Source organism: Octopus sinensis, linkage group LG4 (genome assembly GCF_006345805.1).
Source record: "Octopus sinensis linkage group LG4, ASM634580v1, whole genome shotgun sequence".
NCBI lineage: Eukaryota > Metazoa > Mollusca > Cephalopoda > Octopoda > Octopodidae > Octopus > Octopus sinensis.
The window spans coordinates 111653756-111797459 of record NC_043000.1 but is presented as its reverse complement, the minus strand read 5'-3'; the positions used below and the strand labels follow the sequence as shown (position 1 = coordinate 111797459).

General features: G+C 40.9%; 1 protein-coding gene across 1 annotated transcript; it reads right to left on the bottom strand.

Moving 5' to 3' along the window:
- Nucleotides 1–22118: 22118 nt before the first annotated feature.
- On the bottom strand, nt 22119–79302 carry LOC115210338. The gene is made up of 9 exons (XM_036502347.1): nt 79282–79302; nt 51457–51616; nt 45101–45173; nt 42743–42852; nt 37215–38278; nt 34601–34722; nt 31526–31637; nt 26540–28573; nt 22119–23846 (listed from the first exon to the last, which is right to left on the bottom strand). The coding sequence occupies exons 2-8, from the start codon at nt 51606–51608 to the stop codon at nt 27717–27719; spliced, it is 2490 nt and encodes an 829-aa protein (XP_036358240.1). The 5' UTR covers nt 51609–51616; nt 79282–79302; the 3' UTR covers nt 22119–23846; nt 26540–27716.
- Nucleotides 79303–143704: the final 64402 nt, after the last annotated feature.

The following is a 143704-nucleotide window of genomic DNA, read 5'->3' as shown; positions in this document are numbered from 1 at the left end:
GTGTGTTATCCACGCGCATCGAAGCGCGATTTCACTTGAGAGAGTTCTCGGTCGAGTGCACGAGTCGAAGAGTTATGCGGCCGGTCGATTGCCGGGGAGTAAGTCTGAGTTACGACGAAGACCACGAGTGTGTGTGTCCGTGTGTTATCCACGCGCATCGAGCGGCGATTTCACTTGAGAGAGTTCTCGGTCGAGTGCACGAGTCGAAAGAGTTATGCGGCCGGTCGATTGCCGGGGAGTAAGTCTGAGTTACGACGAAGACCACGAGTGTGTGTGTCCGTGTGTTATCCACGCGCATCGAAGCGGCGATTTCACTTGAGAGAGTTCTCCCGAAACCGAAAGAACGAACCCAAGCTCGCGGTCCGGCCCACGGACGCGTGCACGTAGCCGCCACCGATGCCGGAAGGCGTTCGCGAGATGCACGCGCTCGATACGGCGACGACGCGGTCCGTCCCGTAAAGTCCCGAAAGATGACAAACTGCGGCTAGCGCTATGTAGCGGCAGGCCTGCGCAAGGCCTGCGCCGTTCGCCCGCGTCTCCGCCGCCGAACCGTGCGTGAAATCGAAAGCACGAAACTAAGCGGGCGGTTTCGGCCACGTACGCGCGGACCTAGCCGCGACCGATGCTGCGAGGTACAGGCGTTCGATACGGGGACGTGGTCCGTCTCGTAAATTCCCGAAAGATGACAAACTGCGGCCGGTGCCGGTAGCGGCGGGCCTGCGCCCGCGCCTCCGACGCGCTACCGCGAGGCCGAAGTGGAGGCTCGAGCGAAGCTTGCGCTCTCGCCCACGTACACGTGGACGTAGGCGCGATCGATGCCGTCAGTCGCCGGGAGTGCGTGGCGACATGCACCGGGTAAAAACAGCGACGCGGTCCGACCCGTGAGTTAAGGAGGTGCTCGGACCGTAAGCAAACGGATCGGCCCCGGCTGGATAGTCACGCCTCTAGGTGACCGTCGCACCCCGAGGGGGTCAAGACTATATTGAGGGCTTGCAGTCGGCAGGTTTCATGCCTCGGGGACCGTTCGGCAGGACGCCAGAGACGTCAGCCTGCGACGCCGTCAGCCCGGCGGGCGGCCGCCGCCTTCGCGCCGCCTCGCTTTCTCCCGTTCGTCCGCGAGCCGCGGGGCCGTTGGCGGCAGGCCCGCGCCTGTCGCCCGTTCCTCCGCCGCGCTACCGTACCCGAAACCGAAAGAACGAACCCACGCTCGCGGTACGGCCCACGGACGCGTGGACGTAGCCGCCACCGATGTCGGAAGGGCGTTCACGAGATGCACGCCGTCGATACGGCGACGCGGTCCGTCCCGTAAAAACCCGAAAGATGGCAAACTGCGGCTAGCGCGCTCGCCCTTTGCTCCGCCGCCCTAGCGTGCCCGAAATCGAAAGAACGAACTCGAGCGTGCGGTCTCGCCCACGTACGCGTGGACGTAGCCGCGACCGATGTCGCGAGGTGCGGGCGATCGATGCGGCGACGCGGTCCGTCCCGTAAATTCCCGAAAGATGACAAACTGCGGCCGGTGCATGCAACGGCCGATAGCGGCGGCCATGCGCCCGCCTTCTACCGCCTTCGTCCGCAGCCCCGCCGCGCGACCGCGAGGTTCAAGCGGGGCTCGAGCGAAACGTGCGCTCTCGCCCACGTACACGTGGACGTAGGCGCGATCGATGCCGTCAGTCGCCGGGAGTGCGTGGCGATATGCACCGGGCGAAAACAGCGACGCGGTCCGACCCGCGAGTCAGGGAGGTGCTCGGACCGTAAGCAAACGGATCGGCCCCGGCTGGACAGTCACGCCTCTAGGTGACCGTCGCACCCCGAGGGGGTCAAGACTATATTGAGGGCTTGCAGTCGGCAGGTTTCGTGCCTCGGGGACCGTTCGGCAGGATGGCAGAGACGTCAGCCTACGACGCCGTCAGCCCGGCGGGCCGCCGCCGCCTTCGCGCCGCCTCGCTTTCTCCCGTTCCTCCACGCCCCGCTGGGCCGTTAGCGGCAGGCCCGCGCCTGTCGCCCGTTGCTCCGCCGCGCTACCGTGCCCGAAATCGAAAGAACGAAGCCAAGCTCGCGTGACGGCCCACGTACGCGCGGGCGTAGCCGCCAGCGATGCCGGAAGGCGTTCACGAGATGAACGCGCTCGATACGGCGACGCGGTCCGTCCCGTAAAATCCCGAAAGATGACGAAAACTGCGGCTAGCGCGATGTAGCGGCAGGCCTGCGCAAGGCCTGCGCCGGTCGCCCGCGTCTCCGCCGCCGAACCGTGCGTGGAATCGAAAGCACGAAACTAAGCGGGCGGCGTCGGCCACGTACGCGTGCGTGGACCTAGCCGCGACCGATGTTGCGAGGTACGGGCGTTCGATACGGCGACGTGGTCCGTCTCGTAAATTCCCGAAAGATGACAAACTGCGGCCGGAGCCGGTAGCGGCGGGCCTTCGCCCGCGCCTCCGCCGCGCTACCGCGAGGCCGAAGTGGAGCTCGAGCTAAGCTGGCGCTCTCGCCCACGTACACGTGGACGTAGGCGCGATCGATGCCGTCAGTCGCCGGGAGTGCGTGGCGATATGCACCGGGCAAAAACAGCGACGTGGTCCGACCCGTGAGTTAGGGAGGTGCTCGGACCGTAAGTCAAACGGATCGGCCCCGGCTGGATAGTCACGCCTCTAGGTGACCGTCGCACCCCGAGGGGGTCAAGACTATATTGAGGGCTTGCAGTCGGCAGGTTTCATGCCTCGGGGACCGTTCGGCAGGACGCCAGAGAAGTCAGCCTGCGACGCCGTCAGCCCGGCGGGCGGCCGCCGCCTTCGCGCCGCCTCGCTTTCTCCCGTTCGTCCGCGAGCCGCGGGGCCGTTGGCGGCAGGCCCGCGCCGGTCGCCCGTTCCTCCGCCGCGCTACCGTGCCCGAAACCGAAAGAACGAACCCACGCTCGCGGTACGGCCCACGGACGCGTGGACGTAGCCGCCACCGATGTTGGAAGGGCGTTCACGACATGCACGCCGTCGATACGGCGACGTGGTGCGTCCCGTGAAAACACGAAAGATGGCAAACTGCGGCTAGCATGGTCGCCCGTTGCTCCGCCGCCCAGACGTGCCCGAAATTTGAAAGAACGAACCTAAGCTCGCGGTGCGACCCCCGTACGCGTGGACGTAGCCGCCACCGGTGCCGGAAGGCGTTCACGAGATACCGGCGCTCGATAGGAGTACGTGGTCCGTCCCGTAAAATCCCGAAAGATGACAAACCGCGGCCGGCACGAGGTAGCGGCGGAAGGCGTGCGCCGGTCGCCCGCGTCTCCGCCGCCCTACCGTGCGTGAGATCGAAAGCCCGAACTCGAGCGTGCGGTGTCGCCCGCGTACGCGTGGACGTAGCCGCGACCGATGTCGCGACGTGCGGGGGCGTTCGATGCGGCGACGCGGTCCGCCCCGTAAATTCCCGAAAGATGACAAAGTGCGGCCGGTGCAGGCAACGGCCGATTGCGGCGGGCATGCGCCCGCCTTCTACCGCCTTCGCCCGCAGCTCCGCCGCGCTACCGCGAGGCTCTAGCGGGACTCGAGCGAAACTCGCGCTCTCGCCCGCGTACGCGTGGACGTAGGCGCGATCGATGCCGTCATTCGCCGGGAGGGCGTGGCGATATGCACTGGGTAAAGACAACCAAAACCTTGTGAGTGGATTTAGTAAAGGGAAAATGACAGAAGCCCATCATGTGTGTGTGTGCGTGTGTGTTTTGTCCCCTACTGCTACTTGACAACTGGTGTTGGTGTGTTTATGTCCCTGTAACTTAGCAGTTCAGCAAAAGAGACTGATATAAGAAGTACTAGTCTTAAAGGAAAAAAAACAAGTATCGGGGTCATTTCATTCAACTAAAAATTTTTCAACGTGTTGCTCCAGTATGGCTGCAGTCTAATGACTGAAACGAGTAAGAAATAAAAGATTTATTCTTAATTAAAATGTCGAGCAATGGTAATTGTTTTCTTATTAAATTCCTTCATGAGTTGAATGTTGTTGGGTTATATTGTTTATTAAATTCTAGGACATTGAACAGACAAAATGCCGCAAAGCATTTTGTCTGCCTTCTCATTCTGAATTCAAATTCTGTTGAGGTGGACTTTCCCTTTCACCTATTTGTGGGCAAGGAAATTAGTACCAGTCGTTTACTGGGGGTCGATGCAGTCAACTGGCCCCGCTCCCAAAATTTCAGGCCTTGTGCCAACAGGAGAAAAAATTAATTATTAAATTCTTAAATTTCATAAGTTCATTTAGATGGTTAAATGTTTCTGCCATAGAATTAAATAGTCATATAGGTTTTTCGATGTGTGTGTGTATGTGTATACATGTGTGTATTATATATGTATTTGCATATACATGTGTGTGTGTGTATATATATATATATACTAGCAGTATCGCCCGGCATTGCTCGGGTTTGTAAGGGAAATAACTATAAAGCATTTTTAGAGAGTTATAGCCAAAAAATGGAAAAAAAAAATGATGGTAAATTATTTTTTAGTTAAAAAGGTCGAGTTGCGTCCCCTAGACAGTCTGTGGTTTGTGTTTCTGATTCTCGACCCCATGTCGAATTTATCGATTTGTTTCAGAACTGGGGGAACTTTTCAAAATTTTCGCTGTGTTAGTTTTGAATTATGACATTGGGCTATGTGTGTGTCAAGTTTCATCAGAATCGGTTGAAAGCCGTGGTCAGGGTGAGGGTACAACCAAACAGACACACAGAAACACACACAGACAAACTGCCGTTTATATAGAGAGATATATATATATATATATATATATATATATTATATATATATAACATATATATATATATTATATACATATATATATATATACATATATATATTATATACATATATATATATATATCATATATATATATATATACATATATATATATATACATATATATATATATATATATATACATATATATATATATATACATATATATATATTATATACATATATATATATATATATATATATTATATATATATATATATATATATATATTATAAATGAGGGTGAAAAATCGATATTAATTTAATAATACCATTAATTTAACACCGAGTGGCTTAGCACAAAAAACTATAAAAAAAAAAATATATATATATATATATGTATATATCATCATCGTTGTTTAACATCCACTTTCCTTGCTGATTTGGCAAGGTATCTATGGTTGGGTGCCCTTCCTAACACCAACCACTCCGAGAGTGTAGTGGGTGCTTTTTTACGTTCCACCAGTACAGGAGCCAGTCAGGCAGCACCGGCATCAGCCATGACTATGATTCCACTTGGTTCAATAGGCCTTCACGGCCAATGATTGAAGGGTACTTTTAAATGGGTCAGTTATGTGACACTGGCATTGGCCATGGCTACAATCTCACTGGGTCTTCCCAAACTCAGCATATCTCAAAGGGTCTCGGTCACTTGTCATTGCCTCTGTGAAAGCCAAAGTTCAAAAGTCGTGCTTCACCACCTCATCCCAAGTCTTCTACAGGTTCCCTCCACTGTTAGGGTGCAACGCTTCTTCACACAGCTGTCCTCATCCATATGCAACACATGACCATACCAGTGCAGTCGTCTCTCTTGCACACCACATCTGATGCCTCTTATACCCAACTTTTCTCTCCCAGGGCATTTACACTGTCGTGTATGCACACTGACTTTACACAACCAGCAGAGCATACTAGCTTCATTCCTTGCAAGCTTACGCATGTCCTGAACAGTCACAGCCCATGTTTCACTGCCATGTAGCATGACTGTTTGTGCACAGGCATCATACAGTTCACCTTTTACTCTAAGTGAGAGTCCCTTTGTCTGACGCATGTTTCTGCTGTGTAGAAAGCTACCATTGGCATTTTCATCCACCTACTTTTGACTGGTTATCATTTTATGCAACTTTATTCAAGGTCCGTCCCCTCATGTGCGTATGTAGGCTTGGCTAATATCATTTTGCTTAGTTACTATAGTTTTGAGTGAAAAGAGTGTGGGTGGGGGGAGATTTGGAAATTTGATATGGCTATAAAAACTACTATATGGTTGACATCATCCTGACCTTTGGCTTAAATTTTAAATGAAAGTCCTTGAACTTTAAGTAGGTGAATGTGTATTTGTTCAACCCTAGTTGAGAGTCCAGTTTGCGATCTTCTGGTATTGTGTACAACTGTTGGCTGTTAAATCAAATTACATTAAATATAAGACGTATAAATAACTTATTTATGAGGTCAAAAATTTCTCTGTATGAATCGATTTTCAGATTATAGGCAGATTCTTCATCCTATATGCATTGCAGGAATTTTGAGATAGTTTAATTTAAGATTACTGATTGCTACTTGAAAGTCAAACCAGATATTATCCTGACATTTACTCTGTAAACACAGGCACCTCCTATTTCCATGAAGTTTATTAAATCATCTCTTCCATGGAAGAATTTGAAAGTCCTTCACTGTAGGTGCAAACATCTTAAAATTGGTCCTTGCCTACTGTTTAACTGTGAAAATGTAGAATATTTCTCCTATGCACAAATTGCATCTTTTTCCTCTGATTACCTAAGATTCACTTATATTTATTTTTTCCATCTTCTCTCTATCCTTAAATGAAATTAAATGGTTTGTCAGTCTCACCTTGCAGTTTTTTTTAGCATGCACCTGTATAGAAGTACGAATTTCCTTCTGATGTGACCCTACATCTGTATACTAAATTTTTGCTCATACATTGGCTGATTTCCTTTCGAGTGTTGGGTCTCATGGAGGCAAAATAGGTGAGTTCCTTTTGAGCGTCGGGCCTCATGGAGGCAATGACTGAGAATGCTTGAGAAGAAGACCCATCAAGCTGAGCAAAATTGCAGTAATGGCAGATACCAGTGTCATCAAACTGGCACCCATACTGGTGGCACATAAATGCACCCCAGTGTCATGCAAACGGCACCTGTGCTGGTGGCACATACAGGCACCCATTACACTCTCGGAGTGGTTGGCATCAGGAAGGGCATCCAGCTGTAGAATACCATGCCAAATCAGACTGGAGTCTGGTGCAGCTTCCAGTGTGCCAGCTCAGTCAAACTGTCCAACCCATGTCAGCATGGACAACAGGCGTTAAATGGTCACAATGATAACAATGACATTTAAAGGGCAAATTTTATTTTTCCGCAATTGCAAAGACTTTTTACTTTACTAACCCCTCTACTTCTGTTAGTGGGACCAGAATTATATACCTTCTCCTTTTCTGTATCCATGAATCTACTCTTGTTTATATTTCAGCTATCATTTCAGGTGTCCATGCTGTTATGTCCAGCATCCACTGTACCTCGTCCAGCTGCTTTAAGACTTGTAACAGTTATCTCCCTTCAACTGCTGTAGAAACTCTGCCAGATCAAGATTGGAGCCTGGTGCAGCCATCTGGTTTGCCAGCCCTCAGTCAAAATTGTCCAACCCATGCTAGCATGAAAAGTGGACGTTAAACGATGATTATTATTATTATTATTATTGAGTGAGTGAGAGAGCAGTGCATGCCATCAAAGTGACACTGGGGTAAAATATGCGAGGCCCAATATACCCATCATGACTACCCATCTGATAAGGGTACACCAGGCACATGCATCACAACCATATGTGTGTGACATGGTGATCTCATATCAAGATAAACAGCACATGACCTTGCAGGTGGGGCCCAGTTAGAATTTTATTCAGGTTGAGTAGCCCATCCCCATCAAAAGGTCCCTGAATAAGGGTTGTTTAAGGATGTTGAACAAAACCCTCATGTTTCCAGAGGCGAATTATCCAAACCCCAAAGAATCCCTCTCAACACATGGCTATGATACTTCCCTACTACTTCTGCTCGTGATCAGAGATGCACATATTGTCAGCCACTAAGGGACATGGTCAACTGGTTAAAGTCAAACAACTGACAAGCAAATCTGTGGTGTTGAGCAGAATATTTATTATTATGGAGTGGTTGGCGTTAGGAAGGGCATCCAGCTGTAGAAACACTGCCAGATCTGACTGGGCCTGATGAAGCCTTCCAGCTTCACAGACCCCACTTGAACCGTCCAACCCATGCTAGCATGGAGAACGGACGCTAAATGATGATGATGATGATGATGATTATTATTATTAGTTGGTCTAACTTTGTGAGAGTAATTCATTTTACTAATGGGGTTCACCCTCAACATTGTTGTTATTATTATCCTTGTCTGCCTTAGCAGTACCCAGCATGTTCCTATTTCTAAGGGGGTTGTTCCTTTTCCTGATGTCTGGTCTAGTATTGCTAAGGCTATTATTTTTGTTAGGGGGTTTGACTTCGTTTTTCTCATCATGTTTGCGAATCATTAGCACGCCAGCTGAAATGCTTAGCGGTATTTTGCCTGTCGCTATGTTCTGAGTTCAAATTCCGCCGAGGTCCACTTTGCTTTTCATCCTTTTGGGATCAATATATTAAGTACCAGTTTTGTACTGGGGTCGATTTAACTTTGACTGCCCCCCCCCCACCAAAATATCAGGCCTTGTGCCAATAGTAGAAAGGATTAATATTATAGTTTAAATTGCCCAATTTCTGGTTCTGTTATTGCTATTCCAGCTGCCGTCTTCAGATTTTGCTGTGCTCTTACTGGAGTTTTTATTACCATTCCTGTGTCAGTAACTTCTGCCCTGGGTTCTATTTCTGCTTGCATTCTTCACAGTTTGGTGCCCAGGGCTATATACCTAACTGTCCCTGTAATCAATATGCTTCTTCTAGCACATTGTTACAATATCTTCCATTCCTTTTCAAGATCTCATATTATCCAATATGCTTTTCATTTCCCCCTAAAATGACAGGCTATGCTTTGAATAGGAAGCATTTTGAGTGACCACATAAGGCTTCCTCCTGTTTAACACACTTATTTCAATGTGGCAAATAGAAAATGAAAGCTGAAAATTCTTCTTATTTTGTGAGTGAATCAGCAGATAAGATTTTCATGTTAAAATGATACTAGATACTATAATATTACCATTTTAAGAAGAGAAACAGTCCTACCTATTGGGACCAGGTATTGATTGCTTACCTGGGAGTGACTCTAGGTTTTTTTTTAAAAACTATTTTCAGTTTCTATATTGGTGCTTTTAATGTTGAATATAATTTTATTTTATTTTGAAAGTATTCCAGTAAAAACTGACTTGCTTTTACAAGAACAAAGCTTTGATACAAAATATACCAGTTATATACTGGGGTTGGAGCTATTCAACTCTGTCAGTTTTTTCTTTCAGCAACAAAAATATTAACCCTCCCCCTCTATTTCTGTATCTTTGTGTATGACCTGGTTGATCTGTGGCTGTGAGGTGAAGAAGCTTGCTTCCCAACCACTTGTTTTCAGGTTCATTCCCACTGTGTAGTGTGTGTATATATATATATATATATATATATATATATATACGTGTGTGTGTAGTATTGTGTGTGTGTGTGTGTAGTATATGTGTGGTGTGTGTGTGTGTAGTATGTGTGTGTGTGTGTGTGTATATATGTGTGTGTGTGTGGTGTGTGTAGTATATGTGTGTGTGTAGTATATGTGTGTGGTGTGTGTAGTATATGTGTGTGTGTGTAGTATATGTGTGTGTGTGTAGTATATGTGTGTGTGTGTGTAGTATATGTGTGTGTGTGTAGTATGTGTGTGTGTGTGTAGTATGTGTGTGTGTGTGTAGTATATGTGTGTGTGGTGTGTAGTATATGTGTGTGTGTGTGTGTAGTATGTGTGTGTGTATGTAGTATATGTGTGTGTAGTATATGTGTGTGTGTGTGTGTAGTATATATGTGTGTGTGTGTGTGTGTGTAGTTTATATGTGTGTGTGTGTAGTATATATGTGTGTGTGTAGTATATATGTGTGTGTGTGTAGTATATATGTGTGTGTGTGTGTAGTATATATGTGTGTGTGTAGTATATGTGTGTGTGTGTGTAGTATATATATGTGTGTGTGTGTGTAGTATATATGTGTGTGTGTGTGTAGTATATATGTGTGTGTGTGTAGTATATATGTGTGTGTGTGTGTGTAGTATATATATGTGTGTGTGTGTGTGTAGTATATATATATACCAAATATATACGTTTTTATTATGATTTTGCAATTTACTTAATTGTCGGTATATTATTGTTATTTTATTTTTAATATTTCTATTATATGTAATTTTCTAGATGGTGTAATTTAATTGTTCATTTTGAATTGACAAATGGTGGTTTTTTTCTAATTTTTATATATATATTATGTTTTGTGAAATTTGATTTAGTATTTCTAAATTGAATGTTTCCCTGTAAGTTAGGAATAATATTCCCTCAAATAATTATTATATATATATACCCAGGCCTATTCCCCATTTTTTTAGGACGGGGTAGCCACAAGACACACCAGGCATTCCATTCATTTTTTCTCAGCTCTTTGTCATTTTCTTGCTGTCTTTTTAGGAAAATGGATTTACTTGGAGGGGAGGATTCCAGTCCCCTCGCTCCTGCCCCTTTTAGTTGCCTCTTAAGCCACACAGGGAATGCAGCAACTGCATTCTACTCACCCCCACCACTCAGTTGCAAGGGGGTTTGCTAGTTAACCCATAGCTGGGTTGTACCTTAGGAAAATATCTTCAACTATAACTCTGGGCCAACCAAAGCCTCCTGAGTGATGGAAACTGAAAAGAAGCCTGTTGTGAGTAAGTGTGTGTGTGTGTGTGTATTACTGTCTCCTTGCCTCGACATCAGGTGATTGTTGTAAATGAGTGTCACTGTCATACAAGCGGAGTCCTTGGTTTCTAATCCTCTGAGGAAAACTTGTCATCACCACAGATGGAGGAAGCAGATTAAGGAGGGGGCTCAATACTTTTGAGGGAGCATGTTTATGTGCCAATCTGTGTGACACCAATATCTGCCACGACTGCGATTTTGATTAGATTGATGGGTCTTCTTCTCAAGCACGACATAATGCCAAAGGTCTTGGTTATTGCCTCCATGAGGCCCAACACTTGAAAGGAACTCAGCCACTCGCCCCCCCCCCCCCCATGAGGCCCAATGTTCAAAGGTTGATTTTTTTACATGCCACCATCATGGGTGCACTTGACTTGATGAGTCCTCTTAAGCAGAGCACATCGCCAAAGCTCTCAGATACTAGTTATTGCTTCTGTGAGGCCAACGTTTGAAGATCATGCTTCACTACCATGTCCTGTGTCTTCCTGGGTCTACCTCTACCATAGGATCCTTCCATAGTTAGAGATCGACACTTCTTTACACAACTGTCCCCAACCATACCCATTACATGACCATACCAGTGCAGTCGTCTCTCTTGCACTCCACATCTGATGCCTCTTATGCCCAACTTTTCTCTCAAGATGCTTACACTCTGTTGAACATGCACACTGATATTGCACATCCAGTGAAGCAAACTGACTTCATTTCTTTCAAGCCTACGCATATACATGGCTGTCACAGCCCATGTTTCACTACCATGCAGCATAGCTGTTTGCACACAGGCCTCAAACAATCTGCCTTTCACTTTGTGAAAGGCCTTTTGTTGCCAGCAGGGTTAGGAGCTCTCTGAACTTTGCCCAGCCTAATCTTATACTCACAGCTACACTCTCAGAACATCCATCTCCACTACTAACCTGGTCGCCTAAATACTGGAAGCTGTCTACTACCTCTAGCCTGTCAGTTGATGGAGTCTATTTTCTGCATTTATTATGCCTGTGCACCTTCCACATACAAAAGTTAGTTTCTCTGTTAATTTTCCTTGGATGTTGCACCTTTTATGTGTCCAAAGCTTACATTGGGTGCATCTTATGGAGTTTCTACCCATACCTTTTCTACAGATTGAGCAGGGCCATTTACCTGAGGGGATTTGTGATTTGTCTGCCTTTCTACTGACTATGACTTTGGACTTTTGCTAGGAAAATATTTCAAGTTATTGGTATAATGTTTAATAAAGGTTATAAATATGTTTCCATTAGAAATGGTGAAGGCTTTTTTTTCTCAACCAACCAAGTGTAGATATATTTAGAAGACAACACCATGACAAGTTCCTGTTAACAGGTGTGGCATATGGCAAAAGAACAAGAGGAAGACCTAAAACCAGATTTAGCAATAACCTCAAAGAAGCTATTGGTGGAAGATTTTCAGTACTGTGCTGACTGGTACAGGACAGACATGGGTGGAGGGCCATGGTGGCCCAATTATTTGTACCTTCCATCTAGAGAAGAGGAGTGGATATAGTGGTTTCCCTCGTTTATAAATAGATGAAAGGAAATGGTTAGCTTTATTGGTAATAATGTATATATCGCTTTAGCAGGGTGAATAGTTAACCCTTTCGTTACTGTATTCCTGTTGAGATGCTCTCTGTTTTTTTCAATTACTTTAAATATAATAAAGAATTTAGTAAAATAACTTTGTTATCATTCAGCTAGTGTTAGGAACATCAGTTGTGACTAAGATTTGGTGGAAGATTTTAATTCAAAACTTATGAAAACAAGACATTGGTACTACAAAGCTAGAGACAGCTTCAGCCAGGTTGGTATCGAAAGGGTTTTAAACAAGGAATGGTAATCTAATGGATGGGAATTGCGACCCTTTATTTGCAGATATATATTTGTCTTCATGTGAATTTAGTTAATAATGGTGGTTGCAGACATATTGATGATATTTTTATTCTAAATTACAATTCTTTTCAATATTTGGGCTATGACTGCTGAGGACATGCATAAGCTCACAAGGAATGAAGCCAGTGTGATCCGATGGATGTGTAATGTCAGTGTGCATACTCGACTGAGTGTAAGTGCCTTGAGAGAAAAGTTGAACCTAAGAAGCATCAGATGTGGTGTGCAAGAGAGACGACTGCTGGTATGGTCATGTGGCGAGAATGGACAAGGACAGCTGTGTGAAAAAGTGCCACACCCTAGCGGTTGAGGGAACCTGTAGAAGAGGTCGACCCAGGAAGACCTGGGATGAAGTGATGAAGCACAACCTTCGAACTTTAGGCCTCACCAAGGAAATGACTAGTGACCGAGACCTTTGGAAATATGCTGTGCGTGAGAAGACCCGGCAAGCCAAACAAGGCCATAATCTCGTGGCCTATGCTAGGGGCGTAACCAGCCCACTTATGCGTACCTTTTCCTTCTTTGGACACTAAAATTCTGCATGCGAAGACCTGTTGAGGCAAGTGAAATCAAAATCAAATTCGATGACTGGCATCCATGCTAGCGGGGTGCAAAGAGCACCATACGAGTGTGATCATTGACAGAGCGGCCAACTGGCTTCCATGCCAGTGACACTTAAAAGGCACCATTCGAGTGTGATCGTTACCAGCGTCGCCTTACTGGCACCGAGCCCCATGCTAGTAGGATGTTAAGAGCACCATCCGAGCGTGTTCATTGCAGAGCGGCTATCTGGCCTCCGTGCCGGTGGCACATAAAAGACACCATTCCAGCATGATCATTACCAGCATCACCTTACCGGCACCTGTGCTGGTGGCTTGTGTAAAAGATTCGAGCGAGGTCATTGCCAGTACCGCCTGACTGGCCCCGTGCTGGTGGCATGTAAAAGCGACCAATACGCTCTTGGAGTGGTTGGCGTTAGGAAGGGCATCCAGCTGTAGAAGCTCTGCCAGATCAAGATTGAAGCCTGGTTTGCCAGTTCTCAGTCAAATCGTCCAACCTATGCTAGCATGGAAAGCGGATGTTAAATGATGATGTTTTGAATAAGAAAATATATCCAGAAGATCTGGTAGCAACTGGAAACTGTGATGTGGTAATTAAGGTTAATTATTTAAGATGTGAGGATGAAAAAGTTGAGACTAGTATCTATAATTAAACTGACCACTTTAGTTTTCATAAGTCATCCTTGCCCTGAGCACTAAATAATTCTGCAAAGAACAGGGCATAACATGTCTTTCAGTCAAGTTATTGGATATGGCAGGATTCTAAATGAGATTGGTTTCTTGTTGGCATCATTAACCTTTTAATTCTTTCCAAAAAGAAACCAAAGTTACATGAGGAAAATGTTAGTTAAATGTTCTTTTATACCTATGCCTTGGTGAGATGTAATGAAGATCTGAGACAATTTGGAGTGATTTCTACAGAACCATCACCATTTAATGTCGGTCTTCCATGCTGGCCTGGGTTGGACAGTTTTAACAAGAGCTGACCAGCCAGAGAGCCACACCAGGCTCCACTTGTCTGTTTTGGCATGGTTTCTATGGCTGGATGCCCACCACTTTACAGAGTGTACTGGATGCTTTTTATGTGGCACCAACATGGGTTACCATTTATGTGGCACCAGTACGGGTGCTTTTGGTGTTGGATGTCATTGCTTTATAGCTTGTCATATAACATTGTGTACAATGTCACTTCCATTAGAGAGTAATTCTTGACTTCCACTCACTTGAGACAATTGAAAACCAACAAGATCTGGGACAGGAAGGCCATCCCCCAGGGAAACATGCCCTCAAGGGAGGCTGATGGCTCAGAGTTGAGAACAGTGGAGAAATGTCATTAATGGCTTAAGCCCCACAAGGAGTGAAGGGCTTAAGAACCACCCTGGGCCGGTACCTTATAAACGGCTCCAAAAGGAATGAAAAACAAAGTCACCTTTAACAGAATTTGGATTTTGAGAGCAGAGAATGGTAAGACATTCTAATCTCTGCAAATTCGACTTTGTATATTCTCGGAACATCAACAGGGAATGAGTTTGTTGGTTAAACAAAAGATGCCATATGTGTAAGCTGTTGAAAAAGCATTTCATCTGAAGAAGGGACAATGCCCCTGGCATTTAAAGCTCATCCTTAATAGAGTATGATGGGGTGTTTGGTTTGTCTGAAGTTTAGAACTGATATTTATAGGATTGGTTAATTGGTTTACCTTGCAGTATTTGTTCTGACTCTCTGGGTGCTGAGTTCAAATTCTGTTGAGGTTAAGTTTGCTTTTTACTCATTTCAGGGTTGATTAAAACCTACCAATCTAAAGGGCCCTAGATTGGCAGAACTGTTAGCGGATCAAGAAGGATGCCTTGCAGTATCAGTTCCAGCTCTTGTCCGTTCTGGCAGCAAGGTTTGCGACCACGGTGGTCCAAGTTCACAGCAGTCTTTCCTTAGGATGAACTTAAGTGGTGTAGCAAAGAGACACTTGCATGACTGGAAAACGGTCAGTTTTCCTCAAAAATCTTGTCTGGGCCTGCATGTATATGCACAGCTGTGGAGTCAGCATTAACTGATGAAGGCCTTACATTATGCTTAATACTTATTTCTTTACTACCCACAAGGGGCTAAACACAGAGGGGACAAACAAGGACAGACAAACAGATTAAGTCGATTACATCGACCCCAGTGTGTAACTGGTGCTTATTTAATCGACCCCGAAAGGATGAAAGGCAAAGTCAACCTCGGCAGAATTTGAACTCGGAATGAAACGACAGACGAAATACGGCTATGCATTTCGCCCAGCATGCTAACGTTTCTGCTAGCTCACTGCCATTCTGCTTAATACCATTATTGTACAGTAAAGAGAGGTTTATGTCTAAGACATGGATTAACATTCTCAATTGTTTGGTAATCATGTTGCATGATGATGTCACAACTCCATCATCAGCATTTTATTGTTCATTCTTCCATGCTTGCAGGGATCAGATGGAATTTGTTGAGACAGATTTTCTGTCACCAGATGTCCTTCCTGTTACCAACTCTCTTTTCTTTCTAAGTAAGGTAACACTTCTCCATGACCAGACATGTTTTCATGGAAGACTGGAAACGAACAACCTCATTTGTATGATGGTGATGTTTGTTTACAAACACCAGGTGATGTCTAGACAAAGGTACATGCACACATGACAGGCTTCTTTTAGTTTCCATTTACCAAATTCACTTACAAGGCTTTGATCAGCCCAAAACTATAGTAGAAGACACTTGCACAAGGTGCTTTGCATTGGGACTGAACTGGAAACCACAAGATTAGAAACAAGCTTTTTAACCACACAGCCACACGTGTGCCTTAATTTCATCTTTAAATTAAAAACGGAACCACTTCGTATGTATTTCACCTGCAAGAAATAACGCAGGTGATCATCAGATGATGTAGTTCTAGATACACTTATGTCTAGAATAAAAGGCTTGATGGTCATGGCTGGAATGCCTTAGACTGAAACATGTCTGGGATTGTCACTTGACAGCTGGAGTTCAAACTGTGTCTTTAATAGAGTTTATTTTTAATTAAGATTAATTAAAATTTGTTGGCTGACGTACTTTAATTAATTGTGTTAAGCAACCACTGACTTTTAACTTTTGATCCTAGTCTGCTGGGTGAGGATTGACCAGGAAGGAGAGGTGGGTAGGTAGGCGTGCTAAGCAATTACAATAACAACAACAGCAAATACAGAACATACAAAGTAGAAAATAACAAAACAAAAAAAGGAAAAAAGAAAGTTGTCTGTGAGATTGTTTTTAATTGGAATTGAAGCAACATTTTTTAATTACATTGAAAGATGGATTGTCACACAATGGTTAGACAGGATATTGGAACTTTTCTTTGTTTATTTTCATTTCTGGCAACGTCTGTTGAGTGGAGGGAGTGGCTATAGTTACCAAAAATGTCTTGTTGGCAGTCAGAATGAACCTCACAGAATCACAAGTATCATGAAAGCACTCTCTCTCTTTCTTTGTCTGTCACTCTCTCTCTCTCTCTCTCTCTCTTTCACACACACAGGTGCACACTTTCTTCTTGTCCTCTTCATGCTAGGGAAAAGCAGAGATGAAAATGGTTATGTTGATAGAATATTTGACAACTATAGCATGGGACCAGGGGTTCATATTCACAGCAGCTGTTTTTTTTGTTTTGTTTTGTTTCTTTTAGTTTCTGGGGCAGAACATTTAATTCACATACTTTCAGAGGGAGTGTCGAGTGTCACCTGTGATAGACTAGTGGCCTATCCTGGTAGAGATTTCTCTCTCATCCACCAAAACACTGAGCCACATTATTATGCCAGTCTTAATACTTTTTTTTTACCAGAAAGCTCTCCACCACCCATTAAACCACAGAAAACAGACCCCAACAGAATTACACGTGTGTGTGTGAATACATATGTATGTGTGTGTAAATATATATACACACACATACATACATGAATATGCATATTGTGTTATATAAACAAATATTAACAAAATAATGGGAAATATCAAATGACAAGATTCTCTTGTCACAGTTTATATTCATCATCATCATCATTATTATTATTATTTGGGGGTGGGGAGTGGATTGGCAGAATTGTTGGAGCATCAAAATAAAATGCCTTGAAGTATTTCTTCCAGTTCTTTGTTTTAAATCCTAGTAAACCTTTTATCATTTCTGGGATTGATAAAATAAAGTACCAGTGATGTACTGAGGGTCACTGTAATTGACTGGCCGCCATCTCTCACAATTACTAGTCTTGTGCCTCAATTAAAAACATTATTGTTACTATTATTATTATTATTATTAAGGCTTGGGCTGGAGACACTTGGCAGTGCCTGAGGAATTTCAATTCAATTTGGTTTCCCAATAGTTAAAATGGTGAGTTAACATTGCTTTCCCTTATCTGGGTATTTGGTAAAGTAAGTCCCTGTAGTAGACTGAGGGTGATGAAATCAACTTTACATTCTCCCCCCCCCACCCCTACCCTTAGTCAAGAGGTCATAATATCATTACTCAGAAAAAAGTTCTTGTCATTATTTCCTGTTGCAAGGCACAAAGATACCATTGTGTGTGTCTCATTGGATCTGATCAACAGAACAGCCTGCTTGTGAAATTATTTCTTTATTGCTCTCATTGACCTAAACATAGAGGGGACAAACAAAGGGATTAAGTCAATTACATCGACCCCCAGTGCGTAACTGATACTTGTTTAATTGACCCCGAAAGGATGAAAGGCAAAGTCGACCTCAGCAGAATTTGAACTCGGAACGTAAAGCTGGACGAAATACTGCTAAGCATTTCGCCCGGCGTGCTAATGATTCTGCCAGCTCGCTTATGAAATTATTGTGCAAGTGGCTGAGTACTCCACAGACACGTGTACCCTTAACATAGTTCTCAGGGAGATTGTGTGACAGGGCTGGCCCCTTTGAATGATGACAGATACCACTCTTTTTTTTTTTCTACTCTAGGAATTTTGGGGAATGGGGCCAGTTGATTAGATCAACCCCAGTGTGTAACTGGTACTTAATTTATCGAATCCGAAAGGATGAAAGGCAATGTTGAACTCGGAACGTAAAGACAGATGAAATACCGCTAAGCATTTCACCCGGCATGCTAATGTTTCTGCCAGCTCACTGCCTTAGGTACAACTCATTTTTACCAGCTGAGTGGACTGGAGCAATGTGAAATAGAGAGTCTTGCTCAAGGACACAATGTGACACCAGAATTGAACTCACGATCACGAGCTAAGTACCCCAACATTAAGCCATGTTCCTTCATATGTATGTATGTCTTGTTTTACTATATATATTGCTTGTGATGATGACATGGGTTGGGTAGTTTGACAGGATCCAATGTGTTGAGAACCAAGTCCCACTGGAGCATCTTAACAAAGCTGAAACATTGGAGCAGGATGTGCTTCTGCAGCACATCCGATCCTGTTGCACCACCCACCGCATCCCAACATAGAAAGTGCATCTAAAAATGATTTTTATACTTATAAGTCTGATGAAAGCTAGCAAGCCCAAACTTCAAAGTCACTGTTACTCCACTTCTTGTAAAATTATTGAGCAATTATTTAGTTTAACCCTTTCGTTACTGTATTTAATTTGAGATGATCTGTCAGGCTTCTTTTAATTACTTTAAATATAACAAAGAATTTAGTAAAATAACTTAGTTATCATTAAGCTTGTGTTAGGAACATAAATTGTGACTAAGGTTTGGTGGAAGATTCTAATTCAAAACTTACAAAAACAAAGCCGGTTTCAGCCGGGTTGGTAACGGAAGGGTTAATGTAAAATTGTTTTTATTATAACTTGCCATAAAGACATTAATATATACACTCTGAAACAAGGCACATACGTGCTCCATTGAGTATATCATGATTAGTTAAGTGGCATATTTTTCAGCAAAGTGCTCAAAAAACTAACCATATAAATTAGGGATTATTTGGGGCTATGACATTAAGTCTACACAGTAAAGAAAAGACCAGTTTCTGAAATTGCACACAAACCAGTCTTTTATAAATTCTATTAACCGTTCCCCCCCACCAACCCTCATGTCTTCTTTGCTATTTTGATAATGTTTATTTTTTTTTTTGTGTCAGTTCTAAAGCATTATGATTTTATGCTAATTCTATTCTTTATACATTGGAGATAGAACTGCAAAGATCCATATACTGTCAGTAAAATTATGGACTGCTGTGTGCTGGGAAGCTGCTTCAAAGGATTTTGACTGGATTACATCACCTCTGGTACTTATATCATTCTCTACTTGTTGAACCACTAAGTTATCGGATACAAAGACACAAACACACACACATGACAACTTCCACAGAGTTTCCACCTCTCAGTTTCATTCTCAAGTGATTGTGGTCAGCTGGAGGCAACAGTAGAAGATACTTGGGCACCCCGAGGGACCAAGGCTGAAGCCAATGGGGTTGCCGTACAGACTTCTTAACTGCATGGCCATATACGGATGTATGGAGGAGTGCGTGGCTCAGTTTGCACCTCGGGGAAAGTGTCTTCTGCTGTGGCTCTGGACCAGCCAAAGACTTCTCTGACTGAAGTTAGGAGACAGAAACTCGGTAGAAGCCTACGTGTGTAAAATGAGTTCCTTTTTTTTAACTTGCTATTTATAATTTAACTAAATGTCCTGACATATAAGGTATGAATTTAAAATAGGTTGTGCTATAGAAGTAGGGGTAGTTCCAGGCTGGTTTTTATTGAGGGTGACTGCAATGTGTTGACAAGTTAATGTTGGCCATAACAGTTTGTAAATATCTATATTGAATATTCTTGGGATAAATTGGAGAATTTTCTTAATCCCAGCTGCCTATCTGTGAAAAATGGACCAAAGAAACCAGCTGGGTAACAATGTCAGCTTTACTTTGAAACCATTTCCAGGGTTGTAGTTTGAGGAAAAGTGCTACTCTTTCTGTTCCAGAGGATGTCTGGTGGAGACTGATGTCGTAAATCACAGAGGAAGCTTCTGCAATTTCCTGCTGAGCAACCGGTGCATCTACAGACATTGTTATTATTTGTTCTGGTTTAGTTTCTTCAATGCTTGTCTGAATCAGATGGAAATTACTTCTCAAATGAGACATCAGCTATTTATTGTTGAAAATAGAACTACTTCTAGCAACAACCAGGTAAAACCGAAGAAAGCAAGTCATGTACTGAGTCAAGGCCCCTAATATAAATTTGGAGCTTATGATTATATAGACTATAGTCCAGTAATGAAAACTCATGAGCATCAATTAAGGTTTCTAACATGAGTAGAAGGCCACAAACTTTTGGGAAAGGAATCAGCTTTAATGAAATCGATGTTAATACAGATGCAACACTGACTTTCTGGACCCTGACAGTCCTGAACCTTTCATAATCGGCACCAATTTACACTAATGTACATCGAACTGTATTTCATTTAATTATTTAATAATTGTCTAATTTTTGTATAGTTTAGAGTGTGTTAATCAAGGTGACCAACTGCAGTTCAGAAAATTTGGTCATCCAGAAAAGACTTTGGAAACAATGGCTGTGGGAAAAAGATCAATTTTGTGCCAAGAGTTTGATGGGGACTTAGTGACCCTGGAATGATGAAAGGGTAGGTGAACTTTTATGGAATTTCAAGTCCGAATATAACTAAACACCACAAAGCATTCTGTTTGTTGCTCAACTGATTCTACTAAAGTGAAACTTGTTGTTCACTAAATGTTTAATTTGTATTTTTATATCGTACAACTGTCAACTTGGAACTGTTGAAGAGGAACATGAATAGCACCGACCTTGTCAGTCTTGGAGGGTCTGTTAAAAGCCATTGTACAGATTCTTGTTCCAGGCCAAACCATTAACCCTTTGGCATTCAGACGACTCTCTCAAATGCAAGGCTTATTTATTCACCATTGTTAAGAATTAACCATGCATCATCTTGTTATTTCAACATTTCAATGACATTGTAGGGGAGGCGTGAGAGGTCAGAACTGGACAGTTGCGACATAAAACAAGTAGAATAGTTGGGTTGGATATACGGCTAGAGTGAAAGTTTAAAAAAAATTAAAACAAATAGAAAACTACCTAAATGATCAAGCTTAAAAATATATATTAGAAAGCTAAGTTAAAATTGATCTGCCTCACACGGTTTGTTATAATCCCTCATAATCTTTGCACAAGGTTATGCATTTTTTGAAATGAAAAACAAAAAAAATACTCAATTTAATCAAGTGGTATTATTTTACTGATCTGAGAGATTAGGGAAATGACAGTTGAAAATGTCATTGGTAGGATTTGAACTCAGGTTGAGGAGGGAAGTACCTTGACACTGTGAGGTATTTTTAGTATTATAAAGATATAATGAGATGTTAAGCCTAGAAGTATGACAGAGAAAGACACTCATGCTAGGATTTGAATTCTGATCACTGGGGTACTGTACTTGGTTATGAAAGAATCTATGAAAATTACTAGAATTGTAATGGTTTTTAATTTAGACACAAGGCCAGCAGTATTTTGATGGGATGGGCAGAGTCAATAGTGGTACTTTATTTTATTGACCCCAGAAGGATAAAAGGCAAAGTTGACTCTAACAACATTTGAACTCAGAATGTAGTGTCAAATGAAACCCAGCAAGGCATTCTTTCTGATGTGCAAATAGTTCTGCCAAACCGTTGTCCTGGTAACAATAACCATTTCTAGTTTCTTATTTCGGTACAAGGCCAGCAATTTTTTGAGGGAGACGATTGTTTATTACAAAACATTAGAGGGTAGTAGTTATTTAGTGTTTTGCTTAGAGCAGGGCATGAACCCAAGGAGCCTTGAGTTGGGTACATGAGTCACTGGTTTAATATGAATACTGACAGGCACCATAGGTTAGTTAATAAGTTAGTGGAGCATGGTCACTCCGAGTCTTTTCACTTACATAGTTCTCCTTGACAAAGGTCACTCGGTCCTCCTTGTCAAAATAAAACACCAATATTAATGGAATAATTATAGATGTTCCTGACATGAACAAAGAAACTCAATTTTATTGCTGAAGGAAAATAAAAAGATTGTGACATTCAAGTTGTAGAAGGGAAGCAAATTTTTCCAGCAAGCTAACTCTGTGGAATGCTTTCGGTTCCTTCAGAACAGGTTTGCTTCCAATGGTATTTCTAATGAAGCTGTGAAAGGCATTTACACCACACCGTGCTCAATTCCATCTTTATTTACAAGTATGATGACTTAGTTTCTTAGTAAAGAATCTACAACCTCCTGATCTCAACTTTTTGGGTTATTATTCCCCACACTCAGACTGGTGTAACAACCTGCCACCTTCAGGTACAACATCTTCTCATACACACTCATTAAAATCATCCTAAAGTCAGGGCTGATGTGACTGATAAAAAAAAAAAACCCATCAAAACTAGCAGTTTAACCCCAGTGATGATGATAAAATATATTGGCGAGAGAGAGCGAGACAATGCTGAGAATCTGAAGATGACAAGGCATGGCAAGGGATGCATTTGTCTTAAGGGATTGGGTCTAATACTGCTTCGTGTCAACATTCAAAGCAACAAGAAACACAATGTAGTCTTGTTCTTTTAACTGTTCTTTGTTTTCCCTTACAGAGAGGTACATGACCAGATATTTTTGAGGAAGGCTCGGTCGATTAAACTGACCCACATACTTGGCTAGTACTTTATGAAACCCAGCAGGATTGGAGGCAAAGAAGACAGCAACGGGATTTGAACTCGGAACATAAAGAGCTTTAAGTGAGTACCACAAATATATTTTGTCTGATGCTCTTCTGATTTCTACCAATCTGCCACTCCTTCCTCCAGTATTTTACCAATTTAAGTGGAATGGTCATGGCATGGTTTGAAAAGAGCTGACTCCTTGTTTGCCTTTAGCAAGGCACATTCTATTGCAGCCCTTCAGGCCAAGAAGGGGAGATAACTTCCCTTCCTGTCAGTCACAGTGACCATCAAAAAGGGTCACGGACACTGCCCTTTGTCCTCTATGCCCTAAAAAAAAAAGATTAGGAACCCAGCTCGATGCATTCTATGGATTTACTGAGAGCTTTATATGAGGATTAGAGATTATTAAAAATAATGAAATGGTTATGTTTTTGGAGGGTGAAATCGCCTTAGGAATAATAGCAGATTGAGACAAAGGTAGACCCCCACAATTGACCATATTGCCAATCACCTTCCTAATAGCAATTTTTGTTCAGAGACTTAAGGCCATAAATTTAGGGGGCAAGGTACAATCAATTACATTGACCCTGATACTTGATTGCTACTTCGTTTTATCAACCAGGGAAAGGTAAAAGGCAAAGTGAACTTTGATGGGGTTTGAACTCAGATTATAAAGGGTCCAAACCAAATACCACAAGGCATTTTGTTCTAACAATTTTGTCAACCCACTGCCATCAGTTTCTAATTCAGGGAGCTATAGGTCAGAAATGGGGAGGGGGGTTGAATCGATGTTTGTACTTGAATGGTACTCTAATTAATTGACCCCTAAGGGTAGAAATCAAAGTTGACATTGGTAGAATTGGAATGCAGAACCCAAAGATCTGGAACAAATACTGCGAGGCATTTTGTTCAAGGGTCAAATGATCAAATGGTTCAAGGCCAAAAATCAAGGGGAGGGGCATTAATTCCAGTACTTGTCTGGGACTTTATTTTATCAACCCTTGAAAGGATGAAGGTCAAGGTTGACCTCAGAATTCAAAGAAATGCTATTTAAGCATTTTGTCTGGGGGCACCACTGATTCAGTCAGACTGGCGCTTTGATAAAGGTTTCAAATTTTGGCACAAGGCCAGCAATTTTGGGTGTGGGTGGGTGGGTGGATGTTAGTTGATTACATCGACCCTGGTACTTGACTGGTGCTTTATTTTATCAGCCCCAAAAGGATGAATGGCCAAGTCGACTTTGACTGTGCTTGAACTCAGCATGTAAAGAGTACCAGCCAAAAATTCTGCCAACTTGCCACATTAATAACGATGTATTTAATTTTTGCTTTGTTCAGGAACCCCAAAAATGTTAATGTCATGGATAAATTGGAACGATAAGTTGCTACTAATGATGGCGCTGAATGTTTGGTGGCAAGGTCAAAGGTCACAGAAATTTAGGCAACCTGGTGTCAATATCACAAATACTTTTTAGGGGGTGGGGGTGGGGGGAAATCGCTGTTAGAGAATCAGAAACTCTGGTAATCACAGCTGTAAGACCCTGCTGGAGGACTCTCACCACACACACACACACATAGGAGGTGGTCAGTATTGGACTGATATATACACACACACACACATCTGGAGAGTGAAGAATGAAAACGGAAGAAAATACACATTGAAAACATCAACAGAAGAAAAAAATAGAAAAAATAAATTTCAAAAGTGATCCCTTCTCCAAGAGTTAGGCTGGACCCTATCTCTTTGATAATAGTACACCTCCACAGTTGTACTCCATTCGCCACACAATACAGTTTAAATAAGAAAAAGGCAAAAAAAAAAAAGCCAAAAAAGAAGAAAAAAAAGAGCAAACGTGATAGAGTCATGGGAGTCATCAGAAGGCACAGGCACTTGTATTCACTCTGAATCAATGGGCTTTTTATATGATTAGGTTACCAGGCCTTATGTTGTACATCTATGACTTGGTTCAGTGGAGCAGAGTATTGGTGACCAGGTCCAGTGGAATGGAGAATTGGTGATGAGGTCCAGCAGAATAGATTCTCAGTGTGGTTGTCACAGATGGACAGCTTGGTCTTATGGAACAGAGTATTCAAGAACTAAATGGCAGATGTATAATTAGGTCCAGCAGAGTAAAGTATCAGCAATTAAGCCATAGATGTATAATTAGGCCATTGGGAGGAACAGCCTTGGTGATCAAGTGGCAGATGTTCTTGCTAACCAGAATATCAATGATCAGGTTATAGGAGACATGGTCAAATGGTCAAGAATGTCAGTGACCAAGTTACACAACTTGTTCCAGCACAAGCTAAATACCTATTTCTTTACTACCCACAAGGAGCTAAACACAGAGGGGACAAACGGAATAAGTCGATTACATTGACTCCAGTGCGTAACTGGTACTTAATTTATTGACCCCGAAAGGATGAAAGGCAAAGTCGACCTTGGCGGGATTTGAACTCAGATTGTAAAGACGGATGAAATACCTATTTCTTTACTACCCACAAGGGGCTAAACGCAGATAGGACAAACGGATTAATTTGATTACATCGACTCCAGTGCGTAACTAGTACTTAATTTATCGACCCTGAAAGGATGAAAGGCAAAGTCAACCTTGGCGGAATTTGAACTCAGAATGTAGCAGCAAACGAAATACCACTAAGCATTTCGCCCGGCGTGCTAATGTCTCTGCCAGCTCGCAGGTAAATGGACACCAAAGATTGATACTACTTCAAAATAATAATGAATGATAGTGCCTGTGTGTTTTGAATGACCAACATGACTCTAACCCAATGCAACTGGTTCAGTTTCAACAAACTATTTTCAGATGAAATGACCTGTCAAACAAATAAACCCCTGGAATATATCGTATAAAATAAATATGAAGTTATGAAGTTAAATAATGGAATATAAAAAAAAAAAAAACAACAACAACAGCAAGATATTGTGAATACATAGAAAGCTTTTTGAAAGAAAAATAACTTTTTACAACAGTTTTTTTTTTGTTCTCTTCTTGACAGTTGCAGTTAAGTAGAGTCAAGTGACTTAACCAAGGATATAAAACAATTGTTGCAGTAGTACATGACCACACACACACACACACAATAATTACGCTGGGATTCACACCGCTACCGACAAGTGGAGAAGTACAGCAGCAACTGTTGGATTCAGGCCAAGTCCACCTTTGCAGTGACCACCTCCAGAATTTACAGGTGTTACAGAAACAGACTGGACAGTAGAGTGGAAAGAGTATCACACTGCACCCCATACAATAAAACCGCTGGTTGCTGGAATCTGCAGAACCATCTTCATCTGTGGTATTGGCAGCTGCTTAGAATCTGCAGGCCTGTATGTAGCTATTTGACTGATAACCCTTGTGCCCAGAGCTCATTTGGGAGTTCCGTAAACAACTTGTTACAGATGCAAAACCTCAGATTAAATAGCAGAGACAAGTATGAGGATGTGTGATGTTCATGCCTCTACCAAAATGGCAATGGTGATGAAAGCAAAATGATTATAATTTGGAACTGAAATCAATTAGAATGTTTTGCTTAATGAGGGGTTGATCTCAACTCTCCTGTTCTGCCCCCCATCATATTTCTCAGCAACTTCAAAGGGATCAGGGGTTAGTCGATGATTAAACCGATCCAAATACTTAACTGGCACTTCATTGTTATTGACCCCCCCACCACCACCACCAAAAAGATGAAAGGCAAAGTTGACCTCTGTGGAATTTGAACTCAGAACGTAAACAAGCGGAACAAATACCATGAGACACTTTTTCTGACGTTGCTCTAATTGATTCTTCTGCTAGCTCACTTCCTTAACAACAACACCTGATTGAGGCCCAAGGCCAGCAATTTTGTGGCAGGTAGGAGTTAGTTGATTGCACCAATCTCTAAAGGACAAAAGGCATACCTGACCTCAGTAGCATTTGAACTCAGAACATCATGGACTGAAAGCAATGCTAAGCATTCATCAGACTCAATGATTCTGCCTGCTTGTCACCTTAATAATAATAATAATAACGATCCTTTCTACTACAGACACAAGGCTTGAAATGTTGGGGGGAAATTGGGGCAGTCGATTACATTGACCCCCTCCAGTACATGACTGGTTCTCATTTTACCAATGTTGAAAGGCAGAGTCAGCCTCGGCAGGATTTGAACTCACAATGTAACGAGTCACATTTTGCCCGACACACCAATGGTTCTGCCTGCTTCTCACAATAATTAATAATACTGTTTTCTGATAATTAGAAAAAAAAACAAAAAAACGAAGAGAACAGCTGGAAACTGGGAGGTGTTCTCTTGAAATTGACCTCAGCCAACCAACTGCTAGAACCACAACAACAATATCAAATAAGTGGTGGGCAGCAGTGGAGATGGTGGGGGTGGTAGTGTTACGAAGGGAAGTAATACTGTCCATCTTCAGCGTTTTATTGAAGGAGGGCCTCTCTACCACAGAGGTTGCTCAAGCCGCCCCGCCTTTCCCTCCCAGGTGCTGGCATTGACCACCTGTAGTCCTCTCCCCACTTTCACTCTATCATTAACCTTTCATCTGAACATGATGATGATGGTTACAATGATGATCATCCAGTCTGGTTTCAGCCCCTCACCTCAACAACAACAGTAAGAAGGAAAAATAAAAAAAAAATAAATAAAAATAGGAACCCAACAAAAACATAAAAATGAGCAAGTTCATTGCAACGGTTGCTGTGGAGTACTCAATACGTGGTTACTCTTCAGTTACTCTCGGCCAACTGCTTCAATGATACTTTATTTTCCTCTCCACCCTGGGGCTTCTTCCTCCAGTGGTTCTTCTGTTGCTGCTGCTGTACTATTTTATTATTTTTTTTAATCATTATTATTGTTTTGTTTTTTGCTTGGTTTTATTTTTTTTACTTCTCTTGGCTCCAGCGCATTGCTCTGTGTTGTCTTCTCACCTCTCGCACGTCCTCGTACGTGTGTTGGCGCAGTACACGCTCGCGAGCGTCTGCAGCCGTCGCCCTCGTCATTGCTGCAACCGGTGCAGCTGGTGTTGTCGTTGCACTGGCACAGCCAGACGACGGTGGTGACGGGCTCGAAGGTTTTGGCAGCTGTGCAGCATCCACTTCCTCATAGAAGTGGCGTCGCTGTGCCTTACTTTGGCGCAGTGCAGCCGCCTTGCGCTGCGCGTCCTCCACCGTCTCGTAGTTAGGATCGTACTCGCTGTCATTCTCACTGCCGGTGCCATCTCTCAGACTCTGATAATCGGGGTCGGTACGTGGGGATATTGTGGATGAATTCCTTGCTGAGGAATCAGGTGTGTCCCTCTTGCTTGACGAGGGCAAATCACAGGAGCCCGAGGCGGCCTCTTGCGACTTCCCCGCTCCTCCTGCCCCCGCCCCTGATGATGTTGCAACTGACAAGGATGCAATTGAAAATCCACCCAAGGGACTTCTGGGTTTGTGTCCACCTCCCAAGGAGGGTGGAGGCAGCTGGTGGGAATCATTATGGTTAGCAAGACCTTTCTGAGATGAAGATGACATGGTTTGTGTTGATGGGGATGCTGACGGAACGTCATAGTGTGCTTGTGAGAAGTCTATGGGGAACGTACGACGTTTGCTCACCACATCGTACTCGTGTGGCAACTCAGCAGCCGCCTGTAGAAAGTCACCCCCTGACCGACGGAAGTCGTTGCCATGGGGATTCTGTTTTGTTACAGTTCGTAAGGAATCAAGTGATGGTGGAACGGGCGCAGATTCCGCATGTAAACCTGAAACAGAAAACAAAACAAGAAATTTATTCAACAATGAAAAGACAAAGGGTTGTGCAAGAAGTTTTCTTGTCTACGGGACAATATACACTATACTGCTTGCGGTGAGATTTGAACCTAGGACTCACAGGTTAACTGCCAACAGAATGAAATGATTGGACACAGCTGTTTGGAAGCTGATGATTTGGTCTGCCTGATTGGACATTCAGGCTGTTTTGGCAACAGTATTTTACAGTGCTGGAGGCAAATATGCATCAATAAACCTGTACAGACTAAACGAGAGAGAGATATTGACACGTTTGATGCCAAACAAATCAGCCGTGATTTCAGCAAATGCCAAATAAGTGGTGCCAAAATGTCTCAAATCCATCTGCCAGGTATTTATTATCCTTTTGATATTCAGATTTCTGTCATATGGTAATTCTTATTTATTCACATTGTTTTGAATTAATCGTACATTATCTCATAGCTTCAACATTTCAACGATGTAATTGTTTATCTTTAGAATGACATTGCAAGATAGATGCGAGAGGCCAGATCCAGCCGGTTTAAATGCTAAAGGGTTATCATATACTCAATCATGCCATGCCTGATTGGTCTTTCTACATGAGTGATTCTTGATATTTTTGTATTGAGTGCTACACTAGAGATCAAATAAAAGAAAAACAAAAACTTACTGTCATCATCATTGTTTAACATCTACTTTCCCTGCTAGCATGGGTTGAACGGTTCGACCGGGGTCTGGGAAGCCAGAAGGCTGCACCAGGCTCCAATCTGATCTGGCAGAGTTTCTACTGCTGGATGCCCTTCCTAACGCCAACCACTCTGAGAGTGTAGTGGGAGCTTTTTATGTTGACGTATACCAAAAATATGTTCTTTCAAGAAGATCAACTATTTGCATGGATTTTCTAAATAATGCGGTTTTGTTATACTTCTATTTTTCAAAATTAAGATAAACAAAATTCTTTTTTAATCTTAAATACATTCTCCTTCATTTTCTACAATGTTCTTCTACCTATCTTGTAGACTTGCAAGGCCCTCCCCCCCTTCCAAAATTCACTTGTCTGTGATGAAAAATACTCCTCAAATACTGTTCTGACCTCGTCTACAGTTTTGAAGACTGCAGAACATAGGATAATCAGATGGAGCAATGTCCGGTGAATATGGTGGGTGGAGCATCGTTTCGCATTCAGACTGCTCCAGTCTTTGGGATGTCATCCACACTGTATGTATTACACGATGAGCATTATCCTGATGGAAGAACACCTTTTGTCTTGAAACCAAAGATGGTCGATTTTCTTCTAGCGCTGACTTAAGCTGCTCAAGCTGTTCCCATTAGATCGCCTTTGTTATCGTTTGGTTTGGGTTTAAATGTTCAAAGTGATCTAAACCTTTCATATCCCACCAAACAGATAACACCTTACGTAGGTGAAGACCTTCTATAGCCTGGCATGCCACTGTTTCTCTTTTCCCTACCTACTGTCTTCGGTGATTGACATTTTTATAGAGAACCCATTTCTCGTCACCAGTCAGTCCAAAAAAGGTTCATTTGTGAGATGTGACAGCAAAGAAGAGCACACATTCATTCTCTGTGTGCGATTAGACTCGGAAAGTTTGTGTGGAACCCATTGACCCAATTTGCCGACTTTTCCAATGGCACGCAGGTGTCGATGAACGGTTGAATGACCAAATGCAAGCTTCTCTACTAGTTCCTCTATAGTTACAATGGGATTTTGTTCCATCAGGAGTTGCAGGACATCCTTGTTGAGCTCTCCAAATCTTCCAGGACAAGGCTCGTCTTCTAGGCTGTAGCCTCCAGCTCGGAATTTCTGGAACCACCATTGACCCTGGTTTATGCTTATTGTCCGATCCCCATATACTGCATTAATATTCCTCGCACTTTCTGTTGCATTGTTGCCTTTATTGAACTCATAAAGCAAAATATGCTGAATATACTCCTTTGTCACTTCCATTACAGCTTTGAAAAAATAATTGTTAAATTGGAACTGCACTCTTCAAAACTTGCACTAAGAATAAGTCCAAAGTAAAATTACTACCTGCTTTTATAGCAAGTTGATGCAGGTAGTTTATCCTATCCCCTTCCAACTTTTAATGTAATTGTAAAAACCGCATTATTTATAGAATGACCCAATATTTTTAAAATTCTGTAACAAATGAAGTTAGACTTTGTAGTGGACAAGTGTATCAGGGTGGTCTGTTTAAGAATTAGTGCTCTATGTAGTTACTTGATATGCTAGAAATAGCAGCTTAAAATCTGTCCCAGTTTCTAGCTCTTTACCCTGCTGAGAACTAGAACCCAATTCTTGCTTTGTTTTGTTATCTACATAGAACTCCCCTGTTCCTTATCTACATATCTTGCTAACAACCAGAATGGAATGGTTTTTGTTGTAAGGCTCATGTGCTTCCTTGTTTTTTTTTATGTACATCGCAATCCTGTGACTTGCCAGCTCATCATACTGTCCAACCCATACCAGCATGGAAAACACATTAAATGATGACAACGAGGAAGATGCTCAACTCAGTCCTTAGCTGTTCACTGGAGATCAGAACAGATGGTTGCTGTTGGGCCCAGGTGTTTAATTATTCACATATAACTGTTTTGGTCCTCACCTCTATATTTTGCTGACTGCCAGAATACAATGACTGGGGCCCATGTGTATTAATTATTTATGCAGAGTGGTTGGTATTAGGAAGGGCATCCAGCTGTAGAAACCAAGCCAAATCAGACTGGAAACTGGTGCAGCTCTCTGGCTTATCAGATCCAATCAAACCATCCAACCCATGCCAGCATTGAGAGTGGACATTAAAGGATGATGATGTAGAGTTGTCCCAATTCCTAACTGGTCAATTTGCTAAGGACCAGCCCCTACAATAGTTGCTGTAAGACCCAGGTGTATTATTATGAATGTATATAACTGCTACAATTCTTACCTGTTGCTCCAATTTCAGCATATGTTTCACTAATTTGGCTATTTCGTTTTGGGATGCTCTCGGAACGGTTTGTCCGACGCACGACAACACCATCCCCTGAACCACCATCAACCTAAGTCGAGAGAGAGAAACAATTTAAATAATTAAACTGAACCAAATAATAACAGCTTGGCAATAAGCTCACAAACATTTTCATTCACATCCATACACAACATAAATATTTTCAAAGACACATAATGCCCTGCTTCTGTAAGACAACCCTTTGTTTAGAAATACACACTTCTAGATCGACTCTCAGGGAAAGATGGACGTTAAGTAATGGCTGGGAACTGAATTAATCCATATACACTATGTACAGTGAATTATATACACTCTCTCAAAACATAGAGCAAGTAATGTATATGTGTGTGTGTACACACACACACACACACGATCAGTTAACGTCTGTTTTTCCATGCTGCAATAGGTTGGATGGCAAGGCAGAAGACTGCATCAAGTCCATCATCATCACTTAACGTCTGTCTTTCCATACTAGTTGAGGTAGATTTTCTGTAGCCGGGTGCCCACCCTGTTGCCAACCTTCACCCGTTTCCAAGCAAAGTAATTGTACCCCATGACCAGACATAACAGTTGCTACCCAAGGACAAAAATTGTGTTACACAGTGTAATAGTTTTCATACACAGGCCTAATTTTTTGGGGGGAGGTGGAAGTAGGGGAGGGAGAGGCAGATTTGTTGAATATTTTTCCTGGAAGACTCGAAACTAACAACTCCACTTATATGACAATGATGCTCATTTACATACATGTTGAGACAAGGGTACACACAGAGGCTTCTTTCAGTTTCCACCTACCAAATCCATTCACAAGGCTTCATTTGTCCTGTGAATTATTGTAGGAGACACTTGTCTTAGATACTGGACAGTTGGACAGAACCTAAGACTGGAAATGATGGACACTGCTCATATGATAGTCAAGGTAAGGAAACAGAAATACATGCACGCACAATAGATTAGGGCTTCTTCCAGTTTCTATCTATTAGTCACGAGGCTTTGGTTGGTTCGGGGCTATAGTAGAAGACACTTACCCAAGGTGCCATACAGTGAGATTGATGTTGAGTCCATGTAGCCACCCACATAGTCACGTCTGTGCCTCATGTATATACACACACATTCTAAAGACATAAGCGTTGGCTGGGTCATGCCCTCCATCATCAACCAGGAGAATCCATCTACGGAGCAATTGCCCCAGCTCCCCTTCAGGGTTGGCGAAAGCGATGTGGTGGACAACAAAAAACCTGGATGATAACAGTCAAGACTGATCTGGAACCCAACTCAGGCCCTCATATCTACAGCGTTTGCCACTGGAATAAGGAGTGGTTGGAGATCATGCAGTTGTTAGCCTCAAATCGCCAGGTCTGGTCAGCGTTTGTGAGAGATGCAGCATTGAGGATGAAGCCAGCTCAACCCACCCCGGGTGAATGCTGTCTCAAGGCAAGAGAGACAAGCTCTAAAAAGCTGGATTTCCCAAACAATTTAGTCAAGTTGTAGAACCAAACAACCTAAGATCTGCAATCGACTTTTAAGCTTACTCTGCACACCAGAACAAATACACAAATATTTACAGAAAACAGAATTATTGACAACAAGTACCATATAACCATAAAACTAGCAGATGTCATGGCCCCAGACGAACCCCTCCCCTCCTGCCACATTAACCGATTTCGAATGGCGCGTTACATTTTTCACACAATTAGGTTTGACACTGAGTTGTCTCCCCTGCCTTTACTTTGATACAGATATAGCTTGTTCATCATTTTAACGTCTCCTTTTCAATACTTGCACGAGTCAGACGGAACTTGCTGCGGTATATATTCTACAACCAGGTGCCCTTCTAGTTGCCAACCTGCATCTGTTTCTAAGTAAGGTAATATTTTCCCTGGAAGACTCGAAACTAACAACTCCACTCGTATGACGATGCTCATTTACATACATCATGTCGAGACAAGGGTACACACACACACACACACACACACACACACACACACAGGCTTCTTTCAGTTTCCACCTACCAAATCCATTCAAAAGGCTTCGGTTGTAGGAGACACTTGTCTTAGATACTGCACAGTTAGACAGAACCTAAGGCTGCATGGTTGAGAAGCAAGCTTAATTACATAGCCACACCTGTGAGCTTTCCTTGACACAAATATAACATCATTCAGTCATCTAATTTCATAGACAAATATATTTGTATCAAGGCAGTATTTTATAGAAATAAATACTTCCTGTAAAGAACTTTCACCTGTTTCACAAAAGGTTTTTCTTTATTGCAAGTGCATTGAGTGCACAGAGATAGTGCACAGGCTGTAAAACAAGCCCAACAACATATTTTCTTTTGTTCAAATGGGCTCATATGAAGAAGGCTAACTTTCATGCACAGGCGTGGCTGTGTGGTAAGACGCTTGCTTCTCAACCACATGGTTCCAGGTTCAGTCCCACTGCGTGACACCTTTGGCTATCGTCTACAGCCTTGGGCTGACCGAAGCCTTGTGAATGGATCTGGTAGCCAGAAACTGAAAGAAGCCTGTTGTGTGTGTATGTGCCTGTCTGTCTGTGTTCCCCTCCACTGTTTGCCTACCGGTGGTGGTGTGTTTATGTCCACATAACTTAGCAGTTCGGCAAAAGCGACCGATAAGCTTTGATAAAAGAGTTCTAGGATCAATTTGCTTTAATCGAAAAGAAAAAAAAACGTTCAGGGCAGTGCTCCAGCATGGTCACAGTCAATTGACTGAAACAAATAAAAGATACATCTATAAATGCATGATGGGCTTTTATGCAGTTTTTATCCAAGGCTCGTATGGGAGAAGAAACTTGCTCAAGGTGAACATTTAATAATAAAGTAATAAATTGAAATGTCTGTCTCCCTCACTATTTTTGCATGCATGTACGTGTTTGCCTTAGACGCAACATAAGACTCTGTGGTTGCCAGATGAACTACTTAACCGCACACACCTGGCTGCACCTTTATTTTCTATCCATTAAATTCACTCTTTATAACACAAAACGGTTTGTACTTACGGTAGCGTAGGTGTTCTCTGTTTCTGGAACAGTTTCGTACATGTTTAGCAGTCTTTGTCGGGCATTTATACTGGATAGTGACTCCCTGGCTGTCACTTTGGTGTAGGGGTATTCTGCTTTAGCTGAAGTAGACAGAGAAGAAAAGAAATATTAAGGTAGAGGAGAGGGTTATGGCAAATGGTGTGTGTACGTGAGGGAGGGGGGTTACAGGAGGCTAGGGTTTAAAAGAATACAAGTTTATTGGGTGGATGTTTTGGCACTGCCTATTTGGTGGCTCTGATTCTCTTTTATGGGTGTGAGGAGAGGGGAAAGGGTTTATGTCAATCAAGTTCAATTAATAAATTTTAATGTCCCACTCCTGCCCGTCTCTTTCCATTTTTGCGTATGTGTGTGTGTTTGCCACTAGTGCCAAAGCCAGTTGAATGAATGTTCAAGAACTGGTCAAATCATCCTCATTATCAAAATCCAAACAGCTGTGCCCAGTTTGCAGCACTTCTGAAATGGACAGGGAGAGGATGAAGAACAACAAAACCCCAACACATGGACTCTTAGAATAGGAAGCAGTGCAGAGGTAGTCTTCAACGTTTGGCCATTCAATTTCTGTATTCTTCAAATTTCCAAAAGGTCAATGAGTAACAAAGTTGAACAGACAGATCTCAAGACCCACCTGGATGCACACAAAGAAAACTTTCATTTCTTTTTACATTTGCAGACCAAACAGAGACGAAAATCAAAGAGAGGAATTTTAAAAAGAGATTTGAATAAGGACATTAAGTTAAAAGTGAGGTCAAAGACCAAGTTCAGTTGTTTGTAGCAGAATGTTTTTTTTCTACAAGCAATGAAGGCTGACAGCTGATAATGTTAATCTGGTCAATGGATTAAATCTTGTGGTCAGTGGTGAGACCAACTCTTTTGTTACCATATTTCTGTTGAAATAAGGAAGAATTTGTCAAAATAACTGTCGTTTTTAAGCTGAAGTTTGGTATGTAAATCAACATGTAATTTTGATGAAATTGTTTTAATTTTTTTTTTTACTTTATTGTGCTGCTACTGCATAACTCTCTCTGAGAAATTTAGAAATGCAATCATTCTAATTTTGTAGATCAGTGAATTTATTTCATTTGAAATTCGATAAGTTTCCAACAGTGATTTAGCACCAACAGCTAGCAAAGCCAAGCTACTCCGGACTGATGAAATGCAACTACCCTGAAACTAGTCTCTGGGTGCTGGCTTTGTTGGGTGGAGGTGCTTATCTCCCCTGTTTGAAAACTTAAGGACACAGAACGTTTGTGTCATGTAGCCAACTAGAAACGGTGTTTCTTGGGGCTAAATAGCAGTAGCACTTTTCCTTTTCATGGGGCTGCAATATTAAGTTGGCAACAAGCCATCACTTTATGTTTTGATTACTTTAAAACATGAAGATTATAACTTAGAACCAGGGGTTGGTATCAAAAGGGTTAAAAGATCAGAGGGACAGCAGACGAGTAAAGTGGTCAGCTTCAGCAGGAAATGTGAGAGGGAAACATAATATAATGATCCCACAGTAGATTACAGGTACTGATTGATCTTGTATGCAGGATAAGTGGAGACTATGGCTTCACTTGACCTTCTTCAAAGAGAAAGATAAGTGACAATAGGCTTGAGAAATCACTTCGAGTTGGTGGTGAAGTCATGATATTCATACATTTCCAATTAAAAAAAAGTGGTTTCAACTGAGAGTGGAATCATGGGCTAGGGTCACCGAGAAGTTATTGAGTATGGCACGATAAGTGACCAGTAAGTGTGGATATTGTGCAATACATTGATCATTCTAAATTTGCAGAATATACAATATTGGCCACTTTACTGGTGGGTGTGGCCAATGGACACTAGTGGGTGTGACCATTGGACCACTGAAGCTTGACCTAACACTAGTGGGTGTGGCCAGTGGACCACTGAATCCGGACCTAACACTAGTGGGTGTGGCCAATGGACCACTGACTCTGGGCCTAACACTAGTGGGTGTGGCCAATGGACCACTGACTCTGGGCCTAACACTAGTGGGTGTGGCCACTTTCAACACACAAAGCCTGTTTTATGAGACAAGTGTGTATCGAAGTGGGGATAGTGGTGGCAATGAAGGATTGAACCATGGAAGGAGGAGGAGAAAGTAGAAGGAAGAGTGAGAGATGAAAGCTGGCAGTCCACAACTGCAAAATAAACCATGATTACGTTCACAGAATTAGTGAAAAATCTTTATGTATTAAAACATGTAGTGGTGGTCATATAGGAGATAATGGTAGAGGTTGTATAACTGGGGTGGGGTGGGGGGGATGTATTGGATTGCCAGATAAATTTGTTTTTTTTTCCACATTTATTTTATTCCCTTCCAATGTTATTTGAATTAATGCAAAAACATTTTCATCAACAACGGCATGGAAATGAAGACGTGGCTTGAAGACTTTCTCAAGTCAAGATCCAGTGATTTCTACTGTCAAGGCATTGGCAAGCTGATGGAGCAGTGAGTTATGAACAACGAAGGGGAATATATTATTGACTGGGTTGTGAAAATTGTAGATGTAGTGTTGGTGTTGGGGTGTGGTAGTGTAAGGTAATAATCTGAACATTTACTTACGTGGCTGAGCAACAGGCTCTGGTAAAAGGATGGGACCAGCTCCAGCTGGAGCAGCATCCACATGATCTGGTGGCGGGTTGTCACGGTTGAGGAAGTCCTCCTCCTTGTAGGCCCGCGGTGGTTCTGGTGGTGGTGCCATCAGTATATCAGGGGGTACATCTAGGGTTACAGCGATATTGTTCGGGCTTCTTGGCAACTTGTTCACTGTAGCGTAGTCGTCCTCGACAATGTGACCTGGCAGGTCATCAGGAGACAGGGGTGATGTGGTCTCGGGGACTGCTATGTTGGCCGACGCTCCTGTTGCTGCGGCTATCGGCAGTAATACTGGCCCCGCCGCACCACAGCAGCCGTCCGTCGGTCTGCCGTCCACGCTAGAGTAAGGGTCCTCTACATCGGGTCTTGCCAGTACAAGGTCTCCCGGGATCTTGGAATACGGGTCGTCCGTGTCGTCGTCGCCGGGTACAATACTATAGGAGATGTCACGGAATGTCGCATCTGTCGGAGTGAGGGCCAGAGCCAGTGGGGGCGCTGCTGGTCGCTTCTTGCCGAGCCTTAGCGATGCATAAGTATTGTCTGCATCATCATCATCCTCTTCATCACCATCAACAGAGGCGTACAACTGCTCACTGCCGTAGTTATCAAAGTCAGCCTGCGTCAACGTGATGCAGCCACTCTTCTTCACCACAACCGATGATGATGCTGTCCCCACACGGTCATACGCCGTGTCGTACGTATTCTCCCCTTCCTCTTCCACTCCCTCCTGCTCCTCGCGTCTCCGCACATCATTGTTGTTGTTGTTGTTGTTGCAACTGGTGCCTTTGCCACCAGTTCCAGTCCCTGGCTGTCCAATGTGGTTGTAAGGGTCCGGGTCCTTGTTCACCCCGTCCTCACTGGCTGAATTACAAGCAGGCAAGTGGCAGCTCTTGCGGTTACCATTGGGGAGTACATTGGGTGACTGGTTGACCATAGTGACATCAGGTAATGGGTGACTGGTGGATGGACCAGGGGGAGACGGCAATTGACGACCATTTGGTAGCACGGAACCATCCATGGAACTAGGTCTGCTGTTGAAGAGAAAAAAGAAACCAGATATTAATACAGTTCTATATTTAAGGGATGAGGAATTATGTACATTATTTACATTTGATGGCTATTTGTCCTCATCTTGTTTGTTAACACAATGTTTTGACTGATATACCCTTCAGCCTTCATCAGGTGTCTTGGGGAAATTTTGAGCCTGGGTCCTCATTCCTAAGGTATTTGTTCTTAAAGAAACTAAAAGAAGCAGCACATATGCTAGGACACAACAACCTCCTAAGCAGACTGAGTGCAGATATGAGTAGCATATGGGAACCAGTATTAAGGAAGGATAGGAAAATATTAGATTTATAAGCCCTAAAACTTCACTCCATAATTGCCCATGCGCATATGTAACCCCAAGATTCCGAGTTCGACTCCAGGCAGTGACCTGAATAATAATAATAATAATAATCATGTACATTGTTTTGTCTTGGTATAAAAGACGGGCTACAGCAAATATTCTGTTCAGTACCACAGATTTACTTGTCAGTTGTTTGACCATAACCAGTTGAGCATGTCCTTTAGTGGCTGACGATATGTGCATATCTGATCACAAGCAGAAGTAGTGGGGGAGCATCATAGCCATGTGTTGAGAAGGATTCTTTGGGGTTTGAATAATTCACCTTTAGAAACATGGGTGGTTCATTCAACACCCTTAAACAACCTTTATTCAGGGATCTTTTGAGTGGAATGGGTTACTCGATTAGAAGAAAATTCTAACTGAGCCCCACCTGCAAGGTCATGTGTTGTTTATCTTGATATGAGATCACCATGTCGCGTACATATGGTTGTGACGCATGTGCCTGGTGTACCCTTATCAGACGGGTAGTCATGATGAGTATAGAGGGCTTCGTATATTTTACCCCAGTGTCACTTTGATGGCATGCACTGCTCTCTCACTCAATAATAATAATAATATAGGAAAAATACCTTAGGAATGAGAACCCAGGTTCGAAATTTCCCCAAGACACCTGATGAAGGCTGGAGGGTATATCAGCCGAAACGTTGTGTTAACAACAAACAAGATGAGGACAAATATCCGTCAAATATAAATAATGTAAAAAAATATAGATATTAATAACAATTTGTTGCACAACAAGAAAAAGCAAAACGGCACAGACAACAATATATTACTGGAATTTACTTGATGAATCCTCCCTCTTCCTCTTGTGAAGATGCGTGGCTTAGTGGTTAGGGTGCTTGGCTCATGATCATAAGGTTGTGAGTTCAATTCCTGGTGGTGCATTGTGGCCTTGAGAGCAAGACACTTTATTCCCCGTTGCTCCAGTAATTCAGTACCAGTAATTAAAAGGGTCAGCCATGTCTCATTCTGTGTCCAGCTGAATCTTCCTTAGAACTAAATTAAAGGTACATGGGTCGGTGGAGCACTCAGCCACCTGCACGCTAATTCCACGAGCAGGCTAACACCTGTTGTCATAATCAATGGAGTGCCAGCACTTCCTCTGTAGGGTCCTGAAATGGGTCACCAACGACTTGTATTGTCTAGAGGTCACAGCATAAAGAGGTTTGTGTAAGGAAGGACGAAGGACATCCATTTGTAAAACCATGTCCGAACAAATACGACGCACACAACAGAGCCGGTTGGTGTTTCTCTGCTGTGCATGCTACATCAGTGGTTCCCAAAGTGGGCCGTGGAAAGATCCAGGTGGGTGTTGAAGTAAAATGGGGTGATAATAGGGCAATGGATGCACCCCCCCCAAAAAAAAACAAAGAAAATAAAGGGTTAATTAGGTCAAGATTTATTTGTGTTGGTTCTAAGGTCACATTCCTAGTGTCCCCACCACACCACCACTCACCATTACAGACATAAACCCTTTTCTGCTGCAAATTCAAAACATCATCATCGTTTAACGTCCGCTTTCCATGCAAGACCTCAGTCAAATCGTCCAACCCATGCTAGCATGGAAAGCGGACGTTAAATGATGATGATAATGTTTCATCATCATCTGTGCTACATGATGGATGGTGAGAGATTGTGAAACCAGTCCAACCCATGCTAGCATGGGAAAAGAGATGTAAAATGATGTTGATGATAATGATATCTATCTAGCTTAGCATACAAAGATTTGCACGAAATACATGGTAAGATTTTCAGCAAGAGGTGGACTAGGCTTGTAAGAGCATGTTCATGGTTCTGTTTTAGAACTTGGTGGGCACAGGTTCAACCCTTCAATTCCTTGATACAGTTAAGAACCTTTGGGAGCTCCTCAGCATCACAGTTATCCAGTTCATCAACCACACCCTTCCCTTCATCCACCTCGGATGATCAGTGAAGGCCAATGAAACAGCAACCTTTTTTTTTTCTAGACAAAACGATTAAATATGGTTAAAAAAAGAAAAAATTTAATTCCTATCTGTAAAAATCTATGCCAGCTGATCAGGTTGGCCTGGTCAGATTACACTATACTAATGAAATTTAATAGATTAAAGAAATATTTAGAATTGTCCCTGGTCTACGAATAATGGGAATTTCCTTTCTCAACAATGAGATATAGTGAGATAGATAAACAAATAAAGACATAGATAGATAGATAGACATATAAATAGACAGGCAAACAGACATATAGAAAGACAAATATATAAACAGACAGACATATATATATATATATATATATAGATAGATAGACATATAGAAAGACATATATAAACAGACAGACATATATATATATACATACATAGATAGATAGATAGACATATATATATATAGATAGAAAGACAGACAGACATATAGATAGATAGATACAGAGAGAGAGAGATGGATGATTAAAGAGACAGACAGATCAATAAATGGGTTAAAAAGACAGAATGATGATGATGATGAATACTGCATGAATAAACAGACAAACATTACTATTATTGTTGTTGTTATGTTCTTTTTAAAATTTCGTTTTTTCAGTCGTTAACAGTAAAACAAACGAACAAAGCGACAAATCCAAATCTGTGTGAAGAGTGACAACTTTCTGTTGAGATTATTAATTGCCAAAAAAGCGGACAGCTTTCATGTTTTCTGGCCTTGATGGGAAACCAGAACTACTGAATGAAGGTTTCCTTTGATCTAGGGACACAGATAGAATTTCAAAGGGTTTTTACAAACTGAAAAATAACTCCCCCTCCCCGTTCCCAATCACCACCTCACCCTTGCCCCCTGCTAAACTTTATTTTATAAGTTTCTTTACTTAGGTGGTTATTCACTGGAATTTGTGTGTGCGTGTGTGTGTGTGTGTGTGTGTGTGTGTGATGTGCAGGGAAGGGTTACAAGATGTTTCCTTCACATACATTTTAAGAACTAAAAAAAAAAAAAAAAAAAAGACAGGAGAACAAAAACAGTACAATCCCCAGACATACTTATACATACACGATAACACACACACACACACACACACAAACTTGCTGACAGTTTTCCAATTAAAGTCAACTTTGGGTTACTCAACAACAAAAACCATTGTCATGGAAACTGAAGTTCTGAAACATAAGGTGGGGTGGTGGGTGGTGGTGACAGGAAGCCATGTCTGAGAGGAACACCCTTTCCCCTAGACACATTCTACTTCTTTGTCACTTTAGATATTTAGACAATTTTAAAAAAATCAAAAAGAAAAAAAATTAGTCTGTGTGTCTTCTTGCTCATGTCTGGTCCTTGTTAATGATGAAACTGTCTGATGGATAGTGACCTCTGACCTTTCAGCCTTCCCCTCTGAAGTCAATATTCTGTTACGACTGCTTATTAACAAAACTGCCAGCCTCACTCCCTCATCTACTGAGGGGAGGTTACATGGAAGTGTGGTGGGTAGTTGAAGGTGGGGGTAGGGTTAGGTAGACAGGGTAGGTACTGTAAGTAAAGCAGCGGTGGCTGGAAAAAGGACAAGAATAGTCCCTAACTCCACCAGATCCTTCAACATTCAAACATCATCATTAACATCAATGAGAGAGAGAGAAACCTGCTTAAATTAGCTGGCACCTGTGCTGGTGCCACATAGAAGGCACCTGTGCTTGGGCCATATGAAAAGCACCCAGTACAATCTGGGACATCCAACCATAGAAAGTATGCTAGACCAGATGACTGGGACCTGGTGCAGCCCTCCAGCCTTGCCAGCTCCAATTGAACTGTCCAACCCATGCCAGCATGGAAAATGGACATTAAATTATGCTGATTTCTCTCAAGACTACTCCCAAAACATCTTAAAGAGAAGAAGGGCACATCGGACAAAGAAGGCCATGGCTATATAAAGAGATGAGTTGGTCATGGCTGGATGGCTTTTGATCATAGATGTGCTTGATCAAGGCTGACTTAAGGCTAGGCAAAAACACCAGCAAAATCATCATCATCATCATCATCATTAGTGTGTGTGTGTATGTATATGTATGTGTGTGCGTAAGTGCATGAAATACAGAGTAAGAGAGTAATAATAGAAAAAAGAGCTGAGACTCACGTGAACATGGCCAGATCTGATGTCCAACTTTTGGTAGGTGCGATACCATTTGATAATGGAATGATTCCAGTTTCAAAATCAACAGCTAAGTGATCAGATTCAATAATGGACTGAAATACAACAACAACATCACCACCATTAAAAAGAATCAATTACAACAACAACAACATCCACAAGCTAACAAAGGAGCTCCTTGCCATGCGCTCACATGACAGGAGCATTAGAATACAAGGTAGTCGTAGACACATGGAGACAGCTGTATGAAGATTGGAATAGTCAAGGCTGAAATAGGTTTCATGGGATGTTTTGGTCGGCCTTTTCCAACGTTACAGCAACAGTACTGCAGAGAGAGTAACGTAACCACTTCCGCTGCGCCTGGGCTGTTTTCAGAAGCAAGTGCTTGGCCATGCCTTCACTCATCGATACGCCATGAAGGAAAGACAATATGTAGAGATGTCAGATATTGGTTGCAAGCTGGCAGAAACGTTAGCACGCCGGGCGAAATGTGTAGCCGTATTACGTTCTGAGTTCAAATTCCGTTGAGGTCGACTTTGCCTTTCATCCTTTTAAGGGTCAATAAATTAAGTACCTATTTCTTTAGTACCCACAAGGGGCTACACACAGACGGAACAAACAGGACAGACAAATGGATTAAGCCGTTTATATGGACCCCAGTGCGTAACTGGTACTTAATTTATCGAACCCAAAAGGATGAAAGGCAAAATCGATCATGGCAGAATTTGAACTCAGAACGTAGCGGCCGACGAAATACCGCTAAGCATTTCGCCCGGCGTGCTAACGTTTCTGCCAGCTCGTCACCTTAGGAGATCGATGTAATCGACTTAATCCGTTTGTTTGTCCTCTCTGTGTTTAGCCCCTTGTGGGTAGTAAAGAAATAGGTTAAATGTAATCTTGCATATCTACCTCTCAGTCCCCTCACTCCAAATTTTCAGCAGTATTTCACAGTTACAACCCTCCCCCCGGGGCTTCTGTTTTGTGTTCTCATTAACGAAGTACAGGGTAGTAAAAAGATTTCCCTAAAGTTCTGTGGAGACGGACTGGAATTTGTCAGTGTTGAGAACCATTGCTCTGAACGACATTATGGGAAACAGTCCAGCCAAAGTTATCTCCCTTGCAGCAGCTTTGAGAAAAAAACTTTTTGTTTTTCATTTACTCAATGTGGACAAGTTTTCTTTACACCCCGGTGGTTAAACAGAACCATCGTCACCATTTTATGTCTACTTTTCCATGCTTGCACGAGTCGGATGGAATTTGTTGAAGCACATTTTCTACGGCTTGATGCCCTTCCTCTCACCAACCCTCACCCGTTCCTTCCAAATATGGTAACATTTCTCTATAGCTGGGCACAACTTTCCTGGATGTTTAGAAATGAAAGACACCACTTGTATGACAGGGACGCTCATTTACATCTATCACAAGAAGTCAAGGCAAGGAGACAGTCTGAGCTGGAGATGTTGAGCCTCTCAGAGGAGATGACAGGGAATCAAGATTGTGTTATGTTGGGCTTCAAAAGACCCATCCATTTCTGCAGAATTGAGGCTCTGTCAAGCTTTCCTCCCCCACAGCTTATCTTCTATTTTCTTCATTCCCCTCTCCACTGGACTGATAACCTCTGTGTCCAACTTGTTCCCTATCTCTAATCATGTGCCACACTGTTTTCACTCGGTCCACTCCCTATTCCGTCTCATATTCATATTGTACCTGGACTTTTTTCTTTGTTTCTTTCTTTCTTTGTCTCTCTTGTCCCAGGTGGGCAAGCCAGGTATTCACCTCTTCAGCAAGATATCTGATCCTCTCCCTCCATTATAGTTTCTTTCTTTAGCATGGAGAACGGACGTTAAACGAATACCCCACTACCTTGAAGGGACTTCCTCTGGCAGATACTTGGTGACCTCATTGGAGGTGGTGCCATGTAAAAAGACACGCAGCAGACTGTTAAGTGGTTGGCATCCAGCTGTAGAAATTATGCCAAAGCAGACATAGAACCTGGCAGAGCCCTCTGGCTCATCTGCTCTTGTCAAACTCTCCAAACCATGCCAGCATGGAAAAAGGGACGTATGATAATGATGTAAATGTGTGTGATGGACTTCTTTCAGTTTCCGTTAACCAAATCCACACATGCGACGGGCTTCTTACAGTTTCCATCTACCAAATTCATTCACAAAGTTTTGGATGACCCAAGAAGACATTTGCCCATATGCCATGCAATGGGACTAAACCTGGAACTATATGGTTGGGAAGCAAGCTTCTTACCACACAGCCACTCATTGTGTGTATGTATCTGCATCAGAGATAAATAATTTTTAGCTCTTCACAAAATGAATGAGGTATTCTTACCTGAACAACATCTCTGTGGGTACTATCAGTCATCATTTTAGGGAGTGTTCCAGTTTTGCTTTGCTCTTTTTTGCTGAAGCAGAAAAAAAAACAGGGAATAAATGAATGAATGTCAGATCAGGAAGATGTATATGTGTGTGTGCATGAGCATTTGTGTGTGTCTGTACACATGTGCAGAGTGTAAATGATTTAAGAGAAAAACTGGGTCTATGAGGCATCAGATGTTTTGTGCAAGAGAGAAGACTGCGTTGGTATGGAGTGAGGACGACTGCATAAAGAAGTGCCGATCTCTTGTTATGGAGGGAACCTGTGGAAGGAGCAGACCCAGGAAGATGTGGGATGAAGTGGTGAGAAACAATTTTTGGATGTTGAGTTTCACAGAGAAGATAAGGGACTGTCTGGCAATTTGCTGTACTTGAGAAGACATGGTGAGCCAAATAAAACTTGTGGTCATCCATACAGGCTGTCCTTCATGACTGAGCCTTCTCTCCTTCACACACACACACACACAACCTGTCCTCTGTCAAAGCACCCCTACAACCCAGCTTCCCAACATACCCACCATCCCTCTACCCATGATCACCACCCACTCTTTCTTGTGTGTCTATCTGCATGCTCTAAAACATCTACCACACCCGCCTCTCAGCTGCTCCATTTTCTCCCACCATCACTCACTACAGCCATGTCTTCCCCCATCTCTAAACATCCCCCTTCATACTCTTATGGAACATCCCTCCTTCTAACCCCTCTGGACCACTTATACGCCCCCCCCCCACTCACTGTTTCCTGTAGATAAACCACAATACATCTCTAATGCCATCTATTTTCTCTCTCCCTCTCTCTCTCCTTCCTCTCCTGGGGCAGCCAAGTGTCTCCTCCATAGTAACACAACTATGTCTGTCCCTCTAACATACTCCAGCCCCTCACCTGACTCACAGCCACTTCCTTCCATTCCACTCTTTCTCTCAGCTGAGAGGTCTTTGTCTTGCAAACTTCTTGCTGACTTCATGAGTGCCACACACACAACAGGTTTCTTCCAGTTTCCACCAACCAAATCCACTATCAAGACTTTGCTTTGCTCGGGGCTATAAAAGAAGACACTTGCCCAAGGTACCATGCAGTGGGACTGAACCCGGAACCATGTGGTTGGGAAGCAAACTTTTAACCACACAGCCACGTCTGCGCCTATTAAGGGCAGGTATGGTGGTGTGAATAGCCTCAAGCTGACCAATACTTTGGAGTGAAATTTGTAGGTGAAAACTGCATGGAAGCTTGTTGTGTGTGTGTGACATACGTTTACATTCGGCACGTCCTCACATGACACAGTCCAAGCATAACTGTGTGGTCATGACTATGTTCTCTGCGTATATTCCTCAACCTGTAGATCTGCAATTGTGAAGACCAGAGGAATAATAAATACCTGAATGGAAAAAAATCAGGTAAGGGTAGGTGATGGGAAGAGTATCCAGGCATACACTCACATAATATAGCTTCAATAATAAAGTCTTTGACCAATCCATGGCAAGCAGGTCTAAAGTATTCTTCATCATTGTTTAACGTCTGTCCACTTCCCATCGTTTAACGTCCGCTTTCCATGCTAGCATGGGTTGGACGATTTGACTGAGGTCTGGTGAACCAGATGGCTGCACCAGACTCCAGTCTGATCTGGGAGTGTTTCTACAGCTGGATGCCCTTCCTAACGTCAACCACTCCGAGAGTGTAGTGGGTGGTTTTAAAGTGCCACCGGCACGAGGGCCAATTGGGCAGTTTGACAGGAGCCGTCCAAGCAGAAGACTACACCAGGCTACTGTGTCTGTTTGGGCAGGGTTTTTACGGCTGGATACCCTTCCTGGCACCAACCACCCTGCAGAGTGGATTGAGTGTCTTTTTTACATGGCACCAGCAGAGGTGAGGTCAGTTTCAGCATGGTTTTTTACAGCTATGCATGAAAGAGAAAACCAGATGACCACAACCTGCTGTTTCAAGTGAGCAGAGGTGCTTCTGTGAGAATGTTCAATTTGCTAGAAAAAACAACCAAATTCCTCTCTTAACCCCCACCCCAAACAAAAACAGAACACATTAGACAGTGTAGTCCAAGATAGGCGTGTCTGAATAAAAGAATGGTTGGTCACAACATTGATTGCAGGTGTGCTAAATCAGGGTTGACCTTGTGATAGGGAGAGAGGGGGAGGGGAGGAGGATAAAAAGCGACAAAAACAACTGTTTTAAGACATAAAAGTATTGTGGGGGGATAAATTCATCTTGTGTGCCAGGGCTGGCTATATTAGAAACAAACCCTCATCAGACTTCCCAAATTTGGCCAACAAGCCTTGTAGGGGTGGGGGGAGCAGATTACAGTACATTTGTCTAGGGAAAAGGATCTTCTAAAGACAGACAGACAGAGGAGAGTAGTCAACAATGGTAGTTCTTGTTTAACTCTAGGTGAACCTGTTCAAGGAGGCCTATGACCAAAGGCATTCCAGCCATGACCATCCTGTCGCTTATGTTTCTAGGCAGAGAGTATCGTTTTAACAAACATTAGAGAGAAGGATATAACTTAAGGGCGATACGGCTGTTATTTCTACCAGGTTTTACAGAATACAGAAAGCAGTGTGTTGAGAGAGAGAGAGAGAGTGAGAGAGAGAAAGAGAGAGAAGGACAGAGTAGAACCAATCTCTTCAACAGTTTTCTGATGAATCAGAGAAAAATAAAAATCAATTTGTCTCCAGCACTCATTAATAACAATGAAATAAACGCAAGATGATGCTGTAGTATATTTAGCCTCAGGTCAGGTCCAGTGAGGCATTCCAGCCATGACCAACTCCTATTACACTGTATCAAAGACTACATTAATGTGTCCGTCGTTGTCATTTAGCCCCAGGTTGGGGCTGATAAAATAAAATATTCTAGATGGGACTATTCTCATATCCAGACATATTGTAGCAACAACCACATCATATAATGTGAATTTTTTTTTTTTTAAGACAGTAGAGTCTGCTTTGAGGATGTCTGGCTGCTGTTTCTAGCAGGTGGTGGTGGTTGATGATGTCAGTGCTGATACAAGACATGACAGTGGTGGTTGTAGATGTTGCTATGAAGATAATGCAAACATCAATAATCATCATCTTTTTTGCTGTAGGTACAAGGACAGGAATTGGGAGACGGGGGGGGGGCTAGTCAGTTACATCAATCTCAGTTCTCAAGGATGAAAGGCAGAGTCGATTTTGAGGACAGATATGAAATGCTGTGAAGCATTTTGCCCTGCGTACTAACGATTCTGCCTTTAATAATGATCTTTCCTACTATAGGCACAAGGCCTGAAATTTTTTTTTGGGGGGGGGGGACTAGTCGATTACATCAACCCCAGTGTTTCACTGGTACTTAATTTATCGACCCTGAAAGGATGAAAGGCAAAATCGAACCTTGGTGGAATTTGAACTCAGAATGTAGCAATGGGCGAAATATCTATTTCTTTACTACCCACAAGGGGTTAAACACAGAGAGGACAAACGGATTAAGTTGATTACATTGACCCCAGTGCGTAAATGGTACTTAATTTATCGACCCCGAAAGGATGAAAGGCAAAGTCAACCTCGGTGGAATTTGAACTGAGAACGTAGTGGCAGACAAAATACTGCTAAGCATTTCTCCCGGTGTGCTAACGATTCTGCCAGCTCGCCGCCTTAATAATAGTAATAATAATAATAATGATAATAAATATTGTTGTAGACATCAATGATGGGGGTGGGGTGGAGAAGGATATCAATGATATTAAGTCATCTCATTGACGATGATGGTATGACAGTTGTGGTGGTGGTGTTGCGGTGGGGGTGGTAGTAGTGACAACTGATGACAATAACAAATGGTGATGACAGCAGTGATAATGTATGCCATCAGAAATAACAACAAGACATCATTTGAATGATGAAGATATTCTTATTAATTTCATAGGATGCGCACCATATTTTGGTTTCTGTTTTGTTTGAAAATTCTCTTGTATCAATTTACCAAACATTGGTTCCACTGCTTCTATTTAACTCATTAACATTCTGTCCCTCTTTATTACTTTCACTCTATGACTTATCCTGAGGAACTTCACCAGATGCATCCCACCATATACTCTACTCTTTCAGCCATTGGGTATCGACATCCAAACTCCTTAGTCAAATGGCGAGAGGAATCTTCTCATGCAAGTTTCTCACTGAGTCTGCCACCCCAGTGGCACATGAAAAGCACCCAGTACACTCTGTACAGTGGTTGGCACTAGTAAGGACATCCAGCTTCTAAGTGAAACGCATAAGCAAGAAGTGGCTCTCTCTCCTGTCTGGATCACAGTAATGACCACCCGACTCATGGCAGCAGGGAAAGCAGAGATAAACAAACCACGACATTGTATATATTAACTCAAAAGGGAAGAGAAAAACAGAATGTGGAGCATCCATTAATGATAACTGGTCCTCTGTTGGTTACGATGACGTGGGTTCCAGTTGATCCGATCGATGGAGCAGCCTGCTCATGAAATTAACACACAAATGGCTGAGCACTCCACAGACATACATACACTTATGGTTGTTGCCAGTGCCACCTGACTGGTCCTGTTCAGGTGGCACATAAAAAGCACCCACTACACTCTCGGAGTGGTTGGCGTTAGGAAGGGCATTCAGCTGCAGAAACCTTGCCAGATCAGACTGGAGCCTGGTGCAGCCTCCTGGCTTGCCAGTTCTCAGACAAACCATCCAACCCATGCCAGCATGGAAAGCAGACATTAAATGATGATGATGATATATATATATGTGGAGGCGCAATGGCCCAATGGTTAGGGCAGCAGACTCGCAGTCATAGGATCGCGGTTTTGATTCCCAGACCGGGCATTGTGAGTGTTTATTGAGCGAAAACACCTAAAACTCCACGAGGCTCCGGCAGGGGGTGGTGGTGATCCCTGCTGTACTCTTTCACCACAACTTTCTCTCATTCTTTCTTCTGTTGGCCTGCTCGCTTAGCCAGTGGGGTGGCATCACTGAAGGCTAAAACAACGTGAAGCGCATTGTGACCAGTGATGTGTCGCAACATCTCATGGCCTGGTCGGTCACGTGATATATATATATATATATATATATATATGGCAGGGAGAGATTCATTTGAAGAACATCATTATGAGAGCATATTTCAAATGAGATAATTCAAGAAGAGAATAGAGTGACTGATATAATCGCAGAATACCAAAAGCACAAGTCCCGCTGGGCCAGACATGTCTCAAGATCCACAGACAAAAGGTGAACCTGTGCAGTTGCTGAGTGGTATGTGAGAGAGTGGAAAAGGCCACTAGGAAGGCCTCCCCGACAATGGGAAGCCAATTTAGTTAACCAATTTGGGTCAAAATGGAAAAGAATGGTACAATCAAGTGAGAACTAGAAGCACATTGTGACCAGTGGTGTACAACAGCATCTGAATGTTTGGCTGATACTGTGATATAATGAGCTTCCATACAGTTGCCAACAGTCAATTTCATGCCCAAGATTACAGAAGACCCTCGGGCAAGGTGCAATGCAGTGGGATTGAACTTGCAACAACACAGTCATAAAAGTACCAAAGCAAACCCCATACAGCATTTGACATTTCTTTTTAATATAAAGCACAAGGCTGTTATGTTGTAAATATTCAAAATTATAAAAGTCAGGAAAAAAAACAAAAACAAAAAAGGTATTTTTTCCTAAAAAATTATTGATTCTGTATCCCACGTTACAATACTGATGGCAGATAGGATGATGATAACAATAATAAGAACAACAACAACGGTGATGCTGGTGTAGTTGTGGAAGGTTGTTGAATAAAGTCTGATGGATGGACGACAATAGTTGATACAAGTGGGTGGTGGTAGGAGTAGATGGGAGAGAGAATAAGAGGACATCAGACATTGAAAGGTGTGTAGGAGAGGGGTGGTGGTGGTGGTGGTGATAGTGATGATGATGATGATCCTGATCTTTGTCTCTTTGGAGGAAATCAAAGAGTCTTTGAGAGACAATAGTGGAAGATTTACAATAAGCAGCAGAATGTGTGCGCATATGTTTATTGTGTGTATATGCCTGTGTATGTGTGTGTGTGCATGTCTGTATGTGAGTGTGTGCATGCATATGTCTGTGTATGTATGTTTATGTCTGTATGTATGTTTATGTCTGTATGTTTGTGTCCATGTCTGTGTGTCTATTGTCTATGCTCATATATATGTGTGTATATCTCCATGTAAATATGTGTATACGTTTATGTCCGAGTATGTGTCTGTATGTCAGTATGTTCATGCCCACATGTGAGTACTAGAAGCAGGAACCCAGGGACCAAGTCCCTGCCCCTCTACTTACCTCTCCTTACATGTATTGCAGAGAGCGAAGAGAAAGACCAGGATCAACATGGCAGCTAGCCCTCCAACTAAACCACCAGATATGATGCCAATAGTGTCTTCTTTTGGTAAAGAGGCTTCCAATAGCTTACGACCAGCTACGATACCATCCATTTTCCAAGCTACAAAATAACAAAAAACAAAAATTAAATACATATAATTATACTGACAGTCTGTCAATAAAGTTAACAACTGTAATATATATATATATATATATATATATATATATATATATATATATCGGAGCCTGGTGCAGCCTTCTGGCTTCCCAGATCCACGGTCGAACCGTCCAACCCATGCTAGCATGGAGAACGGACGTTAAACGATGATGATGATGATGAGATATATATATATATATATATATTATATATATATATATATATATTATATATATATATATTTAATATTTTATCTAGTTTCAGCTCACGAGTTGTGGCCATGCTGGGGCACCGCCATTCTATATATATAGATATTTATTATTGTTTATTTTATATGCACCTCCCCTGTTGGTGTGGCTTAAAGAAATCAATTTTGCTTTTTAACATGGATTGAAGGACTATATTTTGCTCCTAATTTTCATTCCCCAACAGATTTACAAAGTGTACTGGGTGTTGGGAAGGGCATCAAAGAGTAGAAACAAAGCACTCCTTGCAAAGATCCACTAGGGTTTGTGCAGGCCTCCTGCAGCCTGGTCATGTAATTATACAAACAACAGAATACAAACACTATGGTGGAAATGGTTAACACCTGTAGGACTCTTGAGGAAACTTATGGAAGGAGTGAAGGGAAACATGATATTGGGTGGCAGGTGGGAGACAGTTTAGTTTCTTTTTAATTCTAAACAAGGCAGTGGTTTGTTGCATAAATATGGTGAATGGTTCAAAGAAGAGCATATGCCTGTGTATGAGTGTGTGTGTGTATGTACACAAATATATGCAGGCACATATACACACATCTCTTGGAGACCCTTTGCCGTGTCTTGAGGAGACCTATTGAGTCAGGTACATCAAAATCAAATCAAATGGAAATTGTAATTGTGAGCTCCGTGCCGGTAGCATGTAAAAAGCACCATCTGAACGTGGCCGATGCCAGTGCCACTTTGACTGGCTTTCATGCCAGTGGCACATAAAAAGCACCATCCGATCGTGGTTGATGCCAGCTCCTCTGCCCCCTGTGCCAGTGGCATGTAAAAAGCAACCACTACACTCTCAGAGTAGTTGGCATTAGGAAGGGCATCCAGCTGTAGAAACATTGCCAGATCAAATTGGGGCCTGGTGCAGCCTTCTGGCTTCCCAGACCCTGGTCGAACCGTCCAACCCATGCCAGCATGGAAAACAGACGTTAAACAATGATGATGATGATATGTATGTTGCATGAGCATGTATACAGAGCAACAATGTTGTTCCACATCCTTTAGATTAAATCACTGAGACATTCCACACGACATTCTTGAAATTACCGATTTGAACACTAGATCAAATATGTTTACACACACACACACACACACCCACAAAGTAAAAGAACTTCTAAGAAGAGGGTTTAAATGTCTAGAGATGACAAAACTCTACAATGTTTTGACATTAAAGAACCAAGTTGTTTTATAACAAAAAAATATAACAAAAAATATACAAGGATATATGTAAGTGTGTGTGTGTGTGTATGTGTGTGTGTGTATAAATATATATGCATGACTAAATCTTTAAGTAGATTCATATGAGTAAGTGTATGATTAAGCATATATATATATATATTCTTTTATTTGTTTCAGTCATTTTGACTGTGGCCATGCAGGAGCACCGTTTGTAGTCGAACAAATCGACCCCAGGACTTATTCTTTGTAAGCCCAGTACTTATTCTATCAGTCTCTTTTGCTGAACTGCTGAGTTACGGGGATGTGAGCACACCAGCATAAGTTGTCAAGCAATGGTGTGGGGGACAAACACTATCACAAATACACACACACACACATATATATGTCGAGCTTCTTTAAGTTTCTGTCTACCAAATCCACTCACAAGGCTTTGGTTGGTTCAAGGCTAAAGTAGAAGACACTTGCCCAAGGTGCCACACAGTGGGACTGAACCATGGACCATGTGGTTGGTAAGCAAGCTACTTACCACACAGCCACTCCTGAGCCAACACACACACATTGTTAAGGCTGTTACTTTCAAGTGAGAAGACTTGGTAACAAGTATAAAGCATTTGCTGTCTTAGCCCCTCACACCCTTGGCCCTGCCATGTTTGAACCAGGAAGTGCATCCAGGATGTGACAGCTAGAAAGAGAGAGGACTCTATTGGCCCTCAGCTGGTGCTCATTTCCACTGAGTAGGCTGGAGTAAAGTGAAATGTCTTGCTCTGCTCAAGGAGACATGTCTAGTGCAGGAATTGAACCCACAGCCTGATGACTCTGTACCCAAATAACTTAACCACTGTGTCGTGTGTGTGTGTGTTCTATGTCGCATGTAACTATGTATGTGAGTATGTACTGACAAAGCAACTAAATTTTATTAACGAAAACAATTCCACGAGGAACGGTAACGCCTCTTTCCAAGAATTAAAACCACAGACACACATCCATATGCATATACACACATCTGTATACATCACATACACACACACACGTACATATATGTGCAGTGTACAGGTAAGCACAGAGACACACATCAATATATTGATATATAAAGGACATAGAAAAACATATCGATAAATGTAGAAACACACATACACACACATCAACAAACTGACTCATACACAATATCCACACACAGACACACACACATTGTTGACAATGCAGTTACATACATACAGATAGATGTGTGTGTGTGTGTGTGTCTATACGTTGCTGATAATACAATTCCACACACATGCCATTCCAGTGACCACTTTCTTCAAGGTGAACAGTAAACAGACATAGAAATAAATTTACAAAAACAAAACAGCGATATCAATGCGTACACACACACATACACACACACACATCCCCATCCAAGTACATCAGAAGGTAATTTAGTGTAAGTGGTGGACAGCAAACACACACACCAGGAAAATGATTTGATCAAGGTTAGCAACACACACAAACACACACGCATGGAATCAGACACACATAATCACAAAGTCAAACAGCACACACACACACAAATACATACATAGAGACACAGTGTGTGCAGATATGTACAGACATAGAAACCAGGAAAAGACATTTAGTGAAGGTGAAACAGCAACAACATCCAAGAAATGATAGACTGTTACTAATGGCAACGCTCCATCTTGCTCAGCTGGCTGGCTGGCTTGGCCGGCTGGTCGGGCTGCACTCTGCGCAGAGAGGATCAATACTGCATACTCTTGCAACAGAAGCATCCCTGGCGATGCGTGTACACACACACACACACACACACACATACACTGACAGCTGCTGTCTTGTCAAGCAACAGGTACAACAACCAGGCAGATGTTAAGTTCACACACCTTGTTGTCTACAGCCATACAAGCAGCTGGTGGCGGTGGCAGTGGTGGTGGAGGAGAGAAACATCGCGTTCATTCCGACATTTCCTCTGAATGCCAACTGGAGATGGAGATTTTACACAGATATATATATACATATAAAATTTGCCTCAATAAACTTTGTCCGACTCATGCAAGCGAAGAAAGGCGGACATTAGAACAATGATGATGATTGTGTGTGTGTGTAGTTATATATATATATTTTTGTATAAATGTCTACTTTTCCAAACTTGTTTGGTGTAGAGTTTTACAGAGGGTGATTTTCTATGGCTGGATGCCTTCCTGCTGCCAACCCTTACCTCTTTCCATGTAAGGTAATATTTCCTCATGGCCAGATATGTTCCCACAGAATATTGGAAATGATGTTCATATATATTTATACACATACATACATAGCAGGCTTCTTTCAGTTTCCCTCTACCAAATCCGCTTACAAGGCTTTGGTCTGCCTGTAACTAAAGTAGACAACACATGGCTCTAAGATGCCACACAATGGGACCAAAAACTAAACCATGTGGTACAGAAACAAACTTGTCAACTACATGGCCCCCACCTACATGCCACATTTACATGTGCACACACACACACACATATACCTCCCTGTGAACCCTATATTATTGTACCTAACCATTTCTGGCCCCCTACATGTTGATGTGCCTTGATTCTAATGAATCCTATAACTCATCAATGTATACATTGTTATTCATCATCATTGTTTAACATCCACTTTCCATCCTGGCATGGGTGGGATGGTTTGACAGGGGCCGGCCAGGCAGAACCCTGCACCAGATTTCTGTGACAAATTAGATTTGTATTTATCTTCTGCTAAATTCCAGACACCAGCTTTATAATAAAAATGTTAAGTACTTTATTAATTCTCCCCAGACAGCTTATTTTATTATAAAAATGGTCAAGAAAGGCTTAAACTAAAAAATTTAAATTCCCAGTGGACAGAGCAGAATGGTCAGAGCATTGGCCAAAAGGTTACACTGTTTTATGGTCCGAGTTGAAGTTCTACCCAGGTTAATTTTTACCATTCAACCTTGAAAGGTAGAACAGAAATCAATAGTGTTGACGATACTTTCAAAGCTGGTGCTCCAGCCTGGCCCTGGTCATTGCACTGGGGCCAATACAAGAATTAAAAGAGATGTTTCCTTAAAATGAAATTTAAAATATAAATAAATAAAAATAAATACAATTAAATTTGTATTAAAAACCAAAAATAGAAACAAATTTTTGTTTTTTCAATTGAATCAGATTTCAATTTCATTGTTTTAGACTGAATTTTAAATGGATTTTCAATTCCAATTTATATTTTTGGAACATTTCTGCTCAATTCATCTCATTATTTAAATTTACTTTAGTAAAATATCTTGGCTTTATCATATTTAATATTAAAAAAAAAAACTGCAAAATAACAAATAATATATATATATATCACATTTAAATATCATGGTCTAGTTAATGAAACATCAAATCATTAACAAGAAATTATTTCAAATAAAAAAAAACCCAGAAAAATAATAGTCAGAGACTTATAATAATTTGGAAAACATGGGAGACAACTTTGAACATGTTTTGGTCTTGTTCTGACTTCATCAGCAAAACAAACATCAGAGAACATTCTCTATCATGCAGGAGATTATCTTCACATGATAATTACACTCCATATTTTAGTATGATATGTATGTCTCTATATCTTAGAGTCAGATCAAAACTGAATGAATGATCATAGCTGAAGTGTGTTCATTCAGTGACGGTAGAGGTGGAGGTTGATTTTATGGAAGAGGCTGTGATTCACGTGATATTTTTTTTTTGTGTATTTCTGTGAGGAGAGAGGAGGAGGTCCTCTAATCATCAGAAGAAGGCAGCTGGTGAAAGAACAGCAGCTGATATGAAAGAGGGGAGCCGGGAGATGGGGCGGAGAGAGGGGAAGAAATGGAAAACTGCATTAAAAAATCACACAGACACACACATACAAATACACAGAGGCATCTAGAAAAATCACATGTGCATCCCCTACCACCACACACACGTACTTACAAGCAGAAATTAATCAGTTAAAATATTCCTATAGAAAATAATTTAATGGAAGAATTATTTTCAACATGAAGGAAAAGAGTTATTGTGATGTAAAGAGTCTTTGTGTCGACAGTGACAGGGTGACACACGTGAGACATTAGCGACTCATAAGGAGACAGTGGGGGTGGGGGACAGTAACCCTTGGTATTGGGGGAATGGGTGACAATGGACATTGTAGCATATAGAAGTGGTGGACAGTGGGTATTGGGTTTGTGTGTGTTCATCATCATTATTTAACGTCCACCTTCCATGCTGGCATGGGTGGAACGGTTTGACAAGGAGCCGGCCAGGTAGGAGCCTGCCCCAGACTTCTGCGACTGTTTTGGCAGGATTTTTACAGTTGGATGCCCTTCCTAACACCAACCAGCAGGGTGGACTTAGAACTTTTTATGTGGTGCATGCACATGTGAGGTCAGTTTTGGCAAGGTTTTTAAACCTGGATCCCCTTCCAAACACCAACCAGTTTACAGTGTGGACTGGATACTCTTTTATGTGGCCCCTGCACCAACAGGGTAACCAAGTACCTTGCAAGATAAAGATAAAACAAAGTAAAAAAAAGAGGGTGGGGTGATTCTTCTTGTAATGTATAGCATGGTAGTACTCAGCCACTGATGAAAGTCTCCACATCTCCACAGCACAGTAGACTTTGCAGAAGTGGACAATGGAAACAAAGTGACGAGTTCATTAAGGGGGACGGCTACCAAAGTAGCATTGCATGACAAACAAACAACACCAATAATAATAGTTTGTACAATTGGCAGAAGGCCTGAATTTTGGTGTGTGTGTGTGTGTGGAGGGGGACTTAGCCAATTACATCAACCCCCAGTTCTTGACTGGGACTTATTTTATCAACATGGAAGGCAAAGCTGACTTCAGCGGAAATTGAAATTAGAACATAAAGATGGAGGAGACGCCGCTAAGTATTTTTCCTGGTGATGATTCTGCCAGCTTTCTACATCATCATCATCGTTTAACGTCCGTTTTCCATGCTAGCATGGGTTGGACGGTTTGACCAGGGTCTGGGAAGCCAGGAGGCTGCACCAGGCTCCAGTCTGATCTGGCAGTGTTTCTATGGCTGGATGCCCTTCCTAACACCAACCACTCCGAGAGTGTAGTGGGTGCTTTTTACGTGCCACCAGCATGGAAGCCAGTCAAAGTGGTGCTGGCATAAAGGCGCCAGGTACTTTTACTTTTCTACCTTCAATAAAAAGCAATAATAATGCAGTGTGGCATTTGACCAATTCTAGAGAGGAGTTGAGCCATGAGGATATCTTTATATTGTCACACAGCCATCAAGAAATAGCAGCCAAATCACATCCTATCATTTGAAAGAAGGACACACATTGGATAATATAATCTGGGGATAAAGTCAAGAATACATTTTATTTGGGGGTGGAAAGATGGGATGATCATAGCTGGAATGCCAGGACATAGGGGGTCTGGTTTGTTAGAACAGATCTGAGGTTAAGCAACTATAAATGAATGAAACAATGAAAGTGAATGTGATACACTCACATCATCATCATCATCTTCATTTAACGTCTGTTTTCCATGCTGGCATGGATTGGACAGTTTGACAAAATCCAATCAGCCCCAAAGCTGCGTTGAGCTCTAATGTCAGCTTTGGTATGGCCCCTGTGGCTAGATGCCCTTCCCAATGCCAACCATTTTACAGTGCACACTGAGTGCATATTTCATGCGCTGGCGCTAGTGACTTCAAGATAAGAAACAGTGCTCCACTTCAACTGGAGGGGAGGGGTATTTGAATGGGTTGTGGTTTTGTACCAGGTGTTGAAGGGCTAAAGTATAATAGAGGGACAAGCATCAACTTCTTGCTATAGAGAGGATACCCTAACCCCTATGTTATATAAGGGTGGGTGAGAGTAGCTAGAAGCCAGACATACATCATCAAACCATTTAGTAGTCCTTTGTTACTTTCCCACCCCCCCAAACCCCTTGACATCTAATCATCAAGCAATTCCTGAAATTAAAGTTATATTAAAGGGACAGATGAAAGGAGCAGCAGCAGACAAGGGCTTTGAATTGAGGATGAGGGGGAACCAAATAGGAAATGGAGGGGACAGAGCTTGAACATTACCACTTAGACAACAATAGAGGATAGATGCTGTAGGGGTGATGGTCATATGTGTGTATGTGATGTGGTGTTGAAGGTCAGCTGAAAGTGCAGATTCTTCAAAAGCATTTCCGCTTCCATCATCCTGTCTTTTCATAGACATTCCACCATATTTGTCCAATGCGACCTTCCATTTTTCATTCTTTTGTTTATTTTTTGAAAACCTTTAAGGATTTGATCTGAGGATCTTGACTTGTTTCTAACAGATTGGATGGCCATGTATAGACCCCTTTGTCGACTTACTGAAGGTGAATTTTTTGGTGACCCCCGTGTGTTAAAAGAGGTGGTGGTGTTGTCCACGGACTGTTTGTGTGTTTATATAAAATAGCATGTAAAATATTGGGTGAAAAACCTTTTTCAAAAAAAAAAGTTCTCTAGTTAAAAAAACTATTTCACATCCCTCAGAGTCCCTAAATTCTAAATTCTTATATATGTCTGCCTGTACACATGCATGTACGTATCATCATCATCATCATTTAACACTCACTTTCCATGCTAGCAGGGGTGGAACGGTTTGACAAGAGCCTGCCAGGCAGAACCCTGCACCAGACTCCTGCAACTGTTTTGGCAGGACTTTTACAACTGAATGCTCTTCCAAATGCCAACCACTTTACAGTGTGGACACTGGGTACTATTTAAGTGGCATCTGCACTAACAGGGTCACCAAGTACCTTGTAAGACAAAAAAAAAAATGTACGTATGCATGTATATATATATATATATGTATATACTTATGCATGTATGTATGTATATATGTGTTGTTTAATCTCCAGACCTGCACTAATAGAGCAGACAAACCGTTATCATTGGAAGGCCACTCAAGCCATGACAATAACCTCCTTCTATTCTGGAACAGTCTACCCCAGACTACATTATCTAATTTGCTCTTTTTTAAGATGGTAGGCAGAATGTGGTTTGAAGGGGATTTGGCTGTTATTTCTAGAAGGTCTAGCAACCATGTAGAGGTACCCTTACTGGGCTGTGACATGAATGGTGCACCAAGAACAATCACTAATTACCAATTGTAATTAGTATATAATTACATTTTATTAGCTCACACTCTTTAACATGTCACCTCCACCATTATCACCACCACCAAGGTTAACTTCGCCAGTACCAAGTTCCACTGCAAACCATTTACCAGTCACCACAACCATAAGAATGCTCAGGAATAGCAACAACATCAGGTTCAGTGCCACCACAACTAACCATTCACCACCACCACCACCAGTTTAGGAAAATCTGACCTAAATTGCTGGACAAATTATCACTCTCTTGCTCTTTCTCTTCCACATACAGAATAAAATCTATGTTGTAACCCCTGTTCCCTGCAATTCCCTCCCATTCTGCCATCAATGATGACATTTCAATGTGACCTTTTCTAGCTGGTACAATAGGAATATCTAATTATCTTGAGACAGAGAATGGACAGCAGGGAGGGGCAGGAAAGAGAGAGGGAGCATGTGTCTGTATCCCAGGCCATTCACCACAATGTATAGTGGAGATGATAGTGTGGCATTTGTGTGTATGTGTGCATGTGTCTGTGTCTATATATACATATATATATATATATATACATACACACATACATACATACACACATACGTACATACATACATACATACATTTGCAAACACATATACACACACATCTGAATGCCAGAGAGAGAGAGAGAGAGAGTGTTTGTTTCCAGTAGAGATAACTGAAGGTATGTATGAAGAGGCAAAATGTAACAGAATCAGTGGAGGGACAGATTTGCGCGCCTGCGTGTGTATGTTAGCATGGGGGTGTGTCTTTGTGAAGAGACAGAGTTGTAGAGAGTAGGAAGTTTGTCAGTGTGTGTGTGTGTAGGGTGGGGTGGGGGGTAGAGATGCTAGCATAGTAAATATTCCTGTAATTACTAATCAAGTAAACTGTAGTTGATTGCCCTTGTTTACGGCACCCTCCCCTCCACCTCACTCACTCCCATCTGGATGAGGAGTGGGGAGGAGGGGGAAGAGTGAATGAAAGAAAAAAAAAAGAGGGAAAGATCATCTGTAGTGAGGAATAAAACTACAGAATCACCCCCCCCCTGCCACCATCAGAATAGAAGACAACTTCACACAGAACCCCCACCACCAGCTCCACCCAACTCTCCATGGTTAAACTCTGAAGAAACTAAGATGGAGGTGGGGGGAAAGGCAATTAGGATGCAGAGTGATGATGATGCTCATGTCTTTTATCACAAACATGTCTACTACAGGCAAAAGTCAAAAATATTTCAGAGATTGGTGTGAAAAAAGGTGAAACATTTAAAGGTTGATCCACACACACACACACACGTGTGTGTGTGTGCATGTCCCTGTCCCACCACTGCTTGACAACTACTGTTGGTTTATTCACATTCCCTGTAACTTAGCAGTTTGGCAAAAAAGGCTAATGGAATAAGTACCGGACTTAAACGATAAGTAATAAGGGCTGATTTCTTTGATTAAATCCTTCAAAGAGGTGCTCCAGCATGGCAGCCCGATGACAGAAGCAAATAAAAGATGACGTATCACACTCACAGACTGTCTGTGAGAATTTACACTTCATTGTTGAATAACACAGGTGTGGTAAAGTCTATATAGAATGCATTTTTTTTTATTGTCTTGCAAAGTACTTGGTGACCCTGTTAGTGCAGGTTCCACTTAAATGCAACCAGTCCACACTGTAAAGTGGTTGGCATTTGGAAGGGAATCCAGCTGTAGAAACCATGCCAAAACTGACCTCGCCTGTGCTGGTGCCACCTAAAAAGCACTGAGTCCACTCTGCTGAGTGCTTGGTGTTAGGAAGGGCATCCAGCTGTAAAAATCCTGCCAAAACAGTCACAGAAGTTGTTGTTGTTGTTAAGCAACAAGACGGGTAAGGGTGATTAGGTGATGGTCTAGGGCTTAGGGGCGGGAGACCTCCAGACGTTGGGGGGAAAAACAAAATCTTTGGTCGTCTTGTAGTCGAGGGCTCTTCGTTGACGCCCAATACCACTGGGAGGTGGCCCTCAAAATCGCTGGAAATGGAGATCTCCAGATCCAAATTTTTGAACGGCATTACAGAAGTCTGGTGCCAGCTTCTGCCTGTCTGGCTCTTGTCAAACCGTCCCACCCATGCCAGCATGGAAGGCGGATGTTGAACGATGGTGATGGTGAATTGTGTATGAAAGGGTGGCATGTAAAGTTATGACACCTGTATGGATGGCGACAATATTCATAATAGGTGAAGCACAGTGTCTCAGAATCAAGCCAGAAATCCAAACAACACTGTTAAACTGCAGGGGTGGGGGGGACTTATATGAAAGCAGTTTTGACCTGCTTTCTGCGTCTGTTGGAGGTGTGCAAGGGTGGACATTACATAAAATATTTTTCCAGGCTTTCTTCTTGTAATCTTATCTAATCGCTGCATTGGTTGTTATTGAGATCACATCAAATATTTACAGGTTAACTTGGTAATCTTAACCTAATTGATTTTGTTCTTGTCTGACTGAGCAGACCTGAATCAAAGAAAGCTTTTCTAGCTCTCACCATTTATAATAACAGTGCATGACTTGGGGGAACTTTGACTTAATACATTACTCCTTATATCAGTTGTAATGGCAGGTATTTTATTATCAGTTCAGCAAAGAAACTTATCTTATTTCCCAAATGTTATCAAAGCAGGCATAGCTGTATAGTTAAGATGTTCACTTTGTAACCATGTAGGTTTAGGTTCAGTCCCACCGTGCAGTACTTTCAGCAAATGTTATCTACTATAGCCCTGGGCTGACCAATGCCTTTTGAATTGATTTGGTAAATGGAAACTGTGTGGAAGGCCATCAGATGAGTGCATGTGGGCCCTGAAATATTGTACAGGTTCAATGACTGGCCTCATAAAGAATAGAATTTCTGTGCCTGACAAACTCTAACTGCCTCCTTAGTCAAAAGCATCTTCAAACTAAATTCAAATGTTTCATCATTGAGTTGCCCCCACCTCCCTGGAGGAGTCCCCCTTCGGTCATGAATGACCATAGGATTGCACCTAGAAAGTTATCCTGTGAGGCACAAGTCAGGGCAAGATTGATTGTGGAACGCTAGTTGTTGCCCATGCAAACCAGCCTCCCCATTCTACACCACTGATGTTATCCAAGGGAAAGGCAAAAGGGCCGATACAGCTTGACACCAGTGATGTCACAACTCATTTCTACAGTTGAGTGAACTGGAGCAATGTGAAATAAAGTGTCTTGCTCAAGAACACAACACACAGCCCGGTCTGGGAATCGAACTCACAACCTCATGATTGTAAGCTCTACGCTCTAAACACTGATCCATGCGCCTTCACATCCCCCCTCCCTACCGACCAGCTAACTCCATCATCATCATCATTATTATGTCATACACACTGAAACATTGCCATTGGTCTGTTGCACTATCAGCTTTTCCTATCAATGCTCCTGAGACTGCAACAATGTTTATTCTCTCAAACAAGAGACGTGCTCATCATACAATGTATTAGCCCTGTATTAGTTGCATTGTAGTGCATTGGGTCATGTAGCAAAGGGGGGATTTAATGGGGATTCTATCAAGGGCCACAACCAATATGGGAATTTGTCATGCACCTAGTGTACCCACTTCCATCTTCACCATGTCCTCCTCCTCCTTCAAGGAATGTAACTGTAAGATCTCCCTACAGCAAAATACCTGTTCCTGCCCCTCTGTTACAAAGCCACCTCTCTCAATACTTGTCCCCTATTCAGTTGAGGAGTCTTGCCTTGCAAGTTACATGCTGACCTTAACTGGTGCTGGTACCACGTAAAAAGCATCCAGTACTCTGTAAAGTGGTTGGTGTTAGGAAAGGCATTCAGCCATAGAATGCCATGCCAAAACAGACAGCAGAGCTTGGTACAGTTCTCTGTCTCACCAGCTCCTCTTCAACCATCCATCCCATTCCAGCATGGAACATGGAACATTTGACGATGATAACAGTTTAGGCCACTTTACATATCTTGTAACCAAAAGTTTCTTTCCCAAAGACAACTTTCATTTAAGGGCGACTGGTGGTGAAAACTCTTATAAACCTCGTTTTATTTTGTCCATAAAGTTATGTTGCATGTAAAGATACTGTCAATCATGATGCCTATCTCTATCTATCCATCTATGCTTATTCATATATCTAGCCAGCTATCAGTATATCCAGCTATTTCTATCTTCCAATATATATATATATATATATATATATATATACATACGAGGGTTCGTCAAAAAGTAATGCCATTTTATTTAGGACAGGTATAATTACCAGCACAGGAACATATATCATACATCAAAATGAAGCTGGTCCTCTGTGGATCACATCCCTACTTCTCAACATAGTCACCGTTTCTCTCAATAGCAATGTTCCACCTTCGAATAAAAGCATGTATCCCTGCCCTGTAAAATTCTGTTGACTGTTCTTTGAGCCACTTCTTCACTACAGTTTTCACTTCCTCATCACTGGAGTATCATCTCTTTGGCTCCATGAAAGAGGGTTTGAGAGGCAAACATTATTCCAGTGATGAGGAAGTGAACTGTGGTGAAGTGACTCGAAGAACAGTCAACAGAATTTTATGGGGCAGGGATACATGCTCTCATTTGAAGGTGGAACATTGCTATTAAAAGAAACAGTGACTATGTTGAGAAGTAGGGATGTGATCCACAGAGGACCAGCTTCATTTTGATGTATGATATATGTTCCTGTGTTGGTAATTATACCTGTCCTAAACAAAATGCCATTACTTTTTGACTCACCCTCGTGTATATATATATATATATATATATATAAATCAGAGGTGTATGGTGACAGTTGTCACAGATTGTGCTACTATGCTAAACCAGTTCCAATGCTAGAAGTTTTATTCAAAAATAACCATACAACTTTAAGCTATTTCTATACACAATCTCAACTTGACTTAAAATAAATTTCCTTCTGAGTATGTATAATTAGATTTCGTAACAGCTTACGACCAGATTATATGATATTACAACAATGGAATTATTAGAAAGAAAATTTACCATTTTGGTGGGTGGGCAATATTATTTTAGCACACCCAGACTATATATATATATACATACATGTTTGATATATAAAACAAAGACCTGATTGTTCTTTAGGTTGAAACACATTAATTCAACCGAAAAATTAATTTTAGTTTCTTGAAAGTATTTCTCCTTCCTAATCTCTGGGTTCCTAACAAGTTACCATTAAAGCTCTTACTTTCCTTCTCTGACCATTGAGGGGGTGAAATTCCAATGAATTAGGAATTTACCATGTACAGCACTCAGCAGACCCTGACTATCAAAAAGCTGTGAAGTAAGAAGTTTGCTTCCAATCTCATGACTCCGGGTTCAGTCCCACTGCATATTTCCTTGGGCAAGTGTTTTCTTGTGTGCGCGTTACATCATTGCTTGGTAACCGGTGTTGGTGTGTTTACATCCCTGTAATTTAGCTGTTCGGCAAAAAGAGGCCAACAAGCTTTAAAAAAAATAAAACCAAGTACTGGCGTCAACTCATTCAGCTAATGTTTTTCAAGGCATGGCAGTGTGGTTAAGAAGCTGATTTCAGGTTCAATTCCACTGCACAGCACCTTGGGAAAATCTCTTCTACTACAGCCCTGGGCTAACCAATGCCTAGGGAGTGAATTTGGTAAACAGAAACTGTATGGAAGCCCAGCTTATATACATGCAAGTGCATGTCCTCCTGCCACTGTTCAATAACCTATGTTGGTTTGTTTATATCCCTGTAACTTAGTAGTTCAGCAAAAATGAACTGATAGAATAAGTACCAGACTTGAAAATGCAAGTACTGGGGTTCATTTGTTCATCTTAAACCTTTTGAGGCAGTGCTCCAGCATGGCCCAGTTCAATGACTGATACCAGTTAAAGATAAACGTATGTTTGTACAGAAAGTTACAAACACCTGACGTCAGATCAGCAACAACAACAGCAATTGCTCAGCCCGGAAGAAATAATAGTCAAATTCCCTACAAATTACTACAGCCTGCTATCTTAATAAAGTAGAGGAATGCTGGATAATGCAGTCCTAGGTAGACTATGCCAGAGAGAAGAAAGGGGCTGGTCATGGCTAGAATGTCTGCTCATTTGGTCTGCTATGTCAAGGCTGGTTTGGGGCTAAACAACAGTCACAAATGGTTGATAATTCTTTCCAATCTTTGGATCTTTTCAATTCTGAAGCCAGTTTTTTCAAATTTTTCCTACTGAACCAAACAATTTGAAACTTCGTATACTGGTAGAATGTGTCAAAAGTAAACTTAATTGTAAACCAGAATGAAAACGGAATTGTAACTTCTAAGTTTAACGTTGTTTAATAATTAGAATTTTAACCAATGATAATCCGTCATTCGGCTTTATTTTATTTACTCCGTCTCGACCACCAATTTGGTGACGTATTAAACATCTTAAATGTAAACAAAGCAGAAACGTTAGCACGCCGGGCGAAATGCGTAGCCGTATTTCGTCTGCCGTTACGTTCTGAGTTCAAATTCCGCCGAGGTCGATTTTGCCTTTCATCACACACACACACACACACGCGCATACAGACACACACACCACACACGCGTGCATACAGACACACACACACACACACACGCTCACACATGCATATATATAATTATACATACATTACACGCATGCACACACACACACATATATATATATGTGTATATATATATATATCATCAGTTTAATTATATAAGGCTCACACATTTTAGATATTTAATACATCCGCACGAATATGTGGAGGCGCAATGGCCTAGTGGTTAGGGCAGCGGACTTGCGGTCGGAGGATCGCGGTTTCGATTCCCAGACCGGGCGTTGTGTGTGTTTATTGAGCGAAAACACCTAAAAGCTCCACGAGGCTCCGGCAGGAGGTGGTGATCCCTGCTGTACTCTTTCACCACTCTAAAAGGCGGTGCTCCAGCATGGCCGCAGTCAAATGACTGAAACAAGTACAGAATGTGTGTTTATTTATTTCATAAATATTTACATACATATATGAACATACATATATACAGATAGATAGATAGATAGATAGATAGATAGATAGAGAGAGAGAGAGAGAGAAAGAGAGATAGAGAGAGGGAGAGAGAGAGAAAAGGACAGACAGACAGAAAAAAAGGAGGACGTTTTATTTCAATGAGTTCAAGCAAGATAAATGTAATATAGTAAGAGAGGGGGAGGCAGACAGACTTACAAAGAGAGAGCAGACTACGTCACAAAACTGCTTTCAACTTCACACTAACAGATCGCAGTAACGTTTTAGATATGAAAACAAGCAATCTCATTGGTTAAAATTCGCAGTTTTAATCTACGATTAAAGTCATAAAATAGATTTTTCTCAAATAAACTAGTTCCAACTGGCGAATAAACTAGTTCCACTCTATGAGTACACGAAGTTTCAAATTATTTAGTTAACTAGAAAGATCTGGGGTCCTGGCCACGATATTGAAAAGATCCCACAACTGGTACTTAATTTATCGACCTTGAAAGGAGGAAAGGTAAAGTTGACCTCGGCAGAATTTGAACTCAGAACATAACAGCAGATGAAATACCTATTTCTTTACTACCCACAAGGGGCTAAACACAGAGAGGACAAACAAGGACAGACAGACGGATTAAGTTGATTATATCAACCCCAGTGCGTAACTGGTACTTATTTAATCGACCCCGAAAGGATGAAAGGCAAAGTTGACCTCGGCGGAATTTGAACTCAGAATGTAATGGCAGACAAGATACCGCTCAGCATTTCGTCCGGCATGCTAACGATTCTGCCAGCTCACTGCCTATAATTCTTTCCAATCTTGGCACAAAGTTGACAATTTTGAGGAGAACTGGCAGGCTGGGCACACTGACCCCAGTGCGTAACTGGTACTTATTTTATTGACTATGAAAGGATGAAAAGCAAAGCCAATCTTGGTGGAATTTGAACTCAGAACAAAAAGAGTGAAGAAAGGTTGCTAAGCATTTCACCCGCCAGCTCACAGCCTTCAAAATGTTTATCAACAACAGTCAAGATATTTGTTATCTCTCTAATGTTTCCAAACTTACATGCGCATACACTCCACTTTCCCTACCCCTGGGTGGATGGAGTAGGGGTTTCGAGGTTTAGGGTAGGAAGAACAGAATGTATAAGTAACTGACATATTGGTGATGGGCAGAAGCTGATGGGGGGGGTGCAATAAAGAGGGAGGGACAGAGGGTGGTGGGTGTCAGAACTAAAAAAATGATGAAAGTTGGTGGGAGCAGAAAGGGAGGTGGAGGAGTGTGTGTGTGTGTGTGTGATGGTTTATATAAACATATCACAGATTTATAATGCTCTGGGTGTATGAAAGATGGAGCAGAAATGAGCTGGGTAGAAACTGGGTAGGAGAGGAATTAGATGTGTGACAGAGAAAAGGCTGCATTGATAGGGGACAGCTGGGTAAAGAAGTGCCAAGAGATCCATGAGAAGAGAACCTGCAGAAGAGAAGGTTAAGCTAGCCATGGGAAGGATGGTGAAGGCCGACCTTATAAGGGGAACTTTAAGAAAGAGGGGACAGGTTGCAACAAGTGGTCGGACACTGTGCTGGAATCCATATTTTACTCTTTTACTTGTTTTGGTGATTTGATTGTGGCCATGCTGGAGCACTGCCTATAGTCGAGCAAATCGACCTTAGGACTTATTCTTTGTAAGCCTAGTACTTATTCTATCAGTCTCATTTTGCTGAGCCGCTAAGTTACAGGGGACGTAAATACACTAACATTAGTTGTCAAGTTATGGTGGTGGTGGGGGACAAACAGACACACATTATAAATATATATATATATGTATAATGGGCTTCTTTCAGTTTCCATCTACCAAATATACTCACAAGGCTTTGGTTGGCCTGAGGCTATAGTAGAAGACACTTTGCCCAAGGTGCCACGCAGTGCAACTGGAATATTATGATTATGATGATGATATTACTATAAAAAAAGGGAATGTAACAAACGATAGCACAAGCTACAGGGCCTCTCAGATTTAAGAGGACAAGCTAGGGTACCAGTCTCGGTTTTAAGACGACAAACTGGCGGCCTCCTCACACTTTTTAAAGTACTTCATAAAACAGCACATGTTCATCTATATACATCTAGCATATGTGTACAAATCTACTACACATGTGTGTATATATATATATATAGAACATGTGTACATACAACATATCTACACACAACTTTTACAGCTTATGTGTATATATCTATACACACACACACATTTATCTTCCTATCAATCTATCTTCCAACTTGTTTATTATATATTCCGTATGTGTGTTTATATGTACTTTTACAGGTGGCTATACATCACTCATCACCATCAGCATGATGGTGGTTGATGATTTAGTAACAGTAACACTATATATGTGACTCAAGGGCCTAGAGTTTCGTGCCAAAGCATACCTGTTAAGAGTTTGACAAGTGTTTTTTGCATGAAACCCTAGGCTCTTGAGATACTCATATAGCTGTGAAGATACCTCTGAAAGGTGGGGGCCCCGCCACGTTAAAATGGTAGAGGATTAGGGGCCGAAACCAGACATGGTTCCTCATGAGGATGTCTTGAGAGAACTGGATCCTATAAAGGAGCTGTTGTGGTAGCAGACCACGAAACACGGTTGAAATTCCTTCCTGTCCAATCCATGGACAATGGACGATAAATCACACACACACACACACAAAGTGAGGGGACAAATGAAAGAAAAGAGCACTCAACACATTCAGGAGGAGTTACGCATATTATTTAAAACAGTTTGATTCAGTTCTAAGTGACTTACAGTTTCACCGGTTTCTGACCTGTGAAAATCTAATCCTTTCATTACCGTATTTCTGTCGAGATGCTCTGTCAGATTTCTTTCAATAAACTTTAAAGATAACAAAGAATTTTGTAAAATAACTTGGTTATCATTAAGTTAGTGTCAGGAGCATAAATTGTGACTAAGGTTTGGTGGAAGATTTTAATTCAAAACTTATGAAAACAAGCCATTTGTACTACAGAGCCAGAGGTAGTTTCAGCCGGGTTGGTAACAAAAGGGTTAAGTTGCAGGGATCCGAACTGCACTGTTTTAAATAACACACACACACAACACACACACAAGTGCCAATACATATCCATCTGTAGACAACATCTATAAACAAACATTATGCCACGCAAAAATGCTTTTGTTTAGATATAAACCAAAATAGACTTCCACTATTTTATCTCAGCATCTGAGGAAGGACAGATGAGTATCTGGTAAGGTGGGTTTTGAATACACAAAGAAACTGGTTGGTTTGATCCACATCCCAAGAGACTGCAAAGGTGCCTGTGGGCCTACGCTGAATTTCCTAGCATAAATAAAGACATATGGATAGCATTGTGTGTGTGTGTAAGTAGTAGAGGTGGAGCGTAGCTGTGAGAAAAAGATTAGACTGGGCAAAGTTCAGAGAGCTTCTACCTCTGTTGGCAACAAAGGGTCTCTCCCTCAGAGTGAAAGGCAGATTGTATGATGCCTGTGTGTGAACAACTACGCTATGCAGCAGTGAAACAAGGGCTGTGACAGCCGAGGACATGTGTAGGCTTGAAAGATTTAAAGCCAGCATGCTTCACTGGATGTGCAATGTCAGTGTGCATGTTTGACAGAGTGTAAGCATCTTGAGAGAAAAATCGGGCATAAAAGGCGTCCATAAAAGGTGCAAGAGAGATGACTGTGCTGGTATGGTCATGTGACTCATGGACGAGGACAGCTTTCTGATCCCTAACTGTATGAGACTTTGAAAATAATAATTCCTGGGATCGATTTGTTTGCCCAAATCCTTCAAGGCAGTGCAGCCAGCATGGCTGCTGTCCAATGACTGAAGCACACACACAGACATTGCATGTAGTGAGAAGGAGAGATTATGAGTATCCGTGGTAACAGGATGTGTAGAGCCATGTGGTTTCAACTGCAGATCAGCTCACAGTATTCCAACCATGACCATTGTCAGTTTAGTGTGGGGGCAGGGAGACCACATTAGTTATTCAATGAGTTCTTTCCTTACTTGAGACATTAGAGTGTGATTTGAGAGAAGGTTGGCTGCTATTTCTAGCAGGTCAAATGGACACATAAGAGCTAACTGGTGATGGTGATGTTAGTCATGATGATGATGATGGAGATGGTAATTTTGATGATGCTGAATAGAACAGAGTTTCAATTGGAAAGATTCCACAGTTGTGAGTCAGTGGAAAAAGATTAATTGTTGGAGAGAGAGAGAGAGAGATAAATAGGGAGGGAGAGAGAAATAAGTAAATAAAGAGGAAGAGAAAGTGAAACTGAAAATGGTATAGAGAGATAATGAGGTGTAGGGAGAGAGAAGGAGATAATGACAGTAAAGAGGGAGAGATAGAGGAAGACTGTGAGCGGTATAGAGGGGAGAGAATGCGTGTGAGAGAAGTAGAGAAGGGGAGAGAGAAAGAGTGGGACTGAAAGAGAGAGAGAGAGGGCGAGTGGGGGAGAGGAGAGGCTGGGGAAGGGGGGAATTATTGTAGTATTTCTTCCTTTTGGTTGATACAAAGAAGGGAGACGCATGGATTGTGGGAGTGAGTGACACATTGAGGTTGTCTGTTGGGTTATCTTTGAGATAATTTTGTCAAAGCATCACCAAGTTTTGTATATTGGTGGTGGGTGTGGCTCCTCCGACTCACTGATAACAACTACAACCCCCCTCCCCCGTGTAACTTGCAAGGGTACAATTCTGCCTGGCTGTCTTTTGTAGCTTCATGGCGAGAAATACAAGAAAGAGCCAGGCACTGCCAAAGTTTAATTTCAATATTTTGAGTTGGCGAGCTGGCAGAAACGTTAGCACACCGGGTGAAATGCTTAGCAGTATTTTGTCTGCCGTTACGTTCTGAGTTCAAATTCCGCTGAGGTCGACTTTGCCTTTCATCCTTTCAGGGTCGATAAAGTACCAGTTGCGTACTGAAGGCGATCTAATCAACTGGTCCCCTCCCCAAACATTTTGGGCCTTGTGCCTAGAGTAGAAAAAAATATTTTGAGAGAGAGAGAGAGAGAGAGAGAAATAGGAATCTTACTCATACCAATCATTGAACTGTGGTCATGCTGGAGCACAGCCTTAAAGGGTTTAGTTGAGCAAATCAAATCCAGTACTTTTTTCTTTTTGTCAAGCCTGGCAGTTATGTCATTGGTCTCTTCTCTTTTACCGAACCGTTCTGTTAGGTTACAGAGATATAAATAAACCAACACCAATTAAGCACTTTGGGAAACACACCCAAACATATATTTGTATACACACACACTAACTAATGAATAATGCAAATGAGTGCTCAACACCACAATATCATTATTGTTTAACATCCATCTTCCATGCTGGCATGGGTTGGACAGTTGGACAAGAGCTGGCCAGGTAAACGACTACACTAGTCATTGTTTTGTACAGGTAAATATTCATTATTTGTTGGTTTACAAGACTAGCATTGGGTTCATGCTAAAAATTCTCAGCAATTATCAAACCTGTCACAGGGGATGTTGGTAGTCAACATCAGACTAACACACACTCAAACAAGCTTCCAACAGTTACCAGCTACCAAATTCAATCATGAGGTCTGTAGTGTGACGCCAAGGTACTGAAGCTAAGACTGCATGGTTGCAAAGCAAGCTTCTTTAACCACTCAGCTATACCTGAGTACAAGGCGAGCAGTTTTTGAGGGGAAGGGCTTATCACTTCCAGAATGGTAAAAGATAAAGCATGCAACAGTAATCTGCCGTTCAGCTTTAAAGAGTGAAATCTTTTGAATAGTGGCAACATAAAACTTGGAATAAATAAACTGAAAACCCACTCTTTTTTCCTGCTGATGTTGCTATATTTAACTTTACATCACCTACGGAGTACCATCTTTCATTCAGATCAATGAGGGTGCACATGTGCAAACACATACATGTGTGTGTGCATATATATATATATACACATATAGTTTGTGTGTGTGTTTGCTCCTCCACTCCACCACTAGACAACTGATGTCGGTCTGTTTATGTCCCCCCATATCTTAGTAGTTTGGCAAAAAATGCCAACAGAATAAGTATCACGCTCAGAAAAAATATTAGGGTCTATTTGTTTGACAAAAATTAAGATGGTGCACCAGCATGGCCACAATCTGACTTATTTGTTTCAGTCATTTGAATGTGGCCATGCTGGAGTACTTGTCTTTAGTTGAACAAATTGGCCCCAGGACTTAGTTTTTGTAAGCCTAGTACTTATTTTATCTGTCACTTTTTGCTGAACAACTAAGTTACGGGGATGTAAACACACCAACATCAGTTGTCAAGTGATGGAAGGGAGAGAAACACAAACACACACGTACATACATACATATATATATATATGTATATGACAGGCTTCTTTTAGTTTCCGTCTACCAAATCCACTCAGAAGGCTTTGGTTGGCCCGAGGCTAAAGTAGAAGACACTTGCCCAAGGTGCCACGCAAGCCACTTACCACACAGCCACTCCTGTGCCTATATATATATATATATATATATATATATTATACACACACACTATTAAGCAACTTCACTGCACACCGGTGCACATTTGCATGAATATGTGAGTGCATATTTGTAGATATTCATCTGTTTCCTATGTGTGTGTGTGTTTGTGTGTCTGTCTGTCTATCTACCTCTCTATCGAAACCAGCTAAATGACAAGAGCCCATCATTGTCAGGAGTGGTTAATGAGATATACAGAGAGAGAGAGAGAGAGATGCGATGACTGGGGTAGATTGATGATGTCAGTGAGTCAGAGGAGGGTGGTGAAGGTGGCAGGGGGAGGGTAGCGAGTGTAGTGAACTGTGGATCAGGTTTGATCCATCATCCGTCCTTTCCATCTCTAGGCAAGCAGAAGAAATAACTTGATCTGGTTTAAGGATGGTTGATTTAAGCCAGTGAAGCATTACTGGACAGACAGACTGTGACAAACAGATTGTGTGTGCATGTATATGTGAGTGTACATATGTGTGAAAATATACATTTACATACATAATATACATACACACACACACAAGCATAATATACACATACATATGTGTAATATATAGGTGCAGGTGCGGCTGTGTGGTAAGAAGCTTGCTTCCCAACCATATAGTTCTGGGTTCAGTCCCATTGCGGGGCATCATGAGCAAGTGCTTTCTACTACCAAAGCCTTGTGAGTAGATTTGGTAGACAGAAACTGAAAGAAGCCCTGCATGTGTGTGTGTATCTATATACACACATGCATACGCGTGTGTCTGTTTGTCCCCTTCCACTACTTGACAACTAGTGTTGGTTTGTTTATGTCTCTGTAACTTAGCAGTCCAGCAAAAGACTGATAAAATATGTACCTGGCTTAAAAAAAATCTAGGGTCAATTTGTTTGACTAAAAATTAGGGTTAATGACTCAAACAAGGAAAAGATATATAATATACATATATGCATATACATACATTGTGTGTATATAGATATTCTTTATTCTTTTATTTGTTTTCAGTCATTTGACTGTGGCCATGCTGGGGCATTGCCTTTAGTCACATTTATTCTTTGCAAGCCTAGTGCTTATTCTGTCGGTCTCTTTTGCTGAACTGCTAGGTTACAGGGATACACTAATACACACACACATATACATATATATATATGACAGGATTCTTTCAGTTTCCGTCTACCAAATCCACTCACAAGGCTTTGGTCGGCCTGTGGCTATACTAAAAGACACTTGCCTGAGGTGCCATGCAGTGGGACTGAACCCTGAACCAACCATGTGGTTGGTAAGCAAACTACTTACCACACAGCCACTCCTGCGCCTATATATATATATATATATATATATATATATATATATATATATATATATATATATATATCTAGTTAAGGTACCTGGCGACTATACTCTTGGAGTTGTTGGCATTAGGAAGGGCATCCAGCTGTAGAAACTCTGGCAGATCTGGTTCGCCAGACCTCAGTCAAACCGTCCAACCCATGCTAGCATGGAAAACGGACGTTAAACGATGATGATGATATATATATATATATAACATTTTGGAACAGGGCATCTACTTCTCAAAGCCAAACATTTTGATTAAGTGATGGAGGTTGACAGAGATAATACCAAGAAAGAGTAGTTGCAGTGGGTAAGGACCTTCTTATATTCAAGCCCTCAATCCCATTTTCCCCTTAACTCTCACTTTCTGCTCACAGACATACAGTTACCATTCCTGAAACTAACCTTTCCGCATTCAGATTCTTCTGTCAAATGTAAATCCTTATTTTTTGACATTGTTTTAGATTAATGCTGCATTATCTTGTTAACTTTGAGATTTCATTGATGTGATTGTTTATTTTCAGATTAACATTGTAGGATAGGTGTGAGAAGCCAGATCTGGCTGGTTCAAGCATAAAACGAGAATATTTGGGTTGGATATGGCTGGTTTAAATGTTAAAAAGTTAAAGGATGCCGAATGAAACTCATCACATCACCTACAGGCTGCAGAAGTAAATCTATTTAATTGAAATGGTTGATCAATGACATTAGGGTAACATAGCCACAAGATGGTACTTAGAAGGAAATGGGCTATACGGACACAGGGTTATTTAGGGGAGCTTAACATGTGGGATAACTATGAAATGCAATACAATACTTACTGGAATATATATATATAGTGGTTGATGTTAGGAAGGGCATCCAACCGTAAAATCCCTGCCAAAACAGACACAGTAGCCCAGGGTAGTTTTTCTGCCTGGTTGGCTCTGTCATCTGTCCTACCCATGCATGCATGGAAGATGGACATTAAATGATGATGATGATATACACACACATGTGTTGTGGCTACATGGTTAACAAGCTAGTTTTCTACCCACATGGTTTCAAGTTCAATGCCACTGAGTGGCACTATGGGCAAGTGTTTTCAACTATAACCATGGGCCAATCAGAACCAAAGGAGTGGATTTCATAAACAAAAATTGTGTGGAAGCCTGTCATATAGAAATATATCTGTGTGTGTGTGTGTGTGTGTGTGTGTGTGTGTGTGTGTGTGTGTGTGTGTGTGCCATCCCTCCACTGTATGACATGTAGTGTTGGTTTGTTAGCATCCCTGTAACAAAAGAGACTGATAAAGTAAGTACCAGTCTTTAAAAAGAAAAAAAGGTCCTCGGATAATTGGTTTGACTAAAGGCTCCAAGGCAGGGCCCCATTGTGGTTGTAGACTTATGACTAAAACAAGCAAGGCTGAGACGTGTCAAATAGTGCAGAAAGAACTTGACATAAAATAAGAAAAAAACAAAAACAACAAATCCAGTTGTTGACTAATAATCTATTTTTTCTCAGCAAAAATCTATTTTATTTCAATGGATTTTCAATGCTCTGTTTAGTAAATATGTTGACACTAAAACCTACATAGAAATTCTATACTGAGGAGCCTCTACAGTGTTGTTTGAACTGCTAGAAGTAACAACCAAATGTCACTCAAATTGCAACTTACTCTCTTGCAAAGGAAGAGAAACGTTGCATAATGTAGTTCAAGATATGCAATGGCCAAGAAAATGATGAGAGGGTCATGGCAGAAATAGCTTTGGTAAGATGTCTGTTTAAAGTGGTGGGGGTTGACCTGTAGATTCCAAAGAATTTAACCTTTTCATTACCAACTCGCCTGAAACCGTTTCTGGCTCTGAGTACAAATGTCTTGTTTTCATAAGTTTTGAATTAAAATCTTCCGCCAAGCCTTAGTCAAAATTTATGTTCCTAACACCAGCTTAATGATAACCAAGTTATTTTACTAAATTCTTTGTTATATTTAAAGTAATTGAAAGAAACACAGAACATCTCAACAGAAATACAGTAATGAAAGGGTTAGGCTCTCTTGCATGTATGAAGATCTACCAGGAAATGATGGTAGTAGTCAGAGGAAGGGTCTTCTACAAAGAAGCAGGAGGTATGAGTCTTACATTAATTGGTGGGATGGGCAGGGATGGGTGGCTGAAGACCTCAGGATTGACAACAACCCTAACTACCCTTGTGCAATACTGCCTCAAGTCCTAGGACTCACAGGACCACTTGCCAGGTTTCCATGGCATACACGTGACTGAGATCATAACATCTCCCCTGAAGGGGACACTAAGATAACACGGAATCACTCATTTGTAGCTGAGTGGACTCCAGCAGAGTGAAATAAAGTGTCTTGCTCAAGAACTTCATGCACAGCCTGGTCTGGAATTGAAACCACAATCTGGCAGCTGTGAGTGTAAGACCCCAAACCACCAGGCTGCTTGTTTTCTTAATCTACCCCTTAGGGTTACAGTAAAAATACCATTGTGGACCTATGTTTTACTTGTTTCAGTCATTGGACTATGGCCACGCTGGGGCACTGCCTTGAAGAATTTTAGTCAAACAAATCAATCTCAATTCTTATTTCTTTTAAAGCCCAGTATTTGTTCTGTCGATCTCTTTTGCTAAACTGCTAAGTTAGGACAATGTAAACACACCAATACCAGTGGTCAAGCAGTGGTGGGAGACAAAGACACACACGACAGGCTTCTTTCAGTTTCCATCTACCAAATCCACTCACATGGCTTTGGTCAGCCTGAAGCTATAGAAGAAGACACTTGCCCAAGGTGCCACGCAGTGGGAATGAACCCAGAACCATGTGGTTGGGAAGCAAGCTTCTTGTCACATAGCCATGCCTGCAGATTCTATGCCACACATCCCTCTCTGGCATTCCATACCATTGGTGGACGAATCATAGTTGAGTGGTTAACAAGTCCACTTCACAAACACAAGGTCTTAGGTTTGATCCCATTGCATAGCATCTAGGGCAAGTATCTTTTACCATTGCCTCAGGCACATCCAACTCTTGTGAATGAGAATGGATGGATGGAAACTGTGCAGAAGCCCATCACATGGATTGTGCCTGTAATTCATTCTACTTGAGGGTAATGCTAAGGGTACACATGCCTGTGGAATACTAAGCCACTTGCATGTTAATTCAGTTGATTGCAAAACTGAATCCTTATTGTTGAAACTGACAGAGATCCACTGATATTGCTGTACATGATGGGACTCCCTCCCAGGGGCTGAACTCAGTGGTGAGACTGTATACATACAATCAACAAACTGAGCACCTGGAAGAAAAGAGAGGAGAGGGACTTCAGGAATATAGTCTCTGCAGACAGGGTATGTTGTGAGGAAGGTCTAAGGACAATTTGCAAGGAGTAACTGATTAGCTCTAAATAAACAATCTGATTCCATTGGTTATATCAGAATTGTACCTGTGCTAATTTTCCTGGCTGTAAGAGTGTTCTCATGTTCCAGCATCCAAATCTACAAACCAATATGGAAAACCATCAATACTCGGCAAGATTTCCAAAATAGAATTTTACAAAAGCTACATACTTAGCATATTCCTCTATGGATCCGAATGTTGGAAAACAACCAAAAGTACTGTAAAGAAATTGGAGGTGTTTCAAAATAAATGCTGATGAAAAATTTTGAAGGTCTACTGGTCAAATTATGATCTGGAATGGCCAACTACGCACCAAGGTTAATGTGAAACCAATAAGAGAAACTGTTGAAGAAAGGAGATGGAAATGGCTGGGTCGAGTTTGTCGTTATAAACCAAGTTCACTTGTTAGGATTGCTTTGCAAAGGGTTCCACGAGGTAAAAGAAGATGGTGACCAACCAAAGGAAACGTGGTGGAGAACAATAACAAAACATCTTAAAAGCAGAGGGTTAACAATGGAATAAGCTGTCAGTGTTCGAAGGTGGAATGATCTTGTTGCCTCAAGTGCCACAAGGCACAACGAGAACCGAATGAGTGAATACATATCAGAATTGTACAGAATGAGGTTTGCTGTATATGGCAGTGAAGGGAACAAAATAGCAAAATAGTCTAATGAAATGGGTTTCTATAGATTATGGGCTTTATATTAACTATGAACTAAATCTTGGAAAAGGACTTTGTATAGCCTATTGCTAAACCTTATCATAAACACATTACAATATAAACAAAAGTGTATATATCTACCTTGTTTACAGAGATGAAAACAACCAATGTAAACTTTATAGTTGACTAACAACCACCACCACCACTATAACAGGGTTGATGGAATGCTGGATTACTAATCTCCCACTAGAGTTGGTGGTAATGGTATTAGTTGTAGTTAGAATGATGGAGACAGGACCAGTGGTATTGTATGGTAGTAGTAGTAGTTGTTGACAAACTTGTTTTGGATATTGCCATTCAACAAATAATTGCCCCACCCTGATATATAATGTCATGTGGTGTTATTTACTATACACACACACACCTGCATGCATATATATATACATACCCAACCCAAATATATATATATGAATAACATATCTTTCTTTCATCCTTCCTTTGTTTGAATCCTGGCCATACTGAAGCACCACTTTGAAAGCTTTTAGTTAAACATATTGACTCCAGTACATTTTTTTTAAAGTCTGATATTCTATCAGGCTGTTTTGCCAAACTGCTAAGTCATTATGGGGGGGGTAAACAAACCATCATCAGTTGTGAAATGGTGATGGTAGTGGGACACACAGACACACAAGGGAAATCTGACCTTTCTAGTATTTGAACTGAGAATGCTTGGGGCTTTTAACAGAAGGAACACCGTATAACTGGTGAGTTACTACTAACTTGGAGAGGTTAATTCTAATAAATGGCAAAGTTGGTTCCAGAATAATTGATACTCAAGAAGAATATGTAACTAAATACCACAAGATATTTTGAACAGTCATCGATTGATTTCAACATCCACTGTCCTAACAAATAATATTGATATCCAAAATTAATAATGACTTTCAACATGGATAACAGTTTTGTTTCTATTGATTGGAGTAGGTGAGAATTAGAGCAGAATTTTACCACCATCATCGTCGTCATCATCATCGTTTAACGTCCACCTTCCATGCTGGCATCAGTGGGACAGTTTGACAAGAGCTGCCCAAGCAGAAGCCTGCACCAGACTTTTGTGACTGGTTTGGCAGGATTTTTACAGTTGGAGGCCCTTCCTAGCCCCAACCACTCAGCAGAGTGGAGTGCTTTTTACGCGGCACAAAGATAGGTGAGGTCAGTTTTGGTAAGGATTTTTACAGCTGGATGCCCTTCCAAATGCCAACCACTTTACATTGTGGATTGGGTGCTTTTAAGTGGCACTTGCACTGACAGGGTCACCAAGTACCTTGCAGGACAAAAAAAAACCTTTTGTGAGGGGAGGGGGCATTGGAGGAGGCGATCTTGTATCGGATGATGAAAGGTTATGGTGAGACAGAGAGACAGAAACAGGTGTCTTGCTGTAGAGAAAGTACAAGGTTACCTGGCTGGGGAGAGAGAGGGAGAGAGAGATCAGGAATGAAGACAGAAACAGGTGTGCTACCGCAAAGGAAATACATGGTTATCCAACCTGAGGAGTTACCCAACCCGAGGGATTAATTATGTTAATTCATCATCATCGTTTAACATCCGTTTTCCATGCTAGCATGAGTTGGACGGTTTGACCAGGGTCTGGGAAGCCAGAAGGCTGCACCAAGATCCAGTCTGGTTTGGCAGTGTTTCTACAGTTGGATGCCCTTCCTAACGCCAACCACTCCGTGAGTGTATTGGGTACTTTTTACGTGCCACCGGCATAGAAGCCAGTGAAGGTGGCGCACAAAAATAAACATGTAAGTAGGTGTGGTTCCTTTTGAGAATTGAAACTAGATTACATTCTTAATGTGCTGCTAAGATTTACCACAGGACCACAACACACACACATCATAAATATGTGTCACCAGATTCTTTATTACAGATAAACTGTTAGGAAGGGCATCCAGCTGTAGAAACCCTGCCAAATCAGATTGGAACCTGGTGCAGATCTCCAGCTCAACAGTTCCAGCTAAACCTTCTGACCCATGCCAGCATGGAAAGCAGGTGCTAAATGATGACAATGATGATGATGTTTATTTTTATGTGATGAAAACAAATGGTCAAAATTGCAAAATAGAACCCGACCAGCCGTTTTGATCAGTGTTGCTTGCCACTGAGACCTCTGGTGTCCTTCAACCCCTGCCTTGCTGATTTCCTCTGCAAAATCAAGATTACTGTGGCCCATCTGAGTAATGAGTCTTGTGAGGTGGGGTGTCCGCGCAGCAAGAATCACTGGCTATTCTCCACCTCAACGTCTTTGCAATCAAGTCTGAAAGACCTGGCTGAACACGCCATTTGGTCTGGGGTGTACGACCACTTACTCCCTCCCACTAATATTCTACTGCTTAATCCCCCTCCTCCCCCGTTTCATTTGTGAGGTAGTTATGGGCTTTTTTTCTTTCCTCAATAATTTGACCATTTATACTTTTAACAATTTTTCTTTCTTTTCTTCCTGTAAAAATATGCTGTTCAATTAGTTTCATTAATTAAATATAATTAAAAAGGAGGTTTAAGGTCACAAAAGATAAAAATAGGAGTAACTTGGTACCAAAACTTAAAAAAAGTACTATTCATTTTAGACCTGAGTGAGATATATATACAGACGTACATATATATATATATATATATATATATATATTATTTCTTTATTGTCCACAAGGGGCTAAACATAGAGGGGACAAACAAGGACAGATAAAGGGATTAAGTTGATTACATCGACCCCAGTGCGAAAGTGGTACTTTATTTATCGAGCCCGAAAGGATGAACGTTAAAGTTGACCTCAGCGGAATTTGAACTCAGAACGTAACGACAGACGAAATACCGCTAAGCATTTCGTCCAGCGTGCTAACGTGTCTGCCAGCTCGCCATATATATATATATACATACTAAGTCTTGGTTAGTCCATAATCTCTCTACACTAAAACTCAAATTATCCAGAACAGCAGTGGTTGGCATTAGGAAAGGCATCCAGCTGTAAAAGCATGCCAAGACAAACAGCAGAACCTGGTGCAGCTCCTGCCAAACTGCCCAGCCCATGGAAAACAGATGTGAAATGATGATAATCACTCACATCATCATACATACCCACATTCACAACCACACCTACAACCACCTGCACAATCATAAACAAAAACAAACATGGAAGACCATCTGGGTGTGATGTGATGTGATGACTGCAGTTTATTATCGCAACAGAAATGCCAACCCTCACACTCTCTACCGTTATTTATATAATCATTTCCCCCCACACACCAACCTAAAATATAATGCAAACCCCATCCACACCACCACCATACACCTATCTTTCCTACCATCTATTCAACACAAACATAAAAAGAAGTGGAGGGGAAAAAAAAGCCTACAGCAGCATCAATAACCTCGTTAGTTCTGCAAGCAGATAGACACATCATTGACGATAATTGCAGAGAGTAGCAGTTGTCCGTGTTTGGACCGAGTTCACTTGGTATGTCTTTGTTATGGCTGTTGTCAATAGAATATACAAACAAGAAGACTGCATGACCAGACAAAGACATAGAACTACATTTCACTCAGCCTAATTGCCATCAATGAGATGGAGGTATGGCATTTCACATCGAGACATTCGACAACCTGAGGAATTACATAACAACAAAAGACACCCCTGCCACCAACATAAACGTCTTAAATTATACGGGTGATACGGTAAAGGCACATGGCCTAGTGGTTAGGGTGTTGCACCCGCTATCATAAGATCATGATTTCAATCCCTGGACTAGGTAGTGCCTTGTGTTTTTGAGTGAAACACTTCATTTGCTGTAGTTCACCCAAATGTGGCTTGCTGGTTAAGGTGTCCGGTTCACTACCGTAAGGCTGGAATTGGATTCCTGGCAGAGTGTTGTCTCCTTGAGCAAAACACTAAGCTAAGGTTATGTGTCTGTGGAGTGCTCAGCTACTTGCATGTTAATCTCATGAGCAGGCTGTGACATTGGAACACTTGTTATAATCAATGGAGTGCCAGGTGAAATGAGTAACCTTGTAATGAACTGGTGACCTGTTCAGAGGAAATGTTGTGATCTTGGACATATATTGAGCTATAGAAACCAAGTAACTGCCTTTATTATCTCCGCCAAGGAAGAAGGTTATGTTTTCATTGGCGTTTGTTCGTCTGTGTGCAAAATAACTCAAAAAGTTGGTAATGACACAAGGAACATATGATGAAATTTTGGTAGTGATCCAGGAATTTTTATGGATTCTTGAAGGATTTTTCATTTGTTATATTTACTTTACATCGAGTATTACAATGTTGTGTTCTTTGATTTGAAAGGCGAAGTTGATTTCAGTTGGATTGGAACTCAGAAAACAAAGTCAAAACAAGGACCGTAAGGTGTTCTATCTAACACCCTAACTACTCTGCCAGTCTGTCGTCAGTCAGTAAACCCTAAAAGAATGATTTCCTTATATGGACATCCAAGACAACCTACATACTCGAAGTTCTATCAAGAAGGTTTAGCTTTAAATAAACTATGAATGAATGTGACACAGTTTCCAGAATAAATTAATGGTTTAAATATGGAAGAAGCAAGCAAGAAAACTTGCAGACAACAAAAACAAGAGGAATAGGAAGTTATTACAGGTTGCAAGAGACTGGAATATGGAGATACAGGAGGGGTTTGGATGTAAACATATGCTCATATATGTATGTATGTATATATTTATATATATATATATATACACACCATATGTATGTAGGTATATTATTTATATCAATATATATATATATATATATATACATACATATGTATGTAATATTAATATAAATATATATATATATATATATAAATACATATGTATGTATATATTAATATAAATATCTATATATTATATACATAATATGTATGTATATATTTATATAAATATATATATATATATATATATATTACATACATATGTATGTATATATTATATAAATATATATGATATATATATATATATACATACATATGTATGTATATATTATATAAATATTATATATATATATATATACATACATACATACATATGGATGTATATATTTATATAAATATTATATATATATATATATATAACATACATACATATGTATGTATATATTTATATAAATATATATATATATATATATATATATAATACATACATACATGTATGTATGTATATATTTATATAAATATATATATATATATATATACGCGAGAAAGAAGCAACAAGAATGGATAGGTTTTAGTACGATCGTTTCATACAAGGACAGGTTTTATTAAAAGTTGCAAGATTACAGCATATAAAGTTAAGGTACCATATTCAAGTAATATTTATAAAATTAACTTGAATTCTTTTAGCTCTTTGTATATATATATATATATATATATACATACATACATTGTATGTATATATTTATATAAATATATATATATATATATATATATATATTATTATATACATACATACATATGTATGTATATTTTATATAAATATATATATATATATATATATATATAATATATACATACATACATAGTATGTATATATTTATATAAATATATATATATAATATATATATACATACATACATATGTATATATATTTATATAATATATATATATATATATATATATACATACATACATATGTATGTAGATATTTATATGAAATATATATATATATATATATAATATATTATATATACAACAATATGTTTTATGTATATATTATATAAATATATATATATATATATATATATATACATACATATGATGTAGTATATATTTATTATAAATATATATATATAATATATATATTATACATACATGTATGTATGATATATTTATATAAATATATATATATATATATATATACTACATACATATGTATGTATGTATAATATATATAAAATATATAATATATATATATATATATATACATAATATGTATGTATGTATATATTTATATAAATATATATTATATATATATATATATAATATATATATATTATATATACTATGTATGTATATATTTATATATATAAATAATATATATATATATATACATACATAACACACACACACACACACGCATACACAGACAATGTGTGTATGTTTGTACATGTATGTATGTATGTATGTATATATAATATACACACAGAGGCAATTACACACTCACTTATGTGTATGTATGTTTATAGAGATACAGAAACCTAAAGAAATATACTGTACAAATATATATGGACATGTAGGCACATCTACATACATATCTACACAAAATACATACATTAAATATGCCTAAACATGCACACAACATACACACACACACTATTACACTTATGTATACGCATATAGAAACTTAAGCAAACTCTATATAAATATATACATGCATAAAGACGTGTGTGTGTGTGTGTACCTAAACAGCAGAATAAGTGTAAAGCAGAAGCAAACTAGATTACCACATGAAGTGAAAAGAAACCTTACAGAAGGACAAATACACGTACAACTGCATGCACACATGCATGCACAGAGGGAGCTGCAGCTGGGAGCAAAGAGGTAGGGGGGGGGAGATGGCGATAAAAGAGAGTCGCAGTCAGATAAACCAAGAAACCAAATATAATAAGCACTGCCCCCCCCATCTCCCCCACACCCAACCGTTTTGCTGTGACAACAATAACGAATGTTTTTTACCTGGCTTCACACAAACTTGCAGGAATCATCACACACACACACACACACACAGATGCTGTAGTGTTTGGTATGATGGATGATTGGGGTGGGTGGGTAAAGGGTGGGGGTGGGGGGGTGGGGGTTCGCTGGATCATAGAAATCAAATTTTAATGGCAGAGGCTGATTCTTGCTGACGGTTCAGAATCATAACGGTGAAACCTGGTTTTTGGTGGTAGAACTGCCACACCTCCCTCTCATCCCCCGAGAAGTAGAGCTGACGTGACCGTGATTCTTCAGTTTTGTGTTTCGTTGTCTTTAGGGATGATTGGAAGAGCATTAAAATAAATGTATGCATATATATATGCATGTATGTGTGTATGTATAGGAGCAGGCTGGCTGTGTGTGTGTAAGAAGCTAACTTTGCAACCACATGGTTTTGGATTCAGTCCCACTGTGTGGAACCTTGGACAAGGGTCTTCTACTATAGCCAAGGGCTGACCAAAGTCTTGGGAGTGGACTTGGTTGACAGAAACTGAAAGAAGCCCGTCGTGATATCTGTATGTGTCCCCTAGTCTTGATTGTTGTAAATGAATACCACTCACTTCCAGTCATCATCATCCAGTGTTTTAAATCCGGGTTTTGTCCCCGTTAATGGGGGTGGCCAGATCTACCTCAATGCCATAGCAACGGAGGTTGGCAGGTGCAGCCCACCCCAACCTTTGGGCTGGCTGGTGCCCATTCTCCTTAGCTATCATGAGGCCTTTTTTAAAGCTGGATTTTATATGGAAAGCATGCCCTTGATTAACCCAAACTTCAGTTTCTAGACATGAGTGGTTCCAAGACCAAGGCCTCTACCATGATTTTTAAGAAATGTGGTGCAAAAACATGTCTGGCCACCAGGAAATGTTGGTGACAAGAAGGGCAACTGGCCATAGAAGTTTACCCTCCATCTGACCCATGCAAGCCTGAAAAAGGGGATGCTAAAAGGATGATGCTGACTGTGCAATGTATTTTTCCATTTTGAAGATGGTGGTGGTGGGAATTTGACTGCTATTTCTGGCTATTGAGGCAAGGAGATAGTAAATCCTTGCTGTGGTGCAGAAGTATAAACTAATTCTTTTATTCTTTTACTTGTTTCAGTCATTTGACTGTGGCCATGCTGGAGCACTGCCTTTAGTCAAACAAATTGATCTCAGGACTTATCCTTTGTAAGCCTAGTACTTATTCTATTGGTCTCTTTTGTCGAACAGCTAAGTTACGGGGACATAAACACACCCACACACACGACAGGCTTCTTTGAGTTTCCATCTAATAAATCCATTCATAAGGCTTTGGTTGGCCCAAGGATATAGTAGAAGACACTTGCCCAAGGTGCCACACAGTGGGACTGAACCCGGAACCATGTGTTTGGTAGGCAAGCTACTTACCACGCAGCCACTCCTACAGCTATTGATATTATGACATCATACAACTGTGTCGGTGGAGTGGGAGTGGGGACTTGATGAATGTTGTGCGGTCAGAATTAGACAGGCCCCGAATAAGCTTTGGAGGGGGTTTATAGCAGATGTAGTCTAGAAGGGATTCGAGACCAATTATTTTATATAACAACAGACAAGGGAGAAGTAGCACCCACAGGATCCATTACAAAGCTCAGTGGGAAGGAATTCTTTGGATTGTAACAGAGTAGACTCTGCTGCTCAAAGGCACCAAAGAGCCAAATGGTGATGTTAAAACCAGGCAACAAATTAACTCTTTTGGGAGAGAGAAATGAGAAAGAATGGAGCAGAGAGGAGGACATGATGAGACATGGTTGAAAGAGAACTGAAACAGCAACATTACAAAAGTAGTCAAAGGAAAGGGACAGCGATAAAAATTAAATAAAAGATATATTTCTATAAATCTATTGAACCTAAAAGAGGATGGGGAAATATACAATAATCATCTATCTATCTATCCGTACATACATACACACGTGCGTACAAACAGGCGTAGCCAGTGTTTAACAACAGCATTCTCAGTTATAACGGATTCTCCATAAGCCATATAAATCTTTATGCATCTAGATATTCATGTATTGCATTCACATGCATTTGAACAAAGTGGCGATTTGGCAGATTTGTAATAGCCTTGGACACAATCCTGTGAATTTTTTTATTTTTACTCACGATCCCTTTTGATCAGAATTTTATTTTTCTCCTTTTTTTCTATTTTCAAAAAGAAAAGCTCTACAATTGTATTTTGTCCCCTCAGGGTTTGGCCCTGTGTGGCTAATAAAGAAAGAAAGAAAGAAATCCATCTATTTATCTAGATGTGTGTGTGTGTGAAGGCATGTGGCTAAGTGGTTAGGATTTTACGCTCACGGTCTTGAGGTTGTGGGTTTGATTTCCAGATTGAATGGTACGTTGTGTTCTTGAGCAAAACACTTCATTTCACATAACCCCAGTCCGATCAACTGTAAACGGGTCACCCTGCAACAGACCAACCTCCCAATCTGGGGAAATGCCGGTCTGCTTGCATAACCAGTGGGGCTGCATCATTTTGATGGCTAAAACGAAGCAAAGCGCATTGTGACCAGTGATGTATAAAAACATCTGAAAGTCTGGTTCATACCATAATTATATAGATACATACATACGTATGTATCTACACACACATATGCACACATGCATGCACGCACACACACACACCTCTAGAGTAAACCATTTGTCAAGTGCTGCTGCTTCATGGAGCTTGGTGCTGTCTCAGACTGACAGGTGACACAGTCAGTGAGTGGAATCGATCTATGGGCTGTAGTGTCGCAATGCTTGATTGGCTAATCCAGTTTTAAAGAATCTGTCCAAGCAGAGACAGCAACAGACTCGAAGCGTACATTGAGGGATGGCTTTACAGATTTTTCCTGAATCTTCTCTGGAACAAATATTTTAGATAGAGGGGGAGAAAAAGCAAGCAAACAAAAAAAGTACAAAACAATGTGTGTGTGTGCAATCATCATCATCTTCATCATTTAATGTCAGCTTTCCATGCTAGCAGGGTGGGTATGTTTATAAATACTTACACACACATACATATAGATATATGCATGGGTGTGTGTGTGTGTTCCCTATGTGCACATATATATATATATGTCTGTGTATGGTTAATTTTTTTATTTTAAAAAATATTTTAAGATAACTTTTAATGAGAAAGCAAACCACCCAAGTCAATTAGTCAGTTTAATAAAGCCCCACCCAGGGGCTGCCCGATCTATGGTTAAATATAGCAAATGGAAGAGGAGAGAGAGAGAAAGATGAAGCATGGCCTGTGTGTGGAGGGGTGTCCTTTTTGTGCTGGTGGTGGTGGTAGAGTTAGTGACACAGATTGCAAAGTTAGAGGTGAGCGGTGGTGGTGTGGTGGTGGTGGTGAGTAGGTGGGGGTAGGCAGGAGTGAGGATGCAATTCTGCAGAGAAATACCACAACACTAGGAGTAGAAGGGCAAGTGTTGGGGGAAGAGGGGGGTGAATGACAAGGCGATGATGGTGATGGGGGGGATGCTGGAGGGGTGGAGGGGAGAGTGATGGTGGTGGTGGTGGGGAAGATATTTCAATTTTAATTACCAAGATTTCAGATAGCTTTTGTAAAAAATAAAACAACAAAAAGATGATGATGATGAAGACGGAGAGTATGCCACGGTGGTGGTGTTTTGCAAAATCAAGAGATTAAGAAGATTATCAAATGTGAAAAAATAAAAAGGGTGGTAGAGGCGGTGGTGATGGTGGCAGATTTGTGTGTGTGTGTGTTTGCAGCTGAGTGTTAAGTGAGTCATAGAATGTTGTCAAGTGGCTGCTTCATCATTTTACTGACACTAAACACACCGACAGAGCTTACTGTAGTGGTGGTGGTGGTGCCAGTGTAACAGTGGTCACATACAGTTGCAGTGTGGGTGGCAGTATGTAAGTGGTCTTCTTGTATATTATGTGAGTCCAGTGGTATTAACAGTTGCAATGTAAGTGCTTGCAGCAGTGTGGTCATTATGTACTGACAAAGTAGAAGGAAAGGTAAACAGAGGGTCAGCATTGGTGGTTATAGGACTGGTCAAAAAACTGACTCCGACTCCTCTACTATTGGCATCTCCGACTCCTCTACTATTGGCATCTCCGACTCCTCTTTATGTAATTGATTGTGGTCTGCATATCTCATAAAGCATATGCATACACTTGTACTTTGAGTAGTCCTATATGTTATAACTGGTTTATATTAAAGAATAAAGACATTGTGGGTTGGAGTCGAGTGTCAGTATAGTTTTACCGACTCTGACTCCAGCTACTCCTTAATAGTTTCCGACTGCGATTCCATAACTCCAACTTCACAGCCCTGACACTGGTGGTGTCAGTAGTGTAGTGGTGATGGTATTGCAGTGGTAGACACAGTGTAGTGGCAGTAGTGTACCCTCTGAGGCACAAGTCCGGGCAAGGTTGTTTATGAAAGACCAGCAGTCACCCATGCATACCTACTTCCCCTATCCACACCCACTGATGTTATCCAAGCGAAAGGCAAAGGCTGATACAGCTTGGCACCAGTGACGTCGCAGCTCATTTATTAACGTGCAAGTGGCTGAGCACTCCACAGACATGTGTACCCTCAACGTAGTTCTTGAGGAGATTCAGCGTGACACAGAGTGTGACAAGGTTGGCCCTTTGAAATACAGGTACAACAGAAACAGGAAGAAAGAGTGTGAGAAAGTTGTGGTAAAAGAGTACAGTAGGGTTCACCACCATCCCCTGCTGGAGCCTCGTGGAGCTTTAGGTGTTTTCACTTAATAAATACTCACAATGCTTGGTCTGGGAATCGAAATCGCGATTCTAGGATCACGAGTCCGCTGCCCTAACCCCTGGGCCATTGTGCCTCCACTGTTTAGCTGTACCTCACAGACAACTGCAAAGGCATTGTCATGGAGAATGGCCAGTAACACTGGCAGCAGCAGACACTCCACCTGGCAGGGATCATTTCTCAGATAGGCCTCAGTTATTCAGATTTTGCAGAGGAAATCTAAAGTGCAGTATTAACATACTAGGAATTAACTTCACTGTAAAACCATATGTACAGCATGCTCTAATATACTTAACTAGACAGGGGCATGGCATATGTTTGTCAACTGTGAAAGGAGTACACTCAGACTGTTTGGCCAGGTTGTTGGATTTTCCAAGTTGGGCTCTGCTTACTATGTTCTCTTCACTAAGGGTCTAGCTGGGTTGATGGCTTGTGTTGGTCAACCACATGTCACAAGGTCACAGCAGATGAGGAGGTATCTCGTGGAGATGGGGTACTGACTGGGATTCTGCCTGATGGGTCACCCAGGATGATTTGGGAATATACTGTCAAATGGTGAACCCCCACCCCCCGCACCTGATCTGAACTGACTGTGAAAGGTAAAGTCAACCTTGGTGAGACTGAAACTCAGAACACAGAGGAAAGTAATACAATGGCTGCCAAAGCATTTTGTTTGTCACTCTACCAATTCCACCCCATCCTTCTTTATCATTATCATCATTATTTAATGGCATGGGTTGGACGGTTTGACCAGAGCTGGCACGCTGGAAGGCTGCACCAGACACCAGTCTGATTTGGCATGTTTTTCTACAGCTGGATGCCCTTCCTAATGCCAACCACTCCAAAAGTGCAATGGGAGATTTTACGTGTCATTTGTGTGACATCAGGTGTACTAACATGCCACCGGTACGGGTTCCATTTGCATGACACTGGGGTGCATTTATGTGCCACCAGCATGGGTTCCATTTGTGTGACACCACGGTGTGTTTACATGCCACTGACACAGGTGCCATTTGCATGACACCAGGGTACGTGTACATACCACTGTCATGGGTGCCAATATGCATGGCACTGGTATCTGCCACGACTATGATTTTGCTCGGCTTGATGGGTCTTCTCACAATATTTCTAATTAAGACAACGACAACAATATTTATTAATTACAGTAATAACAGGTGAATATAAACTAAGGTGTTGTATGTCTTGTGGTACCAGAACTACAGGTGGGATTCTACAAAAAAGGGGAGAAATAACAAGAAAAACTAAAAATACAGAATCTAAAGAGACATTCATTCATTCCACATTCCTGTCAAGGAATTTTCAGTAGAAGAAAAAAAAATTGAAAAGTGTGAGACAATGTTAATGAGTCTGAGATAGTCATTAAAATAATTTTAATTAAAACCGGACTCATTTGTTTCATGTCAGTAACCGAATTAAGAGAGTAAATTGAAACATCATTAAGTAATTAGTCAATAAATAAATGATAAAGGCCAGCAAAACAGGAATACTGGGTGACATTAAACCACAGAAATGTTGTTTAACCCCAGGTCTAATCCGACCTGGCTGACCTAGCATCAAGGACACTCCACCCAGGTTTATCTTATTTTCTGGCACAGTGTATCTAACTCAGACTCTGTTAGTTTGATTAAGACATCTTGCCTTGTTTAACCCTAGTCCTACAAAGTCCCTTTTGCACCGTATTGAGTGTGGGGATTCACTAATGACTCGAAAGAAAGGAAAAGAGGAAAAAGAAGAGTGTCTGGATTAATGGGTTGCACATGTTGAATGAACATATGTGTGTGTGTGTATGCATGCATTTGCCTCCCTCCCCCATCACCACAGCTTGACAACCAGTGTTCGTTTGTTTATGTCCCTGTAACTTAGTAGTTCAGCAAAAGAGAGCAAGTACCAGATGTAAGTACTGGAGGTGATTTATTCAATACTTCAAGGCAGTGCTCCAGCATGGCCACTGCATGACTGAAACAAGTAAAAAAAAGAAACAAAATCAAGGAGATTCTTTTGTTTGTTTCTGTCATTTTACTGTGGCCATGCTGGAGCACCACGTTTAGTTGAACAAATCGACCCCAGGATACTTATTCATTGCAAGCCTAGTACTTATTCTATCAGTCTCTTTTTGCCAAACTGCTAAGTTACGAGGATGTAAACAAACCGACATCGGTTGTCAAGTGATGTTTGTGTGTGTATGGGGGGGACAAACAGACACAAACATATACACATGTGTGTATATATATATATATATATATATTATATATATATATATATATATATATATATATATATAATGTATATATACACACACATAGGCTTCCTTCAGTTTCCATCTACCGAATCCACTCACAAGGCTTTGGTCAGCCCAAGGCTATAGTAGAAAATACTTGCCCAAGGTGCCATGCAGTGGGACTGAACCCAGAACCATGTGGCTGGTAAGCAAACTACTTACCACACAACCACTCCTGCACCTGAGAGATGTATAGAATCCTTTTTGATACCCCCCACTACCTGGCCTTATAAGGCAAAAACTCTCAACTTAATATGTTCATAAATTGAAAATATCCATCAAGATTTTATGTAAGAACATTTTGTTAAGTTATGTTGTAAACATCAGCTTAATGGTGTGTATGTGTGTGTGTGTGTGTAGTTGGATGATTTTATAAAAATTCTCCCCAGAATTCTTAATTATTTTTCAAACTGAAACATCTGCGCTGTTGATTCCAGCGAGAGAGATATGCAGTCATGAAAAGGTTAAACAACAAAACAAGAACTAAACAACATAAATAAATAAATACAAACCCTGATGGTAATTGAAGTAAAAGATACCGGTGGGGAGGGGGAAGAATTGGTGACAAATTGTTCCATATAATGGTTGCTCCACTTTCCGTACACACTTCATGTTGAGAGAGATGGGGGGGGGGTCTGTGAATAACAAGATCAACAGCAATACTTGAATACTTGAAAACAACAAAACTATTTGCCGTTGTTGCAAGCTCCCCCCCTCCGACCCCCCCCCCCCCGACTGCCTTCATTGCCACACTCCTCTCCTTAACTGGGGTACACAGGGTGGGTGGTCTAAATTATCTCCCTACCTAATCACCACCTGTAGACACTTAGGTAATTAGCAGTGACACAACAAAGGGGTGTCTGACAGAGTGGCACAACGGGGTATGGGGTATACACGGGTATACGGGTATACGGACACAGGGACACACACACATACACAAAACTGAAGGACAGAAATATTTTGCCAAGTAATGTAATAATAGAGGAGAGTAAGTTATTAGGGGTGATTTTATGTAAGTGATTTAGGGGTGGAGATTAGGGCTGGGGTGGTGGTTGGACATGGGTATGGGAGAGGAAGAGAGAAACTATTAGCATGTAGTAGAAATATGTAGAGAGAGAGAGGGGGGAATGTCAGAGGAGTGATGGTTAGAGAGAAAGGAAAATAAGGAGAAGGGGAGTAGAGAGAGATAGGAGATAGAAACGATGGGTAGGAGAGGGTTGAGAGAGGGGGGTGATGAATATAAGTAAGAGGAAGAGGGGACATCAGAGAGGAAAAAAGAATGATGTAGAGATAGAGAGAGAGAGATGGATGGATAGAAGATAGAAATAGTGGACGGAGGGTGGGAGGATGAGAGGGTCAGAAACAGAACTAAGTTTGGGATGAGACTGCAAGAAATGGGTGAGAAGGTAATTTGTTTTTTGTTTGCTCGTTAAGGGGAGGGGGAAGGGGATAGAGGACACAAGTGTCAGCTGGGGTCAGTGTTGAAATGTAGGGCGCACTAACAGACAAGGAGACCACAACAAGTAAAAGGGATCCAGTTACAGATAGAGAAACAAAAAAAAGCTTGCCCAGTTGGTCCCACTCCTATAATGGCCAACAAACAGCAGCAGTAATAGCAATGCCTACCAAACAAACACTGGAGAGTAAACAAACAAAAGCGAAAGAAAAAGCAGAAAGAAGCAAAAATGTCAGTTTCCTCCTTTTTTTTGTGTGTAAATGTCGCTATTTAACACAGTTTTTCAATGTTTGGAGAAAGTAAAGTGATATTTCAAGAATGTGTAATAGTTGGTAAAATACTGTATTAGGAGAACCTGAACACAATTGTTTTCTAGCCACCCCACCCCCGTACCTCTACACAAAAGGCATTTTATGTTCAACTCTTTCTGTGTTATCATCATCATCATCGTTTAACTGCGGCTTTCCATCTACACATGCTGTCATGCGGTGGATGGTTTGACTGAGGGCTGGCAAGCCAGAAGGCTGTACCAAGCTCCAATCTGATCTGGCAAAGTTTCTACAGCTGGATGCCCTTCCTAACACCAACTTATTTCTTTACTACCCACAAGGGGCTAAACACAGAGAGGACAAACAAGGATAGACAAACAGATTAAGTTGATTATATTGACCCCAGTGCGTAACTGGTACTTATTTAATTGACCCCGAAAGGATGAAAGGCAAAGTCGACTTCGGCGGAATTTGAACTCAGAACGTAACGGCAGACGAAATACTGTTAAGCATTTCGCCCGGCGTGCTAACGTTTCTGCCAGCTCGCCGCCTTTCTAACACCAAGCACTCCGACAGTGTAGCGGGTGCTTTTTATGTGTCACTGGCACGAGGGCCAGTCAGGCGGCACTGGCAATGGCCACGCTCCAATGGTGCTTTTTACTTGCCACTCAGGTAGCACCGGCAACAATTAGGCTCAAATGGTGCTTTTAACATGCCACCGGTCAGGCAGCACTGGCATTGACCACAGACTTGAATGGTGCTTTTTATTTGCCACCAGCACAGGTGCCAATCAGTCGGTATTGTCATCGGCCATGACAATGATTTCACTTGTCTGGACAGGTCTTAGCAAGCACAGTTTATTGCCCAATGACTGAAGGGTACTCTTAACTGGGTTGGTTATGCAGCACTGGCATAGGCCACGGTTATGATCTCACTTGACTTGCCAGGTCTTGCTCGCCAACCATATGGCTCCAAATACAAATCCACTGTGTGGTACTGTAGGCAAGTTTCCTATACTATAGTCCAAGACCGAGTAATGTCTTGTGAGTAACTTTGGAAGATAGAAATGGGAAAAAAGCACACGTGGGTGGGTGTGAATGTGTGTTACTGTCTCGTTGCCTTAACATCGCTTGACAGTTGTAAAAAATCCTGCCAAAACAGTTGCAGAAGTCTGGTGCAGGCTTCTGCCTGGCTGGCTCCTGTCAAACTGTCCTACCCATGCCAGCATGGAAGGCGGATGTTAAGCGATGATGATGGTGATACATATATGAAGTTTTAGCAGAATGAATCGACCCAAGTAGACTTTTTTAAAGCCTGATACTTACTCTATCAATATCTTCTGCCAAACTGCTAAGTTATGGGGACATAAACATCCAAACACCAGTTGTCAAGTAGTAGTGGGGGACAAACACAGATCTGTCTGTCTGTCTGTCTGCCTGTCTCTCTATCTCTCTCTCTCTCTCTCTCTCTCTCTATATATATATATATATATTATATAGAAGGAGCTTCTACAGGACTAGTGGTTAACCCCGAATCAACCCGGGACCTACATATATATATATATATATATATATACACACACACACAAGCAGGCTTCTTTCAGTTTCTGTCAACTAAATCTACTCACAAGGCTATGGTCAGCCCAAGGTTATAGGAAAGGGCACTTGCCCAACATACCAAACAGTGGAACTCAACCCAAAACCATGTGGTCAGGAAGCAAGTTTCTTATCTCACAGTCACACCTATATATATATATATATATATATATATATATATAATAAGGGTAGGCTGTTTGCATTTTTACAACTGAAAGGCAGAAATATGTCACTAAAGTGATTGAGGGCAGTGACTGTCAGTCATTAAGATAAGGTGCTTCTTGTGGTTAGGAGTTGCTTTAACTCTTGTTTCTAGCAATACTGGTGCCGACTAGTGCCCTCTGTCACTTTAGTGATGTGTGTATGTGCATGTATATAAAGTTAATCCAAACATGAAAACACAACAATGCGAGGACATGGAACAAGTATAGTGTTAATGGACGCTCAGGAAAGGAAAGAAAGAAGGATGATTTAATGTTTCGAGTGGAGCTCTTCGTGAGAAACATAGGAAAAGGAAAGATCCAAAGAAGGGAAGACAGAGGAAAAAAAAAAATCGCCAACGGTACACACGCGGTCACATTTTGATATTTCATTTTCTCCACAATCAAGTCTAGTTCTAGAGGTATCCTAGTGTTGCTACTGGTTGGTATGCAAGCCTCTGCAAGTGGACACTGGTCAATATTGAAATATATAACAGTTTTCTCGCAGACACTAATTGACAATACAAATTAACTGTGATTAGCTTTTAATTGTCCTTTAAATAAATCCATAGCAAATCAAACAGGACTTGGCCAGAGAAGGTGTGAGCGTGTTTCAGAATTACATGTCTCCTCTGTTCGTGTGTGTGTGTGTGTGTGAGGGGGGGAGGCAACACACGCACGTGCATGCTTGCACATGTCCTTCAGAATTATGTGTCTCATGTGTGTGAGTATATGCTTTTCAGAAATGTGTGTATGCACTTCATGTATAGAATAAAAAATCTTTTTAGTTAGGAAAAGTTATGGTTAGAGACAGAAAGGGCATCCAGCCCAAAAACATTATCCCAATATTATATATCATGGAATTGACCAGACTGCTGGATATTGTTATACATCACTGGTTTCAATGTGCTTCACATTGTTTTAGCTTTGGAATTATGCCACCCCTCTTGCTAGGCGAAGTAAGTGGAGGCACATGGCCTCGTGGTTAGAGCAGCGGCTTCGTGGTTGAAGGATTGCAGGTTCAAATCTCAGACCTTGCGATGTGTGTGTTTATGAGCGAAACACCTAAGCTCGACGCAGCTCCGTCAGAAGGTAATGACGAACTTCTGCTGACCCTTTCGCCACAACTTTCTCTCACTCTTTCCTCCTGCATCTAGCAGCTCACCTGCAACAGACCGGCCAAGGAAACCGGGAAACCAGCCCTTATGAGCCAGGCATGGCTCGAGAAGGAACAAACTAGGTGAAGTAAGCCAAAATTCCCCCTGATTGGAAGGTTAGTCTGTCGCAGGGTTATCTATTTACAGCTGAGTGGACAGGAGCAATGTAAAATGAAGAATTTAGCTCAAGAACAAGTGCTGCTTACTTCAAGAATTGAACCCACTACTGCTGGATTGTGAGTGTAATGTGCTAACCATAGCCATGCACCTGCCCACAAGCACACACACACATATATGTATCTAATCCATGCTGGAAGGAATGCAAAAGAGATGAAAATGTGTGTATACATATCTGCTATTTTTTAATCTTACCACACACACACACACACAGGTTTTATATCATTGTCTCCCTTTGTTTTTTTTAACCCTTTAGCATTTAAACTGGCCACACCCAGCCAAAATATTCTACCTGTTTTTATGGTCTAGCCTGCCGGATCTGGCATATCACACTTTCCTTACAATGTCATTGAAAAAATAAACAATCACATCAAGAATCACAAAGCTATAAGATAATCCCATGATTAATTCAAAACAATATGAATAAATAAGCATTATATATGACAGTAGTGAAGGCGCATGGCTCAGTGGTTAGAGCGTTGAGCTTACAATCGTGAGGTTGTGAGGTTGAATCCTGGACCGGGCTGTGTGTTGTGTTCTTGAGCAAGACACTTCATTTCACGTTGCTCCAGTTCACTCAGCTGTAGAAATGAGTTGCGACGTCACTGGTGCCAAGCTGTATCGGCCTTTGCCTTTCCCTTGGACAACACGGGTGGCATGGAGATAGGAGGCCGGTATGCATGGGCGACTACTGGTCTTCCATATACAACCTTGCCCAGACTTGTGCCTGGGAGGGTAACTTTCTAGGTGCAATCCCATGGTCTGTGTCATGACCAAAGGGGGTCTCAGAATATATGACAGACGAATCTGAATGCTGAATGGTTGAGACTGTAGGGTTATACGCTGAAGGAAAATTGACTGCTATTTTTTGCAGGCCAAGTAACCAGTGCGTGTGTGTGTGTGAGTGTGAGGTGTGTGAGTGTCGGGGGGGGGGGGTGAGTGAGTGAACATTATGCAGGACAGTGAGAAACAGAAACACCGCCACCACCACCACCACTTTAGTTGAATGGCATGCCCCCCCCCCCAGTAACTAGAGGGTGATCGAATGGGTGGATGTGAAAAGTTGTCAAAGCCAGAGGTAAATTTATAGACAGGATGTCTGCCAAGAGGGGGATGGGGGTAGAACGAGAACAAGACACTGTTCACACGCACAAATAAACAAACACAGTCACACACACACACACACACACATTAAAGTAGACAGTGGTATAAAGTGTATTTAGAAGGATATAATGTGATAAATTTGAAAGGTGAGCAATGGTGAATGATAAATGCATAGGCAGGTGAGGAGAGAAAGAGAGAGAGAGTATGTTGATAGGTGGGGGAGGGCATGAGTGAACAAGGTTGTTAAAGGGTGTGTGGAGAGGGTGAGAGTCTCCCCATGGACTCTGCTCTACTTTAGGCTGCATCAAAATAGCAATAGCTGTAGATAATAATAATAATAACAATGTTATCAGGTGACAGGTTTTCCAGGTACAAAAGCTGCTTTGTTGTCAGCAATTAAAATAAGAAAACAAAAACTGAATTAAATAGAACCATAGGTAGTGTGTGTGTGTATGTGTGTAACACACAACATTTAGGTTTTCCATTCTGTTTAGTTAGTTGGGGAGAGCTTTGGTTAGTTGTGCGAGGACAGTGCTTTAAAGGATAATGTCTGGCTGTCCTAAATTTAGAGTAATAAATATTCGTATCTGATACTGCAAACACAAATTGTTTCTAAGGGTTTGTTTCCTATCTCTGCCCCACCACCACCACACCACCACCACCACCACCGGGGTGGAGTGGGCTACTTCATTACTGCAACACTATGAAGAAGAGGGCTTTTATGTAGTGATCTGATCTGCAAGAAATAGCAGCCAAAAACCTCTCTTGAATTGCACCAGGCCATCTTGAAAAGTGAAAGAAACATTGGATTGGGATAATATAGTCACAGATAGGTGCAGGCATGGCCGTGACTGCATAGTTCGGGGTTCAATCCTACAGAGTGGCAACTTGGACAAGAGTTCTCAACTATAGCTTAGGGCTGGCCAAAACCCTGTAACTGGTTTTGATAGATGGAAACTGAAAGAAGCCCATTGTGTGTGTGTGAGTGTGTGTGTATGTATATAGGCATGGCTGTGTGGTAAGAAGTTTGCTTCCCAATCACATGGATCCCGGTTCAGTCCCACTGGGTGGCACCTTGGGCAAATGTCTTCTACTATAGCCTTGGTCCAACCAAAGCTTTGTGAGTGGATTTGGTAGACAGAAACTCTGTGTGTGTGTGTGTGCAGGAATGGGGGGGTTACTGTCCCCCTGTCCTGACACCAAAGGATATAGTAAATGAATGTCGTTGTTATTGCAAGTGATGTTCGTTCTTTATCTTCCATGAAGAACATGTCTGATTAAGGGAAAATATTACCTTACTTGGAAACAGGTAAGGGCTAGAGGACAGGAAATTCCGTATGGCTTATGTGAGTATGGGACAGTGGACATTATGACGATGAAGATATGTAATACCTGGGAGAGAAGTTTGGGATGGTCGTGTGTGGAAAGCTTTTGTTTCACAGCAACCTCCTACTCTAGGTTTACAAAAGTGATAAAGAGAATAGGTGTCGCTACTAATAACAAAAGCAAGCAAAAATGATGGATGCTTGCTGAACAAGAAAAATAACTAGCAGATTTAGCTCTGCATGCTAGAAATAACAGCCAATATCTTTTCTTCAAGCCATATACCTCTAACATCTATGTGTTTGTTTGAGGCAGGAAATTCAACAGTATATCATATTTTACATTTTAAAGTGGACCCTGCCCTTTTGGGTGGTATGTACATAACACTATCCAGTTTAACACCAGGCCCTACCCCCAAGACCTGCATAGTTAAAGCTAGCATAGAAATACACAATACACCACAATATCATTAAGTTTTATTATCCCACATTTACTGGGCCTCTCTGATATGGATGTGTTGATAATAATACAGTAGTTTTTTTGTTTTTGTCTTCTGTGAAATATCCCTGCACCAAGGGAAGATAACTCATTGCAACAGGCAAAATTCCTTTCTCAAGCAGTAAAATGGCAGAGTTTTTAGAGCACTGGATAAAATGCCTTGTGGTATTTGTTCTGACTATGCTCTAAGTTCAAATTCCACCAAAATCAACTTTGACTTTCCAATCTAAAGCAGTGCATTGGCAAAACTATGAGAACATTAAGCCAGATGCCTTGTGGTATTTATTTGTACCAGTGATTTGTGTTCCAAGTTCAAATCTAACCATGGTCAAGCAAGCGATGGTGGTCTTAATTCATTGCCTGGCACTTTCAGTGCCTTTAGTGGAGACTACTGTGTTGCAAGCATTCAGGCAAGGTCTACGCTTTCCTTCCTACCGCCCATCTTGAATGTTATGGACATTATGTTCAGGACAATAATATAAGAGAAATTATTCAAATTCAGAACAGTCCATTGATAATGTCCCTAAGTACAAACAAGAAAAAAACTGGTTTAACCCTTTAGCACTCAGATTACTTTGTCAAATGTGATGATTATCTGATTGATATCAGTACCCCATGACTGGCTTCTGTGCGGGTGGCACATAAAAAGCACTATCCGAATGTGACCGGTGCCAGGGCAGCCTGACTGGCCTGTGCTGATGGCATGTAAAAAGCACTATTAGAACATGACCAGTGCCAGGGCTGCCTGACTGGCTCCTTGGTGGCACATAAAAAGCACTATCTGAACGTGGATCCTTGGTGGCACATAAAAAGCACTATCTGAACGTGACCGGTGCCAGTGGAATGTAAAAAGCACCCACTGCACTCTCGGAGTGGTTGGCGTTAGGAAGGGAATTCAGTTGTAGAAACCTTGCCAGAACAGATTGGAGCCTGATGCAGTTGCTGGCTCTCCAGACCTCAGTCAAATCGTCCAACCCATGCTAGCATGGAAAGCAGATATTAAACGATGATAATGATTGTTTACAATTAACCGTGTGTCATCTTGTAGCTTCTGGGTTGTGTTTCTTTCAATTACTTTAAATATTACAAAGAATTTAGTAAAATAACTTAGTTATTGTTAAGCTGGTGTTAGGAACATAAATTGTGACTAAGGTTTGGGGGAAGATTTTAATTCAAAACTTATGAAAACAAGACATTTATGCTGCAGAGGCATAGCAACACACTTCATTTCACATTGATCCAATCCATTCAGTGGTAAATGAGTGACCCCCTGCAATGACTGGTATCCTGTTTAACCCTTTCATTACTGTATTTATTTTGAGACACTCTGTTTCTTCCAATTACTTAAAATATAACAAAGAATTTAGTAAAATAACTTAGTTATCGTTAAGCTAGTGTTAGGAATATAAATTGTGACTAAGGTTTTGTGAAAAATTTTAATCTAAAACTTATGAAAACAAGACATTCAGAGCCGGTTTCAGCCGGGATGGTAATGAAAGGGTTACGGAGCATGTTGTGATCTTGGCCATTTATAGACCATAGAAACCAGCTAACCAACCCCCTACGAGGCCCAGGACTTGAGATAGCAATGGGGTTGTTGATGATGAACTTGTCTTAGGCCAATAATGTTTAATTCTCAGAGCAGAACCTATTTCTATTGTAACAGAAATCTATTCTGATACTAATCAGAGTGAGGCCAGCTAATGAACATAATAAATGTTAAAGTACTACTCAGTATCTGATGACACTAAAGACCATTACTGTCAGCTTGCTGTATATGAAGTGTGTAGACAGAAATATATTACTGTTAATGAGGTGAAGCAGAATAGGACACTAGTCTCCAGTGGAAATTATATCAAATTCGTAGTAGTAGTAGTAATTGTTTAGCCCAGGGTCAGTACTGATTCAACTGATGTAACCTCAAAAGAATTCCAGTCTTTTTGTAGATGCATATAGGTAGAAGCACGGCTGTGTGGTTAAGATGTTCATTTCCCACCCATGTGATTCCAGGTTCAGTTGCAGGAGTGGCTGTGTGGTAAGTAGCTTGTTTACCAACCACATGGTTCCGGGTTCAGTCCTACTGCATGGCACCTTGGGCAAGTGTCTTCTACTATAGCCTCGGGCCGACCAAAGCCTTGTGAGTGGATTTGGTAGACGGAAACTGAAAGAAGCCCGTCGTATATATGTATATATATATATGCGTGTGTGTGTGTCTGTATTTGTCCCCCTAGCATTGCTTGACAACCGATGCTGGTGTGTTTATGTCCCCGTTACTTAGCGGTTCGACAAAAGAGACCGATAAAATAAATACTGGGCTTACAAAAGAATAAGTCCTGGGGTCGAGTTGCTCGATTAAAGGCGGTGCTCCAGCATGGCCGCAGTCAAATGACTGAAACAAGTAAAAGAGTAAAAGAGAGAGTATGTGATTCCAGGTTCAGTCCTATAGTGTGGCACTTTGGGCGAGTGTCTCCTACTATAGCCTTGGACTGACCAAAGTCTTGTAAGTGGATTTTGTAGGTGGAGTCCATCATGTATGTCAAAGAGAGTCCAGCCCATACCAGCATGAAGCATGGACTTTAAATAATGATGATAACAGACTAGATCTAGGACTACATTATCAAATAGAGCCTTCTTTTTTAGGATGGTTAGAGTGTAAATTGAGGGTGATTTGGTTTTATTATATGATTGCACAAATTGCTTGTACAAGTAGTAGTAAGCCACCAGGGCTGGGTAGCAAAGCCTATCACTGTAGGCATTATTTCCACTACCCCCTGATTACATCACCCTACCACCACGGATATGCCTTATGGGCAGATATTTCCAAGTGTAGATGTTTTTTCACGATGGGTTTGCTTCAAAGGAAATAGAAATAAAGATACAATCTATATAATATTCGAGTAATGGGATAAATTATGGAAGAATAAGAAAGGAGTAGAAAGATGAGACAAGGATGCCTTTCACTGCAAAGGGGTTAGCAAATATGTTTCCCCCATTTTAATAAAAGGTCTTGCTTAGATGAGAATCATAGAGCAGAACATGGAAAGATTTGCTGAGAAATATTCGTAAACCAATAAGTTGCTATTGGGAAATACACAGGATGAAAGGAGAGGATGCAATCCAAACTGCATATACCTTATCAAAACACGAACAAACATCACACACACACATTCATGCATGCATGAACACAGGTGTAGGCATGGCTGTGTGGTTAAGAAATACACTTTCAGATCACATTCTTTTGGGTTTAGTCCTAGTGAAAGGCATATTAGACAAATGTCTTCTACTGTAGCCCCGTGCTATTACAGAAGACACATTTGAGAATAGATTTGGTAGAGAGGCGCTGAAAGAAGTCCATTGTGTGTGTGAGTGTGTTTACATTTAGATTTCTCTGAAAATTACTTCCCTACAGATATTTCCCCCAGTCAATGGGTCATCTGCTGGGTTTTGTGTTTTTGAAAACATCTGGGAAGAGATATCCCTTACCTGAAAAACAGGTAAGGGTTAGTGACAGGAAAGGCATCTGACTGTACAACAATGCCTCAATAATATATTCATCTAACCAAGGTGGCAAGCTGGCAGAAACGTTAGCACAGCGGGCGAAATGCTTAGTGGTATGTCGTCTGTCTTTACGTTCTGAGTTCAAATCCCGCCAAGGCCGACTTTCTTTCATCCTTTTCAGGTCGATAAATTAAGTGCCAGCTGCGTACTGGGGTTGATCTAATCGACTGCTACCCCACCAAATTCCAGGCCTTGTGCCTTGAGTAGAAAAGAATATATCTATCTAACCCATGCCAGCATGGAAAAATGGATGTAAAAGCAAAACACACATATACACACATACTATGTATCTCATATATATATATATATATAGTCAATATACATCGATTTCTTTTACATATATATGCCTGTACATGTGTGTGTGAGAGTGTTTTCATTTTCTTATTTTTGATATTTTATTGTGCATATATTTTTATGTCTGAATGCATACATCCGTAGAGACAGACAGAAAGAGAGAGAGAGAGAATACAGTATTTGAGGAGAGAGAGGCAATAGGAGAATGATTGAACGGTAAAAATTGATTACAGAATACATAAAATTAGTGAAAGTTGATTTGCGAAGGTAAAGTACCATTGTTGAGAGTTTGAGTCGATGTGTCATCTTTAAAGCAAGCTATCTTAAACCTGGCAATACACCAAGAGGTGCAGTGGTTCTCCAGATAAAGACTGGGTGGTGGGGTGGCGGAGAGAGAGAGAGTGAGAGAGAGAAGAGGGGGGGAGTATCTGGGATTGTCTTGCAGTAAAGACAGAGTGGTTATTCTCCAAGAAGGTGAACAGGTAGATGATTACAACGGTAGCGATGGTGGTGGTGGTGTCAGTAGTGAGAGGATCAAGATAACATGCTATGATTGCCAACCATGATATATTAATACATGTGTGTGTGTGTGTGTGTTTCAGTTTGATTAAGTAATTGTCTTACTGGACAGACTGGAGGATTGCCACAAGTTCCTTGACTACAATGTGTACAGTGTGTGTGTATGTATTTTAAGTATTTTATAACATTGGTTATATCATCATCATCATTGAACATCTGTTTTCCATGCTGGCATGGGTTGGATGGTTTGACAGGAGCTGGCAAGCCAATGGACTGTGCCAAGCTCCACTGTCTGCTTTGGCATGGTTTCTATGGCTGGAATGCCTTTCATAACACCAACCACTTTACAGAGTGGACCGGATGCTTTTCAACTTGGCACCAGCACCAGTGAGGTTACCAAGTAACTCACAGGACAAGACCCCTCTCAACTGAGGCAGGGCGTGTAGTAGTACTGAGGAAAGTGGCTTTATGTCAGGTGATGAAAGGTTAAATTATGATGGAGGGACAGTAACAGGGATTTTACAGTAGAGGAGATACATGGCAGCCCTATTTGGAGAAGAAAGAGGATGGAGGTGAAGATGTGCCTGGGCATATCCGCAAGTTACACAAAGGCAAATAAAAGAAGTGATACACACATGTGCACACATACATGCATATATATAAAAGAGTGTATAATTGTAAATAAATCACAATTATAATGGGGAAGGTTATAAAAACCCTTACATATCTAGAAATAGCAGTTAAAACCACTATAAACACTCATATCTCCTCAACCATAAAAGCTGTTGGCGAGAGACATGACATAAAAATTCAAAATTTAAATAAAAATAAATGGTTAGTCTTCTATTGCAATTTTGAAGTAAGGAACCAAAAGTGGATCCGTTATAATTGTGATTTATTCACAATTATTCACACTTTTATGAAAAATTTTTTTGATTGCATGTTTTGGCCACTGATATTCTTTTCTTCTTTTACTTGTTATCAGTCATTTGACTGTGGCCATGCTGGAGCACCGCCTTTAGTCAAGCAAATTGACTACCTGTCTCTTTTGCCGAAACTGCTAAGTTATGGGAATGCAAACACACCAGCATCAGTTGCAATGTTGCGGGGTGGGGTGGGGACAAACACAGACACATAAACAGATACACACACACACAATGGGCTTCTTTCAGTTTCTGTCTACCAAGTCAACTCACAAGGCTTTAGTCGGCCCGAGGCTATAGTGAAAGACACTTGTCCAAAGTGCCACACAGTGGGATTGAACCCAGAATCATGTGGTTGGCAAGCAAGTAACTTACCACACAGCCACTCTTGCACCTGTAGATATTTGTAAATAATTTTGAATTGTTTACAATATATCCTGAGTTATGTATTTTTACATTCATTCCTCTTATACACACACATATATACACATATATAAAATGTTTGCTTTTATGTATAGTTACATATAAAGACAATCAAACATTAACATAAAGTGTTAGCAGACTCTCAGGGAAGGAAAGACAGGTGGTCTTACATTTTGAACAAAGCTCTTCTTCAGAAACAGAGGAAAATCCAATAGAAAAGGAAGATGGAGGAAAAAATCATCAATGATTCACGTGTGGTTACAGCCGACTGACTTTGGAATACCCAATTCGTGGAATTCTTCCTACCATCAGATTACATTATCTTGTTCATTCAGAATATGCCATTTCTGCACCTTGATTGTGAATCATATATATATATATATATATATATAAATACAAATAGCAGTTTTTATCTTGGGACAGTGACACACTTGTGATTGAGATAATCTATAGAAAAAACATAAAACGTAGGTCTACATGACCTGGACTGTATCAGAAAGATCTGATATATTAACAGCATATAAATTAAACAGACCAATAATGTTTCTGTTAATTAATGTGTTGGCCTCATAGAAAATACAGGATTTGAACTCGCAGATGAAAAAAAGTTTTAATAAACAGGAAAGAAGACGGGGGGGGGGGCTGCCATCAGGGAAATGGATGTGCATGATATGTAGAAAAGGAGCAGAGAGGAATTTCATAGGGTGTGCTCCAATTTGTGTGGTGGGAGTCACAAACAGGCTGACAGTAAATGAAAGCCTTGTATGCGGGAGATGAGTACAGGGGTAGTTAGCACTGGAAGGAATTTATTTTATGAGTGATTTGACTGCTAAGAAAGCTCCTTAGAAGTAAGTTGATATTCTGTTACCTAGGCAACATAGTCAGCAGTGGAGGAAGGTATTCTGAAAGTAAAGGGGCCAGATTAAGAACAGGATGGAGAAAATACAGGGGGCTATTAGCGCTTCTGGCAACAAAGAAATTCTCTCTTCAAACAAAAGGTGGATTGCGCATTGCTTTGGTATGAATTACAGTACTGCATTGTAGTGTGACACTGGGGCCCTCATCATCATCACCACTTAGCATCTGTTTTAGATGCATGGGTTAGATGGTTTGATTGGAACTGGTAAGCCAGACAGCTTTACCAGACTCCCTGGTTTCTACTGCTTGATGTTCTTCCAAATGCCAACCACTCCAAGAGTGTAGTGGGCGCCTTTTATGTGTCGCTGGCACAGCTGCCTTTCAAGTTTCACTGGCACAGGTGCCTTTTACGTGTCGCTGGCATGGGTGCCTTTTACATGTCGCTAGCACGGGTTTCTTTTACGTGTCACTGGCACGGGTGTCTTTTACGTGTCGCTGGCACGGGTGTCTTTTACGTGTCGCTGGCACGGGTGTCTTTTACGTGTCGCTGGCACGGGTGTCTTTTACGTGTCGCTGGCACGGGTGTCTTATACACGTCACTGGCACGGGTGTCTTTTACATGTCACTGGCACGGGTGTCTTTTATATGTCACTGGCACGGGTGCCTTTTACGTGTTGCTTGTACGGGCGCCTTTTACGTGTCGCTGGCCCAGGTGCATTTTACGTGTCACTGGCCCGGATGCATTTTACGTGTCACTGGCCCGGGTGCACTTTACATGTCACTGGCCTGGGCGCATTTTACGTGTCACTGGCCTGGCCGCATTTTAGGTGTCGCTGGCACAGGTGCTTTTATGTGTTGCTGGGTGCCTTTACATGTCACTAGCACAAGTGCCTTCTACATGTTGCTGGCGTGGGTGCCTTTTACGTGCCACCAGCCCTGGCCACAACCACAATCTCACTTGGCTTGACAGCTCTTCTCATGCACAGCAAATTGCCAAAGGTCTCAATCACTTGTCAGCAAGACTCATTATACACAGATCAGAATTGGGACTGTATACTCGTGAGACCTTCAAATGGCATTGGTGTGACATGGGCACTAAATGCAGAGGATGGAAAGAAATGAAGCATGGCAGGCATAGTTAGATATGTAGACTTAATATGCTTGAATGACGAGGCACAAACGAGCTGAGAGAGAAAACCCGAGTTTATGAGAGGAAAGATTGTGTTGGTACAGACATGTAATGCGTATGAAGAATGACAATTTGGTAAAGAAATTTCAAGAGATCCATGGGGAAGATGTCAATGAAAGAGGAAGACTGAGGAAAGACAGAGACAGAAGTGGTGGAAGCTGATCTCATGAAGCTGAACCGTACAACGGAGATGACAAAGGAATGTAACAAGTGGTAAGATATTGTGTTGGCAAAGAGAGATCCATGTTTGGAATATTATTGCAAAAGCATATTTGAAATGAGATGGTTTGAGAAGAGAGCAGAGGGAATGATGTGATCACAGAGTAGTGAAAACCTAAGTTCTGCAGGGTTGGACATGTCCCAAGGTTCACAAACAACAAGTGAACCCATGCAGTTTCCGAGTGGTATCCAAGAGAATAGAAAAAGGCTACTTAGAAAGCCTCCATGAAGACGGGAAGACGATTTGGGTGAAGAAGGAAAAGAATGGTGCAACCAAGACAGAATTGGAAGTGCATTGTGAGTAGGAGTGTGTAACGGCATCTGATGGTCTTGTTGATACTGTGATGCATGTGTCAGAGATACTCAACCACTTGTAAGTTAATTTAAGAACTAATTATTTCCACTGGTCAAACAGCTGGAATAAACATTGATTATCAATCATCCTCATCATCGTGAATACAATGTTTGAAGGTTGTGCAAAAGTGAGGGTCAATTCTAATATGAAGGAGTTGAAGAGAGAATAGACAACACTTCAACCTCCATTAGACAATAAACAGTAACACTCTTGTCTGCAATCACTACCTACATGCTGACCAACACTACAATGGTTTTTCTCTGCTTAACCCTTTTGATACCAATCTGCCAGACACCAATCTTTGTTCTTTGACACAAACTTCTTGTTTTAACCCTTTCGTTACTATATTTATTTTGAGATGCTCTGTCAGTTTTCTTTCAATTAATTTTAAATATAACAAAGAATTTAGTAAAATAACTTAGTTATCATTAAGCTAGTGTTAGGAACATAAATTGTGACTAAGGTTTGGTGGAAGATTTTAATTCCAAACTTATGAAAACAAGACATCTTTCTTTACTACAGAACCAGATGTGGGTTCAGCTGGGTTGGTATCAAAAGAGTTACGAATTGTTTCTCTATTATTTATTTTAACCTTTCTGTTACCATATTTCTGTTGAGATGCTCTGTTTCTTTCAATTAATTTTAAATATAACAAAGAATTTAGTAAAGTAACTTAGTTACCATTCAGCTTGTGTTAGCAACATAAATTGTGACTAAGGTTTGGTGGAAGATTTTAATTCCAAACTTATGAAAACAAGACATCTTTCTTTACTACAGAACCAGATGTGGGTTCAGCTGGGTTGGTATCAAAAGGGTTACGAATTGTTTCTCTATTATTTATTTTAACCCTTCTGTTACCATATTTCTGTTGAGATGCTCTGTGTTTCTTTCAATTAATTTTAAATATAACAAAGAATTTAGTAAAGTAACTTAGTTACCATTCAGCTCGTGTTAGCAACATAAATTGTGACTAAGGTTTGGTGGAAGATTTTAATTCCAAACTTTTGAAAACAAGACATTTGTACTACAGAGCCCAGGGGTGGTTTCAGCAAGGTTGGTATGGAAAGGGTTAAACTGATCTAAATTAAAACCTTCCATCAAAATTTCATGGTAATTTATGTTCCAAATACCAGCTTAACAATGACAGTTATTGTAACAAAATCTTCCTTATTTTCAAAATTAAATTGAAACACAGGCAAATATATTTCAACAGATAGAATGGTAAGAAGAGGTTAAAAGACTTTTTGCTCTACACAATCTTCTACAAACTACCCCACCGTCTTAAGCTACTCCTCCTCATTATTCAGTGAACCCCAGGTAATGTATATAAAGGGTTCAATACAGAATTGAGAGCCTTGACGTAGTCACTTGTTCTGCTAGAAATGGTAGCTATATTTAAACCACACTCTACTATGTTTAAAAGAAGAAAAAAAAGTGGGACAATGTGGTCGTGAATTCCCTGTATATTGGAACAAGATGAGACAGTCATGGATGGAATGCTTTGATCCTGTGGGTGGAAGGTCTACGTGAACTGGAGCTGATTTGGGGGCAAAACAACAACTTGCAGCAAGTGTGAACTCTTGCCCTTTGACCTCCCATACAGTACACAGGGGTCTTAAATTGGAAACTATTCAACAGTCCACTTGGAAATACCTCCGCTCTTCCCTAACCTTCACTTCCGCTTCCGCCTTTCTGTCAAGATCTTTACACACACACACACACACACCCCCACAGCTGCACTTTATCATCAGAGCTGTTTCCTTATCTTTCCCACCACTACCACCACACCCACCACAATACTACTAATGATGAGACTAATAAATAACGGTGGTGGTGGTGATAATAGTTTAGGAGTTGGGCAGTGGGCCAGACAAACGATGATGACTTGAGTCTGTGATGCTGGAGATTACGATGATCATGATGATGAGAATGCTGCTGCTGCTGGTGGTTGTTATGATGATGTCACTGCTGACAGTTATGAGGGTAGAGTGGGGTGGGGGGAGTGAATGGTAGAAATGACAAACATCAACTAAATGACAGCTGGCTTGGATAGCGACAGAAGGAGCTGGAGATGGCAGGAGACACACATTTCACTACATCTATTTTTCCTTCCTTTCATTCATTCAGTCATTCATATATATATATATATATATATATATATTTCTATAGCAACAGAATAAATTAGCTTCTTCCAAATAAACAAACACTTACTGCATATATTGACAAGCCTTTCATTTTGTAACCCCTAGCATCTCTTTCTCTCCCTTTCATATGTATCTCTATATACATATACATCTATCTATCTATAGATATATATTTTACTTGTTTCAGTCATTTGACTGCGGCCATGCTGGAGCACCGCCTTTATAGTCGAGTAAATCGGCCCCAGAGCTTGCTTATTCTTTGTAAGCGTGGTACTTATTCTATCGGTCTCTTTTGCTGAACCACTAAGTTACGGGGACGTAAACACACCAGCATCGGTTGTCAAGTGATGTTGGGGGGGACAACAGACACACAAACATATATATATATACATATATATACGACGGGATTCTTCCAGTTTCCGTCTACCAAATCCACTCACGAGGCTTTGGTCAGCCCGAGGCTATAGAAGACACTTGCCCAAGGTGCCACGCAGTGGGACTGAACCCAGAACCATGTGGTTGGTAAGCAAGCTACTTACCACACAGCCACTCCTATATATATATTTTACACACACACATATACACACTTCTGTGAGTGTGTAATATTTTATTTTGGTCGAGTCAGTCCGTTGCCACTGAGGGTTTCACTTTTGGAACGGGTGCACAGGATCTTGCCTGAAGACTGTGCACCCACAAGCAAAACTTAGAGCAGCAAGAGACTGACTCAACCAACAACAACATATATTAATCACTGTGGCATTGAGCAGTCTCTTTCTCCCCACAAGCGACACACACAAACGCATCTTGCATCCTGAAAGCATTACCCCCACCACGGGCACGACGTATTAAATAATAACACAGAGATAAAACTAACACCTAGGAAACAAACTTCATTTGTGTTTGCCACACATTCATTTAAAAAAAAAGAAAAAGAAAGCTGCTGGGGTGGGTGGGACGAATATAATGGAGTAGGGGCAAAGGGAAACACCTGGCTGTGGTACGAGGTAACTGTTGCTTTTAGGGGTGGCTTTGGACTCGTGGAGGCAATAATATTACATCTGCTGCGACTGAACCAAGAGCCATCACCACCAACGGCATTTGAATAAGATGATGGAAATGAAGATAGCAGAGATGGTGCTAGTAGTAGTAGTAGTAGTAATAAGATTATATTACCTGCAGTAGTTGTAGCAATGGTAGTGATGATATCAATAATGCTTAGATCACAACGTACATACATGTATGAAGATATATATTAGGGCGGCGAGCTGGCAGAAACGTTAGCACGCCGGGCGAAATGCTTAGCCGTATTTCGTCTGCCGTTAAGTGTTCTGGGTTCAAAATCCGCCGAGGTCGACTTTGCCTTTCATCCTTTCGGGGTCGATAAATTAAGTACCAGTTACGCACTGGGGTCGATGTAATCGACTTAATCCCTTTGTCTGTCCTTGTTCGTCCCTTCTATGTTTAGCCCCTTGTGGGCAGTAAAGAAATATATATCTATAGTGTGTGACACACAGAAACACACACATATTTGCACTGTTGAAAACGAACAGATGTTTTCAAATGGGGATGTACGAAGAGATGGGGCAAAGCCGACGTATCAAACAGTGGGATGAACTCCGAGTAGCAGCAACATCACACACACACACACAATATATATACATATATACACATATATCTATATATATACACCCACACATACACACACACACACACATATATATATAGAGATATACACACATATATATCTATATATATATATATATCATATTTGCATCGAATAAGCGAGAAAGAGAAGGGGGGGCTGTGCTTATTTAGTGTATTGGTATTAGGGGTCAGCTAAAGGACAAGATAGGAGCTAAATTGGGTGAATGAGTGTGGGGTAGAGGAGAGGGACAACGATGAAGAGGAAACCACTTAGTAACGAGATACATAGCAACTAGCACAGGGCGATGGGAAGGTGTGTATGGGACGGTCGAGCGCGAGTTGAATGGTCGGTATGTATACACGGAGTGGAGTGTGTGCGTGTGTATATATATTTGCTCGACCGCACAGATATAGGGAGAATAATCCCTACTTCTTTCTCCTCCTCCAACTCACAGGTCCCATAGTTGCAAACCGTTGGATGTGAGGATTCTGGGTCGGCAATGGAAGAACAGATTTGGAAGAAGGGGACAGCCTCTATTCATATGTGGCTTCTCGGAGAACCCTCAAAAGCATTATAGATTGGAACAATCTATTATACAGGTGGACGGTACTATCTATCTATCTAATAACATATATATATATATATCAGCTGAATGATACGAATACACGAAAGTGAATACGTAAACACAAACCTACATATCAGTCATTTCTATATTCGTGAAAATATACGCAGTATTTTTTATATATATATGTTATATATACACGCATGCACATCCAAAATGACATTAGTCATCATCAAATGTATTCACAGATGAAAAAAAAACAACTCATTATACATATGTGCGGATGCAGAGATATAGCAATAACCATGAAAGGAATTAGCTTGTAGGTTTAGACAATTATTTATCCATTAGCACTCAAAAATTCCTTCTATACTACACCAAAACAAACAACATACGAGTATGCATGTATTCTATATATATACATGAAATATTGTAAATTGTATCGGGGATGATTATGTTTCCAATAAGGAATTTATATTATTTTTATTAAAGGCAATATTATAATTAATTGCTACAATTATTCCTTGCACCATCATTTAACGGAGCAGGAAGGAAATGGTTTCATTTTCACACGTATCATACATATAATAAAACGTTATATATATATATATATATCACACAAGAGCATACATATATATATATATATATATATATATATATATATACACACACACACGACGTGACTCGGAGTTTCCCCATTTCCCCGGAAACGAGAAGATCCGAGTAGTGTTTGAAGTATCCCTGTACTCAATCTAACATCGCTGTTTCCTCAATTGCAACACAGCAGTTCGAACCCGTCGCCGTCACTATATATATACAAGTGTGTGTGTGTGTATATATATATATATATATATATATATATATATAGAGAGAGAGAGAGAGAGAGAGATAGTCGTAAGTTTGCTTTCCAACCACATGGTTCCGGGTTCAGTCTCACTGCTTGGCACTTAGGAGCAAATGTCTTCTACTATAGCCTCAATCTGACCAAACCCTTGTGAGTGGATTTGGGAGGCGGAAACTGAAGGAAGCCCGTGTATGTTTGTGTATGTGTGTGTGTGTCTGTTCCTCACTACCGCTTATCAATCCGTGTTGGTGTTTACCTCCCAGTAATCTCGCGGTTCGGCAAAAGAAACCGATAAAATAAGTACTAGGTTTTAAAAACCAAAAACAAAACAAAAAAACATAAGAACTGGCGTCGATTCGATCGACTAAACATTCGTCAATGCTGTGCCCCAGAATGGCCGCAGTCCAATGACTGAAAACAAACGAAAGACGTATATATAACAGGCCCGTACTGAATTCGTCCCCGTATATAACTAGATTCCAATAAACGTACTATACATACTTCGATTCTTATATACATACACGTCTATGTAATACTGACACAACTATACAGATCCTTACCCATATTTCATATTATATATATATATATATATATATATATATATATATATATATACACACACACCTTTAATATCTAGCCCCTTACTTACTATACATACAGACTATATACACACCCCTACAATCTAGCTCCCAGCTATACATACGCGTCAATATAAATCATAATATACAACTCGAAATAAAACACCCACCACTATATATAATATATAGAGGTCCAACACAGACTCCCTATTTATATATTACAACAGACTCCCCACTATATATATATATATACACACTTCAATATAATATCCACCACTGCTGTGTATATACACACACAAATGGACGCACATATCGGTATCAAACCAGAAAATGAACCTTTATACGAATAATCAGTTTGCTAGAAATAGCAGCTTCTCTTCAACCTCATAGTACTGGTCTTACGAAAAGGAAAGGCCATTTTGAATGTGGTTGTGGATAACAAATTATCTAAACATAAGTAGTGGTGGTCATGGTTAGACAATTTTTGTTCGTGGGTCAGCTCCAGCAGGGCAGACCTGGGGCTAACAATATTCGGGTATACTTCCGACATCTTCATTCTTGATATCCCAGCTAATGAAAAAGACTCTCCATGCTTGCTCGTTCTGTTAGAAATAGCAGTCAAATCCTTCCTATCATATAAGTGAGTGCTTCCTTACAAAAGGAAGCACTCAAACCCGGAGATCCGGATACAGTACGCCTGGGAAGAACAAGACGGAATGATTCCAGTTGAGTGCTTTTGAATACAGGTGTTTTATGAAGGCTAACTGGTGCGAACAGGCTCCACCTTTTCGTTTCAAGACCATACTCGACCATTTTGACAGAGTTCTTGATAGTCAACCCATTAAATGAACGGGATGGTTGTAATTAGAATAGATTTAGGTCTGTTCGATGTTCTGAACAGGAAGTCGACAGGAACAGAGCCTTAACTCCATATTAATACAGTGTGTGTGTGTAATATAGTTGCCAGTTTCGAAACACCTTTTCATATCAGAAAACGGATATGAAGATGTATACTGTATATATATATATAATGATAGCTTGTGGTTTTCATAGACAAGACAGTTTATACACAAAACATTAATATATACATAAACACATAGATACGTACATATATTCGGAGTTTTGCGCTGCGCTTGAAATGTGCAGGAGTAATAAATTTTAATAAATATAACACTACAAGCTGTTTTCAGTGCCTTTCCCTCACGTTTGTAAACACAAACGCATTAAATACACACAGATATTTGTATAAACATACATATTTACATGTACACGTCTGTGTGTGTAAATGATGTTTATATTTATAATTACATCTTACACAGCAGAAAGCGAACGAAATACATATATACATACATATATATATATATATATATATACAAATGTACATATACACACACATATATACACAAATGGACATATATACAAATGCACATAAACACACACACAGATATATGTGTGTGTAGCCTAGAATAAACATGTCTTCATTATTGAACTATATTTATAGATTATAGGAAAAAAGGGAAGCAGATTTAGAAACAAGAGCTGTTTCCTCATCAGCTGAGAAAGTAAAGTCCCTCCAGGATTGGGGAATACCACATCAGACGAAGGATATTGAGGGTATGATGTAGAATACAGTTTGTGTGTAGAGAAATGGATTAAGCACTAAATACATGGCACACACTTCATTATTTATCATACAATCAGTGAAATTTACACCGTTGTATTTATGTCCTTTATTCAATTTTCCAAATAACCATGCTATAAACCCTTCTCTTTCTCTCTACATACATTGAATATAATAACAGACAGGTATTAGGATACAAAGGGGATGAATAGAAGGTAATATAATAAAAGTTATTAATAAGAAGGCATGTGCTTGTTGTAAGGCTACAAGTGTAAATATATAGAGATTGGACACAAAATGGGGGTTGGATTCTCTATAGTTATCAAGTAATAAATCGATCCCTCATTTCGGGGCTGATTTGTAAATACGGAAGCATTAGTTAAAAATATTTAATAACTTACCATTCAACAAAGATTTTCCTAGAATTTTGGTTTTCTTCTTTTGGGGTTCTTGTGGGGGAATGGGGTGTCTCACTTATTCCAAACAGAACAAAATAACGAATAAAAAGGAAGAAAACAAGGGGGGAAAAAGACGGGGTTTAAAAAAAAACGGGGGTCGTTAATAATTACTAACAAACATAAAAAAGTCTAAAGGATCAACTGTTTGTAAAAGTAAAATCCCGAAGGAATGTGTGGTCAACAGTGTTGATGTCCATTAGTGAGGTGTTGGTTGTACACTATAGAGGTAGTGGTGCTGGTAGTGCTGCTCAGAGATTCTTCTGGCTACACCAAAGACAACAACATGTCTCTCTGACGACGTCTTCAACAAACGGGACGCCATTTTGGCCTTACTTCATTACTGCTGCTACTCCTCCTTCACTTCTTTTACCGTCTCTATATCATCCTCGTTCACCCTCTCATTGTCCTTATTCTCTCTCTCTCTCTCTCTCTTCTTTACTGCAACCTTCATCCTCATTCACCCTCTCAATGTCGCTATTCTCTCTCTCTCATTTCTTTACTGTAACCCTCTCATCACTGCTGCTACTCCTCCTTTACCATCTTTATATCATCCCCACTCACCCTGTCATTGTCGTTATTCTCTCTCTCTCTTCTTTACTGCAACCCTCTCATTACTGTTGATCCCCTCCACCACTATCAAGTCTTCTATTGTATCGTCACTCACACTCAGGTGTTCCTTCTTTTTCTCTCTGTTTTCCTTTCTGCTCTGGTGCCTCCTCCTCAGTCATAATTGTTCTTTCATTCCTTTTCTTTCCTTATGACCCTCTTACCACTGCTCCTTCACCTTCCCCCACAACTCCGGCTACTGCCTTTGCTCACACTCTCATAGTAGTTCTCTGTTTCTTTCTCCCTCTCCCTCTCAATACTACTGCTTTACCGTCATCTTCCCTCTTATAGTTGTTCCTCTCTCTCTCTTTTTCACTCGCTCACTCACCGATCCATCATCTCCATCAACATCATCATAATCATACAGCAATACGTCCCCCTCCCTCCCTCTCTCTCTCTTCTATTGCTCTGCCACCGTCGTCTGTGTCATCTCCCTTTCAATACTGTTGCTCCCTTCACCACCACCACCACCTCATCCTCTTACTCTCTTATTGTTCTCTCACCTTTTCTCCTACTACTCTTTCATTACTGTTCCTTCACCACCACCTTCACTACGACATATCCACTTCACTCACACTCTCATAGCAGTTCTCTCTCTTTCTCCTCTTTCCTTCTTCATACTGTTGCTTCACCGTAACCACCACCACCGTCACCGCCACCTTCAACAACCCATTGTCACACTCTTTCACTATCCACTCTCACTCTTATTGCCGTTTCTCCACCGCCGCTGTCACTCTTACACTACGTCGTCTCCTTCCTCCTACTCTCTCTCTATCATGTCTTGTCCCACTCCACCTTTACACTAATCATCTCCCACACTCATTGTATTTTATCTCACTCAGTTTTTGTTTTTACCTCTCTCATTCATTCTCATAGCAGTTCCCCCTCTCTCACTCCTTTAATCTATTCACTTCTCTCATTCTTTTCAATCATAACTTATCTCTTTTTCTATTATAGTAGTTCTATCTGTCTCTCACTCTCTCAATCTCTCTCTCTCTCTCTCTCTCTCTCTCTCCTTAATCCATATAAGAATTTTACTCGACTCTTTTTCTCTCCGTTTTTTCTTATACATCTTACCCCATCTCACACTCAAACTTCCATAGTAGTTCCAACTCTTTTCATACATTTCTCTCTTTCGCTGTCTTTCTTTCGCTCCTTTCTCGGACATACATTCACATTCACTTTCTTCAGTTATTCTTCTCTTTCTCTGCCCCAACTACTTTATTTCTCATTTACTGTCTCTTTTTCTTTCTCTTAGCGACCAGGACCCGCCTCTCTGTCTCTCTTTCTCTTGGCGACTAGCCCCCACCCCATCTCTCTCTTTCTCTCGCTCTCACTCTTTCTCTTTCTTTCTTTCTTTCTTTTCCTCTCTCTTTCTCTCTCTATATATCTTACTTTATCATTCTATCCATATCCCTCACTTTCTTTTCTGTCTATCAACCAGCCCCTTCCTCACGCCATCCCTTTGTCTACCCTTCTCTTATCTCCAGGCTATCGTTCTCCTACTGTATTCCTCCTCCATTACGTTCTTCTACTTTTATTGGTGTCTATCTTTAGTCTTCATCTTCAATTCGTGTTTGCCCATTACCTCAATAACATTCCCTTGCTCACTGGCACAATCAGAGTAGTACCATCTACTTTAAAGTCTTTAAACTCTAAATGCGCCGAAACTATGGCGAGTTTGGTCTCCACGGCCAATGAGAGGATTTCTATATTTATCTGTGCTCTTAATTGTTGTTAAATATCGAAGGAATGAGAAAGGGGTGTTCAATATATGATGTAGAGGATATATGCTTTTTAAAATTAAATCTGAATTACAGTGTTATTCCCGTGAGTTATTCTGCTGCTTGCAGAATCGTTATCACGTGGGACAAAATGCTAAGTGGAATTTCCACTGGCACTTTACGTTCTGAGTTCGAATTTCGCCAAGTTCGCTTTTTATCATTTCGGTGTCGATAAGATAAGTACCAGTTTGAGCAGTGGCTAGGTGAGAGTCGATGTAATCGACTAACTTCGTTAAATGCATGCATGGTGATTGCCATTTTTTTTAAACAAAAGAGGGCCAACTCTTCAATTAGTAAATGCCTTCGTTAGAGTAGGCTTTGGGCAAACAGACCCAACTGCAGATGTTGCAAAGATTTTTCTGGCTGAAAAGTGTCTGGGCTGGAGGTTAGGCCCTGTTTACGAAGTGCCTGTTTCAAGATGGAGTGTTCGATCCTCCGTGTTTCAAATACTCGACAGCCATTGTAGATCGCTGCTTTCCGAACCGACCGATTTTCCACTAACTGATTCCAGTCTTCAACATTCATACTAAGAGCCTTAAGGTTCCATCCATAAAATATTTCTCCTAAAACAGGTTTGATATAAACTTTCCAAAGCCTTGATGTAACGTCGACATGTAGTCCAAGTCCCAGAAGACTCATAAGACACATGATACACAGACGCTGAGCTTAGATTTTATGACAATCCCTCTTTCAGACTACACACGATTTTTGAGCCTTCCAGATGCATTGTTGGTTTTTTTCGATCCTCAGATTTATTTCAGAATCAAGGGTTCCGCTTCTCGAGATACGGCTGCCAAGGTAGACGAAAGAGACGACCACTTCCAATAATGTACCCTGGACGAAGATATTAGGTATGTATCGCGTGTGTATCGTTGGCGATTTTTTTTCCCTCCGTCTTCCCTTCCTTGGATCTTTCCTTTTCTTATGTTTCTGACGAAGAGCTCCGCTCGAAACGTTAAATCCTCCTTCTTTCTTTCCTTTCCTGGGCGTCCAATAACACTATACTTGTTCCACGTCCTCGCGTTGTTGTGTTTTCTCTTTGTATTTTCGTGTTTGGATTAACTCTATGTATGTATGTATGTATGTATGTATGTATGTATGTATGTATGTATGTATGTATGTATGTATGTATGTATGTATGAATGTATGTTATGTATGTATGTTTGTATGTATGTATGTATGAATGTATGTATGTATGTGTGTGTATGTATGTATGTGTGTGTGTATGTATGTGTGTATGTATGTATGTATGTATGTATGTAGGTGTGTGTGTATGTATGTAGGTGTGTATGTATGTACGTAGGTGTGTGTATGTGTATGTACACGTGCAGATTTGTATGTTTTATTTTATGTATGTATTCTCATGCATATAGTTGCATATCTAGACATGCTCATATATATTTAAATAATAAACTTCTGGAAAGTTTTACAGATTTTTATAGTTCTAGTGATGGATTGGATCTGTAGTCTTCGAATTAGCTTTCTCCTTTCTGGTTTTAAGAAGCCTAATTTTTCAAGATTGGTATTTAGGCAGTATGTAACATATCCCATATGTATGTATGTATGTATGTATGTATGTATGTATGTATGTATGTATGTATGTATGTATGTATGTATGTATGTATGTATGTATGTATATATTTATGTATTATTAAATTCTATCTTTGTCTCTGCCTGTCTGTCTCTAGATGTATCCCGGTATTTCGAAACACCACAGTAGGGTTCCGAGCCCAGAGTACGAGATGGCATTTCAAAGTTTACGACAAAGAAGAAAATTATATCCATTATTCAAATCGATAATATATCATTATGTACACGAAGAACAGAGAGAATGAAAACCGATGTTTTGAATTTTTATTCGTAATGCGTTGCGGCAGATTCGAACATGAATATGCCAACCGCTGTCATGTTTCCTCAGAGGAGAATCGTTTCTCCTTTACAACAAATATATGTTTCTTTATTGCCCACAAGGGGCTAAACATAGAGGGGACAAACAAGGACAGACAAAGGGATTAAGTCAATTACATCAACCCCAGTGCGTAACTGGTACTTATTTAATCGACCCCGAAAGGATGAAAGGCAAAGTCGACCTCGGCGGAATTTGAACTCAGAGCGTAACGGCAGACGAAATACCTATTTCTTTACTACCCACAAGGGGCTAAACTCGGGGGGAACAAACAAGGATAGACAAACAGATTAAGTCGATTATATCGACCCCAGTGCATAACTGGTACTTATTTAATCGACCCCGAAAGGATGGAAGGCAAAGTCGATCTCGGCGGAATTTGAACTCAGAGCGTAACGGCAGACGAAATACGGCTACGCATTTCGCCCGGTGTGCTAACGATTCTGCCAGCTCGCCGCCTTCTTTACAACAAATGTATGTCCATTTGTACGAACGAATAAAAGAGAAGCTGTTCCCCTGTGAAGACACACCACAGCGATCAACATGTTCACGTTCGAATCAGCTGCAACGTATGAAGAAAGAAATATATGCGAGTCATTGTTATTAGAATTGATTTTCAGAATAAACTAAATCTTAAATCATAACTCGATTTAGCACACTGACAACTTTGTTATTCCAAAGTACAATATGGAGCTCAGCTTCTTTAAAACTAAATTACTTTTCAGAAAATTGACTTTTCGTGTTGCGAAAATTAATCAAGTATTTCCTAGAGTGGCAGGAGAGAGAGAGGAGAGAGAGAAAGAGAGAGAGAGCTAGAGAGAGAGAGATGAGGGGAAAGAGATGGAGAGAGAGAAATGAGGGGGAAAAGAGGGAGGGAGATAGTTAGATAGAGAGAGAGGGGAGAGGGGAAGGGAGGCAGAGACAAACAGACAAATAGATAGAGAGGGGGAGAGGGAGGGAGAGACATGTATATAGAGAGAGAGTGGGGAGAGGAGAGGAGAGAGAGTGAGAGAGAAAGAGAAAGAGAGAGAAATACGGTTGGGAATCCCCTGTGCGAAGTATCGCCTCGTCGTAGTCATTTCCAATGTGCCAAAGTTAATAAGGACATCCCTGAATGATGATCTTCTTCAGTGGCACCATCCTCCCCTCAGATCCCAAAGTGCCGTTCTCCACAAAAGCATCGCTCGGGGTGGACCATCCCTTGTCTGCCACCCAGCTACGCTACTCACTTGAAATCTCTCTCCTTACTGACCATCAAAGCGGTCGACGTAAAACCAAATTAACTGGAGACCAAATGGCTTCCCTATTGCAACATATGAGAGTCGTTATGACCCACATCCTTTCAACTCTGGTGTTCCCTAGATTTCGGTTTCGACACTCTCTTCACATTCTTCCTCCCATGCAATAATGCTCTATTGTTTCCTAGGGCTAAATAACAGTAGCATTCTTCCCTTTCATGGGACTGCTACATTAAGTTGACAACATACCTATTTCTTTACTACCCACAAGGGGCTAAACAGAGGAGACAATCAAGGACAGACAGACGGATTTAAGTCGATTATATCGACTCCAGTGCGTAACTGGTACTTAATTTATCGACCCCGAAAGGATGAAAGGCAAAGTCGACCTCGGCGGAATTTGAACTCAGAACGTAACGGCAGACGAAATACCACTAAGCATCTCGCCCGGCGTGCTAACGTTTCTGCCATCTCGCCGCCTTCTATCAACATACTATCACTTTAGTACTCTATCTGTTGTCACCTCCAGCCACGACCAAACCGACTACAAATGTTGTCACCCGTTATTCTTCCTAATAGCCTTCCATATCCGAGCTTCATCCACATTAAACCCTGACACTGCATTTCCAAATCTGCTCTGACTCTACGAGAAAAAGATCTCGAAGACTTTAAGCTTATATGCTTTTGCAGCAAAAAAACCTTACTCGCTGTGAATAAACGTAAGCACTGTATCGCACACACACATAAACACACACACACACCACACACACACACACACACACATACACACGTACACACACACAAACACACACGTACACATACACACATACACACACACACAAACGTACACACACACACCCACACACAAACACAAACACACACACACACACACACAAACACACACACACACACACAAACACACACGTACACACACAAATACACACACAAACACACACACACACACACACACACACACACACACACACAAATTCATTGTCTCACTTTTACTAAACATAAATATTATGAAACCAGAACCCTCACAAATCGCTTCAGATGCTAGGAATCACCAATGGAAGAGCAAGAATGCGTGCCGTGTGGGGATATCCCTTCGTTTTGCCGGATCCCGAAGCATACAGGCTTATACCGCAGACTACCAGTGCCGCCCCATCAAGTGTCGCCCGGGACGGACCACCCACTTCAGCTCACCATCTATCTATCAGTTTCTGTTTTTCTGTCTGTTATCTATCGATATATCAGTTTGTCTATCTATCTATCTATCTATCTATCTATCTATCTATCTATCTATCTATCTATCTATCTATCTATCTATCTATCTGTCTGTCTGTCTGTCTGTCTGTCTGTCTGTCTTGTCTGTCTGTCTATCTATCTATCTATCTATCTATCTATCTATCTATCTATCTATCATCTATCTATCTATCTATCTATCTGTCTGTCTATCTGTCTGTCTGTCTGTCTGTCTGTCTGTCTGTCTTGTCTGTCTATCTATCTATCTATCTATCTATCTATCTATCTATCTATCTATCTATCTATCTATCTATTTGTCTGCCTGTCTGCCTGTCTGTCTAACTGATTGCCTATCTGTCTGCCTGCCTGCCTGCCTGCCTGCCTGTCTGTCTGTCCGTCCGTTTGTTTGCCTGTCCGTCCGTCTGTCTGTCTGTTTGCCTGTCTGTCTGTATGTCTGCCTGTCTGGCTCCTCATCTGTTTGAACCTTTTCCCTATCTGCCTGTCTTTCAACGTATGTATTTATCTAATCAATCTATATCGCTTTTCACACACACACACACACACACACACACACACACACACACCACACACACACACAAAACACACAAACACACACGTAGCTACGCATACACATACATGCACACCTACTCACATTCATTTATACACACACATACACGTCTATATGTAAACAAGTTCACGGCAATAAATATACCCAACACACTACCCAGTAAAACAATAAACCACAAAATAAAGCGTATTCCGCGAACCAAATGCACCCTGGCTTTAGAATAGATGAACACTTCGTATAAAAATTCTCTTCAAACAGATCAGAATACAAATTACACCCAACCATAAACCAACGTTAATGATATATTACAACAGCTCAACAGTCTCATCAGCAATAAACAATAAGCTGCAATTCACACAGAACAAACTTTAGATGACTAACGATGTTTTAGAAATTTGGTTACAAACGTGAAAGTTATAAGCCTCATGACTTTTGTTGTTACTTTGGACATACAACTACTACACTCTCTTGTTAACTGACTATGCATCTATAACAAGGAGGCAATGTAGCACGTTAAATTACATAACCAGACAACTAGACAGAAAGTCAAATGTATTTTATAAATTCAGAAGCAGATGTTATTCTAGCTGTTAATTTGGACATACAGCAACTACTCTTTCTTGTTGACTGATTATGCTTCTATAACAAGGAGGCAATGTAGCATATTGTATTACATAGCGCAACAAGCAAACTAGAAAATAAAGCAAATGTATTTTATAAATTCAGAAGCGAGTGTGATTCCAGCTGTTATATTGGACAAACAATTACAAGACTTTCTTGTTATGTGATTATGCATCTACAACAAGGTCCCATAACTCAACAATTACTTAGAACATAACTGCTTAGAAAAGCAGCAGGTATTTAAAGGGAAATTTGACAAGTCAGTCAGTTGCCCACTGACACTTGTTGACGCTACATCGAAGAGGCCAGGAAGCAGAAGAAAGAAAAAGAAAGAAGACATGCAACTAACACCAGAGCTGAAGACACCTCCAAAAAAAAGGGGGGGGATCCACGTCAAAACGGTAGAGGAGTAGGGGCCGAAACCGGACGTGGTTCCTCCTGACGATGTCTTGAGCTAACTGGATCCTATAAAGGAGCTGTTGTGGTAGCAGACCACGAAACACGGTTGAAATTCCTATTAATTCAGAAGAAAACATGACTCTAGGAATTATTGTGAGCATACAACTACTCCACTTTTGTTATTTATTGCAACTATAACAGGGAACCACTGCAACACGATGCATGACATAATAAAGCAACTAAATTAGACGGAAAACTATGAGCAGAGAATATGTCCCTCTTGTACAAATTCCTTTAAACAATTAAGTGTATATCAATGAGAAGCTTTACTAATTACAAAATAACTTGCAAAGTCGCTGGCTTTGTGCCAAATTTAGAAGCTATTAATAAAATACAATGTAGAATTTAAGTATCAAATAACACCCTAACAAGAAACTAACACCGGATATTAGTGAAAAGAAAGAAATTTGATGTTAATAACAAAATGTAACATTGAACTTGACTGGGTCAAACAAAGGAGTCTTTGTATAGTCATTCGAACTTACTGGAAATACCAGCTAAATCTCACGAGTAATCGGAAACGTATACTGGTTTCAAATTTTGGTACAAGGCCAGAAATTTTGGGGGAGGGGGTAAGTCGATTACCTCAACCTCAGTGATCAACTGGTACTTTATATTATCGACCCCGAAAGGATAAAAGGCAAAGTTGACCCCGACAGCGTTTGAACTCAGAAAGCATTTTTTCCAGTGCGGTAACGATTCTGGGAGCTCGGCGCCTTAATCGGAAACATATTTATTTCTTTATTGCTCATAAGGGGCTAAACATAGAGGGGACAAGCAAGGACAGACAAAGGGATTAAATCGATTACAAAGATCCCAGTGTGTAACTGGTACATATTTAATCGACCCCGAAAGGATGAAAGGCAAAGTCGACCTCGGCGGAATTTGAACTCGGAACGTAACGGCAAACGAAATACCGCTAAGCATTTCGCCCGGTGCGCTAACGTTTCATCCAGCTCGCCCTTAATGTAGTTCTCAGGGAGATTCAGCGTAACATAGAATGTGATAAGGCTAATCTTTTGAAATACAGGTACCACTCATTTTTACCAGATGAGTGAACTAGAGCAACATGAAATAAAGTGTCTTGCTCAAGAGCTCAACGCACCGCTGGTAATCGAATTCGCGACCTTACGATCGTGAGTCGAATACCCTAACCATTTAGCTACGCGCCTCCGCAAATAATACAACCCAATGACGAATTAACTCCAGACACCTCGATTAAGCTATATCATAATTGAAAGAAAGCTGACACTAAACGGTTCGTTTATCATCAATGAATCTCAATTCACGGCGCCACCTTGCATTTTTTTTATCAACAGTTTTCTATTGTGAACTGATTTATTACAATGCCAACGAACGATGACAAAGATTATACTTCTGTTGACAAAGCCTTAATAATCAATATTTATAAACATTTGGGACTTTCTCTCTTGTTTGCTTGGTCAAACATCGCCTTTATTTAACCCCTCTTATCTTCCTGATCACTGCATTTAACTATACAGCGGTTAATTCTGATATTGAAAGCCTTGAAAAGAACCAGACTCCCCCTCTTTTTAAATATATGGCTAGTGTCCCTTTATAACTAAATTTTCAGAAGGTGCAGTCCTGGCTGTGTGGTTCTGAAGGTCGTGGGTTTGGGTTCAGTCCCCTTATGCAGTACTTTAGGCAAGGGTTCTCTTCTATAAACCGGGACCGACCAATGCCTTGTGAATAAATTTGGTTGACAGAAACTGTATGAACTGTAAGGCGGTGAGCTGGCAGAAACGTTAGCACGCCGGGCGAAATTTGTAGCCGTATTTCATCTGCCGTTACGTTCTGAGTTCAAATTCCGCCGAGGTCGACTTTGCCTTTCATCCTTTCGGGGTCGATTAAATAAGTACCAGTTATGCACTGGAGTCGATATAATCGACTTAATCTGTTTGTCTGTCCTTATTTGTCCTCTCTGTGTTTGGCCCCTTGTGGGTAGTAAATAAATAGGTATTTCATCTGCGTTACGTTCTGAGTTCAAATTCCGCCGAGGTCCACTTTGCCTTTCATCCTTTCGGGGTCGCTTAAATAAGTACCAGTTACACACTGGGGTCGATATAATCGACTTAATCCGTTTGTCTATCCTTGTTTGTCCCCTCTATGTTTAGCCCCCTGTGGGCAATAAAGAAATAAGATACTGTATGGAAGCCCGTACATGTGTATTTATGTTTGCCCTCCCCTACTTGACAACCGGTGTTGGTTATTTAATATCTCCTTAACTTAGCGGTTCGACAAAGAAAACAATGGAATAAATGCAAGACTTTAAAAAATTAATAAGTCGGTTTGTTCGACTAAACCCTTTAAGGCGGTGCACCAGCATGGCCGCATGTCCAATAACTGAAACAAGGAAAATATGAGGATAAATTCAAAGCTCGAAGAAAACAAACAAGATGGAACATCGTTCCCGAGATTCTCGACTCCTCTAAACGTGACAACGGCTGGAAATGAAATTATTTCATCTCCACCGGGACGAAGATGGTGCGTCAGGAAAGTTTAGTTCGTTGCATAGCCAACAGCATGCTTATACTTTCGAAATCATTCGACACAAGCTTGAGATGTTCTGTTTACTTTTTGCATTTGTTTTATAATGCTTAATGAAATAATTTTCTAAATTTGATGAAGGGCTCTACCCGAAACATTATATCTGTCTTCTTCTTCACGGCAAAGAAATATTTCAAAAGGCTTGTCAGTCATCCTCATGGTCCCAATAGACAAAATGGAAAGCCGTTACCCCGGAAGATGGCGAGAAAGATGCGCTGGAACAGTCACTCTGGCTCACAGGGCTCGCATTTGTGGTTAGTCAACTCCGCCCCGATTTCGATGAGCGAGGTTGTGGCCCGGGGTCCGAGAACACCGTAGGTCTCCACTATCACTGGCTCAACCATAAACCTGTCAGAGAGCAGCCGATACTTTGACAGTTTGCCCTTCTCGGCCTGACGAGCAGTGGAGCTTCGGGTGGTTGTAGAACACACCAGGTTACCACTGGAGAAGACTGGCAACATGCAGAGTCCCAGATGAGGACCTACCAGCACGGAACGGCAAAACTGTCATACTGTCAGGCCATTCTTTTACCGTCTCCTCTGTCTATCCCTGTCGGTTCGAGTTGGGAAGGGAAACCTGCGGCAACTAGGCCATGACGTATTCTATCATTAAAGTTGTTGTCTAGCATAATTGGCTATATAAACTCATACGGCTTAATTACTTAGAGCGACTAATGATAGACATGGTAAATGGATAGGCAACGTCGGTATTCAACTGATTTGTTAGTGACATAGCGAGAGTATGTATGCCGCCAGTGGTAGCACTTGAGTTTGCTCCGACCTCCAGGCCCTCAAACCTATACAGGTTTATACAGGAGACCCCATCTAACCCTACTGTGATTTGTGGACAACTACTGAAAATTGGAATGTAAAACTCTGTCTTCACTTGTAATTCTCAACCATGTTTTGCTCGCAGCTCTGTTCTCCTAACCTACTTCCTTAGTTTCCCCCGCCATAGACTATTAATCAGCAAAAAGCATTTCGCTGTTTGCCATGTCAAACGCCGCTGTATCACATAAAAGGTGTTTGTAGTAGCTTATGACATTGACCACTTTTATGTAGCTAAAGCTTTCTATTAGGACACAGAACTCTATAAAGCCATCGATGTGAAGTAGGAGCTCGGCCTATAAGAACTGTCGAAAATTAGGTTAAAAAATATGTAAAACGAGTGGCTGTGTGGTAAGAAGCTTGCTTCCCAATCACATAGTTTCAGGTTCAGTCCCACTGCGTGATACTGAGGGCAAATGTCTTCTACTATAGCCTCGGGCAGACCAAATCTTTCCGAGTAGATTTGGTAGATAGAAACTGGAAGAAGCCCGTCATATATATATATATAAACGTTTTTGATTTTCACTCTCGATAAGTTCATCTCCCTTTTGTGTTCCCAGTACTCGGCATCCTAATTTAGGAGCCCTTAATTGTATTACTACATGAATAATATTTTTCTTTATGATTAATATTTTGTCTTATGACTAATTCGTCTTTTGTGCTGGGCACCTGGTAGTAACTAATTATTACTACCCTTCTTGTTTATATATATATATATATATATATATATATATATATATATATAATATATATATATATATGTATGTGTATAAATACATAATTGTGATTCAGTTGAATTAAGTACTTAAGTTGAAGCACCAAGTCCGTCCGGCATTATCTGCAAATTTCGAAGTAAGGTGAATTAAATCATAATAAGCAACAGGACATCAAGTAGTGATGCAGTGCAGCTGAAGATGGTACTGCATTTAAATTGATGTAATGATTGCATTGTTCAATTAAATGGAGTCGCTTGAAACGGTCGTACTGCATCACTACTTATCCTGTTGCTTATTATATATATATATATATATATATATATATATATATATATATATATATATATATATATATATATATATATATATCTGTGTGTGTTTATATCTGTTTTCAACTCCCACCACTGCTTGTCAACCGGTGTTTAGGTTCCCGTAACTTAGCGCTTCGGCAAAAGCGACCGATAGAGTAAGTACCAAGCAAAAACAAGTACTGGGAGTGTCGATTCGTCTGACTAAAAATTCTTCAACTCGGTGCCCCAGCATGGCCGCAGGCTAATGACTAAAACAAGTAAAAAATAAAAGTTGAGAAACAAAAAAAGAAATATGGGAATGGTTTCCGTTTTAGGCTCAAGTCGATAAGGGGTTATTCAATTATAGCAATCTTAATACTCGACTGGTACTTTATTTTATCGATCCCGAAGGGAAGAAAGGCTAAGTTGACTTCGGCGCGATTTCAAGTCCGAATGTAAAGAACGGGAACGAATGTTGGGGTATTTCTCCCGACTTTCTCATAATTCTCCAAATTCACCGCCCGTCGTAATGAAACGTTTTCTTATGATAAACACTTTATTGAATGTTAGGCTTGTACTGGATCCAAACTCGCAAGATTTTCTGTATCAAGCTAGTTGGGGACAAACGATGATCACTTTTGTATACAAAAGGGCTACGAACTGTTGACAGTACTTAAGTCGTTCAGCTAAAACCGGATTCAATAAGTGGTAGAGAAAGCAATATATATATCTTGGTCTTTCCGCAAAAAGTGTGAAAAATTCATGGCAATTTGTCAACTACTTTTAGATATATTCACCGCAACCGACAGAGAATCGGATAAATCGACTAAAGTTGAGGCTTATTATTATTTTTTTCCCCATTAATTTCAATTTCATAAAAAAATGATAACGGTGTACAGTTGAAAAGATGTAATTCGAAACGACGTAAGTTGAGGTATGCTGGTACTTTTTGGCAAATAATGTTTTCCGAATTTCAATCTAACTTGAGCTGTTTGGTCACTTTGTAAACTCAATGAGTTTTTTTTTTTTTTGTAATATAAGGACCAAGAATTAAATGCATTTACTGTAAATCAATCGCCCTCCTTCAACCAATCTGGAATGTTTATTGCTGAGCTGAACTTTTGTTTAATCGCTGGACAAATATTTCAGGTACTTAAGATCACAGAAATAGTGGTTTAAAATTTCGGCACTTATTTTATCGACCCCGAAATGATGAACGGCAAGGTATACCCTGGCGACATTTGAACTCAGAACGTAATGACATTTGAACTCAGAACTCAGAACGCGTGGTAGCGATTCTGCCAGCTCATTGCCTTAATTTGGACTGAAATATTGGCTTCATATTTTGGTATAAGGCCAGCAATTTCGCGGGAGGGGGTAAATCGATTACATTGATCCCAGCACGTAACTGGTACTTATTTTATTGACCCTGGAAGGACGTAACGCAAAGTCGACTTCGGTGGAATTTGAACTCAGAACGTAATGTCGGACGAAGTGCCGCTAATCATTTTCCACGGCCCGATAAAGATTCTGCCAGCTGGCTGCCATAATTTATACTGAAATACTAAAACCTATTAATAACCCATCTGAAAGCTTAACTACAAATGTATAAAAACAGCAAAGGCTTTCAGCAAAGAAATTAAGTATCAGAAATATATATATAAACAAAAAGAGACGGGAGAGAGAGAGAGAGAGAGAGAGAGAGAGAGAGAGAGAGAGAGAGAGAGAGAGAGAGAGAGATAGAGAGAGAGAGAGAGAGAGAGAGGAGAGAGAGAGAGAGAGAAGTCAGCAAGGCGTTAGAAAATGCAGTCTCGCGATTTAAGACTTTTAAAAATGCTGGCAACGAATCAAAATTAATCGTTTCGTTGAAAAAAATTTGAATGACACATTTTGATAAAAATATATTACAACTGGAATTTTGAAAACTTTCTGTGCCATGAAGAATTTAATAATTGCTTTCAACTAGCAAAAGTTACATAATTATAACTAACTAGCAGTATCGCCCGGCGTTGCTCGGGTTTGTAAGGGAAATAACTATATAAGCATTTTTAGAGATGTAAAGTATAATAGCTATCTCAATATGGCTAACCACAAAGGGGGTGTGTTACTGTAGCTTTTTACGTTCTGAGATTTAATAAATTTTTAAAGAGTTACTTCCCTTATATATGCCAAAAATGCATTAAAAATGGGAAAAATTGATGGTAATTTTTTTAAAAATCGTAGACACATCGTAGACGTGTGCTAATACCCAGAAGGGCTCGATATGAATCACGACTATAAGATACCCGGTTTTGGTTAAACTGCACCGCAAAATGTGGGAGTAGTTAGGAATCTAAATCGTGGGAGACAGACAGCACACAACCTCACTTTTATATATAAAGATTAATAAGCAGTTTTCTCCATAATAGTATGTGTATATATACACATACACACACAAACTTACACACACGCACGCGCGTGGACACACACTTGCGCGCGCGTGTAAAAAGACACATATGGACTATGTTCATCCAGAAATGAAAGGCTTTCCTTTTACGCTGGTTTTTAAAACAGATATCGCATTGTTTTTGGCTTCCAGTGTTAAACAATAAGAATATACTCTCACTGTATGAAGTTCAATTGTTATTCGAAAATGAATTTCCTATAAAGAGGGCAATTATGCGAAGCATTATTCCTATATACTTGGTAAGGATTGGTATACATTAACCTATATAAATATTCATGCATGCATACACACAAACAAACATGCATGCATACATATGCATATACATACAGGGTGTGTAAGGTATTTGAGGACATAGCTTTTTTGGGGGTCATTGCTGCATTTTTCGTTAACTCTGTTTAATCTTTGTTTCAGAAAATAATAATGGCAGACCCTCATCGTACTCAACAAATGAAGAGGCAGGCTGTTATTGTGGTTATAAAGGTTGTGCATAGCGATTTAGAAATATCTTGATTTTAAAAAGTTGCCAGATCTTTCATCTACAGAGTTTGTAAGGAGCTAGAGACTGAAGATGGAAACGTATCACTAGTATCAAAGCATAAAAAGTATTCTAAATGCTCTGAAATCATCAGAACACTTTAATTTATCCCGCATGTTCAACAGACCATTGATTGCAATTCCAGAAAGTCCATAAGGTCAATTGCAAAAGATCTCCATGTGTCAGAAGGAAAATCAGAAATGTTGTCCACGAAGACATCAGATATAAGTTTATATGATGAAGGAAGGTCAATTCGTCAGAAAAAGTAAAAGAAAATCACTACATCAGATCTAAAAGGCTCTTAAACAAACTGAAAAATCCAGCAGATTTGATTTGGTTTTTCTCAAACGAGAGAAATTTCGACCAAGCTCAAAAAGTTAACGGAAGAAATGACAGATGGTTATGTGCAGACCCTTCTAAACTTACAAGTGTTATACATAAAAAAAACTTCCTGCAACTGTCATGGTTTTAGGGCTGTCAGCAATGAAGGACATATGATACCTCCTTACATATGACCCCGAAAGGATTAAGGGCACTAGCGTAGCTAGAGTGTGTGCTGCCCGGGGCAGATCTTCCATTTGCCGCCCCCCGGACCCACCAAAGAACACATATTGCCTACAGCAGACCGAAAAGTGCCGCCCAGGGCGGACCGCCCCAGCCGTCCCCCACCCTAGCTACGCTAGTGACGAAGATCAAAGCCAACCTCGGCGGAATTCGAAATATAGAATTTATTTATTGATAGCAAATCACAGTACACATAGATCAAAACTAGGCACCAAGCAGTAGCAGTTTTATTTCACCTGTTACTTGTTCAAAGCATATTCATAAGTTTGTCTTTAGGCTCTGCGTTTGTTTTCAGACTTTCAGCTACCCCTGGTTTCGTACGTTCTGATTAATATAAAGCTTTCCTTTCCTAAGTTACAAGTTACTCTAGTCGTTGACCCCCCCCCCCCAAAAAAAAAACAGCGTCAGGAATGTGTATCATACACGATGCATTGACGCCGGGGAACTATGTCCTGTGTATCACATGTAATGCACAGGACAGGCAAAGGGTCAGCTTGTGTTAGTTTACTTTTGGTACGACTCGAGAAGCGACGGTTATTGGATTTATGCTGGGCACTAACTCTGTGATTGGAATCCTGTAATAATTTCATAATACTCGACGCTATATTGGTAAAGACACTGAGTTATGAACAAATTTGAAGTCACCTCAATAGATAAGTAGTGTCTGTTTATTATACTCTTTCATATTTCAGTTTATTAGTTGTGAGGTGTGATACATTGCGATGTGACAAGTTAATTATTTCTGGTTGTTTGAAATAAATTAAAAGATAGTCTAGAGTAATCTCTCGACTATCGCGGGTGTTCGTTCCAAACCCCACCGCGATAGGTGAAAATCCGCGAAGTAGAAATAGTATTGTACTGTATTTTTTTACTTATTATTTTTATAATTTGTATATATTTATTTTACATTATTTACATTTGACGGATATGTGTCCTCATCTTGTTTGTTGTTAATACAACGTTTCAGCTGATATACTCTCCAGCCTTCATCAGGTGTCTTGGGGAAATTACGAACCTGGGTTCTCATTCTTAAGGTATTTTTCGATGTTATTATTATTATTATTATTATTATTATTATTATTATTATTATTATTCAGGTCACTGTCTGGAATCGAACTTGGAATCTTGGGGTTAGTAGCTCGAGCTCTTAACCACTACACCATACAGAACTGTAATATTTAATTTATTATAAAGGCAAAACAATACCACGGAGGAATCGACGTAAGCTTAAATAATAAACCGCGATAGGTGAACCTCAATATAACCAGGGATTACTAGGAATCGACGTATGCTTAAATAATAAACCGCGATAGGTGAACCACAACATAGCGAGGGATTACTAGGAATCGGCGTATGCTTAAAGAATAAACCGCAATAGGTGAACCGCGATATGGCGAGGGATTGCTAGGAATCCCTCGTCGATTCCTCCGTGGAGTTGTTTTGCATTTATGATAAAATAAATATAAACAAATTATGAAGATGATAAAAAAAGATATACACTACAGTACTGTTTCTACTTTGCGGATTTTCATCTATCGCGGGAGTTTAGGAACGTAACAACCACGATAGTCGAGGGATTACTGTATACGCACAGTATAGATTCTATTCAATTGTTACGTAGTGATACAGCTGCGACGAGTTGGAAGAAGCCACACAAAATTATGTCTTGTAGATAATGTCTGTTTGTCTTGTACATCGAAACTCTCTGGTCCTGTTCGTACTGTAGTCTGTCACTAAGTGCGAAAAAGGAAAAAGATAAAGGATGCGAGGCTCGCGCGGAAGAAGTCTGTTGATGTGTGTGTGTTTGTGTGTGCGTACGGATATTTATGTGCTTTTGAAAAGTAAGCATCGGTGAAATTGGTAAAGGTGACAGAAGGGACTAAGTGTTTTGGGGGATGGGTGGGAAGGGCACGAGTCGATTACATCGACCCCAGTGCTCAACTGGTACTTATTTCTTCGCCCCCCCCCCGAAATGATGAAAGGCAAAGTCGACCTCAGTGGAATTTGAACTCAGAATGTAAAGCCAGAAGAAATGCTGTTAAGCATTTAGACCGGCACGGTAACGATTCTGTCTGTTCGATGCCTTGTGTTTCCAAAGAATTAGCAGAAGTGAATTGTTTTAATGTCATGTTTTGGAATGTTAGATAAATTCTTTCGTCAAGGCGGCGCGCTGGCAGAAACGTTAGCACGCCGGGCGAAATGCTTAGCTGTATTTCGTCTGACATTACGTTCTGAGTTCAAATTCCGCCGAGGTCGACTTTGCCTTTCATCCTTTCGGTGTCGATAAATTAAGTACCAGTTGCGTATTGGGGTAGATCTAATCGACTGACCCCTCCCTCCAAAATTTCGAGCCTTGTGCCTAGAGACAAATTCCTTCGTCTTCCCCATTTCTTTTAATCTTTTTTTTTTTTCATCTACAATTTTCACAAATTAGTCAATTCCTCTTCATTGTTCGCGACTTCCTGTCAATGTTCCTTAAGTTTGTCAATGTCTTGGTGGTAGAAAACACCGAGTCTTTACTCGAAGACTTCATTGAGTCACGTTTTCAACTCCACATCGTTGATGGAAAGAAACAAACGAGTTTTTAATCTGACAATCCATTATATATATTCTGTCTTTTATCATTCTTTCTTTGCTTTCGGTTTTGGTTGAAAAATAAAAGCTTCAAATTTAGGTTCAGGACCGGTAATTTTAAACGGGAAGGGTTTAATCGAACCCAGTTCTTAACTGGTATTTTATTTTATCGACGCAGAAACGATATGAAAACAAGATTCTAACCCAGAATATAAACAACCGGAACAAATTGCTCGAAACATTTATTCCAACGCTTTGACGAGTTTGCCAATCCGCCATCTTTGTTTTGGTTGAAAATAATAATGTACAAATTGAATTAATACATATCATGGAGCTAATTAATGTTTGCGTCTTCTCACCGCGTAATTATTATGAATAAATCTATGAAAGCGGCAGTGGTGGATTCACAGAATTGCCAGAGCGTCGGAAAATAATGCGTTGCGGTATTTTTAACGTTCTAAGTATAGCTCTGGGCCGATCAATGCTTTGTGAGCGGATTGGCTGGAAGGGGAACATTGTGGAATCTCGTCGTAAAAGCGTGCGTGCGTGTATGTGTGTGTGTGTGTGTGTGTGTGTGTGTGTGCTTGTGTTCGTCCCATCGCTTGGTTTGTTAACGTCGCCGTAACTTAGCAGTTTGGGACAAGAGACCGATAAGATAAGTACAAGCCTTCCAAAAAAAAAAAAAATAAAATATACCGAGGTTGATTTGTTCGACTCGAACGTGGTCGCAGTCTAAATAAAAATAATTTAATGCTTTTGCATTAACTAAAATACCTTTCTAAAACATATTTGATCCCACCCCAGAGGAATTAAATATATTTTCTTATCGTTTTACTTCGCAATTGTTAAGAATATAATTTAGCGCAGTTATTTTCAAAAGTCTTGTTTTCATAGTATTAAGTCCCCTAATCTCTATACCATACTGATAAATTATATTGAGGCCATACGTCACTATGTTAAGGGCTAGGGTTTGGGTTAATTCTTAAAAAATGTTTCCTTTGAGTCCCGGGGTTCATAAGGCCGGTTATTTGGTTTTCATGGCTTATAAGTGACCGAGGTCACAACATTCTTCCTGAACGGGACGCCGGTCCATTGTAATGTTTGAGGCCAGCAATTTACATCGACACCAATATATGACTGGTACTTTATTTTATGGATCCCGAAGGGATGAAAGGCAAAGTTGACCCCCACACGATTAGAACTCAGAACATAAAGAGCCGAAAGAGATACCTATTTCTTTACCACCCACAAGGGGCTAAACACAGAAAGGACAAACAAGGACTGACAAACGGATTTAGTCGATTATATCGACCCCAGTGCGTAACTGGTACTTAATTTATCGACCTCGAAAGGATGAGAGGCAAAGTTGACCTCGGCGGAATTTGAACTCAGAACGTAGCGGCAGACGAAATACCGCTAAGCATTTCCCCCGGCGTGCTAACGATTCTGCTAGAAGTAGCAATCAAATCTACCTCTAAACCACAGATAAGTGTCTTAGAAAGGAAGGACACATTGGATAATGTGATCCTAGGTGCATTGGCTCTAGTGAAAAGGTGGGGTGGTCACGGACTAGAATACCTTTACTCGTACGTTTGATCGTTTAGGGCTGAGCTGAGGGTAAACAACAACGACAGCGACAACAATAACAGCAGCTCAGTCTTGTTCAGGAGTCAGTGGAGTGGATGATGACAGGAAATGGACATTTTAGACTGAATCGGGTGCTTTACGCACTGATCATAAATTGCCGCCGCACAAAGTCAACTTTGTCTTTCATCCTTTCGGTGTCTATAAAATAAAGAACTTGTCAAGTACTTTCAGGACAAAATTATCGACACAGAAAATATGTATAAAACATATTAGGCAGCGAATGACGTCATCAGATCTTAGGATGAATGTATTTCTGCGTCAATGCGCGTTGTCAGCTACGAATACCGAAATCCGTGTTTCACAATCTTAAAAGAACGATAACTTTTATTTATAAGAATATGTATTTTCACACGTTTTGTCAGTGGGGAGAATTTTCTCCCTGAGCTATTTCCGCAGCGAAAAGTCTTTCTACGTCCGAATGTACACGAACGAATGAAATATAGTTGTACACGATTCTCTAATTATTTAATTCCAGCTTGACCGACCTTTACTCAGACTAGTAAATGTACTATTTACTGTTCTTATAAATAACAACTATCGTTCTTATAGGGTTGTGAAAGACGCCTATCTGGCGACGAGTAACGACGCAGAAACACAGAAACGGAAGCATCCTAGATCCGATGGCATCATTCATAGCCCAATGTATTTTCACATCTTTTCTCTGCAAAAAGGGCTTCCCACGTCCAGGTGTACCCAACGTATCAAATATGGTTCTACACCATTATATTTTATTCAATGCTGCTTCGTGTGTCTCAAGTTATTGATAACTAAAGTATTAAACACGTATGCAAATCAGTCGCTCCTTTTCTCTAGCTACAGGATTTGTTATCTCTGGATTTGGTCAAAGGCGGTAGACATCACTGATGAGAATGCAATAAGTTTCGAAATCGATTGAGGATGTTCACCATTTTTCTTCAGTCGACGGAGAAAGAGTTAAATTTATCCTGTTTGTAGTTCTACTACGTCGGTTTATATATGTGTGAGTGTTATTGTGGAATGTGCGCTGGCATTGGTGATGTAGTAGTGGCGGTAAAGAGGTGGTGAAGGTGACGGGTATATTGATAGTCCTGTTGCCAGTGGTTGTTGCTGTTGTTGTTGCAGTGGTGGTGGTGGTGGTGGCGGTATGTGTCAGTAGCAATGACAACAAGGTTAGGGGTGGCAGGTCTTGTATTGTTTTAAGAGAATACATCGCAAATTTACTCCACCCTGGTACGGTTGGCGTACAATCAAATGTATACACACTAAAGTTGCAGTCATTACACACACACACACATATATATATATGCATGCATATACAATACATATGCATATATATATATATATATATATATATATAAGGCAGAAGTTACAGAGTGACTCAAGGGTCGGGAGTTTAGTATATAAATGCTTATGTATTATGTATTTTCCTGCTTGCATCACCAAACCTATGTATATATATATATATATATAATATATATATATATATATATATATATATATATGTGTGTGTGTGTGTGTGTGTGTGTGTGTGGTGTGTGTGTGTGTGTGTGTGTGTGTTTATATGCGTCTATGTAATATGTATTAAGATGAGAAAGAAATGAATAATAGAAAGAAAGAAGGAAGTAAGGTGGGAAAGTCTAGCCGTGTGTTTACAATGAAAATATTGTATGCCCTGGGTACATTATTGTGTGTATTCTAATGTCTTAGAACACGGGGTAGAGGTAGGTAGATATATAGGAAGGGAGAGAGTGAAGGTGAGTGAGAGAAAAAAAAAGAGATGGGTAGGTTGGTGGGTAGGTGGCTGGATTGAGATGAGTAAGTATATGCATACCTGTGTGTGTGTGTGTAATGCACACGCAGACACACGCACATATATACGACGGGCTTCTTTCAGTTTCCGCCTACCAAGTCGGCCCGAGGCTCTAGTAGAAGACATTTGCCCAAGATGCCACACAGTGGGACTGAACATGGAACCATGCGGTTGGTAAGCAAGCTCATTACCACACAGCCGCTCCATATATATGTTCACACCTATGTGTATGTCCTTGTGTGTATGTTACCTACGCCACGGTTTGACGACCGGTGATGGTTTCTTTATGTTGCCGCAATTCAGCGGTTCGACAAAAGACACCGATAGAATAAATACCAAAATTTAAAAAAAAAAGCAAACAAAACAAAAATAGACACAAGTACTAGGAACGAGTTGTTCGACTAAAAACCCTTCACAGCCGTGCTCCAGCATGGTCGCAGTCCAATCACTGAAGCAAGCAAGAGATAAAAGATAGCATTTGAATTATCTGGGACTTTGACATTAAGTCTACAAGAAGGATAAAATAAACGAAAACAATCGATTTTTGTCATAGAAGATGCAGTGAAATGTCCATGATCTTACCTGGAAGCAGATCTTCCGCCACAGAGTTTGGCTTCGAGAAGTGTATTTCTTAATTGGTGTAAGCTAAAAATGATAGAAGCTCTCTGTGACCAGCGATATAAATTAGCTGTCAGCTGTTTGGAGTTACATATAAATTTGTCCGGAACAAATGTGTGATTGGATGCAAGTTATATTCAGGATGAGCATATTTCTCAGGGAAAAATCCACTTCAAAATGCTTAATATAAAATTGCTTTCTAAGTATCGTACATATCTGGTAACAAGACCTAATTATTCCAGCAGTTCATCATAATTAATCTTACATAAGTGTTTCTTTGTATAATGTGCTCAACAAGTGTTCATTTGTATTATGAATTATTTGGGGCTGTGACGTGGACAGTGAAACTACAAACCGAAGACTCAACTTTTGATACACGACATAAAAGATATAAGACCTTACCTCGTAGCATATATTCTGCCTATCTGTGTGTGTGCGAGTGTGTGTCTCTCTCTCTCTCTTTGTGTCTGTGTTTGTCTCCCACCACCGCTTGACAACCGGTGTTGGTGTGTTTACATCCCCGTGACTCAGCGATTCGGCAAAAAGTTCGGTAGAATAAGTACCGGGCTTAAGAAATAAATCCTGAGCTCGATTCATTCGACTAAAAATTCTTTAAGGTGGTGTCCCAGCTTGGCCGCAGTTGAATGACAGAAACAAGGGGAAAATGTATCTTAACCCGCCTCCCGTTTGCATACATATTCTTTTGTATACCCACCTACAAGGTAGTGTATATGCTTTTATATATACACATACAAGCATGGGAACCCAGTCATGACTATCAGACAATTTCTGCAACCACATCACCCCTAATATCTGGTTACCTAACTCCCCAGACTGCAACCCCCTTGATTATTATGTGAGGGGCACAGTTGATCGAGACACCAGTAAAACCCCTTGTAACATCAAAGACAAATTGAAGGCAAGGATTATGGCAGCATTCACCAACTTAAACAAGGAGACTGTCCAGAAGAATTGCAGGAGATGCCGAAGTCGTCTGGAGGCCGTGGTTGAAGCCAATGGCGATTTTATTGAATAAATTTACTCTTTAGTATTTTAAGATATTTTCATGTAACTGTGGTAAATATATCTGTTAAAATGTGATGTCAGTGTTATTTTCATTTTTGCGTAATTTAGACCAGTGCTTCTCAAACTATCTGATGTGGCGTACTGGCAGTTTTTTTAAAATCCAATGTGCCATCTTTACATTCTGAATTGAAATTTTGCCAAGGTCGACTTTACCTTTCATCCCTTTCGTGGTCGATAAAACACGTCCCAGTTGAGCACCTGTGTCAATGTAATCAACTTACCTTTCCTTCGAAATTTCTGTCCTTGTGCCAGACTTTGAAAACCAACAATTATATATTAGGCCATCCCAAAATTAAGTTCTTTTTTAATCTTAAATATATTCTCCTTCATTTTCTACAATGCTTTTCCATGTCCCTGGTAGACTTGCAAGGCCCCTCTTCCAAAATTCACTTGTCCCTGACGAAAAATACTCAGTTTTTCTCAGTTCTTCTGGTTGCGGATCTCCCAGGACGTTCATCAATACCGACATTTTTTCGGTCAACTTGGAAAACACTCGAACACTTGTGTGTGGCCCATACACTCCTCTCCATACACTTTCTGCAACTCTGCGTCAAATAAATAACAAGGATGTCAAGGTATTAATACAGAATTCGTATTTTTGCCGGCCAAATGCTTTTGAAGACTGCAGAATAAATGATAATCAGACGGGGCAATGCCCGGCGGATATGATGGGTGGAGTATCGTTTCCCATTCAAACTGCTCCAGCTTTTGGTATGTTATCCTCGCTGTATGTGGCCGAACATTATCCTGATGGAAGAACACCTTTCGTCTTGAAACCAAAGATGGTCGTTTTTCTTCTAGCATTGACTTGAATAACTCGTTGAATGACCAAATCCAAGCTTCTCTGCTAGTTCCTCAATATTTACGATGGGTTTTTGTTTCACCAGGGTTTACAGGACATCCTCGTCGAGCTTTACAGATCTTCCAGGACGAGGCTTGTCTTCTAGGCTGTAGGTTCCGGGTCAGAATTTCTGAAACCACCGTTGACACTGGCTTACAGTTATTGTCTGATCCCCATATACTGCATTAATATGCCTCTCACTTTCCGTTGCGTTGTTGCCTTTGTTGAACTCATAAAGCAAAATATGCTGAATATGCTCCTTTGTCACTTCCATTATAGCTTTGAAAAAATGACTTAAAATCGAACTGCACTCTTCCAAACTTGCATTAAGAATAAGGGCAAGGTAAAATTACTACCTGCTTTTATAGTAAGTCGATACAGGCAGTTTATCCCGTCCCTACTCAGACTTTTAGTTCATATATATATATATATATATATATATATATATATATATGTGTGTGTGTGTGTGTGTGTGTGTGTGTGTGTGTGTGTGTGTGTACGTGGTCTGATCAATATGTATCCGGACTGTTGCCATAGTAACAATGCTAAAGCACGCAGAGTGAAGCCGCTTATCACAGATTGACCTTAAATTTAGTTGTGCATGCGCATTAAGTTTTAATGTTCTAGCTCACTTCTGCTATTTACAGCAGTGCTTAGAAGGAATGTGTGTTGCGTGTGATAGTCGAGTGACCATGACAGGGTAAGTTGAGAAGAGAATCTGCATCAAAGTTTGCCAAAAGCTTGACGATACCAGCCCAGAGGCCAACGCAACGGTTTCAAAAAGTTTTCATCGTTCTCGACTCAATCAAGGAGATTTTGTGCAACTGAAACCCGAGTGTCTTCTTGGTCAGCTGAAAGCAGTCTTGGCACAAACTTGGCAGATCCACATCTCATACCCAAATATCTTCGGTGATAATGGACTGAACTGAACCGTAACTAATCTGCACATCCTCTGCTAACTCACGGATGGTGATTCGACGATTTCTCCTCACAGATGAATGCACATCTGCGATGTTTTTCTCAGTTCTGCTGGTTGCATGTCCCCAGGACGTTCGTCAATACCGACATTTTTTCGGTCACCTTGTAAATGTCTGAACCACTCGAACACTTGTGTGCGGCTCATACACTCCTCTCCATACACTTTCTGCAACTTTGCGTCAAATAAATAGCAAGGATGTCAAGGTATTAATGCAATACGGCCGTTTCAGGCGGCTCCATTTAATCGAACAATGCAAGCATTACATCAATTTGAAACACACACACACATAGTTATTGTTTTCAAATTATATACGTATATAATATAAATTGTATGTATGCATGCATGTATGTTTATATACACACGCACACACATATATATATATACACGCACACAAATACATCCAAACACCCACCCACACACGCGCACACACACACACACACACACACACACACACACCACACACACACACACACACACACACACATGTATCATCGTTATTGTGGTCGTCATCCTTATAAGCAACTGCTGTCAGCTCTTGGAGCGTGGGTGATTCTTCCAAAGTCTCTGAAGTGTGGCAATAATGTCAGTAATGTCTGCTAATCTTTCTTGTATCGCAGATTCTGTGAGTGGTCTTTTGCCACCCTCACAGCACAGCATTGCCAATTCCGAGAGAATGAGAAAGAAGTAGAAAGAATGGGAGAGAAAAAGAAAGAGAGAGAGAGAGAGAGAGAGAAAGAGAGGAGAGAGAGAAAGTGTGTGAGAGAGAGAGAGAGAAAGAAAAGAAAGGAGAGTTTATTCCTGTATATCATTAGTACTTTATTTATCGACCACGAAATGATAAAGTTGACAGGTGGGATTTGAGCTCAGAGGGCA

Excerpts from the sequence above, each read along its gene's own strand:
- LOC115210338 (XM_036502347.1), bottom strand. The coding sequence starts at position 51,608 with ATGGATGGTATCGTAGCTGGTCGTAAGCTATTGGAAGCCTCTTTACCA. Across the intron at positions 42,853-45,100 it reads CCCACAGAGATGTTGTTCAG|TCCATTATTGAATCTGATCA; the intron begins GTAAGAATACCT and ends GTTGTATTTCAG. Across the intron at positions 31,638-34,600 it reads CAGAGAACACCTACGCTACC|GTTGATGGTGGTTCAGGGGA; the intron begins GTAAGTACAAAC and ends CTCTCGACTTAG.